A 143,199-nucleotide genomic window follows, 5' to 3' on the forward strand; every position below is an offset into this window, starting at 1 on the left:
TCAGGAGTTCTGAGGATTGAATTAAGAAAAATATGAGGGAATAAGCATAGTTTAAGGGAGAACTATCCTTGTGCCAATTTCTCCCTTTTATGAAAAGTTAAGTGACTTATACAGTGATATAGTGACTCTGAGAAAGTTTTTTTCCTCTTCAAGTACGATCCAACAAAATCAAACCCATTCCTTGTTGATTTTTGCTATGTGATCACTCATTAAATGCAAAGTAAACATATTGCTGAATGACATCTGTCCTTTGGATAAACAGAGGACAGATGTATTGCAGTGCGGGAAAGCACAACGTAGGCTTTGCAACCAGGACAAAGCTATTAAGATAATAGGTTTGAGTCAGTTAAGGGAAGTGCATAAATGTTTTCTAAAACTGATTTAAGGTAAGCAATGAGCTGCTTCATTACAGTATGTACTGTATGTTCCAGTATGTACTACTATTAACACTGAGCCATTTATCAGTAATACACTAATAGCTCAGAGATTGCTTTACCCATGGTAGTTATGATACTCATGTAAAATATTTTACAAAAATCTCGAGACTTTGTGGTGCTGATGGTGTGTCAGACCCATGCCGAGAAGATGGATGATGCAGGTGTCCCATCTTTAGTGTTGGAGTCCTGACCAGGGCTGCCTTATGTTGGCTTCTACAGAGGTGTCCCTGCCGCATCAAGGGCAGTGGAGCAAGCAAGACTCAGAGAAGGTGTGTCCAGAGCATCCCACAAATTAGCTATTCTGTATATTCTTAGTTTTCACCTTGGCTGTGATTGTTTGTCAATTTGATTGTAATTTGAGCACAGGATGTGGATACACCGATACACCCTTGGCAGTCAGTCTCTGACGGTCTTTCTGCCCGTGTAAGGATGTGTGCCATTAAGGGATGTGGGATTGGAGCTTTGTGAGGAATAAACGAGATTTGAGTATCCGTGCAACATCCCTTCTACCTTGTTACTGCAAAGTTCAGCGGTTATTTCTTGCTACTAATCAATGGGAAACACAGCAACCCTCTGGGTGCCGAGGGCGAGAGGGCTTCCATCGCTCGGGTCCGCAGAGCCCTGGGCAGCTCACGAGGAGGCAGCTGCACACGCAGAGCTTGGGGCCTCACCTGGTGTCGCTTCCCAACACCCATGGGCGGCTCCACAGGTCCCCGCAGCCCCGGCCAGGCCGGGGCCACTCCAACATAACAAGGCAACGCGGCCATCGAGTGCTGGGGGCCCGCTGAGCAGCAGCCGCCCCGGTTGGGTGCCGGGGGGAGGTTAAAGGCTGCGCGGCAAACGCCCGCTCCCCTTGGCTCCGCGTGGAGGCGGCGTGGCCGCAGCTGCGCTAACGCTTCGGCGGACACCAGCGCGCCGGCCGCCGCCCCGGGCGCGGGCACCGACCCGCCACCCCGCGGGGTGCCCTGTGCTTCGCCGGCCGTTCCTCTGACACCCCCCCCCCCCCCGCCCCGCGGGCATCCTGACAGCGGGCGGGACCGCTGCCGGCCCTCAGCCCCGCCGCGGGCCCTGCGGCGCTCGGCTCCTCCCCGCGGTGCCGCCAGGCTCTGGGGCCCTCACACGGGCGCCGCGGCTCCCCCGCCCCGAACGCGGCCGACGGACCCCGGCCTCGCCTCGCCAGGCCGCGGCGGGCTGGGCAGGCCTCGGCGCCGGGAGCTTCGGGGCGCTGTCTCTTTAAGCGCTCTGACGTCAGCGCTGCGCAGCCATGGCAACGGCCCGTCACGTTGGCTGGGTCCATGCGGGAGGGGGAGGAGCTCCTCCCGCCGCGACCGAGCGCCATGGAGGCGGCGGCTCGGTGACACCCGTGCGGACCGTTACCCGGCGGCGGCGAGCCGGCAGGTATTTCCCGCCCGGGCCGCGGCGGGCCGGAGGATGCCGGCAGAGCCGGGCCCCCGCCGGCGGGGGATGGAAGCCTGGCCAGCGGGCGGCTCTGCCCGTCCTCCCCGGGGCTCGGCGGGGCCGCCTGAGGGCGGCGGCCGGTCCCGGGGGGCGGCCGGCGGTGTCCCCTCCGTGCCTCGGCGTGGGGGAGCCTCGGCCGGGCGGGGCGCGGCGGCGGGGCCGGGCCGTGGGGGGCCGCGGGCCTCACTTCCTGGTCCGGCGGCGGCGGCGGCGCCGGCCGCCCCCGCGCCGCGCTCGGCCGCAAGCGGGGCGGAGGAGAGGGACGGCGGGAGGGCGGCGGCCGCTCGGGGCCGGGCGGAAGGTTCCAGCGGCTGCTCGGGCCGCGGCGCCTGGGGGCGGGCTCGCCCCCACCGCCGTCCCTCAGCGCGGGGAGGGCCGCGGGGCCGCGCCGGCGGGAAGCCCCGGCGTCCCCTCCGCCGCCGCCCCCGCAGAGCCCGGCGGGGGCCGCCCGCGAGCGCCGCAGCCGCCCCGCGCCCGCCGGCCCCCGCCCCGCCCCTCGCGGGCGGCCCCATCCCGCGGGCGGGGTAGCGGGGGGGGGGGGGAAGGGGGGAGCATGGGCGGCACCACCGCGCCGCAGCGCCGGGGGGAGGGGGCGGCGCTCGGCGGGGAGAACCCAGCCGCAGCGGGGGTTGAGCGCTGAGGCGGCCGCGGGCGTCGCCGCCAGCAGCGGCCCCAGCCCGGCCGGCAGCGCCGCTGCGACCCCGCCAGCAGGTAAAGCCCCGCTGCAGGGGCTGCGCTTCCCGTCGGGTGCTGGCCGCGGGCAGAGGGGGTCCGTCGGGGCGCCGCCCTGAGGCGGCGGGCGGGTGAGGGGCGCGGTCCCGCCTCGGGGTTTCGGGCGCCGGGGTCCGCCGGGAGCGGCCGGGCCCGGCGGGGGTGGGCGGCATCTCCTGCTTCCCGTCCCGTTCTCCCCCCACCCGCAGCCCTCCGCCTTCGCCGCCCCGGAGCGCGGGCATGCCGCGGCGCCGCGCCCAGCTTCCGCGGGGAAGGGTGGTGTCGGGGCAGAGCTAGGCCTCCGCGGCGCCGCGGCCTGGGGAGGGGGGCGGAAGGGAGGGGGAGGCTCGTTTCCCCAGGCTGGGGGGCGAGAAACGGGGCGAGTGGCTTCAGCCGCCTGGGGAGGGGGGGACGTCGGCGGCCCCGAGCCCGCCGCGCTCCGCCAAAGGGAGCCGGCGGGACCCCCCACCCCGCTGTGCGGGCTGTGGGAGCAGCCGTCGGTGTAGGTCGCAGGGAGATGGTCTTGGGGCTGAGGTACCCCTTCCCGCTTGGGAAGTACCTTCTTGTTGCTGGGGGTCGTCAAGGACAGACTTGGCGCTGAAAAGACTGGGATCAGCAGCGCAGGTGGCACACTGACCTGTGTATGGGGGCTTCGAAATGCTCCTGCCGTCCCAACAGGGTCAACTAGCCCAGCAATTTGGATTTAAAAGGCCGTACAGGTGGCAGCGGCAGGCAGTTTCCAGGTTTATGGAATATGTAGGGAAACTCTTCCCTTTCTTCTCTCTTTTTTTTCTATACCTATCTAGAACTTGCCAGGTTTTCAGCATTCCGTCATTCGCCTTGTGGCAAGGGGCTGTGACTCGCGTGCGTTGCGTGAGTGTTGTGACAAGGGTAAATCTGAAGGTACTCCCCGTCTTTAGGAAAAGTGCAAAGTCATTAGATGATTTCTGTGGCATACTTCATAGGTATTGCTGGTTTCCACATCCAGATTTTTTTTTCCAAATCTGCTTTTTTTCATTTATTTGCACTTATTTCTGAGGTGATCAGCTTCTTTAATTTTTAGTTTGGTCTCCGTTGGAAATTGTAAAAAGCATCCAAATTGCTTGCATCTGGTAGACAACTAGTTTAGTTTATGTTGTAATATTATCTGAACTAATGCAAAATAAGCCTCTGATCTGTTCCCTCCTGTTAATTATACAGTTTGGGAATAGACACGTTGTCTTCTTATTAGGCCAATTATTGTAGTATGGTTTTCCAGGCTGGTTTTCAGTTCTGAGGTAGGAGCACGGTAAGTCTCAAAGCTTAGTATGAGTTGAGGAAAAGATTGCTTAGAGTTTAATTTCATTATATATAATCAGTTTCTGAAATAACAGAATAGTAACTCTTCTCTGCTAGGTAGAGAGTGTTAGGAAAGGAAGGAAAAGAGTGGCAAAATGGTCTAGAGAGAGGAAACAGGTAACCAACCTCTAAACCCCACCTTAAGGTCATTGGAAGAGGTTAAAACTGGAGTTTTCTGAGTCTGGTGGGTTTTATGTATTCAATGGAGTTCTGTGTTCGAGTTTGGTCTCTGCTTTGAAAAATGCTTAGCCCGTTTTTTACTGAGAATCTGAACTGAGAGATCAGAGCGATTGCTCGGTGAGAAGCAGTTCCCCGCTGGTAGCTGGGTGCTTTTCCTCTTTTGCCAGTTGTCAGCGCAAGCTCATTCTGGTTTGTAGGGATTGCAGTGCTTCACCTACAGAGTAAACCACAAGAGCATTTGATGTGCTTTCCAGAATTTCATATACTTCCCTAAGTATAAATAGAGGTTCCAGAGATCTTTTGGTAGTTCTTGTGGGGAGTGGTGGGAATATTGGGGGACGTCAGTCATTAGAGTGTGCAGAGGAAAACCTGAAGTTGCTCTCTGACTTCTACTAGAAATATTGGAACTGATGTAAAAGATGGTCACTAATCTGACAATTAAGTGACAGATATAGTAGATGTAATTGCTGGTTAAAGTTGGGAAAAGTCTGAAGTAATGTTAACAGTAATAATGACTATATCAACAAATCAAAATGAAACAAACCACATGACAAACCCTTATAATCCTGACAGACTTTTAATGGGTTGGGAATCTTCAGTGGGTTTTTGCAATGTTTGTTTGTGATTCTTAAGCACCATACCTGTGGTGAAGTTAATTTGTGCTTCTAAAGAACAGACTGTTTGTATCTTGGAAGAAGGGGGGTAGAAAAAAAGAGGGAGATCATAAATACTTGGATGCGTCTCACTGTGTGTCTCATATGGCAAAATAAAGTCAATATTTAATTATGTATTATTTAAAATTAGCAGTTTTTACAGTGAATAATGTAGATGAGTTATACATATCTCATATGTTGAGAACCAAGGCTATAATAATACCTTTTGTCTGTTAATCATTAAAAATTTGAGTTTCAGGTTACAGGGATGTCTCTTTCTGCATTCTGTATTGTTAAAGTGGTACAGCAAATAACTGATGCTCTATCTCCTGTTTAACCCCTTCCCAAGTGCTTGAAAGTTGGTCTTGATAGACTGTTCAGGTCATTTAAATCTTAAGTAGAAGATGGCTACAAATGTCATCTGTTGTATTTATGTTGGATAATGAAAGTTTCAACTATATCTTTGTTACCTAGTTGAATACTAATGTATCTAGTGTTTAATTTGTACAAGTATTTTATTTTCCAAACAGTTTCTAAAGAAAAACCTGGGACTCAAAACCCTGATGAGAAAACCTTGAAAAATATTTTTGAATACAGAACTGTCCATAGTTCTCGCCTAGACCATTATGCTTTTAAAAAATGCCACAAAAATTGTCAATATAAGATTTTGAAGATGAAGTAAGAAATAAAAAAAAAATTTAAAAACCCACAATATGCAGTGCATTGTATATCTTCCTCAGTTCCTGTCTTCTGTGCCAGTCATAAATTAAGACTGCTGTGTCACTGAAGACAGAGTCATTTGTTTTATTGGTTTTTATCTTAAGAGTCACTTTTAAAGGTCTTATCAAACTAGTAGGAAATTCAGAATCTCTAAGCTTGATATATGATGCTTGCTCATGGAATGTAAATACTTAGGGACACTGATAATGCAGTGATTGTGTTTTGTACTTAATACTGTCTGAGAATATCAATGCTCAGATTAATGCAATTCCCAAGTGCCTGGAACTTGCTGTTTAGAAAGTATGCACAGTATTGCTAATCAAGAAAATATTTTTCAAGTTCCACCAAAATTTTTCTCTCCTCTAATTGGATGCAGACCTGTCACTTATTTCATCTTCTGAAGTGTGTAATTAAATTTAGTTGTTATTGTTCTGTTCTTGTATGAAACCTCTGTCTTTTGCAACCCAGTGTTTTGTAATAGAATTTATGTGAAAGATGCTAAGCAGAACTAAAGCAAATGATCGTGAAAAACATGAACGTATGCTGTTCTCTTAAGGTTGTGGTTTGATATCTGATACTAGGGCAGAGAGCTTCATAGAGCTTTCTAGATAACGAGGCAGTGCTATACAAAACTGCAGTTTTAATTTTTAAAAATCTGTACAGTTTAGGATTGTGTTAATGTGTTCAGCATCGTGTGAACAACGAAACAGTCCATCTTCGCAGAGAGCCTGAAACAAAAGACCAAGAAGTGAAGTTCTCAATGTTTTGAATGGATGTCAGTTTGGATGCAGTCAGTGATGTTCGATGTTCTGATTATTATGAATTGCTGTAGTTAGTGTGGGGAAATAACCATAATGAGAACTGAGCTGAAGGCTTATAAAAACTAGACTTAAATACAGAGGGACATTGCCTAGCAAATAGTTGTGCTATGCAGTGAAGACAGTTTCACTTCCTTTAAGATGTCTCGGCTTCCAAAAGCATGTGAAATGCTGACATGCAGTAAAACAAATTCTGGTTCAATTACTATAACTCTTGCAGTCTGTTGCCTTCTGAAATGACTTAAACTGGAAAGGAAGGGAAAGCATAGAAGTGCCTGACTGTAATGTAGAGCAAAAGGCACTTTCAGCTTCCACCTATTACATAAAAATTGTTATTTGGAGGCAAAATAGGGTTGCCAGTTTGCAGAAACTGTAGCTTTTCCCTCCTTCTTATGTTAGATCTCAGACAAATATTAATCATATGGATTTTCAACATAAGCCAAGTGTTTGAGTCATTATGATTGCTACTGTTTTGAAACATTAAAAGAGCTGAGTAATGCTAAGATTAAAATTACGAGATTTTAATTTTCAAATGGGAGGGAGAGGAACAAAATAAAATCATTAAATCAATCCTGGGATGGATTGTGTTTCTTAAATGAGATTGAAGACCTTGGATCTGCTCTTGATGACTGGCTTGGTGTCTTAGACATGAACAAATAACCTCCTCGCAATATTCTTGGACCTGTTCAATTTGTTTTCATAGTGCAGTTATTATTTCAGGTGGTCAGCATCTAGTCTAGCACAGAGCACCCAAGCAGTTTCAGGATAACTTGATGATTTGATTCTTGTTTGGTTAATTTTTGTATAAATTTTTGCTGCCCTATATATTCTTTTACTGTAGTAATTATTTCTAACATAAATTGCACTTGTGTCATTTTCTATTTATATAATAAAATGCAATTTATGCCATATTTGTACACATTTAAAGTCTAGCATTAAAGATGCTTATTTATGAGCTATTGTTAAAACACGTGGTATTTAAAATTGATCTGATTAAAAGAAATATTTGATCGGAGTATTTTTCTGGTGACCCTTTCTGTCATGACTGATTGCTTTAAGTGATTGTTCACATAAACCAATTTTATCCCTAGTTTGGAAAAGGAAGATATTTTCCTTCCTTTAGATTCTTGATTTAAATTGAGCTTAGTTGTTACTGAGCTGAAAGATTCAGATTGCATATATAGATGCTACGCTTGTCAGAATCTGATTTAACACAGTGTAAATTTAGAGCCTCAGTGTATCTGGTGACTTTGATCAGTTTTGGTGATTTGACTTAAAGATTTTGACAGTGCAATGTAATGTCAGAGTACTAAAAAATTAATAATTCTGTTGTATATTGGGTTTTAGGTAGGCTGGTTACATAAAAGCTTTTCCCCCCCCAAAAATTTATAAATTGGCAACAAATTAATTAATTATAAATTAGGTTTAAGCAAATGTATTTATCTTGTGTTGCTATGTGAGAATGCAAACCAGAGTCCTTTCATTTACATGTGCGCAGTGGTGATGGGGAGGAAAGGAAGTAGAAGAGCTGATCAGGTTTTGTAGCAGTCTCAACACTTGGTACAATAAGCAGAGTTCAGTACAGCAAAGTTTCCAAGAAGACATTAAGTCCAGATGCCCTAGAATTTCAAGAAACTAATAATGACGTTAGTACCATTTTCCTTTGATTGGAACAGTAGGAAGGACATAGCAGGGATGTCGGGTGCTCCTAACAATCTTAGGGGAGAAGAGCAGTGGTCCACAGGGAAGTGTTGCATCATTTTATAGGACATTAAGTGCCTATTTTTAATCTTGCTGACTGACACTTGGGGGGCAAGAAACTTCTGCGGATCCAAAGTATGGAGAATGAGGTGGTCAGGAAGTAAAACTATTGTTTTGGGTGCTACAGACACACACTTAATTTCCAAGTTACGCAACAGAAAGGGGGAAAACTCCTCTTTTGTTTTAGAAGCAGCCCAAAAGAGTGAGGTAGATTTTTTTTTTTTTTTCCATAGAGCAGGATAAAAATGTAATAAAAGTCCAAAATAAAAGCACTCTAAATGAGTATGTAACAATGCCAGCACTTAGTTGCTGTTCTCCACACTTCAGGAAAAAGCAGCTAATTGGGAAGGTCAGGTAGCTGAAGACAGGAAGTCATTAAGGCATTTTTTTTTTCCTCTCATCTATTATAGTTTGTTATCGATGCAAATAGATGGGCATGAAAAGCCAGATAAGCTCTTAGAAAAGGGATGAAACAAAGAAAAGAAAATTGACTTTTCCTAGTGGTGGTGTTTCAGAAACTTGAGCAATTTTCTGTCCTCAATCTCTACAGAAACCTTGTGGCCCTGAATTGTAGACCTTTATAGTAATAAACAAGACGACAGCTGAAAGGCCAACATCCTAAGCAGACAGTTAAATTGCTTGAGAGTTTCATTGGAATGGCTAATGTTTGCCTTTTCCTTGAGTCAGATACTGTTTTGGTTTGTGCTTAGCTTCTGGAAGCAGAAGTTTAAGAATATATAGCCATTTTTACTCATCTTTCAGTCATGACTGCTGATAAAAACTCCAAAATGGTAGTATGTGTATCCCAAACGTTAAAACCAAAAGACTTAGAACAGCATCTGCTCTTTCGTGAAGGCTAGAAGCAGAGGCTGCTGTTGACCCAGCTCACTTTGAGATACTTAGGCAGTATTTACAAGAACAGAATTTTCAGTGGATTGGAAAGATAACCTCCAGCAAAGCAGGTTGTGGAGCCGTGGGCTCTCTTGTGGCCACGGTGCCTGGCAAATACATTCCTGTTTATAACCTTAGGCTTTGTCTCCGCAGTGGAGTTCTGCTATTTATAACCTAGTGAGTGTCACACTTTCACAGAAAAGTTCTTGTATTAAAAAAAAAAAAGTGACACTTCGGGGAAGACTGCTTCTGGTGGAAATATTGTACTACTTCAGCATTTTGTTTCTCTTCTATCCTCTTCTGTTGGAGACTTCATCTAGGGCGTTTTCATTCCAGTAGGCAGGTGGGTAATTTCTGACTTTTGGCTACTCTATTCTGTATGTTTATGTGACCTGAATATTTTATTTTTTTTCTTTTTGGGCTATGAACTCTACAATTACATTTGGATTTTAATGCATTCTAAAGGCGTGAAAAATAATGAATCACAAGTTTAATTTACATGTTCCTTTTAAATAATGCCAGCTTTATCTGGATAGGGTTTTTATAAGAAAGGTTTTTATCTTGCCTAAAAGTTTTGTGCCAGATATAATCAGTATGTTAAAAATACTCCTACTATAAAGACAGCCTTTATTTTGAGAACCCTGCAAGTGTGAGGATAGAAGCCCAGTGATACATACTGCTTTAACATGACGGCTTCCTTAAATATTTGGTCTAGTTTCTTTTTTAATAAGGGACCGTTTGAAAGCAGGCGATACTGCATGAGAAACATCAAAAGCAGTTCAAAAGAGTATAGGTTAGATATATCAATCTCATCACAAGTCTTAGCTGAAGTACATAGCCTGTGTACTCTTAATCCCATACTTGTATTAGTAGGGGTGAAAAACAGTACTTAGGGATTTCACTTTCTGGTATGGGATTTCTAATCATTCAGTGGCTTTCTGTAAAGTGAGGCCTATGATAATGTGCATCTCAAAAAAAAACTTAGAAAAACCTACTAAAGTAGCCTGAACTCTAGTCTGGAAGAGAACTTAATTTTTATGGCTTTCAATTACAAATAATTGACCAGAAATGTATTGTGAACCAAAAGCTAAATTAAAATTAGACCTGAGGGCAATAGTTTTATCTGATCTTTGGATAATCAGTATAAAAAAGCAAATGTTTATATTCCCTTGTTTTCTTATGAAAGAGTACAGCTGTATGCTAAATGTTACAGCTGCATAATTATGTGAACTGCATAATGCCTCCCTGTAACTTTGGTACCAAGGGAGTATGTGTGTGGTGCTGAATGGTGAGGAGGAGGGAAGGGTGCTAAAGACTATGTATAGATCAAATGCTTTTTTTTTTTTTTTCCCCAAGCTGGTGTGATACATTTGAAAGGATACAATGTGTATGTGTAACTGGTACTGCTGGGCTTTCTGCTCCTGAAGTGTCTTAAGAATGCTCCACTTTCAAAAACTCTCAGCCAGAAATTATTTCAGTCAAGTGAATAGTCATCGTAGTTGAATCAACGCACTTTTCTCTTAATGCGTATCTTCTCTACTGACTTTAAACCTAAAATTTTCTGTGTACTTGGTGCCTTTTATGCATACTGTGCAGTCTGCATGCTCTCAGAAAACAGGAGGCTGCTAAGTAATCTTTTGTGCATGTAGGTGCCAGACCAGATTTTGTATGCATAACACTGGCGCTACAAGATGCAAGGGTGCTATGCCACCTCAGTAAATATCAATGTACTAGCCCCTTAAATCCAAAATCAAACTTGTTTAGAGATGGATTTAAATGTAAGTGGTCTTCAAAAATGACTTTGAATTGTCACTCTACAGTACACTTTTCATAGCAAAACTTGTTAGAATAGCTTCTGGGTATAGCTGGGTAGTTGAAGAGGCAAATAATGTAGTACGTCAGCTCACCCTGTGTGTGTGTCCACCTGTCTGTCCCCAAGGAAGAAATTGGACTGGAACCATCTCTGTGTTGTTACTTAGGGTAATATCTTTTTGCTTCATTGAGATCTTTCTTGCTGCTTCTTACACATTTTGAATTGCAAAACCAGTAATAATTTGTTCAGTGATGGAGTAGTCTGTGGTCAGTGAACCAAATTTTCACTGGAGAATCATTATTATAGTCACTAAAGACAACATAATTTGAATTTCACATGAAGTTCTGTTTGCCGGGAGTGTGATAAAAATAAATCTGTGCTTACGTACCAAAACATTTTGACCTGGAAACAAACATTATGAATATAAGATGCAAGAATGTTACTTTTGGAAAAATCGCTCTTTTGGACTGTGAAATATTCATGACTTTTAAATATTCCTTCCTTCCTGTGCTTTTCTCAGCCTTATGCTTAACACTGAATTTCTTGAGTTTTTTCTAGAATCTCGTGTGTGTGGGCAAGGAAGAGTAGGGGCTTTCTGTACATGTTTTATGAATGTACTTGGCTTAGACTTTAAGTTGGGTTTTAGAAATAAACTCTCATATCTCAGAGCTTAAGACAGCAGTCTAGTGAACCATCAGCTTATTGTCTAAAGAAGGGTAAAAGTCTAAAGTCACTGATCATTTTTCAGTAGTAAACTTAAGAATTATTTCACTCTAATTTCTGCACTGTGATTTCCTTTGTCTATTTTGTGACAGCTGTTAACAAGGTCAGTATTTGTTGGTCTATTTGTCTTCCATGGAAACCATAATCAAACCAGTCATCAAACGCAGAGATGTATCGTGATCTGTTAAGGCTGATCACCGTGCGGGTTTGCTCTCTCATTTGCAAGCTGTGCATGCGCAGTGTCGGCAGCGCTGGTAAAATGGCATTGACTTCTAAACCCAGCAACACTACTGCAAGACGCCTTCAAGCTGCTGCTTCCTCTGCTCTCCTCTGTTAGTGAAAAACACCAAAGGTTGATATTTAGAGTGCTGAAGTCTGAAGGTGAAGACAGATGTTTATATTTGTCTGACTCAAATTACTTCTGTTAATAACTCCAAGTAGTTACTGCGGTAAATACAGACATTTTTGTAGCAGGGTTTATTTCAAAGTTATATTAAAATCACAAGCGAAGTAGCTCTGTGTGTATAAAATGGCACAAACTTCTGTTCTTTATGATGTGTAGGGGTACGAGGTGTTTTGGCGGAGGAAGGAAGGAGCAATATTGTTGGCTTGAAACTGCTTCTGCCACACAGTTCGTGGGTGGGGTTGTATTCGTGATGTAACTGCATGGGGCATGTTGGCACACGAAGTGACAAGACTACTTTTATGTCCCACTGATTTGTTGTTTTCTTGTGGGTCTCCTTTGTGACCTCTCCTTTCCAGCTGTATATGTGATTTTGAGTATATACATGAAACGGTTCCTTAAAATTGGGGGTGGTATCTGTTAGAGAAATGGGTGTTTAAATAAGTTCTGCTAATACCCTTCCTCTTGAGAGGCGTTGGTTGATTATTTCCTGTTTTTGTACCAAAGCTATAATGGAGGCATATCACTTTAAAACACTTCCAAAATGTGCAGAAGTGCAACAATAGCGCTGACCTCAGCGAGCGAGGTCACACCCAGGCTGCTTCCTGTTTTCTTCTTGGGGAGACCAGAGGCCCTGAATATGGGACAACTCTCCTTTACATGTGCTTGGGGGCTTGGAAATTAAGAGTGACAATTAATTCCATCATACAAAATGAAAATTTAAAAATCTTAAGGAAAAGATTCAGTTAGGATTTCCAAGGTTATTTCCTAAATGGTAACCTTCTTTTAAAACTAAACTATTACTCTTTCTTTACTGAAATGTCTAAGATGTTCTGCAACTAATGCACCCCTCAAGTGTACGTTAAAGATACAGAAGGGAAGGAGATGCACTGAAGAGGTTTGAGAGGAGAGGGAGAAGGAAAGAGCAAGGTACCCAGTGACACAATTACAGCCCTTATACACTGTTATTTCAACTACGCCTCTCTCTGCTTGTATTTAAGTATTAGTTGACCAATATAAAAGCTCCCTGCTTTGTTGTCTGTGTTTAGTGATGCAATACAGCTACAAATCAGAACTAAGAATTCTTGGGAAAATGAATAGCTGGTAAGGTCTCTTGAATAGCTGGTAAGGTCTCTTTGAGAGACAGAGGAGAGACAACATAGGGCCAAGGTACAGTAAAAAAAGGCATTAAATGTTTGATTTTCTTCAATGGAGAGCCCAGTGTGTGTGTGTGGTCCTCAAACAGCTCTACCATAGTAAATATATTACGTAAAATTCCAACTAAAATACTTTTTATATATGAAGGTATGTAACTACATGCATTAATGCATTTATTTTAACTGGCTGTTGGCAGATTTCACTTTATGTAAGGCTTTGTTCACTATGTCAAAGCTTATAGATTTTGCACCATTCTTGAATATGTCAAATCCATTCCCTTCAGGCTGTAAGAAATAAAACCTTTCTATGTTTTCCTTCTCTATTCATGGCTTTGGAGAGACATAAATGAGCGGGTAAAGCAGCCGAAGTTTATTAGTGTCACTAAATGAGGAAATGTTTTATCAGAATCTTCTTTGGCACATCGTGAATATATAAAGTATTAGTCTGTGTATGGTGCCAGAGCTCCACTTCCAAGCCAGAACCCCAGTCCACCACTGTTGAGACATCAAAGCCTGCGTGCATTGTCAGCAGTTACCAAAGACAAAGGAGGTAACTTTACACAAGTGACTTCAGCATATAAAGGTTTTGTGGACTGGAGCCTGAATGTGTGTGTGAGTTACCAGTATAGCTCCCTTGAGAGAGATCTGGAGTATTTCTTGCTGTCTTCTTCCTATAATTAGTAAAGCACTATAGTTAGCATTCCTTATGTTTAGCCACCTGTGTGATCACTAGTAGGGATGATCACATGAAAGCTATGTGAAACCTCCTCTCTTACTTTCTGCTGCTGTGTGTTGATGACTTGTGAGATCTTACTGCATGGGTTGAAAAACTGAGGTTGGTATGTATAGGTAAGCACTTATTTCAATTCTAAAGGACTGATTTTTTGATACAAAATAAAATTCTTACCTAAATAATTCTTTAGTCAATAGCTCTTAAGAATCCAGTGAGACAGATTGTTCTTTCTGCAGTCCCTTTAATCTCTATATATTTGGCACGAAAATAGGAATGCTTTGTTGTGGGGAGGGGTGTATTTACCCTTCTCTAGGTTTTGTGTTTTTTTTTTTTTTTCCCCTCCTGTCTATTATGATGATTTTACACGGGAATAAGCTAAGCTTGCTAAGGCAAGTGAAAATGCTGCTTTTTTTTTTTTTTTTTAAAGAAACCAAATTAATTAGGATCTTAGTTTGTAAACTGCAGTCTTCTCTGAGACAGAAATAGCTCTGCTTTACAGAACTAAAGGTTCCTATCACTACGTGCCTGACTATTCTGCTTTGAGTAATCTGCCAAGTATCAGCCCATTTCCTGGCTTTCCAGAGCTGCGTCGGCTCTCGGCCTCTGCGCCAGCCTCCCTCTCCGTGCGGTGGGGTCAGCGGGTCCCTGTCTGATGAACTCCCTGCATCCCGGCTCGTGTAGGCTCTCTGTCCTGCCCTGCCGCCCGCCAGTGTCTCACAGGTCCTGGGCTCAGTGAATCTTCTTACAGTGTGTCCTCAAGTGCATTTGGAGTCAGCTTTTGCAGAGAAAAGGGTGTTTTCCCAGCCACAATGTTTGAGTCCACAGGTTGCAGAGAAAGTACTTTTTGAGACAAGAACCCATGGTAATTTGTCACTGCCTGCCCGTATCATGAAGAATTAAACTCTTAGCAAATGGTGCTGCTACTGAATCAGGAATAGTGTAAGGGGTAATTTGTCTGTGGAGCACTCAAGCCTGCCAGTGGCTTTCCTGATGCTAGATACGCTGTGGAATCTGACTTAGTTAATTATTTTGCCTCGGGATGCACTTTATTTTAGTATCAGTAAATTCACTTGTACAAGTCTGCTGAGGAAAAATTGCAGTGAGGTACAGTTCAGCCTACAAATGACATTGCTTTTATGAGGGCAAAGATGTGCCGCCTTGGTTACACAATAGTTACTGCTCACAACGAGCTCCCTGTATTGCTGCTTCTGATGGGAAGCATCTCATGTCCTTGACCCCATTTCCTAATCACTTGGGTATCATGCAGTGGTACACCCCCTGGCTACCAATGGTATTAAGAAGTTCTTCCCCTTCCTGTTGCTCATCCCCTCAAGGTCTCTCTGCTGTAGCAGATGATATTATTCATAGTACATCATGCACATCATGAATTGCATTTGAAGAGAAGCATCTGGCTTCTTCATCAGGGTTTCTGCCTGTGAATGTTGAAAAGCAGATACCTCTAGTATTCTGCATCTAAGGTAACTCAGAATATTTTTCTCTGACTAAACATTTACTAAAAATATTAGTAAGTCAGGGAGGCAGACATTACGTTACCTTCAGTCTCCTGAGATGGCAGGGGGAATCCTAACTCTCTGCCCATAGAGGTGCAGAGCTGATGGCTTTGCTGTGTGCACAGCTGAGTACAATACAGCTAGGCTCCTGGGGAAGTTCATGTTCAAAAGAAGGAATTTTCCAGGCTGTGGAGCAGCGCTCCTTCCTGGCTGTAGTATTTTGATCTTCCTGGAGGGGATGTGTCCTTTGTAACCTGGTGCAAGTTGGAGTTGAATCCACTGAGGTTTTCAGTAATTTGTTGTATGAGGAAAAATTTGCAATACAGAGATCACTTCTGTTCTTTGCAAACCCTGCAAAAGCAGTCCCAGCATTTAATCTGATAAAAAACAACTTGTTTTTTATCTGATGATTGGGAGCATTGGGAAATAGCACACTTCAGGGTTGTAGTGATGACCTGCTTCTGTGCACTGAGAGCTGGCTTACAGGATGCAGCCTCTCCTTTGCCATTGCTGCCAGGCATCTCAGTTCTGTGTTCTCGCTGTGCTTCACTGCTTACCTCACTGATACGCTTAAAACCAATGTTACAGCAAATAAATCTAGTCTGGATAATGGTCTACACACATAACAACATCTTGACTATGGCTTCCTCTCTTTTCTTCTCTTTAACCATATCACTGTAACATCAGAAGCATTAAAACAGATACAGATGTGTCCACGTGTGCAAGTTCCAAGCACGTGCTTATGTTCCTGCGTTGCTGTCATGAGTATGGCATCAGTAAGGTGTTCACACAGTAGTTTGACAAGAGGTTAGAGATGCTACTTTGCAGAGTTAGTGTGAATCTGAGAGCTTCCTCCACACCCCCTCAATTTCTGTAATTTTCTGTGGGCACCTTGAAATAGTGCTTTAAAAAATGTAAAAATCCCAAGTGGAAGCATCTTGCTCACTGTTCTGCTAAATACTTTATGGTGGATGATCAGTCTGAACACACGAGCAGTTGCATTGGGACCTGCAGCCAGCCAGTACAACAGTGTTGGATACACTTCAATTTAATAGTTAAACTGTGCACTTAGTTTGTTTACTGTAGTATCCCGCTGTTTATGTATAGCTTAAGAATATCTCAGAGTTTGCTGTTCAGCTGCTGCGTGCTGGAAAGGAACTTTAATGCTTAAAGCTAGAATAATCCAGTTCTAAAATTAATCTAGACTTCGTAGAAATGTGTACTGGCTTGGAGGCCATTATATTCATTGAGGTATAGCTTGACCTTGAACCACTGATACATTTCTGCTGAACAGTAATGCTAATGACCTTGCAAATTTAGAAAATACTGATGTTGCTAGGACTTCTCAACTACAAAAAAAAAAAATTATTTCGAAAAAGTGTGAAAGATCAATGCCCTTGAATTTGCTTAGGAATTTATTTTTAAGCTAAAGGTGGGTGGGTGAGAAGGCTTCTGAAGCTGGATTTTGTCCATGTAGGAACTTGTATAGGTATAACATGATTTAAACTGTTAAGCTTAACAGCTGTTTAGCTGCTGGTGCAGCTCGATACAGAAATGGCATTAACAAGGAACAGTACTGATACGAATGACATTAAGGTCATTAACACTGACTTTACGGTTGAAGTACAGAATGGGCATTGATGGTCTTTGAGTGCAGTGCAATGCTACAGCTAATTTTCTAATATGCTCACAGTTTTACCTATCAGTAAAAAAATGCCCTAACTTTAGCTATTTGTGAGCAGCCATGCATGCTTCCAGTTGAATAGTAATGTCATTTTCTTTATGGTGAATTATTCTGTGTTGGAAGTTACTGTTTACAGAGCACTGAAGTGTGTGGCACATCACAGGGCAGAAGCTGACTTCTCAGAAAATTAGAGATACATCAACTTCTCTGGTAGGAATCTTTATCTTTTGTTAAAAATAGCACGCAGGACTACTGAAACGTTGGCAGGCATCGTGGCTGTCTTGCTTTAGACCTTTGACTCCATTGGTTTGTCTGTGTTACCTTTGTGTAGGTTCTAGAACAAAAAAAGGAAGAACGTGCTGAAAAGGATAATTTGACCCTGTTGGAACTGAAAGTGGGGCTTTATTTCATAGAGGTCTAGTATTGCAATCAAATGTATTAAGGTTGTAATTAAACTCGATAGACTATAAGGCATGTGATTAGCCTGCATGCTAAAGTGATGTTTTTAATGTTTGATTTTTTTAAGTCGGACATTAGTGTTGATGACTTATATTTTATGCTTGCTGTGCATTAAGCGATATTAAGTAGTCTGGGCTTCTGAAATAGGGAGATGATAGTAATAAAGTAGTCTTCTAGAGTAGTCATGTATGAATTACAATGTCTTTGTAGTTGAACAGCGTGGGTTTAAGGACGGGAAAGGTGTGAACTTCATAGTTTACTTATGTATAGCTGAAAATACTAGTTAAACCTTCTAAGTTGCCCCTCTGCTCTTACCGATTAGGATGTATTTTGATTGGGAGATGATCCAATTTGTGTATGTTTGTCACCTTTCTATCTTTTTCTATCATGAGAAAAATACAAACAAGTACCTGGCTTGTTCGTGCGCTAGCTACTAGCTTATTTTACTTCCAATGCAAGGATATTGAAGTCTACGTGTATGTGAATAGACTTAAGAGGTCTGTGTAGTGGTGTATGGCTGCTGTACTGGGGATAAAGAGGAAAACTGATCTGAGGAAACTTCAACACACTGATAAAATCAGATGCAAAATCTGATTGAAAAAAATTACTAACCTGAAAGTGTGCTTGCATGTGGTCTTACTGTTTATTGATCTTTTTATTAAGGTTGCTTTGAGTCCTTGTTTAGGTGAGAACTGCTGTGGGCTGTACCAGCATGAGGATCCTTTTAGGGATGGTTCTGTCTTTACTCTCCCTTCTCACTGTCTGGGTGCTTTTGAAATGAAAAGATCTTCGGGCCTTGCCCAAGGAAAATATGGAAAAAAAATTGCAGAAAACCTGCCATTTCAGCTGTAGTCTAGGATTCAAAATTTTCATCTTTAGTTAAAACAAAAGCCGGCTTGGATGTCATGTCCGAAGGCTCTTGTGTCATAGCACTGTTGAGCTCAAAGGTAAATGTTTAAGGCGACCACTGCAGTCTTTGCTCTCTGTTGCCATCTTGGGGTGAAGACTGACAGAGGTTTCCGGGTGGCTGTGAAGAGTGGCGCTACAAATGCATTCACGAAAGTACAGTGGGTGGTTCTGTTGACAGTTGCTTCAATATTCAAAATAGACTTAAATTAACTCTGCTTTTCATGGCAATTCAGGAATTGAAATAACTTGGGTCTTGCCAAATTTATTGGACAGTGTACTAAAGGGAGTATCTATTTGGAAGCCTTTCTAAAGGCAGAATAAATATATATAGGTTCATGGGGGGTTTGTCTTGTTTTTTTAAAGAGGAGAAAGTGATACAGAAACTTATTTTTCTTCCATCTCATTGGCAGGTTTTCTTCACCAGTGGAGTGTGAGAAGTAGAGACTGAAGAAGATGAGTGAGCTGGAACAGTTACGGCAGGAGGCAGAGCAACTGCGAAATCAAATCAGAGTAAGAATTGCTAATTGCTTATTTTTCACAGTAAAGTTCCTTCTTTAAAGGAATAAAGTGTAAAGATCACATCTAATACTTGCCCCTGTTTAGGTTGTACGGAGCTTAAAATATTTTCAAGACTATTTGTTTAAAAATCAGAAAAGTAAGACATTGGTATAATGTAATGCATTCGTAATATTTCTTGAACAAAATATTTTATTTCCTCTTGAAGTTTCCTGTCTTTTGTTACTAGGGGTATATGTGTGTCTGTCTTACTTTGGATTTTTAAAAACGGAACAGCAAACTTCTAGAACCCAGGCACAACAAGTTGGGGTTAAAGGTATTAGAAAAGCTTGTTTCTGGACTAAAAGTGACTTCTGTGCTGCCACTCTTGATAAGCACGCAGTGTAAGAGTAAACCTTCCAGGGGTGGATGTCATTTCTACAAGCCCTCTTTCTTTGCTTCCTGTTGAATTTATTTTTTTGAAAACGTGGATCCCCCCATATGTGCTAATTTGTTGTTGAAATTACTCATTGAAAATAAACGAAGTATGATCTGTCATGCCCCAAACCAGTTTACCAGGAATCTGTTGCAACATGCCTGTACATTTCAGTGATGCAGTTTTCAGTAAAGAAAAAACTACAAAGCTTAATATGGATCTTCAAATTCTGTTTATTCTTCATCAAAATTTCCTTTTTCTAAGCAAGAAGCATCCATAAACCTGATTTGTATGGGAATGCTCTACAGGTTTCTTAGAATATGTTGCGTGCACACTTTTTTAGCATAACATCTGCTGGCAGCAGTTGTTTTGTGGCAGTCTTGTGCTTAGTGCAGCGGGCGTTAGGCTGCTTGTCGGTATCAGCCATGAGGTGATCACACTTCATGTGTTGGGGGCAAATGTTGCTTTCATTGCTCCTCATTTGGTGTCATTCAAGGAGAGTTCTGAGTCGCTTTGTTTTCGCTTGATAAACTGATGAAAGACAAGCAAGGGGTCAGTTGGGGCACTGGGTACCCCTTCTAGCCGTTCTGTAGAGGAATGCAAATAAATCTTAGTTTAAAATTTTTTTTGTAAATTTAGGCTTTATTATGGCATTGCACAGATAAAAGGTATTTTTCTGTTCTTCCTCTGCCTGTAAAGATTTTTCTTATTACATTAAGTTGGGGTGAGCCAGTGAGTCTTTAATTCAGTCTTAGTAATCAGTCAGTCTGATTTTATGCAAAATGGTTCTGTGAAGAAGGAGATAATAGGCAAGTAAGAGAGCTAGACTGTGTTGCAGAAATGTTTGCTTTTCTTAATTTCGGAGCATGAAAATCTGATTGGCTCTTTGTATAAGCACATTTTGTGGCTTTAGGTCAATTTAATATTTCTGTTGTAACTCTGTCACCCAAACTTGAAACTGGATCTGCACAGATGTAGCTGACTAACTATGGCTGTTGCTGCTGGAGTCTTCTGGCTCAGTATTGGCAATTAGTCTTTGCCTCTTTGGATCCGAGTGCAGGGTTGAATATCTTATGCTTAATTTTAACTTCAGGTTAATATGCAATTAGAAAATGCTCCTGATGACTTAATGATTTTTCAAGAAACTTTCTCACCAAATAATTCAGCTTAGTATTTGTATAGGTGAATATTATCTTATTAAATCATTACAGAGTTTTCATTCTGAATAGATCTTTTGTTTGGGATGGGTAGGAGAATAGGTATAGGGTATAACAAAGATAAGGGTTTTTAAGTGTCTAGAATATCTAGCGGGCTGGTAATTTTCAGGAACTATTTTTGATGCACTCCTAAAAAGAGGTGAGGTTGCAAACAACATTTGATGTTTTATATATAGCTAGCAGTGTGCTATCTCAGTTATTTACAACTCTTTGTTTTTTGCCTGATACTTTCTCTAACAATTTCATAATGAAAAAGCAACTTTGTACTAAGTGAATTAAAAGTAAGATTGTAACTAGCAACTTCCTCAAGCAAACTGTGATGTGTAGCTGTCAGTTTCCAAATAGATCTTTTTTAGCCTGAAATGTTTTAGAAATGTCGAGTGATGGTTTTTTTTACTATATCTAGGTAAAGTGAGTACCTTTGCCTCCCCATGCAGTTACTACAGCTGTAGCTCTGTTCTGTACACAGACTTGATGGAGGGATGAAATAAGACTGCATTAATTTTTAGTGCAAGAAGTTTGAAACATCAGTGAATGATAGCAGGATGGCTTTGTGGTTAAATTTAATTCCTATTTCTGTCTGTAATAAAGCTCCCGCATGATGTGTGTCCTCACTTTGAGAATTGAAATTCAGGATGTTATTTTCGAAAGTGTTGCATACTTGGCACAGTGTCCTTTGAAATTGAATGACATTTTGAGCAAATAAGACACTATATTTTAAAAAATACGTATATAGTTTTGGGGAAAAAAATTAAATCTTACATGTGTATGCTAGGAAACTGTGGGGACTGCATATTGATCTGTTTTTTCTCACAAATTCTGCAACGTCTACTGCATGAACTGAGAAAAAACTACAGTTCTGTAGAGGAACTCTTATACATTATGACATAATGATTCTGTTACGATGATGCATATGTAGAAATGACAGTTAAAATGTGAGAATTAGAATAGTCTGTTGAAACTTTGCTTTTCCTTCAACTTTGCCAATCATATGGCAAGTATTAGCCTCAAGTATAGGTTTTGCTAATAGCACTTTCTTTGAGAAAAATTGCTTTGATTCATTCAGAATACATTTTATGTTGAACATCTTCAAGTGTTTCAGCTAAGCTAAACAATTGTTTAAAATTCAGTGTGTTTCTTCCTGTGGATGAAGTAAGTCCTGAGTGCTAAGGGATTTGCTGCCCTGGTATTTTAAACCCCTCCTGATTCCAGACGTCAACATTTTATAAATATTTCTACAGTTCAGACATTTTAAAAATAAGTTGAGATGACTTAATCCACTCTCAGGCTTGCTTTCTGGGAGGAAAGCTATAAAGGGTGGTCAAAATAAACAGGCACTAAAAAATTGTTAAAGTTGCAATGTCAAGTAACTCTCAAGGAAGAGATTGAAAAATTTTAAGATCCTAGTCTGAATGCGTTGATGCAGTTCCAAAATGTGTGAGTAAATGTTTCCGTTCCTCCTCTCAAAGAGGACATAGCCATTAGTGTACAGATTGAACGCTTTCTTGGGGCGGGGGGACACACAAATTAGTGGTGAAGAAGGCCATCAGTCATTTGTGGGATGCCTGCTCCATTGGTTACAGAAGTTGGAAGGTATCTGGAGAAATTGCAGGGAGTTAGAGAGGGTCTTGTGGCTGATCCTTCAGTACTGCTGTTGATAGTTTTATCCTTAACTTGTGCTATGGAGTTCCTGTCTAATTTTAAGCCAATTATTTTAAACCATGCTTCTCAGCAGGGGTTGCTGACTGTGTGCCTATTTTTGTCTTTCGTAGACGGGAGCCTGAGTTGCAGGAGTGCAGTGTAATCGCAATTGTAACTGAAACCAGGTTTTGCAAAATCAGAGTGTGGCAGACTAGGCTCAATGGTGCTCGCCTGCATCAGGTGTCCAGTCTGTTACTCTGATTATACAAACAAAAGTGAAGTCTGTTTTCTAGGTAGGGTTGAATAATATGCAGAAAGTAAGTCATATGCCCATAGAGTCTGAAATGAAGAGTCGAGAGTATCTGTATGGAGAGCTGAGCACCATCCATTCCATGAAATAAATGAGAGTGTCAGTTGACTATTTTTTTCCTTCATTTTGTATGAAGTGCATCAGCAGCTTAAGCTTTGGTGAGCCTGCTGTCTGTCCTGCTCTCCAGATCCTGCCTGTTAATTTTCATCCTGCCTCTCATAACTAACAGTGTCACACCTGCAGTGGCAGGGGGGTTAATGCAAGAGCCTCATGTAGTACAAAGCTTGCTAATCATGTATATTATGTAGTGGTTTTTTCAGGTGGATCAGTTCTTCCCTTGGTGCTCAGCACACCCTGAGCAAGCACATCCACACCAGGGAAGGAATACAGGGGAGAGAGCAGGCGCTGGGATGTCAGAATGCTCCAAATGCCTCTGAATCACATATTCTGTAGAAAGGGAGACTCGGAGGATGCTGGATCATGGCCCTTCTTAAGTCCCTGTTCCTCCACTACCCCCAGCTTGTGTGCCAGTGCGTTAGATTCCTCCTTGGATAATAAAACTATTGGGGTGCCAGAAGGCATATCGGCATGTAAGTTGTTGCTGGATTGCGGCTTTTTGAGCATGGTGAAATCTAGCTTAAGAATTATTTTTTCCTTTAGACACTTTCTCTCAGTTGATGCTCAGTGTTGCCTTTTAGGTTCAAATTGTTCCATTCTTTTGTTTCAGGATGCAAGGAAAGCATGCAGTGACACAACTCTTGCTCAGGTATGTTCGTGATTCTCTGTATAGACTCCTACTTGATATATATATATAAATATATATTTTAAAAAAATCCCTGTAATTTAGGACTGTAACATGTTACTGTTTAGTAAGTGAAAGAATAAAGTGAAAGAAGCCTTTGGAAAGATACTGTGTATTTATACAATTATTTAAAATAAAACAGAACAACCTCACCAAAACAACTCAAACAAATAAAGCAGCAAAAAATCCCAACCAGACAAAAACCCTACTATCTTAATGGATCCTGCTTCCAGTTTGCCTTTTAAATAGACCGTGTTTATTGTGTTTAGTCTATTTAGAAAGATTTAAATAAATGTCTTCTAGCTGTATTTTGGAATCAAAAGTATTTTGCATTTAAAGTACTGTCATGCTTTAAAAAGTAACAGTGCAGTAAATATTGGCGGATTTCTTCCACTGGTTTTAATTGAAAATTTTCAGATTTGATAATCTGAAATAACCTCAGTATTACAGAATATTGTTTTTAAAAAACTTTCTGAAGTTTCAGGTGAAGCCATTGTGAAGCATGTTAGTGTATTTTCTGTAAAATCTGTTTTTCACAGTGTGCATGGGCCTAATCCTGGGTTGTACACTAGTATCCCTTTTTTTTTAATGTTGCATGCCAAAATAGATTATTTTCTATCAAAGTTCAAATGCATTTAATTATCTTGTATATTAAAAATAGTTCTCAGTATCTCAGGGGCTTGTTTTATTTATTTTTAGATCACAACAAGTCTGGACTCAGTGGGTCGAATTCAGATGCGAACAAGGCGTACGCTTAGAGGTCACTTAGCCAAAATCTATGCTATGCACTGGGGATCCGACTCCAGGTTTGTACAAGTGATCCTTAAAACCAGATTGTTTACTTCAGATCTTATACCAGGTTTTGGGAGCCCTAAGGTATGGTGTTGGTGCCCTTGCAGAGGGATCACAGACCACGACTGTGGTGGGTTTTTTTGTCTTCAGATATAGTTCACCTTAGAACCAGTGAAGATTGCATAGTGGTAATAGAGGAGTCTTGATTGAAAGGAGAGGTACTTTGCCTGTTCTCCCCACAGATGTTTTGTCTTTTCCTTCTTTTAGTTTTAACTAAGTTTTTTGAGTCTGTTTAAGCAGAGATGGGTATGTATTGAGGCATATTTTTGGAATGATGGATATGGTATTTTCCAAGATGTTGAATAATTATGTAACTTCTGTGATAACAGAAATTTAAAAACACTATGACCAAACTTGATGTTGTTGAAAAAAAGACCCTTTTCTACATAGTGGGAAAAGGTACTCAGCTTCTAGAAAGGAGTTTTGTTATGTTGCCTTTAGAGGAACTGACAGTCAGATGTTAACAGTGCCTCATGGTCTATTCTCTGTCATGTCCAGAAGGAAATACATCTAGAATCTGCTCTCAAAATAAGATGTATTTTCCTCTAAGTTTCTTGTTTATTTTTGTGTAGCTATGTAGTTAAAATACTAATATATGAGAAATAAAAGGAGCTGTGGAAAGGGTTCATAAAACGTGTTTCTTTGGTCAGGTAATACGTAGATCTTAGCAGATTTTTTTCCAGCAAATCATTCCCCCCCCCCCCCCGAAGAAAAAGAGAGTAATAAAAAAATGATGAAATTTCTGAATCTCTTGGTAATCATACATGATGTATGTCTATTTTGAGATTTTTTTTGTTTATTTTATATTAACATATTTTCTGTTTATATTTAGGCTACTAGTCAGTGCTTCTCAAGATGGAAAATTAATTATTTGGGATAGTTATACAACAAATAAGGTAGAGTTATTTATAATCCGTATCAGTAATTCATGCATAACTTGTGTGTTTGAGGGGGCTTGTGTCTATTTTTTCTATGGTTGCAAGGCAAAAATGAAAAGAAGCAGTTCTTTTTCTAAATCAGACGTAATCTTTTTTTTTTTTCTTTCTTGACTAGCTGATTACTAGTGATATGTTGTAGATTGTGCCTCAGAAGCAATAGTTCTAGGTAATACGTAATGTTTTCACTCTAAATTGCTAGTGCAGTAGCTTATAGCTATTGCTTTATGCCTGTGTGGTGTTGCTTCTGAAACTAATTTGGTTTTAAACTGTAGAAATATACAACCTCAGAATTTACAAGAGTGCTTTACTTTTGAAGGCAGAGGAAGGAGGAGGAAAAAAAGAAAAGCTGTTAAATGAGAAAAGCTTAAGTAGAATGTAGAGTGGTGATCTGCCTCTAAACTGTCCAGTCTCCATGGATACAACCATCGCATTTTATAACCTATAGTTCAGAGATGTAGAATAATTGAACAAAGAAATCTAAGTAGAATAAACAAATGTTGTAAATGTTTGAGTTTAGAAGAGCTTTGCTATTAAATAACATTGTACTGAAGTTCTGTATATCTACCCCAGAGACTACTGGTATTTTTCATCCTAGTATGTATGTATGTATAAATATGAAATGGGTTCTAATATCTTGTAAAATCAAAATACTGAAACTTATGATACACAGTCTACTTGGTGTGTTTAATATGCTATAATTCATTAACTGATCCGAATGACCTCAGTGACAAAGGAAAGCTGATGTGTGACGTAGCATTCATGAGCTCTGTCTTTCTGAAGATGCACGCCATTCCTTTGAGATCCTCCTGGGTGATGACTTGCGCATACGCACCGTCTGGAAACTACGTTGCCTGTGGTGGATTGGACAACATCTGTTCCATATACAACTTAAAAACCAGAGAGGGCAATGTGAGAGTGAGCCGAGAGTTGCCAGGGCACACAGGTCAGCCATGTTCTTGCTTCAGCTTCGGTTTTTTTATTGCACCAAATGAAACAATCTCACTTTGAGGTGTGTTGTGAACTCTGAAATAGTTTTGTTGGTTACAGACTAGCTGTGGGAGAACTTTAATCACTGCTCTTGGATTTTAAAGTTCAGTTATTACTCCTGGGTCTGAAACTAACATAACTGTTTTGTTTTTAGGATACTTGTCCTGTTGTCGCTTTCTAGATGACAACCAAATCGTCACTAGCTCAGGAGACACCACTTGGTGAGTTTTTGAGTTCTGTTGGCCTGGGGGCTTTTTTCCCCCCCTTTTTCTTTTTTTCTTTTTTTTTTTTTCCTTTCCTCTCCAGTGCCTTAATTTTGTATTTAAATTTTGAACTGTCAAATAACCACATACATTATGTTAATGTTGTCACTTTATCTGCAGCGCTTTGTGGGATATTGAAACTGGTCAGCAGACCACCACATTCACTGGGCATACTGGCGATGTGATGAGTCTCTCTCTAAGTCCAGATATGAGGACTTTTGTTTCGGGTGCCTGTGATGCCTCCTCAAAGCTTTGGGATATTCGAGATGGAATGTGCAGGCAGTCGTTCACAGGGCATGTGTCAGATATTAATGCAGTTTGTGTAAGTGATCATTTATATTTCCACTTGGGAGGAAAGGGGGAGAATAAAAGCTATAGTTGCATGAATTCAGTTCTATAGTCTGCTGGGTTACCTTGATTTAAAATCAATTACTTCGTTAGGGTCGAGAATCTTAAATTGTATGTAACAAAGAAGGTTGTTTAATAACTTACGATCTAGTTTATAACTGAATTATAATTATCGTTATCTACGATGCTTTGGAAGTGCTCTTGGAATAGTTTCAGCTATGCTTTTGTTCAGTTTTTTAAGAAGCAGAGAATGGAGTAGGGAAGATTTTTGCATGTGGCAATATGTTAAAAACTGAAAATTGTAGATAAATGTGATACACAGTGAGGGAGCAAAATAGCCAGGCATCATCATCTTAAAGTTTTTTGTTGAATGAAAGTGTACTTGATATTTTCTGTTGAAAAGAGCTTTCAGAGAAATATTCTGGAAGGCAAAGTTAAAATCAGTAGTTATGTTGAATATTCATCCCTGGAATAATTTTGTAATATTTATAAACTGGATTATATTTCCTCTCTGTCATAGTAACACTATGTTCTGATCTGCAAGATACAAGCTCTGATAAATAGGGAATGAAATCTAAGCCTAAGCTGCATCTGTTTTTGATAAACATGAAAAATTATTAAGGCTGAGAAAATACCAAAAGCGTGACCAGTAGAAAAATGCAGTTCCTATACTTAGACCTGAATCCTGAGATGTGTTGAGCTCTTTTCATTCCCATTTCAATCAGTATGGCTGTTGTAAGAATGACTGATTTGGAGTATATTTTTTGGAAATTGAATTGCTTGCTTGCAATCTTCTATCTTGGCTGAGCCAACCTGGCTGCCCAGCTGAGGGTGGAACATTGTGTACTGCTTCACCCAGGTCTTCCTGGCCCACTGCCAGGAGGCACGTAACTGCGTTTTGCTTCATTTTGTAGGAGTTAGTTGCATCCCCTTTGGCTCCTGTTATACCTCATGCAGGAACTGTCTGGGTAAAATTCCAGTCATTCAGGTGTTACCAATACTATTCTAGAAGTGTTTCACTGCATAGCTCTATATATGCAGTTTTTTAACATGCAGATTTTTTTAAAAAAATAAATCATTCTGCCTTTGTCTGGTCACCCTAGCAAAATATTCCTCTGATGTTTGTAAAATAATGCATCAACAATGTGTTTTTCCAGTCTCAAACTCCTGTCTCTTCATTAAAACTTTCAGTTTTTCCCTAATGGACATGCATTTGCCACTGGATCTGATGATGCCACTTGCCGACTCTTTGACCTACGTGCAGATCAGGAATTAATGATGTATTCGCACGACAATATCATCTGCGGGATCACTTCTGTAGCCTTCTCAAAAAGCGGTCGCCTCTTGCTAGCAGGTTATGATGACTTCAACTGCAACGTGTGGGATACTCTGAAAGGGGAGAGAGCGGGTGAGCTGAAGTTTTCCGTTTCCTTAGCAGAAGATGGATATTCAAAATTATGCAAAACGCAGAGCCAGTTCATTGCCAATGCTCTTGCTGATGTTAGGGGATCTGCTTGCTTCCTTTTAAGGCTGTTTTCTTTCGGAATGGCATCCTTTTATTGCATTTGGTTATACCTTCCAGGTGTACGTTGCATTATTTTCATCTGTAATGTGTGGAGTAAACGCTCCAGTCAGTGACATACTCCTGTTCTTGGGTATTGGCCATTATATATCTGTGCTGGAAGACACCAGCTCTTGAGGCTAAAAAACAGCCTCCAAAATTATGTTACGTCTATGGAAAACTATTTCACTGAAGTGTATGAAATGAAGTAATGCAAAACTATCCATTTGCATTGACTTTTCCATCCATCAGAGGAAGTAATTCAGAAAGTAATAAGTTACAGTAGTCTTTCTGCTTTGAGGACCATGATTTCCTGCTGTTGGGAGGGAGGGGAAGTGGACACCTTTAGCCCTTGAATTAGTCCCTTCTGTCAGGATAGGCAGCGCATTTATAGCATAGCTAAGTCTTTCTCACTTTGTAGAGTAATTTAAATGATGAGCCCTGGTTCAGTTCTGAGCCTTGATTCTGCTGTTCAGACTGAAAATACATCCTTCTCTTTAAGGGATGTGGCCAGGCTGAGTTTTAATAGACCTGGATGTGGCACCTTGGAAGAGCAGACAAGTGCAAGAATGGGTAGAAGTAAACCAAAAACGAAGTGGGAAGAGGCAGGGTACAGGGCTGCTTTTCTAATAGTCTGGCACAATACACGGGGCATTTTTAATCCCTAGGGTTTGCAAAACATAGGAAACTCAAGGTAGTTCCTGTATCCAGGGCATTGTCAGAAGACATCACATCTGATTTTGGAAGTAGTTGAGGGCTGAAATTGTGGACAGCATTGCTGAAAACAGGGGAAAAAAAACAGTAGAGAGCCTGATTAGGGATGAGGAGGTCTTTGGGGCAGAAAGAAGGAGAAATCGTAAGGGCAGAGAGAAAAATGGAGGCAGTATTGTGTGTATGTATCTTTTAAAATCTCGCTGAGTTTCTTGATACGGCCGTTGTGATGTATATAGTTTGTCAGGTAAAGACAAAAAGGATGATTAGATCTTGCATTACCTCTTTTTTTAGCAAATCTGAAGACTTACCTGGAAGAGCAGAGTAACAGCTGAAGTCCTTGACATCCCGTGGATATTAACTTCCATTGCTTCTTCTCTTCCAGGTGTCCTTGCTGGCCATGACAACCGTGTCAGCTGTTTAGGCGTTACTGATGACGGCATGGCTGTAGCTACAGGGTCTTGGGACAGTTTTCTCAGAATCTGGAATTAACTGGGAGCCAAACATGTACATTCTCCATTTGAGATCTGGAGAGATCAATGCTGCAGCCTATAGCTGTGAAATAACATTTCTACCTTGTATTTGCAGGTGAAGTTTTTCTATTCACTGATTATTACACAAAAAGGCTTTCTGTAAACTAGAAAAAAAATCAAGTGAAGAAATAGGGGAGGGGGGAAGAAATCACTGACTTTTTAAAAGGGGCCAGCACACATAATCATGGTGACCGACAAACTAAGAGCCAGTCTTTTTGTTTTTGGTGGTTTGGTTAGATTGTCCTTGAAGGGTTTTTGCTTGTGCTCAGTCTGCTAATCCTGTACTTTTTTTTGTACATAACAGAATATACACATTATAGCAGCCAATCATGTAACATTTGTCTGTATGTAAAGAAATATGTTTGCATTTTTTAAGGAACTACATTTATAGCTTTGCTTTTAACCCGAGATGTCACTTCTGAGTTTTGTAGTGGATGAACTAGATTGCTGTTTTAAATGTTTTTGTGAATTTACTGTAGATAAAGTGAAGCCAATGGTATGTATGTGTTTTTATAATGGAAGGCATTTGAATTTTTTTTTAAAGGCCCTGGAGACTCCCAGTTAATACCTACCGCCTTATTCACTCACTTCTTGACCTGCTTGCCTATTTTTAATCATGGGGTTCTTCCTTCAAGCCAGTGGTTCCTGGTTCATCCATTGGCAGTCATGGCCTCCAAACACCAAGGAGTTAATGCCAGGCAGACTTGTAACAACAGCAAAAATACTTAAAAAATAAAATTTAAAAAATAATCCGGTTCCAGAAGTATTAGCTTCCTTACTGCAGCTTTTCGCATCAGTTATTCCACGCAGTCCTTGGGTATGGAAGCCAAGTGACCTGCATTGCTGTCGTTAAGTGGCTGAGTGCTTTTCCTTTTGACAATTCAGCTCTCGACTAAATGAGGTAGTTTTGGCCCATCACAAACTCGAGCTGATTTGCACTAACAGAATGATTTGGCATGATGCTCAGCGCGCAGAAAGCAGTGTATTTGCAAAACTTGCTCAATTACCACAACGGAGAAATTCAGGAGGATTTTGCTTAAAATCTTAAAGATTTAAATGTGCAGTTAATCGCCTGTAATCCCCCTCCAAATTAGGGGGTTGCCAAAGCATACCACAACCAAAAGCGCTTGTTGTCAGTTATGTGCAGTGTGAATTATAAAAGGAATTGTGTAACTTACAATGAACCAAATAACCTTACTTACCTGTGTGACCCTTTCAAACTCCATACTATATAAACTTAGCGACTTGCTTGTTCTCCTGTGGTCACAGAGGTCTGTACCATGGTGGCTTAGTAGATGCTAATTGTTCTGCAGCTCTGACACTGTAAATAGCCATTTCCTCTCCTAATCCTGATTTTATTCCGACTTTGATGTCAGTTGCTTATAAATGATAGGTTCTGATCAAGTACAGTTGAGTGTAGATAGAAGAAAATGAAGTGACTGATGCCCATCTGAAACGACTCGAGAAGATCGCTTAACTTTCTGGTGCCTGGCAGCATGCCTGCGCTTGCAATGGATGTTCTCTTGGGAATCTGAACGTCTGTGGCGCTTTTGGAAAGGGGAATTAAGTCTATTGGCTTCTCTTAAGTGGCTTATTTTAAAGATACGTGAATCTTCAATCATCAGGTTGGAAGATAATGTTAATCTGCCCTCATCTGAAGTTACGGGGAGTCTGGGTATCTCTGGGTCAGGGAGAAAATATAAGTGCCCGGTATCTTGTAATATACCAAACCAGATCTGTGGCTGAGGCGACTATTTGTCAAGTTTCTGACACTTGTAATCCTAAATTCCAGTACTTCCAGACTGTGCCTGTAAACTTGCCATGTCTATAATGGTGAAGGTGCCAGTAAACATACCAATCACAGTAAATTCACTTTTAAAAGAAGAAAAAGGCGCATCTTGTGCTGGAGAAGTATACATTTACTAACAGCAGACTGTGGTGTAGGACCAAAATCACACTATAGTGTATGTCACAGGAATTCCTCAGTGCTTTGCTTTATGATCTGTCTGCATTAACAGAACTATTATGGAATTCTTGTTACTCTCTTAAGTGAGCAGCTCTTTGGGATCTTGCAGACTTGGTTTATTTTTTAGTGGTGCACTTGATTATTATTTTTTTTTAACTCACAGCTGCCTTGAGTGAATCATTCTGGAAATTTGTTACTAAGGAATTTTAAGAAAATATTCTTTTTCTAAAAATTTTTTTTCCATAGAGGTGTTTTGAATCGATTTCCTAATCAATACCTTTGCGAAGACAGGTGCCATTTTTACATTCTGGTATTAAAACTAGTTTCTACTTGCGAAACTCCAAAAACAATTTTACAAATGTATATAACTTTTCTTAAAAGTTCAGGTAGACTGTAAACACAGTAATGGCTCTCATACAGGTATTACTGCAAATAATTTCACTACCATTGTTTGGTGGGCAATTGTCTGTTGGATTCAGCTGCTTTTAAAATAAATAATAAGGAATGCCAACTACTTGCTAATGAGGTTTCCAGAAGCATCACACAAATATCTGCCAGCATTTGTGATTCGGTTAACCAGTGTTTGTAGTGCTGCAGGTCCGGAGGCGGCTCCTTTTGTGTCAGCGCACAAGGAACCCTGGAAGAAGCCCGAGCACAACTGGGGAAACAATAGCTGATGCTTCTTGGGAACTTGTAGAAAGCTTGTGATAGATCCTGCCAAGGTGACGTTTGCTCTTTACTGTCCCGGATATATTTTTTTTTAAAGCCTACAGATTTAATGTAACACATTGTTATTATGTGAGGCCAAATACTGAACCTGCACGGGCTGTGGTATTTCCTTTTTTAAACGGCCATCAGTGACATTTCAGGGTTGATGCCCTTGCTGAAATGGATGCAGTTTTAATGGTAAAAGCTCAAACTCCTCCTAATACAAGGGAGGTAATAAAATGAGGTGTTACTTAAAAGGTTTTATTCCCAGCTTTGAATCTCAGAGACAGGGGTGTGTGCCTATAGGTTAATGTAGGCTCAGGTATGCAGCTTGTGTGATTTCTGTGTGCTGTGACAGCAGACTCACTCACCACACAGCACGCTTTGCAGCACTAGTGGGTACAGCTCAACCCCTCCTGAAAAGTTTGTTGCCAAACTATGTCCTTATCTGAATTTCAAGTAACTTTTGTGTAATTACAGAAGTGGAGTAACCGAACACTGTGCCAAAACGGTGGCATGGTAACTCCTTCCCAGCCCCTCCTAGAGACAGTCAGTCATGGCTGGGGAAGTGGAACTATGTGCTCTGTGTAACAAGATTTATTTTATTCAGGTACAGGTTTTTTCAGCATTTTCTGATGTGGATTTAACTTTGCAATAGTAAATACTAACCAGGCCAAGGGCCCACCTTGGGCTTGTTCCTGTGTAGACTTGGACACCCGCTTATTGGTAGAGATGCTGGTTGAGATTCTGGGAACCACAAAAAGCTGCTGCGCGGCCTCGTGCTGATGTATACTTGCTTACTCCAGTCATGTGGGCCTGTTTCCATCAGTCTCCAGACCTTTCTTCTTCCAAACATCACTATCCTCTGCCTTGCCCAATGGCAGGTATGTCGCAGTATCTGGCAGAACTGATAGTTGAATGCATTGACAATAATATATACCATTAGAAGTGGAACATGGATTAAATAGGCTTTTCCCCCTGCCGAAGGAGAGGGCCTGACCTTGACTTGGCAAAGCTGAATTGATGTAACAGCTGGTCCTAGTGTGCTTACTGTAATGCATGGGTTGGAAATAGTTAACTCTTTAATTCAGTTAGTGTAACCGCTTGTCCCACAATGAAGTTCACATTACTTTAAGGTGGAATGAAAACATTGTGAAAACATTCCAAGAGTGCTTAGTCTTTCCTCGTTGAGGACACTGTCACCTCCACTAGGTTTAGTGCTGTGCTTTAAGATGTTGGTGAGAGTTTTGGCTAATTCAACTAGTTGGTATAAATGGTTGTGTAGCAGAATGACTGATTTTTGAGATAGCATTTCCTGTAAAAGTAATTAAGCATGGGTTGATGGTGCACTTTGTATCCAGTAATCTGGCATGCATGCTGGTGAAACTACTTCCTACACTTCAGAGGCACCACAAGCCTTTTTATCCAATTGCTGGTTATGTAAAATACATGCAGAATGTTAATGCAGTGTTGTTATGGTAAATGTGTGAACAGTGTTACTAATTGATATAACTGATAACAGATTACATGTGCCTGACATTCTTATACCACACAGTATGTTTAGGTTTTAACTAATATGGACTTCGGTGGAATAGTCTTAGATATTTCAAGCCTTTGTTTAACTTACACAATGGTGCTCTATTTGTGTTTTTCTCCTTTTTTTTAAAATGAAAGCATCTGAACACTTGTAGTACATATTACATCCAAAGGAGTCCAAAACAAAATGCTTCTAAACATGCTTGGTTTTAATTTGCCTTTAGTTCCCAGCATTTCTCATCAGCCAGGTTTTTTTTTTTTTTTTTTTTTACTTGTTGCTGACTACTTTGGAAAACTTCAGTAATGTTACCAATTATGAAGTGATTCTGCACTGCCTTTGGATTGTGTATGTATTCAGAAACAGTCTTAAAGCTTTTATTTAAGCTATTAAAAAAACCAGGGACTTGTGCCATTTGTTCTTTAACAGTGCTGTTGTAAAAAGACTTCCCTGTGAAAAAAAAAATCACTTGCTATGAACTCTGTTTATAGCTTTTTTTTTTTCCACGATGGATCTTTTTCTTTGTATTTGTACAGTGGCTCAGTGAAAGATGTTGCCATGAGTTGATATTGTAACCAATAAACAAGTGCTTTTAACCAGACTGTCTCAGGGGTGAGTGTTTCTCAGAGCTGTACTAGCCCTTGCAGGGGCTCAGGCCACCCTACCTGCAGCACTCGATTCTTGCCTCTGCTTCCCTTGTCGCAGTGAAGGGAAGGTGGAGTGTGAACACCACTAAACTGAGGTGGTTTTTTTTTCCTTCTCCCAAGTAAATGTCTGGGCGTTTCTCCCTGCGAAAGAGGGGAGGTATGTTAACACCGGTTCACTGGAGTTCACCCAGCCCTGACTGGACACGGGAGGGGTTAGAGTGAGCCTCCATCTGTGGCATCAGACCCCCTTCCCTTAAGGGGCACACACCCACACCTCCTTCCTTTTGTTAAGTCTGTAGCGTTAATTATTTTCTCCAGCACATTTAACTGATAAGTGCTGCTGTATGGAGGGCACAGCTGGCTCCTCTGCAGCAGAAGCACCTTTTTACCTCACCCTCAGCAGTTCAGTCCTACACTGGGTGTGCACCGCAGGTGAGTGCCAGGGGGTAGGTCCTCACCTCTGATACAGCTGCCAAATAACTTACTAGAGCAAAGGGGGAGTAGATTTTTTAATAAATAACTGTAGAACACATGCATGTAAAGTTTCATCTTGATACAACATCCATAAAAATGCTCCAGACAAAGAGCATTAATACACATCCATAACCTCCTACACAAGGCAACCGGGCTGTTACGCAGTTTTTGCATTTCATTTTCCCTCAAAAACCTTGAGACTCCTGGTGCAGCCTGCTGATAAAGTTCCAAGAGAGCCATGCTCATGCTAGCACAGTCAGAAACAAACACCAAAATACAGCGTGGTGAAAGCTGTTCCTTGTCTTCAAATAATTAACTGCCTCTAGCATTAGATTTTACATTTATTTCCTTTTAAGATAGCCCTTATTTACTGGAAAATAGCAAATCCTTACAGTGTAGTTGTAAAGTTGAGTATTTCATTTAGTCATGTTAACACTTCCATAAAAATATATAAATAGCTTGAAAAGGCTTTCTTTTTTAAAATAAGTTATTTTTAAAAAGTCTAGTTAGAAAAAAGTAGGTGTTTGTTAAATGATTGCAGATGGCAACAGCAAGAACATTTTTTTAAAAAGAGGCCTCACACTGCCAGAGGCGAGCACAGATCAACTACAACTCACCAGCCTTAAGTCTCGCCTAGAAGAAACCTGGTCTACAGCAGGACCAAGGGACTGCTCGGGATATTGCACGAGTACAAACTGTCAAACCAGCCTCTCCCTGCACTCTGAATCCAGTAGTTGCTCACGGTCAAGCCCCACACCCTGAGCTTTCCCACTCAACGTGCAAAAACTGAGCCAAGACCATCTGCCCAGCAATTTCTCCTTTGCCTGGTGCCAGTGACACACCTGCAGCTGCCCCGGACACAGGTTCCAGCAGTGCTCTCATGGGCAAATGACCATTTCACCACTTAACCAATTGCAAAAAATCTGACAAGCGTGTTGAAATAGGTTTATTTTTACTTAAATCAATGCCATCTTGGCTAAATGCAGTAGCCAGAAGGGAAACTAGAGCCTACTGCATTTCATTAGTGAAGGCTCTGCAGTTCACCATCTTTCACTTCCGTTTGAGGAACAGGAAGTGTTGCCCGTCCCAATTTCACTTGCTTTCAAAACAAGTTGAGTCCTTGCCCCATGCTGCAGTTTGTACTTCCCTTCCTTAAACACAAACACACCCAAGAACAAGCAGCATCCTCCAGCCCCGGCTAATTCCCGAGCAACTGAAAGCAGGAGACAGTGGTGACTGTGACTGAAAAGTTCTCTCTCCCTGCCTAAACTCCTGGATGCCAGGAAGCGAGACTTGCCACTGCTAAATACTAACAAAAACTGATAAGGATTTGGGTTTTTATTATCAAGTGCCCAGAGAAATTTAGTGTTTAAAGATTTTTAACCCAAAATCTGAAAAACAAATGTAACACTCAAGAGTACCACAGCTCTTCAGTTTGGTTCACCACTAGAGTCCAAGTTTTACAGTAATTAACAAGTGTAATCAAAGTAACATTTAAAATATAAATCATTTCATGTGACTCCACAAAGGAGAAGTGTCACCTGTAAAATTTCTACTTTGTCCTACAAAGGATCACCGGGAAAGTTACCAATGATGCTTTATTTACTCTTTTGAAGAAAATGTTTTGTAAAGCGATCTAGTTCATTCTCAAGGTGAATGGCTTTATTTCTGTAAAACAAACAAAAGCAATGGATTTACTTCAATGCAGTAACATCACAAAGAAGGTAGAATCAACATCGGTGTTTAATCTCTATTCCTGAAGCCCCCAGTGCCCAGAAAACCTGACCACGGGCTCTGTCTGAGCCTCAGCACCTGAGCAGGCAGCGGAAGGCTGCTGCCGCCCTCGGCCCCACGTTTCCTTTGCCCCAGAGGCTGCGCCAGGTCCCTGCGGGCTCTTCCCCGGTTCTGGCCTTTCCTTGCAACGTTTAACCTGGGAGAGGGTCTGCAATTCCAGGGAGGTGTTTGGCGGGGCTCCACCCTCACCCCAGTGTGGTCTCGGGGCACGGGGCCAAGCGGCAGCTCACAGCCAGGGCAGGCTCCCGGCAGGGGGAGAACTGGAAAGGAAGCCTGAGGCTGCTCTGACATCCCCTAAACCCCCAATGCTGGAGGTTTCTGTGAACACCTACTACTGGTAGTAAAACACTATCGCACGGAATGACTCAACACAGCACAGCTGCTCTCGTGTCCTGTGGGGAGGGTTCTTGGGGAAGCTGCCACCCTCTTTGACCTACACAAGACGAATATTCTGGAGAAAGCTCTCCCACACCATACAGACAAAGGGAAAGACAATCTAAGAAAGAATATTTTTGGAGCTTTGCTCGTTCACTTAGGTAGAAGCATACATTTATTTAACTTAACCAGAGCTGTTGTTACAAGTAAAGAAAATAGGTATCGCTGCGTACCATTCTGCACCCGTGCCTCCCTCGTTTCAACCTGACAGTAACAGCAAGCACCAAGATCCCTGAATTTGCTCATGGTCAGTCTCACCCAGACCTACCTCAGCTGCTTGGAGCTGCTCTGTATGTTCTCCAGCTGATCTATTTCTTTGGAAAGCCTAGCAATTTCTTGTTCCAGGTTTTTCTGGGTAATATCCACCTGCTGACAGAGCCGAGCAAAGGTAGTAGCCATTTCCCTAAGGGGAAAACAAGTTTGTAATCACAATTTACAGAAGTCTGTGCTACAAAAAAAGAAATTAAGAAAAAAAAAAAAATCCCCTGGCATTGCAGTGTGCAGTAGAACACAGCAATCAAAGTGTCCAGCTGTTAGGGGATTACAGAATAGTAGAAAGCAGGAGAATTATGTATTTTTTCTAATTTAAAAAAAAGAATCCTTAAACGTACAAAATGCACCTCAGTCTATGCCAACATCACATCTAGCAATTTTTCACTGAGCATCGACAGGTACGTCTGAGATGGGGACGTGCTGGAGCAATGAAGTGCCCCTGTGCAGTACCCCCTGCCAGCGCCCTGCTCGTGGGGAACACAAGTGCTCTGCAGGGTGCGGAGCACCCCAGATTGCCGAGGCACCCGATCCTACGTGCCTCCTCAGCCATGCGCTCCCAAATGAGTTCCAAGACTTCTCCTTACACAAAGAAAAAAAAAAAACAAAACAGTTACCACCCTGGGGCAGTAACCAGGCTGCCCTGTGGGAGGGAGAACGTCTCCTCTCCTCTTCAATTCGCCCCACTGGAGCCCTGGTCTGAGTCCAGCTCCTCCATGTCACCACAGACACACACATCTGCTGGACACGGGGATGATTCGCTTTCCTCTGCTGATTCTGAACTCTGTATTAGTGAAGTATTCCCTAGGCTACAAGGGAGAGGTGTTCTGCACCCTGGTGGTCAGAGGTCTCATTTAGTAGGCCTAATTTTCTGAATTAATCATTTAATCGAAACAAACTATTTCAGCAGGAGAGGCTGAAGGAGACAATCATGCAGACACTACTTTGCAGAGACAGGTGGAAAAATATTTAGGTAACACAAAAAAAAAAAAAAAAGGAACAATTCATAAAGGCTCTTAAGTTCCACTTCTGCAGTGCAGAAGAGCCAGGACTGGCTGCTTAGAGCCTGTACCACAGCTGGAGGCAAACAAAGGCTCACCACTGCAGTGCCAATCTGCGAGCAGCCCGGTTCAGCCTCTGCTACAACTGAGCCAAGTTCATCGTGAGGCGGTGGACAGTCGACATCTTAAGACTAACTCTCGCACGTACACACAGAGACCTACTGACCTTTACAGGTGGTAATTTCAAACTCTTTTAAAACTCCCTCATAACAGTGCCAAGGGGCACTACAGCCACCTTTCCAGATCATGTGCAGCCAGTCCCCACTCCCAGGACACCACAGCACCCCACTGACAGGATTTACTCTTACTGGATACTTACTGTTGCACCTGATGGCTGCAATTAGCACTCGTAAGATTGACTATCATCTGCAGCTTTTCAGTAGCATAGTTTACAAACTGCTGTTTAAAGGCTCTCTCTTTCGCTTTAGTGGTCCAAGTCAGTCTCTCATAAAGATATAACAAGCCATACATACTTAAGGAAAGAGAGATGAGTTTCCAGCCCACTGTTCTCCAAATCTGAAAAAGAGGATTCTTCATTAGCTTAAGTTGTCCTCCAGAATAAAGTCTAGTTCCACCCATGTTTTTAATCATCTTCATGGCCTTTCACTGGATTAATTTAAAAAAATGTATTATTTCCATATTGTTATTGCAGAGCAATACAGCTACATTCCCATGAGCTGGTAACCACAGTGGTATGGAGAATGTGCAGGTTACAGAAGCCTCACTGCTTTTTCATGAAGGAGGAAGGAGAAAGCAAAGCTCCCACTAAATCCAAACTGAATGAGGCACCACCAAATCATCCTTTAATTCAGAAACTGAACACTGACATACGGCATAGAGAATATGTCCAACTATCCTCAGAGTAGTTAGACTAATTTTCTCACTGCAAACTGCAGGTATCCAGTGTACTACACGCACTCATCCAGCCCAGTGTTACTAAACCCATCACATGCTCCATGTTGCATTCCAAACAGGAAAGACCAGCTTAATCTTTGCCATCGTTTCTAGTCTAGTGAATGTTGCTAATGCTACTTGCCACTCCGCCAACAACGATGATGCTCATGGAGGTCCGTGATGTCAGTGAAGCTAAACTCATTACCAAAGGAACCATAAAGTCATCGTGCGATACGTTCTCTGGAGTTATGGCAGGAAGGCTGGCAGCTGACGGGGTGGTAGCTAAAGGACGAGGGATCTAGAAGAGTCGAATACGGCAGCCTGAGTAAAAAGCATTAAGGAACTACACAGCAGACTGGTTTTATTTTATTTTCATATATTCAGGGTTTGGTTTACTTAAAGGAAACTCTTCAGGACAGAAATCTGAACAATGCAGTGGAGTTTTGACAGTTCCTTGCCCAACTGGGGACTGGGTTAGAGTAAGGGTTCTACGTAGGACTGGCTCTGCATTAAGGACCCAAAAGTTACAAATTAAAAGGTTACCCAAAGGGTTCAATCCAAAGGAAAACAAAACTCAGGTAACAGCTGCAGAAAGTTTAGAAAAGGTTTTTTGTTTCATTCTAACCCTGAATATAATCCAATAAAAATGACCCTCACCAAAAATATATCACACAAAGGGACTAGGGGAAAGTAGCAGCAAGCATGTAAATAGCAGAGGCAAATACAGTAAAAAAAACAATATATTCTCCTCAAAGTAAAACAAGGCACTTAAAATACCAGCCTAATCTCTCAAGCACTTATTTCACTTACTTGTACATTTGGATCTGCTAGTCCCAATAGTACTCTCTGAGCTTGTTTAGGACCCAAGAAACGGTTTACAAGTGAAGTCCATCCCAAGGAAAAGTGGAACATGATATCCTCCTGAAAATCTGCACACAGACTATGACAGTTTAGATCATAGCTAAGGTCAAACCTTCTGCATGGAATTAGCAAGTGGAGCTGATTCTGAGCACCAGAAGGCAACAATGGTTTCAGATTCTCTAGAAATAAAACAGAATAGTAAAGATGAGTTAACATTAAAAGCTTTAGAGCGTATTCACAAGTAGATCCTTGCACTGCTGAGCAGCTTCGTGAACTAAAAGGAATCTAAACCGACCTATTTATTTATTTGCAAAACCAGTCAGCATTTTATCGGTATTAATCACAGCAGGGCAGGCAATTTATTGCTCTGATAAAAGAAAACAGTCATGCAAAAATCAACTCTTAGAGAAAGCACCACTGGAAAAAATGGTCAAATCAACTGAAAGACTTCTATCAATGGTCAAAAGATAAGAACAGACTAAGAAAAACTTGTTTATCCAGCAGCTCTGTGGTGCCATATAGAAAAGGCAATATTATTGCGTAAGATGACAGAAGGCTTCACATAAATGCATGATCTTGCTCTGAATCCTTTATTACCAGAAACAGATCAGCAGAGAGATATGGGTATGCAACACAGTTACTACTTATTAAAAAAAAAGAATCAGAATCTGGAGGGACCTAGGGAGAGGATTATACTGCAGAAACATTATCTAATAATTAGTGTATTTCATGTATCTGTTGTGGAAGCCAAACATTTAAATGGGTTTATAAAAGGATTAGACAAGTTCCCAGAGGACAGCTCCATTACTACTTGCTTAAGCCATTAATCCAGATGCAGTATCTTGGCTCCAAAGTCCCTAAATTGAGGATGGATCAACTATATTTACCCTGGTTCATTACTCCTCTCCCCAAGCATCTGTTACTAGTTAATATCAGAGACAGGCTACTAAGCTGAACAGACACTCAGTCTTGATCTAGGATGGCTTCTCCTTTATCATTTTAATGTTAAATCACCATCAGAAAGAAAATTCTTTTAAAAGTGAGTTTCCTTAAATGGTTTTTCTCTAAACAAGAAGTCTTAACATTCCTCTTTCCTCATCTTACCAATCATCTCCTGCTGCGACTGATGCATCGACTGATTGACTTCACTGGAGCAACGATCAGCCAAGTTCTTTCCCAAACCATCTTCTATATGTTTGTTCAGTTCCTGAAGTTTTATAAAGAATGTATGCTCATCAATTTATATTTAGCTAATCAATTACATTATACAGAGCAGAGAGATGTTAAACACTAAGCATTGTTATTTACAATGGGAAAAAAAGAATGTTACCATGGAAATACCATGCTTCTAAATTGCATACTGCAACTGAAAACCTAATTAAAGTGACACAGGAGAGATTTCTCTAGGACTGTGATCATTAAAAGGCATATGGACAAGTCTGCAATTTTAATAAACGTGACACTGAAAAGCATACCACTACCATCCTGCCCTGCAAAGCCTTTACCGTCGTCATTTGATGGGAGCCAATTTTGCTGCTCTGCCCAAAGATAAACTGATCCCATCAACTCCCACAGCGCTCTGCTCCGGACATTTTGCAGAGCCAGGACAGCTTGGATTGTCCTGACAATGCAGCGCTCCCAGCTGATCAGCAAGGCTGAAACAGGTGGGAGCAAAGTTGGAGCGTAAGAGGCAAACACTTACAGGTGTATGCTCCTTCTAAATACTAAGTTAGAGGAGGAAGTTGTAGAAGTTTAATAAAAACTGCCTTCTTTCTTTAAAAAAAAACAAAACAAAAAAAAAACAAAAAAAAACCAAAAAAAACCCAAAAAACCCCACCATAAAGTGTGGGGTACTTGCAAGCTAGTTTTATTTTTGGATCTATTTTATTTTAGGAGTAGTGAAAATTGTTTATGTAAGGTCTTTATTTACCAGAAGCAAAGACTACAAATCAGGATTGTCAGCAAATTAGAAGTTTCAGTAACCACTCTAGTAACAAGACAGTTGAAACAAAAATTAATTTCCTTCCAAAAACAACGCAGAAAATATTTTCAGCCTTTTGCAGTTTTAGGTAAACAAAGATATGCATACATCAGAAAGCAAAAATCCTGCAACGCTTAAACAAAGTGTCACATAAAATGGTATGCAAATTATGAAAATACAGAAGTAGAAATTAAAGGAAAGACAAACAGTGTGGCTTCAAACCATACAAGAAAACTTACTGTCTTATACAGCTTCAATACTTGAGGAGAAGGGTGAAAATCTGAATAAAATTCATCAACTAAAACTGAAAGTCGGCAAATCTCATCAGTCATGGCAGAGGAGACCTGGAAGAATGTGGTAAATATATAAAATGTTTCTCCTACCTTTTCCAGCCAGAGTGAAAACAGACTAGTGCGGTAACTGTTACAATAAATGATTCAATTACCTGATAGGAAGGATTGCCATTTCAATTTTTTTTCTTTTTTTTTTTTTTTTATATTGGAAAAGGAACATACTAGACATTTCAAACATACTTCCTAAGAGTTGTGGGCACCTAAAGGAGCTGCCTTACAGAAGGGACAACACTTGAAACCTGGGAGATTTTTCACACTGCCATTACTTACTTTATTTTCTACTTCCTCAGTAACACGTTTGATTTTTTCCTTAGTATCTTCTGTCAAAATGTTCAGCTGATTTCGAACAAAGTCCAGTCTATCCCTCTGATCTTCTCGTTCTTCCATTGAATGGACTCTAACATAGCAGAAAGGAAATCACCATCACCAGCAGGTATTCTCCCAGTAATGAAACAAGCCCTGTAACCAGGCATGGACCACCTAGCCAAGGGTTTACTGAGCAGCCAAAAAGAAGCCAAAAAGAATCCAACACTGGCTGAAGAAAGCAGAGGCACTGCTTCAGAATGACCACAACACAGATATTAAATTTACAGGAGCACTTAAAGGCTGCACTGGTCGAACATAACTCAAATTACTGGGCTTTGGTGTATTTACAAAAACAGCATTTGGAGTTGGACTTATTACCACTGTACATAATTACAACTAAAAAAGGTGCGGGGAATCAGGGGCCTTTAATACTTAAGTCTATCCTGATTTAAAAATAAAAACAAAAAGGAAAAGGATAAATCTGATCAAACTGTCCCACTGCTGCTCACCAGCACCACTCAACTATTCCTTAAGAGTGACAAGGGTTTGACGACCCTGCAAAGCAAAGGGGAGGCGGCAGAAACCAACCTTGTCACAAACAACTCTCTTCAGAAGTCCCTGACCTATCATTTAAGTAAAAATTGCTTAAATTCTAAAGCAGTTCTATCCTGAAGGGCCAGCAGAAACATCAAATAGCAATTCAGATTAAGAGGGGTCACTACACAGGTTTTGGCAGGTCGATTGACAGAAAAAAGCAGAATATTGTAATATTTTCAAACATTTCACAGCATGTTTTCATAGGATCTGACAACGTGAGACAAGTTAGTATGTAAACACCCAGCCTGTAAAAGCTGATATATTCAGGAAGATGAGTGTGTTTGACAGGTACAGTGGAGTCTGTTGAAACATAAAGACACACTATTAACAGACACAGAAAGGAGACGGATGGAAAGGATTAAACATGACAGCAAGTTCACCGTGTACAAGAGAGACAAGAGGTAACAGGAGCGAGGAAAAAACCATACATATGCAAACCTCAAAGAGCATATGGTACTATCAGAGTAGATGAGCTACTATCATTAGCACTAAAAGGATTACATGAGCAAAGAGAGAATAAAGATATTTAAGGAACCAGTTTGGAAAGGGCCAGAGGCCAAGCCTCTGTTAACTTGGGCTCTTCCCTTACCGTATTCTAACCACTTACAAATTAAAGTGTCTGCATCCTCCCATTTATTTTCTCAGTGTTACTGTTAACAAAAAAAACTTAAGTAAAGCAGGACCAAACATCACCTCTGAAATGCTTGACACAGCTAGAAAAACTTAAAATTTCAAATATTTTTGAAAAAAGTTTTGAAAACCCACAGACTGCCTTTGTAACTGTAAGTCAGTAATGAAGAATAACAAAGTAAACCAAGATCCCTATACAGAAGTCACAGACCAAGGACAAGACTGAGCAGTGCAAGTGAACAATAGTAAAAGTGACACACCAGAAAAATTCTCTGTATCTTACCAAGCGAGAAAAGTGAATTTTAAAGTCCATAACGACCAGCAAAAAAATCACCAGCATAGAAATGGCTCCTCAGAGGATCTGGATAAACCAAAGCCAACCAGCCCTCCAACCAACCTACCTTTTCTCTGCTGCTGCTACGTTTATGGCGTCCATTATGTTTTTCACAGTATCTATTATCTGTTTAGCTCTGATAGTGTGCTGTTCAAACTTGGTTTTCACGGCTGACTGCGAGATACACTCCTGCGAGGGGCCCAAGCCACAACACATTACTGCAATTCCGTGCCAACACATTCAGGAATTTCACTGTCAGAAAGCACATGCTGCTAATTTTACCATGAACTTAAACCAATGAGAAATAAAAAAGGAGAAAGTATATAGAAATTAAAAGACAACAGAACTGAAATCTCAAATGAGTCTATAGCAGCAAATCTGTACCTTCAGGTTCATTCACAGTAATGTGCATAGGTTTTTATTCTTTTAAAATAAATCAATAGTGTAAAGAAAAAAGAAAACTCAGATGAATACGTAAGATAAATCTAGCTCTTTATAGAGAATTTTCCAAACTATCTCTTTGCAATTATAAATGTCTAACACGAATGCTGGCAATATTACCCGCTTGAGTTTTCTTTGTTGCAATACGTATTCTTAGTTTTGAGAAGCAGTTCTGTCAATAAAATTTGACATGCTCGTGTCAATACTGACCATTCAAGAACAAAATATACAATAGGAATAAGAAACAAGGATTATCTCACAGGATTAAAAAAACAGTTTTAAGTATTCCTTAAAATACTATGTTAATTGCAAATTGCTGAAGTGTTAAATGAATGAGTAGGGAATGCTCTATAGATACAATTTCTAATCAATCTTCAATCTTGAATATTGTACAGCGATTCAGAAACTACATGACACTGACTGAAGAGATACACAGATGTTCAATTTGGGCAAAAGCAAACCAATTGTGGTAAGCCACAACTTAAGAATTTGACTTTTTTTCAAGCAAGTGCACATCCTGAGTTATGTAGCCAATTAAATGCTGTCAGAATTCAACCTGTGCTAAGTCACCACAAAGTAGCAACGCCTGTGTTTGAGGGGAAGAAAGCAAGCAGCTAGTGTCCTTATACCAGATCTATGGGGGTTTTAAATTGTTCTCAATCCATGGGTGCACCTTTCATAGCACAAACAGGTTTAGGTTGCTTTTAAAAGACCTGCCTATGACCTTAGCATATGCTGCAATAACAAATTTCAGCTATCTAAAAATAATAGATCAAAACAAAATAAATAAAATGGGTAAAATATAGTCCCTGTTCCTCGATGAAGCAGATCTAGAAATCAGCAATGAAAGGCCAGCGTTTCATAAATATCAGCACATTGTAAGAGCTAGACTAGACACAGAGGAGAGAGTCTTCCCAACATTAGTATGTGGTAGATAAAAGGATGACAGTCACTCACAACACAATCAGAAAATCCAAGTTAGAGCACTAGGAAAAACACAAAGGTTAGTTAAACGACTGGGAACGAGGGGGACAGCAGCAGTTTTGCTGTTAGTCTGTAAGTATTTATGGAAACAAAGAGAAAAGATACATTTCAACACAGTAACCAAACTCAGTTACCTTCCAGCTCACTTCCAGTATAGTGAGATAGTCTCTAAGTGCACAGCTTATTACATTCCCGTGCAGTGTTAGGGAAGGACTCTGCAGTACTGTACTAATTCAGGCTCTGGTATTCACTCCAATTTACAGCCAGAATTACTATTCTGCCCTGCCTCCCTTCTCCACTCCTCCCCACACCGTTTCTGTCACCCAGTTTTGTGAAGAAACTTGGGAAACACTATAACCTGAGGAACAGCGGGGTTTGTTTGTATGCAGAATACCCACCAAGGACTACTGCACACAGCACACTGTGCATGTGCTTCTCCTCTGTTTTGATACACAGACTACTTTCTGTTATTCCACAATATAAAAATTCAAAATTGATTCAACCCTTTCCTTTAAGACTGCATATGTTTTTTCCTTTGTTGTAATACAGCTGACATACATAGTAGCATCACTTTTCAAAGCTACTACATGAATTTCTAAAATCTTAATTTCACCACTGCTTACAAGTGTTTCTAGTAACACCTGGACCAGTTTTTCTTTCAGCAACTTAAACCACCCTGTGCTTTGCAGAAAAACATGTTATATCTATTTTTGGAATGCCTTTTGCCCTCACACAAAAGCCTACATAAATGTAGTTACAAACCTTTCAAAAAGAGTCCAAATTTTTTCCATATCACAACAAACTAGCACCGATGGGTTGTTTCTAGATTTTTTTAAGATTCTAGTTATACTGAGCTCCTATCAGTTCTGGGATGAACAGGCTTTCCCATCAGGGAAGTGATACTAAAATCAGGAATGTAGAAGTACTGGAGAAGTAACAGTTCCTCTTCTCAGCCCACATGGAAAAGAGGAAGAAGCCGTCTAATTTTAGTGAAGACAAAAGCAGGGTGAGAGAATCCAGGAGGAACAAAACCAGCAGATATAGCCTGTGGGAACACGGAATGTGTGGACAGGTTTGTAAGTGAGGTGATGAGATAGTTTAGAGATGTGAACTGGACAAAACAGCATGAGAGATGTTTGGGAAGTCTGAGCAGGGCACCTGAACAGGGACAAGGAGCTAAAGGCAAGACAGACAGACAGAAGCAGGGAAGGGGTCAGTGTTTGACGAGGACAGACAGAAGCATCTGTGCTCTCGTCCCTTCCTTTCCACAGACTGGAGTGTAACCCAAGAGTCTTGGGACTTGCAGCTCCTCTATCAGGAAACAGAGTAAACGCAAAGCACTTTAGCCAGAAGTACTTAGGCTGTGCTCACACTATACAGCACCTGAATTTGGTCTAGCAGTGCATAAAGCACAGTATCAAGTAGATAAAGTAGGATTTCATTCCCAGACTGAACACAGAGGATTCTACCTGCTGGACAATATTCTTCATTAATATATGAGCTGGTATAGCCTAGTGCTGGTAAAAATAACTGCTGACAATAGTATGCTGGTGTCAGCTACTTTATCAGCTCAAGTGACAGTAATCTGAGTATTGGGTCTGAAGATTTCAGATCTGGTGAACCATTTAAGTACCAGCCTTGCTTTAAAAGCAAATAAAATGCCATTATAACACACCTGACTGTGAAAGAGGCTGCAACATCAGACACTCAAAATTTAAATTGCTTTGGCAATCTTAATTTAGCACATGTTGTGCTCTTTAAGTGATGTGATCACACTCCTATTCAAAGCCATTCATCATTATGATTTCAGGACAAAACATGGCTGAGCAGGGAAAAACATTACAGAATCCACTCTCACTGCTGGAGTTGGAAGGTGGGCAGCAAATGAAACAGATAACGTGAAAGAAGAAAAAAGTTGTTTTAAGGCCATACAGCACTATCACAGAATTGTTTTTTGTCACAGCCTCTGCCAAAGAAACTTGTCATGGTTGTGACCTTGTGATGGATGCTTCTCATTTTGGTGGCCAACTTGAGACTGTGACATCTGATTTACAGATGGGCTGAGCACTCATATCATCCCATCATTTAGTAAGTCATACATCCACCTAAATCTTGAAATATCTTAAGTGTTGAGTGCTTAACTGTAACTCTAAGAGATTTTGTCAAAAAAGCTTTGGGTATAGCACATGGCAAAATATGTGAAAGAACGGTAACTGATTTAGAAGTTTAATTTCCACTTTCTTTCCTACTGGTTGAAAGTTTGCTACTATAATTCTAAGGACAAAAATTACAAACAAAAATGCATGTTTGGCTACAACTAGTGACACAAGCAAGAAATTTCACGCCTCATGGACTCAGGCCCTGCCGGTATTCTGAACCAATCATTTCAACAATTCAGTCATCTATCATAAGAGTGTGGCTAACGATTAAATTTAAACTTTAGTCTGACATTTTCTTTCTTATGCAAGGCTGAATCAAGCTATTATTTTAACACCTTTTTGATATACACACATCATTACATAACCTGGTTTTGCTAAGGTCAAATGGATTTGTTGTAATGCGAGAAGAAATACTTTTCAGAGGCAGTTTGCTTTTTCAAAAATATACTGAACAAGGAATTACTGGTTCAGGCATGCAAGAGCCGTCTTGAGCATTTGGTGTATACAAACTACAGTCGTACCTTTCAGGCTCATGCTGCATGAGATATGCCAATACGTACCACACAAAACCGTCGAGGCATACCCAAGACGCCTCCTTAAGATATCCAAGAATGGCTTTAATTAAAGGTATCAAATTCAGCAAGACAAATGGATCCTATCACAAAGAAATCGCTCGACTGTCTACCCAGTCCTACTTCTGAAGAAACTGCAAACTCCAATTATCAATACAGCTAACCTGAAGTTGAAGGATGGATTCTGTACAGCAACAAAGATGCAAGAACAGTGTTAATATTCAGAGTATCAGAGCTAAGAGGTAGATAATGGTGATAATTTCAAAACTCTGGCTTTAAAAATCCAAGTAAATATTTAGATTTACATTGGTGAAACAGAATTTCTTACTATTTGTGTCTTGAATTACAATGATTAATTACAAAATACAACTTCAGAACAAAATAAGGCTTACTATACAGCACACATTTCATCAGCTCATGGTTGTGACACACACCTTTCTATGAGCATCATCTCTTTCTATACGGACTGTATTGGTACTGAAATCTCAAAACATGAGCTAAGAGTTTTGGTCCTTTCCCTCACTGAACAATACTTCTTCCCAACAACTACTGGCTATTCAAGGTGAGAAGAGATGAACAGAACCCACAGATAAGGCAAAGCTGTCAGATGGTCTGAATACCTTAACCTCCTCCACTTGCTAACGTGGGTAATGTTCAGTAAAATTAAGCTAAGCATAAGCAAAAGCTACCTTTGCATTAAAAAACAAGCAATCTAAAAAGCCCATCATAAATACCTCAAATATCTGCTCAAAATGTTGAAATTCCTGGAATCTTGTTTGAAATCCTTCAGCAAGTGCTCCACCTGTGAAAGATAACACACCATAAGGGAGAGTGCAGTACCTCACAGCAGTGACTGTATCTTAAATATTTTTGTTTATCAGGTTTTACGGTATTTTTCTGTAGTTAAGGAAAAGCAAGAATTCCTACACACCACCCTCTGGCATTCCTTGGGCCTTCTGTCTCCTGGCGCTCAGAACTTCTTTTGCTGAAACAAAAAAGATGCGATTCCTCGCTTCTACAGGATCAATAACTTTGAGCTCATCAACTAGAAAAGTCAGACAGCGCTCCATGTGCTGCCTACGCACCTAAGGAAAAAGTAGAAAGCTCATGAGAAAAAGGCAAAAATTGAGCTGTCATCAAATCAGAACATCAGAGTCAGAAACAGATGCTGAACAACCCCTTAGATAGCAGATGCCTTCGAATGCTACTGATGCAGCAGCTGCTTTTACCCTTTTAAACAGCCCTGGGAGCAACAATACCTTCTACTATAACTGTCTGTATTTACGTCAGTCAGAGATCTCAGTCAGTTACTGGGGTAACCACTTCATTCCCCATATACAAAGAAATAAGTATCACTGCAAGCTAGTTGCTGTTGGAAAGATCTGGAGCACACTGAACTGTTACCATCTAACACTGTACTTCGCCAGCTACTCTATGCATGTATACATGTATCATCTGTACCCTCTGGCTGCATTACCATTACACAAATAAAAGGTAATACAAAGATCTAAAACAAGCTTAACTGTGGAGAAAAACCATTCTAAACAAGCCTCCCATTGCACTACCAGCCTGCATATATTGTAGTTTGAATTGCAGGTTGCTCTGAACAAGGAGTAAGTTATTTCAATTTTCTGGCCAAGTAACTTACTCTATTATTAAGACGACAAAGCTGGTATTTTCATATTAATAACTGTATTACCTAGGCAATTTAGCACACTTTTATGCATGCGAAGGCCCCTTCTTTTTACATATATATATATATGTGTATTATAAAAAAAAGCAACTCAAATAAGAGCCATCAAGTCACTCACATCTTCCATATATTCTGGTTCTGATGCAGAGGCGTCCCATCTATTATTCAAGATGAAGATGTTTGGCTTGGAAAGTCGTTCGTTCACTTTATGGAAAAAATGTTTTTCCTAAAAATTAAAGCACAAACAGAAAACTCCCCTGACATTCAAACCAGAGTCACACATTGTTCTGTAACAGATTCTGAAGTTAATCCAGCTTTTAAAAAGTTTATTAAAAATAATTCATTAGCATTAAAAAACACAGATATCCAACACAAAAAAAGGCTCGTGATAGTTCAAAAGTCATCAAATGTCTTAAAACTGATGCCTATGCTAAAAGTCAAAAATACTGCAAGCTTCTCTAAAAATAGGTACAAATACAAATTCAGAAAACTTCCAAACCAAATAGTTTAGAAGACACTGGAAAATAAAGTTTATTTTTCTATAAATCTACATCATTCACTTTTTTTTTTTTCCTTCTTTCACTCTATCACAAAACTTCATCTCCTTTGATACTTCTAGCCCTCTGTTAAATTTATTTGCAATTGTGTGACACTCAAAATATTGCTGGGGAAGAGAGGAAGGGAAAAAAAAAAACACACGAGACATGGCTGTATCTGCTCATTTAGTTTTTGAAGTAAGACGCCTGGCTAAAATTCTGAAGATTTCCTTCTCTGAACTACCAAGATGCTCCTGTTCACCCTGCCAAATCTGGTTTCTATATCCAGGAAAACATCCTCTAACCGTACTCTTCAACTAGACCATGTCAGCTTGAACTACGGACAAGTTACATTTCCTGTATGAGGATGTATGGCTTGAGCCACAGGAAAAAAGTCATTGCTGAATGTTCTGATTTTAAAAATAAGACATGCGTGTACCTGAAAAAGTATTTAGGTCCCTTGCCCGTACCTACCACCCATCATTGCTGTTGTCATAGTCATAATGGGTAAGTCGTGATGGAGTGAATCCCCACTCAGCACAGCTGAAACAAAAGAGATCTCTGTGCTGCCATAAGCTTTTTGAATCGGCAGCAAGACACCAGCACATATTCTGGACACACCACTGGAGATACGTTAGTCTCCAGCAGCTGGGGAGTAAGCATGTGTAAATGAGATCACTGTTGCAGAAATAAGAACTTTGTCTGAAGAGAATTTATGAGGGAATATTAGAAAAATCACGTTTATGCAAAAAATCTGTGGTTGTGTAGCAGCTGCCAAGTATTCTCAAACCTGTTATGGTAAGAGGTAAAAATAATGCCTAAGGAGGATGAGAACATAGTTATCATATGCTTTACCTGAAGGATAAATTTGTGTAGATGAAGAAAGAAATTACCATCGGCCAAAATGTAAAGTAAAATACAAATGCTTTAGAGCAGTTACATAGTTGTTAAAGGCAACTTCATTTGTGTCTACCAGGCTTAAAAAATTAAAAAGGAGAAAGAGAGCTGTTTACTGAGCCAAAGCCTCAATCACAACTAAGATCTACTTTCTTTCCCTCCAATATACACCCTGGACACCAGTGATTTCCAGATTCTATTAATTAAAAGGTTCTCGGTATTAAGTGAGGATTTATAGGCATGGCAACCAAAAAACCTCAGCAAGACTTTAATGCTTGAAGCAAACTGCAAGACTAACCTATTTCTGTTTAGCAGCTTTCAGCCATGCCTGAAGAGGAACAAAGACTGGCCAAAAATCACATAAAAAACAGAATAGTACTTCTGTTACTGGGTGTTTAGGATCAGACAAATGCAAAATTAACAGAAACTTCCAGTAGACATACAGCCTATTCATCTTCCCTGCATATTTATTATCTCAGTCAGATTGTATTTAATGGTTCATTTTCCTGAGCAAATGAGAGAACCAAATAAAATTTGGCCTTTTCACTGTTACTTCATTACACCAAAATGAAATATGGCACACAGGTCCCTATGGTTTACATGTTTCTATACAGTAATGAGATGTTCACTGAAAACCAATCTTTTTTCCTTTCTTTTACTAAAAAAACCTCAAATCAACCACAGTATACACATAAACAACTTCCAGACTCCCTTCACACTAAAAGCCAAAGTGTCCCTCATGTAAGATGATGGATAAAGCCATAGTTGTGCCAAATACTTTCTTTGCCTTGGATGTTGTCAGAATTTTCTTTTTTTCCCCTTTTAAATCACATCTCTCTTGTATTTGAGTCTTTGTGGATTTGGCTCAGAAGATGGAATGTAATGTTTTTAAACTCATTTTTTGTTCTTAGATTTCTACCAAACTATTTGCTAGAATGCCAGAAAATACTGTCTTTGTACATTCAGTTCTTTATTGTATTAAAAATTGCCTCAGTAATTAGAAAGTTCAGACATTGCACGTCAGAACTATGCTCAGAACAATCAGAGCATTTTATTTGTCTGTGGTAGGCTTAATAAAAGTCTTCAAGAGATTTCTCAGTAGCATTGTACTACATTCTGGCAGCTGCACTTTCAATAACTTAGAAACCTTATATTGATATTGCCTGCATTCACAACAGTTAGTCAGAACTGAAGATCACTACAAAATTAAAGCAACTCTCTGGTCTTGTGTTTTGAGTATCACAACAGCACCTTTGGCCACCTTGCATGCTCTCCTCCTACAAGTCATACAATATTTAGGCTGCAAGGTATACAGAAGTCTTCTCTCTCTTGAAACAAGGCTTTATAGAATAAAGGTGTTAAAACATCTTCAGGTCCCTATGTTGCACAGAACCACGCAACATGAATGCTCATGGCTAGCATCTTCTTCAGGAGAAACACAGTCCAACGAGGGGAACCTGTAGCACTTGTCCTCAACACAAGGTGTATCAAGGGAATTCACCCTCTTCTGAGACAAGAACACACGAGGAACAAGACTTCAACTTCATTCACCTACTTTGTGTATTTTACTGAACTTCTAGATATGAAATATTCCGTAATTTAATTTTTTGATAACACAAGTGTCTTCACCTGACAAATATCGACAAGCTGCAAAGCAAGACAAGCACTACATCATCCATTTATCAAAAAAGAAACTGAGATAGAAAGGACAAATGTGATGCTCAAGTCAGAGTAAGCAAAGTTGGTAAGAAATTTGGTTCTCCTTTCCCTAGCAAGGGATATACATGGCTTGACTTCCACCCCCAAATCCTCTTCACAAGATCTAAATGCAGTGATTCATGGGAGCTTCAGTAAAGGTCTAAGAGAAGCCATTTCAGTTATGGAACCGCTGAATATTTAAATGAAGAAGTAACGCAAAATCATTGCACATCATACCGTGTTCATGAGAGTTGATTCAGAATTGGCAACCAAGACAAACACGTCAGCATCTAAGCAGAATTTGTCAATCCAGCTGTCCAGTTCTGTAGTGACATCCGTGCCAGGGCTGTTGAGAATAAAAATCACAAACTCGTATTTACACAGCAAAGGAGCATTTGATTTTTATATACTGATAAAAATAGAGTGGGATTGCCTAAGGGCCTTGTAAGAAGACATAAAGCTTTATATGTTTAGGCTGATGCCTAACTCAAGCTTAAGGCAAAAGCTAATTACCATTTAGCATTTATCAATCACTTGCTCACTGGACCATCTACTCATTCCAAAATGCGATTTCTAATGAATAAGCACGCAGATCATAATTGCCAAGAAAAGTGACAGGTAGTAGGTCAGAAATCCAGGCACTATCACAGAATGGCCCCCCTCCCTGTATCCCAAGTTTTAATCAAAAAAGGTCAGTTGTTCATAGAATATTTTTTCATTAACAAGGGCCTATTTTAAAGTGATATGCTATACAAGCTGTGCATAGATTTAATAAGAAACAAAAATGAAGTTAAAACCATAGTGCTGACAGGTTTTTAAAAATAAGTGGAATATGAGCATTAGGTCATGCTTCCAACCTCAGTTCTGGCTGGTTCAAATTTTCTCTATTTAACAACGAAAAGATTATTTTCTCCTTTCAAGTACCTGTTCTCTCAGAATCCAGGCTGTTTTCTTTTCCCTTTACATTTCACCTTTAGCAACCGAGACTGTGCAGATCAAATCATGCCTTAGATCATATCTATGCAAGGATCCCTTCTGGGCTTCCAGCACACTTGTGCAACGCACACATCCCCAAGGAGACAGCACAACTGCATAAGCTCAGAAGTCCAGCAGTGCATTGAACCACCCAGCTCCCTGTGCCAGCTGGGCTGACTAACACAGGACCCGAGTTTGCACCCAAGAAAATAATGACAAACTCCCAGGGATTTCAAAGGTGCAAGATTAGAGATGCAACAAAAAGCACTACAGTTTATCAGAATACACTCTGGGTGTTATTTTGTTGGATATGAAGAAATACTTACAAATTCACTTGTAAGTGAGTGAATTACTCTCAAATTCAATCTATATTGATTCACACATTAGGTATAGATCACCTAACAGTTTGAAAAAATGTTACCAGATCATACCTCAGTGGCCAGGAATACAGGCATTTGACATATACAAAGCAACAGCTTTCAGAATTCTTTAAATAAACGAACTGTAGGAAATGCAAGCCCAACACATAGGCGCACACAGCCAACAGTCACAATTACATTTTGAGGTCACCCTTGCTTTGATATGTAAGCACTGCAACTCTTATCAGAAGCTTTTAAAAATGAAGTCCAGATTGCTTACACTTCACATAATCAGCCTGAAGCGTTAAAAGACAGGAGATGGGCAAAAGGTTGTTGCTGCAACAACCCTACTCACACTTCCATACTGTTTCTTTTAAAGGCCAAAAGCTAGTCCCTTATTCAGCTCAATCACAAGAGACTTGTCTGTTCCAACTGTTACAAGAACAAAATCAGTGGGGTGATGACAGGCAGCAGTATATACAAAAGAACAAACTCTGTATTCTCAAAAGGAAAAAAAAAAAGTAGCCTTTCAAGAATTTTTCAACCTAACGACCAAAACACAATCAATCAGAAAACCAGTCTCTTTTCTAAGCGTTTTAATGGCTAACTTATTTAAGAAAACATTTACTAAAACAGAAAACATACCTGTCCACTAAAACCAAATCATCTCTCAGCAGGGCACACTTTGACTTGGGCCAAAAGACATGGACGAGACAGCCAGCTTTCAAATCTTTATCCATGTGAAGTGCATGAGCAAGCTGATTGACTGTCTATAGAGCACGTAAGGAGAACACAGACATGAAAATGCACCACAAACAAGTCTGTAAACCAGTCTAATTCAGTTCTCAAGCAAACTTGGACAGGATCTATCTTGAACAATGTAACAGAGTTCATACTTCCTTCTGGTGAATATTTGCAATTTTAAATTTTTTTTTAAGGTCTTAGATTCACCATCATCTAAAGAAAGTTGTGCCTTGAAACTCAGACGGGAGTTTCTTTGGAGCCACAAAGTGGTATCCTCTACGGTGCCAGAGTGCGTGATACTGAGCATCGCCATGAATTTGCCTCAGAGGTTTAACATGTCAATGTGAGCAGTTAAATAAGCTAAGTACCATAAGGCACATTCCAAATCCTTAACAAGTGACAGAACTTACTCTCAGTCCTATAAAAATAAATCACTCAACATATGCTATGCTACAATGAGACACACAGTAGTTGTTTTTCTGAAATAGCCAAGAAAAACTATGAAGCATAGCACTTTAGTTTTGTTAGTTGTTCCCTCCTAAGAACTTAAAAATGCAGAATGAGTTAGTCTTATTGTTAGACTTGAAATCATTTTTGAAAGACAGATCTTTTGAGAAATTGTTACTGTAAAAGTAGCGTTAATCATTTAAAAAATGTACCTTGACACTCTTCTTTTCATCTGATCCTTCTGTCATAAGATAAGCCTTATCTCCATCTGTCCCTTCCACACTGAGAAAGCAGTTAGTTGTATGGCCAATCCCACTAGGAAGTACCTTATCCCACAGCATCGCATTAATGACCGAACTTTTCCCACTGCTCGTTCTAGAGGGGTAGAAAACAAAAGCACTTTGAGCACAATACAGCAACATTAAACACATCTTTGTCTTGAACTGAATGCGCCCCCATTTAATTGCATCAGACCCACATACTGCAAGCTGTTTCAAGTGACAGTTTCAAGTGACAGTTCAGTACAGCTTGCCAGAAAACAATAGGGAGTGCAGGAAAAGTTTACCTGAATAGCAGTTCCAAAAATCTTTCTTGGTATCAACATTGCCTATCCAAGCAAGAAAGCCAATTTTCATTTGCACAGCACATACTAGCTCAACAAGCCCAACCTGTACGGGTACATGTGTTTTATCTGGTATACCGCAATCTGTGTAAGGAATTTGTAAGATATTGGCTCAACTTTGCTACACCAGAAAAAGCATCTAGCATAAAAAGATGCCTTAGATCAACTGAAAGCAATTGCTAAATCTCAGCACGCTGTCCCACACAAGAGGACAGCCCACCCTCCTCTCTGTGCCAGCCCTAGCATTCCCACAGAAATGACTGAAAATACAGGTAACATTTTTGGCAGAATTATGTTCTGACAACAATTCCACATTCCTGCTCTCAGCAAAGCTAAAGGAATTCCAGGGATGGAGGACTTGAGAAGAATGCTGCATGACAGGGACAGGGAAGAACTACCCTCTATGGTGGCAATCAGTGGTGATTGCTTAAAATGTTCATGAAATTACCACCTCAGCAACTTAACCTGTCTTTAGAGACACATCTGATTGTTGTCAGTCAGAAAGGAACTGCTGCTTCTGATAGAGTCTTCTAGGCATGAGATGAGGTGCAGAAGAGCATCGCTGTACTACTGCCTTCAGATACATTTCAAAGCATTGCTCTCTGGGAATTCTCAACACAGCCAGCAATGAAAGCTCAGAACAATTTAATGGATTATAATCTCATCTGAATGAAGACTTCTACAGTAAAATGTTAAACAATGTGCAAAGAAAAAACTCAAATTTATTTATTGTGCATAATCCTTATAGCGCAAATGCTGTTTTTAATAATGGAACCTAATCTTGTCCTTATTTTGTAAGGAAAATGTAGCTGTTGATTAAAAGGAACTGGTCACCAACTCAAGATTCTGCAAGAATTTGGAAGTTCTGACTAATGTCCTACTTTGCACTAACCCTCTACCCCTCACCCATAAATATTTGAGGTTTAACTATTACACAACAGCATGAAGTTACACAGACCGTAAAATCATTTTTGAGCTGCTACTTCTAGAAAAAGTTCAGTGCTCACTGTACAACAGTTCACACATTTATTCAAAATGTCAGAGGGAGAGTTAAATTATCTTTCTCCTGCTCTGAACTTCTGCCCTTTGCAAAAGCAACTTGTATCACACATCACAGCTTGTAAGTGTATTCAACTTTTAACTCTGTGAAACATCAAGGCTGAGATATAACTAACTTCTTTATCCCAGATCCTTTTTTTGTTTTTAACTAGCTGAACTATTTTTAGGAAAATGAAGGTAAGACCACTGTTATACACATTTTTTCCAATATTATTACATAATTTTTAGAACTAAAACATGGAATTCATACTCCAGAAAAAATATGTGACCACGAGCTTAAATTTAAGCACAGAAAAATAAATCTTCCCAAAGCAAAGTGGACTAACAGACACCAAACTAACCAGGCACATAAAAGCATTTGAAAGCACTGGAACCGTAGTCTTTTAATAGGACTTCACTATTTTATACCTGACTTCACATTAGGCAAGGCTGATTTTCCATCATCTCTCTACACCCTCCAAATTTCATAGGAACAGAATGGCACAATGTTTGGCATGCAGACGTTTATTGCAAGGGGTAAGAACCAGTCAAAATTTCTCACTGACAACTTGAGACTGAAATGCAAAACACAATATATACAAACAGGAACACATAAAACCTTTGGGTCTATACACCTGACAGCACCTCTTTAGAATATTTCTTATGTAGTAACGCATTTCAGGTGCAATACCTTTCTTTTTAAGTCCCTTTTTTTCTTGCTGCAAAAATAAAAAAATATAGCTGAGATGATCCCAAGTTGATCAAAGTTAAAAATATTCTAACACTGAAAATATTACTTTTTTTTTTTTTTTTTTTTTTTTTTTAGAACAGAAGTGAATTGAAATCACCATAACTTTGGAAATGTTATTTAAATATACAAAAAGTTTGACACTTGCTCTGCAGTAATACCACCAAAGACTGTGAACTAGAACTTTTCCTAATTAGTGATTCAGGAAAGCAGAATTTCATAACTTCATTCAGATTGATCTGTAAGCCATACAGTACACTGTTGCTGTTACCCCTTATAATCATCACACAGATCTATCCAACTAATGGTACAACCAACAAGGCAACCGTCTCTAATGGTCTGTTTTCCTTCAGCTGCTTATATATAGAAACATAAACGGCTCAAAGTTTAGTTTTTCAGTAGTTGTGATCAAACACAGAAGTTCTCAACAATAAGTCCAGTAAAACAAAGATATTAAACAAACAAAACCACCACATTAAAAAAAGAAAAACCATTCTGGAGAAGATGACAACAAACTCAGACCTTCCAAGATCAAATAATGGACCTATACAGCATAATTATTTTACAAAGTTTATCAGTGAAAAACATGTAACAAGACATGCATGATTAATCTACAGTCACAAAGCAAGACAGCATCAAAGAAATATTGAGCATCAATTAGGTAAGAGCAAACATAGCTTTATGTATTATATTTCAAACAGTAATTTTATGATGAATCACTAATTCCAGTGCATTTAAATTAGAAATACAGACACTAAGCCCTGCAAGAGAGAAGAAAAAAGATCAAATTAAGTTCTGGTAATTCCATTCATTACCTGCCAAAAAATGCCACTTTCATGTGTCTCCGTGAAAGCACCTCACCGATGACTGCTAACTTATTTTTATATGCCTGTATTTTTGCTAGTTCATCTTCTGTTGCTACATGTTCAAGCTCTGGGTTCCTGTATGTCGCTACACATAGAAAAAGAATAACAAAAGCAATCACATGCAAGGTACGTGCTCCAGGATACAAGATACAGATTATCAGTACTTCACATGCTAACAAAGATCTGTGTAAATTTTAATTATACAGTGGTAAGAAAAAACAAACAAAATCCCACTACAGATACTGATATTAACCCTTGTCATTTGACAGCTCTGACATAAGCACTTGTGAAATCATGACATAAAACACTTCAGATTAATCAGCAATCCAGCTGCTGGATTCCATAAGCCTGTGAGCACAGCGTGCTGTGCTGATCCGCCCCACTCTCTGCAACACCCACTTCCTTCAGAAAGGAAAGCCGGGACCTCTCATGGATACACCAGTTAGGCTGGGCGTCTTCTCCCTGCAGAGCTCACTGGGGTGATGAGCAACCAACTCTGTGCGGCAACACACGCGCCTCCACGTTGTTAAAACTTCTGAGGGTGTAACCAGTGGTTCTTTGCATTTACATCATGTTGATCTACTTTCACACTGAATAATGGGAGAACCTGTTTGTCCTTTCTTCCATGCAAAAGAAACTGCAACAGGACTATAAATGCTGGAGTGGTTAAGCTTTCACCCTTGTGGAAAGGAGGGCAGGTTACCAAACCAAGTGATGCAATCAGCTTTTCCTGTTACCATCCTAGGCATTCCTGCTAGCCTAAGCTGAAAAAAAAAATCAATGTCAAATGAAAAATGTGACTATTTCTGAAGGTGTATTTTTACACAAAGAACACACTGACATGTACCGTAACATACGTTGCACTGCTGTAAAGCACTCAAAGCAATGGACAAGGCCCTTGTGTTTAAGATGAAAGCTAACCTTCCACAAAACTTGCTCCTTCAGTGACATAGTCCAGCAGCTGGTCAAAGATGGCTGTAATTGTCTTTTTAGCCAGCACAAAGTGCTTCAGTGGAGAGACGGTAGCTTCTGCCATTATACAACTGCAATGAAAGTTACATAAAATTGACCAAAAACCACTTGGAACACCCATCTACATGAAAAGTCATACACCTCAGTCGTTTAAAAAACAAACAAACAAACACCCACCCCAAAACAAAACCCTCAACCACAATGAATGTCAGTAGGCTGAGTTTACACTGGTTTTATTACCGTAACAAACTCTTATCTCTTCCCCTCACCACATGCCCGACAGCAGCTCACGAGGCACGGGGACAGGTTTAAACCGATTTGGTGCGGTCTGTCCCCGAAATCCGAGGCTTTCCCCTCATCAAACGCCGCTCACAGCCTCCCCACCGCCTGGAGGTCAGCGCTGTCCCAGCGAGGGCAGCCCCGCGCCTCGCCCCGGCCGGCCCTGTCCCCGCCGCCACACGGGGGAGGTACCGCGGCGACCGCCCGCCGCTGACGGGACGGCGAGGAGCCGGGGCCGGTGCGGCCCTGCGCGGTGCCCCTGGGCCGGGCGAGGGCTCCGGCCGTAGAGGCAGCGGGCGGCCCGCGGCCCTGCCCGCCCCCGGTCACTTACGAAGCCCCGGCTCGCTCCGCCGTTACTCGGCAACCGCCGCGCCGCTGGCGGGGCCCTCCCTGCCGCCGCCGCCTCCTGGCCCGCCGGGACGGGGGCGGACATCACTTCCGCTTCCGCCGCTCCTCACCCCGCTCCCGGACCCGCCGAGGGGGGGGCGCGCGGGGGAGCGGCCGCCATTTTTACTGAGGGCCCAAGGGGGCGTGGCGGCCGCCATCTTCAGCGAGGGCAGAGGAGGAGCGGCTGCTCGTGAAATGGAGGCGGGCCCGGACCGAGACGGGCAATCCCTCCGTGTCCCGGCCTGCTGCCCCTCGGCCCCGGGAAGGGGAGCTGGAGGTGGCCCAAGGACGGCTCGCAGTAGCTCTGCCGGGGCCCGGCGGGCTTTGTGGAGGGCGCAGTGCGGAGGGCAGCGGGCGGCTGCAGGCCCCGGGAGATGGAAGGCGGCTGTCCCGCTGCACCTGGAATGATAAACTCGGCCTCTGAGCCGTTCAGCTTTTTCACGAGATCTAAAACAAAGACAACGAAGCATGACCTTGGATGCCTGTGTACTGTCAGCACCATAGTTTAATCAAAGCCAGCTAAAATGACAAGTGCTAAGTACTTTCAAGAGTTAAAAAGCACTGATAATCTCTACATTTGATACAAGAGCATAAGAAAATGAGAACCACCACAACAAAAAAGAATAAGCGTTATAGAGAACACATTATTTGAGAATTACTAATTTGCTGTATTTTAAGTTCTTGCAATAATTGGTGGGATTTAGATTTTGTTCTGAAGTCAACAGAATCTTTTATATAAAAATGTTAGTTTGTTCAGTAAGAAACATGATCCATGAAGCTAAAATACATGATACACATCTAATCTAGACTCAAAAGGCTGAAAAGCAAAGAATCAACTACAAATCACTTCCAAATACAAAATACTTCCAAAGACAATCTCAGGATTTTGTGTAATTTCTAGTTCAAATGCTGTTCCTGAAGTAGATGAACCTTGCAGGTAACAACTGAATTTGATACACTGTTTCAGAAGAAAAAAAAAAACTACTGGCATACTTCTGATTACTACAGTTAACTTCCCTCATTTGAGAGGGAGATGAATCGCTCAAGCTATAGCGTTAATGACCGAAGTCTCTGGCAGTATCAGACCAGCTCCATGCACATGCTCTCAGTTCACCTCGGTGCAGCAATGTCAGAGCACTGACCTCCTGCTTACACGCTTCACATAAATAAACCAAACTCTTGTCTTCCCTTTGATGGGAACAACATACTGTCCTTGGCATGTACAGTCATTCCTTTCAGCCTTCCACCTTCTAGACAGATTCCACTCATTACCTATTTTTTCTACTACTAGGGTATCTTTCTTGTTTTAGCACACTGATCATGTGGAAGTCGATACCCTACTTGTATTCCTGCTAAGGTAAAATGAGACGAGCTACTCCTGTACATCTCCATTTACTTTCTGATAGATATTAAAAAGAAAATATTAACATTAGTCCTTTATTTATAAAATCTAACCTAGGACAAATTTGAATATATTTCCTAATTATACACCCTGGGGTGCATTTTATCTAGGAACGATTTGGCTTTGTAACATCCCTGTGGGGTATTCTTTTAATTCCCAGTTTAGAGATTAGAAATACCACAACTCAAAGACAGACATGGAGTTATTCAGGAGTCAACAAGCAAGCTTTCGTATCACAGGGCTCTGTGCTTTTACAAGAGACCACCTTTCCTGTACAGGACACAATGCTGGTCTATACAAACACACACACTTCTTAAGCCCTCCTTTTTTTTTAAAAAAAAAAAAAAAAAGTATTTTTTCCACTTCTGGTCACTGTGCCCTGGAGTGGCTTTCTCTCCAGAGCTCAACTGTGCCATTCCACTTGTGTGTTGTCACCAAGAGCAGGGTCTTAAGAGAACCAGCATTCCCCCCCTCTGTTATACCCATATTAACTTTCCATATATAAAGTAATTCTTATTATTGCTTTGTTAACTATATTATTGCTACCATTTTAAGCCAGCCAGGATGAGTGTGTTCAAAATAGGAAATTAGCAATTCTACCACAGACATTGTCATTCTCCATACAAAGGACTAATAAAATACAGTCAGGACACCATCAGGTTATCCTTTTCAATGACTACACGGAATGTTTAGTAGTAAATCAGCATTTCAAAATGACAAAAATGGCCTCGTCTCCTACAAAGAAATATACGCTGGGTCATAGCAGACTTCCCAGAAATACTTCTCTAGAAATTGGAACTTACATAAACTGACTATATTCAGCCAACTTTTATCCTTTGCTTTAAAAATCAAATGCAAAGACCCTTGCATGCCTTGAAGCTGGTAACACCAAATCTCACTAATCAAGAAATGTATTGTACATTAATTAGTACTATACAAAGCTTGCATTAGACAATCTTACATTACAAATTTACAATCAATGCAGCAAGAAATGTGAACTCCACCACTAATTTATGCGCAATTTCACCCTGATAACTAGCACAACCTAAATGACCTCACCCTTATTTTTATCTGTCCAACTATCCACTCAGAAATACAGCTACGGAATGAACTGTAAAAATTAACTTCTAATGATTATAATGGCAGGACAGCATTATCTAATCTGAACAGATGTGTGAAATCATTTAGAAGTCATTAAAGTTAGTACCATTCTTGTACTGTGCCAGTGTTTTAAGCCAGTATATAGGAGAAGTTTAAAATTAACAGAATTAAAATAACAGTCCTCAAATTACTAGCAGTGGAAAGCTAATTATACATAATTATAATGAGACTAATAGAGGCTCACTTTAAATGAGGTTGGTGACATACATCATTTCAGTGAGAGCTAAATCAGGATTTTAGATAAGAAAATCACACTTTGTACATTCTCAGCTGGATCACTTTGCAAATTCCCTTACAATTACTCCTTAAAACATGACCCAATCTACACACAAGCAATGTGTGTCCCCTTGGTGCATTAAAAGCTAGGAATTGAAGGTAAATAAAAGATAGACAAAAACGATGTGGGAGGTCTGTAGTGAATGTGTGGAAGAGATGGTTGTTGGATAGTCCCATAGACAGGAGTTGTGAACAAAGTGAATTATGAGGTCAGATAGGTACCCCAAGAGAAAAACAGGAACAATTCTAAAAGCTTATCAAGGGTATGAGGTGGGAAATGCAGGCTGGTATGTGAATTGGGAGATGTCCATGCCTGGGAATTTCTGGAACACCCTTATCTTCGTCAGGCTGGTGCAATTTGCTAAACATCAGCACAATGACTTGCTGCCACAGAGGGTAACATGAGCTGGATACTCAACTGAGATCGGTATGGTGTTGCTTAGGCATGGGACATGTTGGCTTTCTTTCTCTTTGATCCTTTTTAAACTCGAGAGAGCTGGTCTTGTACATGAGATGTGAAAGTGCAGGATGACCAACAGAACTGCTATCACAACATGCAACTACTCCCAGTGTCCCTCCCCCCAAACTGATCCATCACACTGTAAATGTGATTATTCCTACTGAAATCCCTAGGTAAGGAAATTCACAACACCAAGTTGTTATACATGCTTTGCTGATACAAAGATGAAAACATTAGAATTGTACAATTGCTGTTAAAAATGTATTTAATATCACATTTCAGTGACTGGAAATTAATTCCAGTTCTAACAAATTGATTACAGAGGAAGAAAGTAATCACGCTGTCTCATGTATCTGAAGATGACTTAAAAGATCTTTTTCATTTCCAAACCTCATTAAACAATCAGTACATTTATGAGGCAAATCTGCTGAATGCCTGAAATCCAAGTGAGTTTTAAGGTCTTCAATCTGTCCTGTTGAATATTCACAGTACTGACACAAATAAATCCCTTCAGATAAATGAGAGCTTAAATGCTTGCAATATTCCAACATACCTGAAAAGCCCTTCCCACAGTCATCACAAACATGAGGGAATATTTTGGTATGTTCAATAGCTACGTGCCTGTTGACATTTGTATGCAGCCTGCTCCTAAAGCCACACACTTGGCACACAAAGAAGTTTTTGCATTTGTCAAAACTGATTTTGTTTATGAGACTGTACTGCCCACGCTCCTTGTTGTTATAGCTGTCGCTTAACTCGATCAGCCGACACGCGTGTTCGTTCACCACATGGCTATGCAGATCTTCTGGATCATTTGTTTCATGCTCACAGAACTGACACAAATACTGCTCATCACAGCTGTGTTCCTGGAAGTGCAGGTACAACTCGCTGCTCGAGGAGAACTGCATATCACACTGCTCGCACCAGTAAAGGTGGTCATTGAAGTGAGTGTCTGCTATGTGCTGACTCAGATTCTCAAATATCACTGTTTTGTAATCGCAGTATTTACAGATGTAGGGGTCCTCCTCATGTAGCTTTACATGTTCAATGAGCTGCACTTTGCTGGAGAAGCTTTCTTTACAAACTTTACAGACATGAGTGTCTGTACATGTCTTATGCTTCAGGATCATGTGCTGCTTTAGATCAGAAAAGTACTTGCTATTAAACTCACAGAGCTCACACTTGTATAAGCCACTGCTGTTGGCTCTCAGCAAAGGCCATTTCTGTTGAGCTGTGATATTCAAAGCCTGGTTCTTCTCAAAGATTTTACAGGTTTCCAGAGGGATTTCCTCTAGGTCCTCAGCTTCTAGCTTCTCAGGTGACACAGTCTGTGTTTCTATATCGTGAACTTCTACAGCATTCACTTCTGTTGTAGAAATTTCTACAGTTTGAATATCTAGAGGTTTCTCTTCTTCTGTAGGGCTGTCACTGAATATAGGTGAATCGCATAAGTCTCTGCACATTCCATTATTAGTACCTTTATCTGCAGGAGGAAATAGATAATAACAGCAAAAGGTTAAAAAACCCTGCAAAACACCTGGGTCCATATTCAACTTTTCCGTTAGTTGTAGCATCTTACAAATGCAAAAAAGCAGTTCTTTTTCCCCAGCCAGACTATGTTTTAAGTAATAAACAAATAACATAAACTATAGATCCTTCACCTCTTCTGTCAAAGCAAAAACATTACATTAAAAGCCAGCAGCTGTGCTCTCCAGCTTCCCAGCACCTAAGCTGCAAATACTCACTGACCTTTACCTTTGTCCTTCTTTTTAGGGTCTGTATAGTGCAACCCCACAACGTTTGAATGGGACCCACTCCAGTGAGAAGTCCCAGCATGCACTGGACTCCCATCATCATCTGTGTCTAGGCTCTGCGCAGGACTGTGGAATCTACCTGCAAAGATAAAAGAAGGATTTTCTTGTCATCATTTGTCCATACTAGCAACATCATGATTCTCTAATTTAACCATAAATCTTATTTAGTATTTACTTATTCTAGTTGCATAGTTTTTCTCTTTATATACTAATAGCATCATAGCCTACATTAAAGAAAGTAACAATAAAAACCTCAAATTATTTCCATACATACAGAAGATAACTAAAGAATTCAAAAGGTGGCAACTCTGTCTTTAAAATTTCAGCAAAAACCAGTCAGTTGATTATACTGGAAAAAGAACCTTTAAATCCTTAAATGAAACTTCACATTTGAAAGACATAATTTTTAAAAAAAATTCTTAAATAACTATTTCTGGACGTCACATTTTAAAATATAATAGTTTTTAAGACTTCTAGAGACTTGCTGGCTGATTTATTAGTGAAAAGAAAAATAAATATAATAAAAATCCATCCTCACATTTGCTCTGCTAAGCTTTACATCCACTAGTGGATATTGTATAAAAAGGCATTTTGTTTTCCACAAGTACAAGTACAGTTCAGTGCAATTGCTGGTGAATTCCAGCTGAACTCTTTAACATTTACATCAGCTTTATGTCACCTATCTAGCGGATATTTAGATAGAGAAGTCTAATCATCATTGTAAATGCTGTAAAATTAAAGGATCTTTTTGTCGTCATCATTTTTTACTTTGAAAATTCTATTGCAATTATAATGATTAAACAACCTTCCACCAGTCTAAGGCATATCAGATCACAATGATGCTCAGAAGTCACCCACTAGATATTTTGTATTCTATTTACTTCTATGAATAGGAGCATGATACACTGAGTAAAGAACTGCAGAACAGGACCCCAGAATGTACTCTTACCTCTGTTTTCAGAAAACTTTGTATCTGGCTGTTTCATAGAACAGACGCTATAGCAGTGGTCAGAAAAAATTCCACTGTTGTCTATGTATTTGCTTGCACCTGAAGAATCTAAAAAAAAAAAAAGTTTTGATATTAGCACATTGATGTAGCTACATACGCATTTCATGTTCACCAAAATCCTCTTCACTGGACACATTTTTACTTCTACTGAGAATTCTGTGCTGGCCTGATAACATTCCTGTTGTGATTTACAGCCTTCAGCTGCTCTCCTGATGTCTGCAGTATCAGATACAGTCATTATCAAACTCTGCTCCCACTGAAGACAGTGACAGGAACACCATTCAGCACTGAACACTTCTAGAGACCCCCATCCCAACTTTTACAAAATCTCTCCCCTTGTGTGTTAGTAGAATCATCTTCATTTTGTAGCTTCAGCAAGTTTCCCAATTTGCAGGGAGTACAGAACAAAATCATTCACATGCATTGACGGAAAGTGGCTTAACAACGGAGCACGTAGTGTGGGTACTCAATACCTTCAGACCAAGACTTGTTATCCCACTCTGTGTTACTGATTTTCCATGTATTAGCACATGTGGTCCCTCTCATAAAGTACTTACTCCGAGAAAAAATAAAGTGTACGCAACTCAAGCGCTAGACTGACCTGAATATCGAGAAGGATGTAGAGTCTTCCTTTTCCTCTTTTTAGGATGTTCATTCATTTTGAATAGTCTAAATTAATTGTAAAGTGAAAACATTAAAGAATTAGATTTGATTGCATCTAGTTTTATCTTTCATGATTTTATGAAACAATACAGACATTCTGAAAACCTGCACATTAAACAAGAGGTTTCTTCCTACTCCCCTTTCTTGTCCCCCAGCCCATTTTGTTACAGTTAAGAGCACAATAAATGTGTGTAAGTACTGAAATCTAGTTTTGTATTCCTGCCTTGGACCAAAAGGTTCACTATAAAGACAGATGGGTCAGGACTCCCAGCACTCAAGTACTCAGTGTAACCTAGGAGGCAGTTCTCCGGTACCCTGTTGACTTTTGTCAGAGGCCAGATATTTGGAAGCAGAGTCCTTCAGATAAAGCTTTAATGTTGAAAATACTAGCAAAAGTCATGTTCTCTTACCAAAAATCCTAGAGTCTTCAGTATCAGCAAACAGAGCAGCTAAGAAGCTGATGGCTGTACAGCTTCTAAACGTAGCGAATACATCAGCTTGAGAAGATTTTCATCTACAGTGACAGCATTTTAAAACACTTTAAAACTTCATCACAAAATAAACAATCAGATATTACAAAGAATGAAACTATGAAAACTGAAGTTAGACAACAACATTAAAAGTTTATACTAATCTTGGCTTAAGAGTATCAAATAAGGTAGATGCATTATTTATTCTCCTTTTGTCCCAGGTTAGTTGGCTTTTGGTGCACTTGGCAGCTCCTGACAACAGAAAAATATTAGAGATGACACCGAAAATACTTGTGCTATATATCGGCCCAGCCAGTTTTGAAGAAAGGGCTGCAAACACGGAGCCTGAGGGGGTTTACTGTAACACTAGAGCACTTATGGGCCCAGGGTCTTCTGAAGCCAATGCCATCCACTAGAGATGAGAGCAGGGAAAAAAAAGACCCCTCATCAAGTAAGCACTATTCTCATGAGACAGAGTAATTTGTATGAATTGAAGTTTTATCTTAAGGGGAGAACACGAAACAAACAGTTTAACATGATATCATGGTCTAGAAATATCAACTACTCTCATCACTTTTTCTGATTGCGAGGGAAGAACCTACATTTTACTGAAATAGCAAGTTTTATCGCAGTTCATGCGCTTAACCCCTTTTCCCCACAACCCGGCCCAGGGGACAGTAAGGTCTGTTACTCTTCTCCAGCGGCTTTCCCCGGTACATCTGTCCCAGCTGTTCGGCGCGGTTATGGGAAAGGCTCATAAAGGCCCTAAAAATCGAGATCCCCGGCCCCCCAGAGCCCCCGCAGGACCGGCCGCGGCCTGCGCGGATACCGGAGCCGGGGGCCGCAGCCGGGAACCGCGAGGGGAGCGCGGCAACGCGCCGCACCGCTCCGCCCCCCCGCCCCGGAGGCAGCGGCGGGGAAGCCGCGGGCGGCGGCGAGGCGCGGAGCCGAGGGCACGGGCGAGGCCGCGTCCACACTCCGGCGGCGGGGAGAGGGCCCGGCCCGGAGCCGCCAGCGGGGAGCGCCGCAGGCCCGGCCCCGCCTCAGCGCGGGCAGACGGCGCCGGCCCGAGTGTGAGTCACTCCTCGCTCCCTTCGCGGGGGGACGCGGGGCGGCGGGCGGGCCCCTCGCCTCAGGGCGGCGGGTTCGCGCTTCAAATGGCGCCGGGGCGGGGGGCGACGGTCAGCGGCACGCGGGCCGTGCCCGGCGGGGTAAGAGGCTGGAGGGAGGCGGGCGCCGGCGCGCCCCGGGGCTGCGGGCGACGCCGGCGGCCGCTCCCCTCCCGTCTGGCCGCCGGGACTCACCTTCCGCTCCGCGCCCCGCGACGGGCCGCGGCCGCCTCCGGACCCGGCGCTCCCCGCGGGGGAAGGGGTGGGGCGGCGGCGGGCGGCCGGGCGCCCCCTGGCGGCCGCGGCCGCGCCTCCTGACCCCCGCCCGTCGCTATAGCAACCGGGGGGGCGGGGGGGGGGGGGGGTGTAGAGGTGGCAAAATAAAGCTTTCATTTGTCTTTTAGTTTATACATCCCACCGCGGCAAACTCAATGCTCGGGGAAGTTTACCAGCACATTTTCACATACAGGATTCGTCCAGGGCTTGTAAAGCGTCAGGTAGCACGGACTCTCCTGTGAGAGAGGGAGCGTGGGTGCCCTCGCCATGTAAATGTTCCTGTTTTACACAGAGACGTTGATGTCAGAGGCTGAACCTCATAAAGCACCAATTTGCTTTTTGTATCAATGTAGAAGCTGTTGCTGAAATCTGCTGTATAGGAGAATCACTATAAAGGGTTGCAAAACTAAAATAAGGAACTTTCCCCTTTCCAAAATCTTCTGAGTTTATAACCACAAGAGAACCCCCCCTTTTGCTCACTTCATCTTTACTTTTTTTTTTTATGCCACAGGATATAGCAGTAAGTTCTATTTCTCCACAAAGCAGAATATTTCAAACAGCATTTTGCTATTTTGCAAAATAAGTAACTTATTTTTAAGACACAAGGGAGACCATTACAGTCACTTAGTTTCATGACTTAAAACAGATCATGGAATTTTAACCAAGCTTTTCATTTATTGAGCTATTCTGCTCTAGCTTAGCCTGAAGTTACCTAATTTTAAGATCCAGCTTTCAATTAGCAGAGAATCCACAACATTCCTAATGTTGTTGCTCCACTGATTAGTAAAAAAAACCCAATATTATATCCTGCTTCTGGCCTCACTTTTATTCATTAGCTGGAAGTTGAGATTGGATTTACCGTGTTTATCAAATCCTACCTTTAGCCTTTGTCCTGAAAGTTAGAAACATGTCTTTAGGGTGATGTGATTTGGTTAGAGCAACATAGAAAGAGCTTCATCATATGATCACACAGAAGTTTTGATGGTAAGCAGCATGAATATAAGTAAAACTATCCTTTTGAACGCCTGCTGAGCCTTCAGAAATTAAATATGCACCATGTATCTCTTCTCTTCTGAGTTGGAATTACCAATTGAACAACATCCTGCCATCCCAGTTCAGTTTGTTCTCTGCTGTTTACCCTTGCCATACGAGCTCAGGTGTCTCCAGGACAGCTTCTGTTAAAGTTCTCATGAACTGGCTATAGCCACCCAAACGGGTGGATGCCCACGTTTCTCCCTCTATTCACCAAAATGTTTTCCATGTAAATATTCCAAAAAAGCACTTTCCCCGGTTCCCAGCGGAGGGCAGTAATGAGAACTTAAAATCCGTAATTTGACACGGGAAAAGGAAAAAACCCCAAAACCAACCCTTTGCTTTGAATTCAGTCCTGCTTGGCAAGATGAACTCAGGCTAACCAAAGCACAATGCATATTCTGTACCTTTTGATTGATTTCTTCTCCTCACAAAGCAACACCACCCAACAACACCTACGTCAGATAAAAAGACTGAGCAAAAGAAAAACATCTGAGGAGGATCCTCTTTGAAGCCATAGATCCAGTTCAAAGTCATGGGCATCAAACAGTGATATCAAAGCTTTAGACAGAAAAGTCTAAATGAGTCTCATTTTCTAAACCACCATGTGCTTGGGATGTTCAGACAACTCCAGGTCTGGTTTTAATCACTCAGAACCCATTCCAACTGGAAATAACAGAAAAGCCTACGTGATATTCACCTTACTGTTTAAATGGGCAACACAGATGATGCTCATTTCAATTAGCTGGGATGTATTCTTACCAAAATAAGAATGGAGTAAACCTTTTCTTCAATGAAAGCAGTAAGCGTAGCTCATGATAATAACCTTTACTAAAGGTAATTCATGTTTAAAAGGACATATAGGAGGTTATCTGAGGTATTTTGTCTAGCATCACTTTTCTTGCTCTCTTGTTGCATGGATTCAGACTTTGGATCAAGTCTCTGCAATGCAGGTGGGGCACCAGACTGATTTCCGAGCATAAAATCAGGAAGGCTCATTGAGATTGCTGTGCTAAAGCAAACTACCCACATTGCAAATCATTCTTCTGTTTCACCAGCATCATTTTGCAAGTTTTCCATAATTTTTTAATGCTTTAGGGATCAAGACTTAGAACTACCACAAAAATCACACCATGGTAATGGCAGTAAAGTCTAAAACTTGCATTTGAACAAGAACTGATGATCCCCTTTCCCTGAACCATCCTGTGCATTTAAAACAAAGTAGTAACCACTCATACCAATTTCATAGTTACTAGAAAAACTCACACTATAATAAACAGAAGTTTAATCTGTTAGTTCAGGTTACTGAACTAGCTACTTCAAAATCACTAGCCATACTTTGATTCAGTCTCTCCAGACTAGAGCTCAGCTTGAGCTTCAAAATAAATGTAAGAATAACGAAGTCCACCTTTTATTACAGACTTTGATCCAGTGCAGACTGAGCACCTGCTGGAACAGCCCTTTTCAAAGCCAGGCAGTGGTGATCTGAAACAGAACTGAGCAGCGTACAAAGTTTAAAGCTTATTGGGGACAAAAATGTGTAGAAGTGACCTGATCAAACACTGACACTTCCCCGATCCCTCCAAAAAAGTGAAATTCTCAGCAAGAGAGCTCAAATCCCTGCCACAATACCTGTTAGCAACTGAAGTCCAAAGTAGACCAACATGTCCACAGAAGCAATTCCATTGCAGATCCATGCTCTTATACGTGCCCGTAATTTCCCAGATATTTCTCACTCTTTCAAAATTAGTATTGCATATAAAAATACAACCTAGTTTGTTTTTTTAAAATATAGTTTCAGTAATGAAAGCCTGAAAGATATTTTTCAAAAAGAAAACAGATTTGATTTAGCAGGGGCTTTAAAACCATCCAGCTGAAACACTCCAGTAGTAACTGCTCTCCTATCACAACTTTTACATCCCACATCTAAAGTAAGTTACTTATTTTGAGGATCAATGTGTACAAGAACAAATGCCATGTGCACCTAGGACTTCCCATCCATAAATAATGCAAATCCTATTTCCTGTTCCCCTCCAAATTAACTGATGTACACCATTTCTATCCCCTTTCTTCTAGCCTTTTTTGAAATCAGAGCTGCAACACCAAGTCATACCTCCAAGACTGATGATTCCTTAAATTCTCACTTTGGAATTCACAAGTGTACCAACCAAATTATTTTAATTTAGTTGTTAGTATATACATTAACACTCAAAGTGTGATAAAAACCAAACAAAAGTAGTTTTAATAAACAGCATGTGATACAGACCGCGAAGATAAATAAAAAGCAGACTTATTACAGTTTCCCATGAACATGAACTACAATAAGTATCATAGGCCAAACGTTTGTTAACTTGAATAGCACAGCAGAAAGGGAAAAAAGGGGTTTTGGGTTTTTTTTGGGGGGTTTTGTTTGTTTTTTGTTTAAAAGTACTGCAAGACTATTCTCAGTATGACAACACATGCATCTTGCTGCATCTTAAATACTTTTTTTGGCCCATTATTACTAAAAATGTCTTGCTAACTATTTTACCACAGGACCTTTATCACAGAATGACATACACATGGCAACAGTCCCTCCCCCCCTAACCCCCCAGTAGTGGTTATTTCAAAAAAGTCTCATTTCTAAGAGATATTTCAAGCACTGGTGGGTGTTCATACTCCCCTTTTGATGCAGACATGTAACTGCTACCAGCTTCAAAGTTACATACCAGCATCAAGAGAATACACCCTCCTGGGCTCTATTTATCCAAAATGCCAAAAGGATCCTAAGGCCTGCCTTCGGAAGAGCATTGCCAGCAGGTCAAAGGAGGTGAGCGTTCATCCTGCCCCTCTGCTCAGCACTGGTGAGGCCACACCTGGAGTGCTGGGTCCAGTGCTGGGCTCCCCAGTACAAGCCAGACATGGACATACTGGAACAGGTCCAGCAAAGGGCAATGGAGAAGATGAATAGGAGAGGAGGCTGAGAGCTGGGACTGTTCAGCCTGGTGAAGAGAAAGCTCAAGGGGTATCCTGTCAATGTATATAAATACCTGACGGAGAGGAGTAAAGCCAACATGCAAGGCTTTTCTCAGTGCTGCCCAGTGAAAGGCCATTCGGCAATGAAATAGAAGAAATTTCATATAAACATTAAGAAAAAACTTCTTCTGTGGACTCTTCTTTCTTGGACAGACTCTAAACCCACTGGATGGTGTCCTGGGCAACCTGATCTAGCTGACCTTGCTTCAAACAGGGTGGCTGGACTAGATGATCTGCAAAGGTTTCTGCCAACCTCAATGATTCTGTGAAAATTCTTGCAGTTGTGGTGGCAGTTGCAGTGACAATACTTTCAAAATTTCAAGCCTGAGAATCCAGGACATCAGACTGCAGACATAGATACTTTAAATCCTTTTCTCTACCAGGGAAGTGGATTTTGATAGCATATATGGATATTTACAGTTAAAACTTGCAGAGGTGCGAGAGGAAAGGATGATACTCCCAGATGATGAATTACACATTTATCTTCACAAGAGAAAATGAAGAATTTGGACCACAGCAGCTGTAAGACAAGAAGAGGATTCATCTCCTCACCTTTTCCTTTCTTTCCCCTGCCCCAAATGAAACAGTAAGACAACTCTGGACAGCCTGGGGCAGTTGATGATCCAGAATATAGAACACTTAATAAAACCTGGAAATAGGTTAAAAGTAGTTAAACCAAAGAAACAAGGCAGAATGAGATTGCAGCTATGAATATCCATGTTTTGGCTCTCAATGATCAACTAAACTACAACAGACATAAGGTTCTTAAGAGAAACAGCTTCTGCTTGAATTAGGCTTTCTGTAACTTCAGCAGCACAATTAAGTCAGATTTAACTGTGATTAATTTTATTACTGGAACAGGTTCCTAACAAAACTGATGCAGTTACATTGAACTAAATGGTTCCTAAGCCAGTTTAATAGCTACCGGGGATCTGGCACTCTTCAGAAAGAGTCAAGATAGTGTATTTTTAGCCTTTTTTATGCCAAAGGAATATTGCATCACATACAGAAGTGACAGTAAGGACACTTAGCCATAAGACACATTTATACAAACCCGTGGAGATGCTAGCTTCAAAGTACAGGCACAACATTGCTTCAATTGATCTCCTCTTACAAATATTTTATGTTGCTCTTATGAGGGTGTTGGAGAGGGGTGTTGGAGAGGAAGAGATGGGGGCAGAGAGATACACCTCTGGTTTAGAGTCAGGAGTGCCAAGACAGTAAGACCTCATACTTTGAAGAGTCTATCCCATAAAGCTCAGAAGTCAAGAATATTGTACTGTAAATTAAGAACAACTATTTTTCTTGAGAGTGGATTCAACAAGTCTTTATAAGGTGTAGGAAGAAGAAACATTTAAGCTAGTAAGCAATAAAAATCCTGGAAGTCTCAAGAATGAAAGGAACTATAGACAAGATTACAATAGTTACGAATCAGTGAGCTAAAAAGACTAGTTAATAAAGATTATTTCAAAGTAAAATTGTCAAGTGTTTAACTGGGCTGCTAGTAAGCATTCTTCTCATTAAGAGAACATCTCCTGCTGAATCATGTAAGTAATCTGGAACTTTAATATATATATAGTCTAATTCTGATTTCATAGGCTGTTGTGAATCCAGTGATTCTGATGAAGTCAGTGTTATATCAGGATAAAGTGAAATCAGAATTTCTCAGAGACCAGAACCTACAGATTTGGTTAGTGTATGGAGATACAGAACGCCTATATCCCGTTTCCAGTTGGCTTCCCTTTATTAACACAGATGTAAAAAATAAACCAAAAAAACAACCCAGAAAGCCCACACCAGCTGCAGGGGTGGTGAGCTACACATCATTTTGGACAGATAGAGCCTTACCTAAACTGAGACAACTTTCAGCACGAAAAAAAGATACAAATTCATTATTTGTATGAAACATGTATTGCAAAATTAAACTGGGATTCAACAATCTGCAACAACATCCACAGCTATATAGTATTTAAAAAACCATGTGTGGTTCTTTTTCGATTCAAGTAAAACTAAAACAAGAGAAAGAAGTTTTTTTTAAAAAAAAGTCTTAGAAGCAGCAAGTTACAATTCTTTCTGTAATACCACACCATTTTCATTAACTTGAATCATTTTCAAGATGTCAAAGACATCAACAAAATAGTAATTTCAAGTGGCTTTTTTGATATTTGTTTTTTGAATGGGTCCAGCCCAGGTCTGCAACCTGTACAGACATGCAAAACAGGAGAAATTCACAATTATTATTAAGAACAGATGTTGGAACATGCCAGTTATAAAATGACAAAGCAAAGAAAATACCTTCAAGTTGTCAACAAACATGGGCTACCGACCACTGAAGGGCATTTATTATTTTACATAAAAAGGAAAAGTTGGAAAAAAAGACAAAAACAACCCTCCAAACCATCAACAGCAGGATCATCACATACAAAGTTCTCTACAAGCTTGGTATTTTCTATATTGCCCTTAATATGCAGGTTTATATCTTCTCCACAAGATACCAAACCACTAACAGTTTTGGTTTTATTTAAATTTTTCTTATTTTAAAAATTATACTGAAAGTCTGTTTCATCTATGAAAAAACTACTAATGCACCCTTTCAGAACAGAGAAGTGTGCATGTGTGTCAGTACAGGCGCTTTTTCTGCTACCTTTAGGAATACATTTTTTAATAAGAACTAATCAGCAGCATCCTGTTCTGTCAAAATCAAACAGTTTCACAGTTGAAAAAGTTACTGTTTTTAAATTTATATTTCACTAAATCACCATTTTCTAATGCTTTGTAATAAAACACGGCCCAATCCTGGGCTCCTTGCTCTGGTAGTCCTACTACAACGTATTGCAGGAACAAGGTGTTCGGATTCAATTCAAGCTCAAAGTAAGCTACTTAGTGTTTTATGCAACTGATTCTCAGAATAAAGGGAACATTTTTGAATCTCCAAATTCCAAGCAATCTCTGTAAAAATCCAGAGCTCAGTTACACGTGCTTTCAGAGTCTGTAAGCAGATCTTATTTCTGATACTGAGAACAGGTGACATCCACTCATTTACACCAACCTAAGTAAATAGTACCTCCACTATCTCCAGTGAAGTTACATCAGCACAAAACTGGCATAACAGGATAAGCTAATTAGGGTTGAACACTCTGAAGCTGAAAAAAGGATTTTTTTTCCTGAAACACTGGCACAATGTTTTTCAAATGCCCATCCTGGTTATAGTAAGAACAACTGCTTAAAGCCCATGAGCTTCTCCTACTTTTAAAAAGTTTTATTTAAAGGCTGTAATTATCCCAAATTGTATTATGTCTGTATCACTATGAAGTTTCCTTTCTTTTATTATTTGATATTCATAATAACTTCTACAGCTGTGCACAGCATTTAGTTGCAGTAACTTCTGGAAACAGAGCCTGATTCCTCATACCTTTCTGTTTGTACAAAAAGGGTGCAGAACACTGTATGCTTGAACTGAAAGACATTTATATTCATATTTACAGAAGTAAATGGCTAGGAAGGGGCAAAGTACAAAAGAAGTTGGGCTCATAACATCCAACAAATTTGAGTTGATCTTTTCATCCAGGCTGGAAAAGGCTGACCATCTTAGATAAACGAGGTAAAGCATTGTTTCAATACCAGATAAGTAAGGATAATATAGCACCTAATGTGGCATTTGTGCAACGGTTTTACTCAGTTAAATAAAGAGTTACAGCCAACAGGGTTTCAGATTTTGTGAACTAAATTTAAGTTGAAACTAAGCCACGTTTTAAGAGTGCTAAACCATTAGAGTGTGTTGACTGCAAAGTAATACATACAAGGGTAATTTTGCTCTGGAAAGTATGACCAAGGTTAGCAGGAGTTAAAATATTCATATGAACAAAAAGGAATATGTAACAGTCAATGAAGAGAGTAAGGGGAAGTCTATTTGACTACTCCAAAATATTTAGTAGAACTAAGGAAATAAAACTTCACATTCTCCATACTATTCTTGGAACTTCTGTAGTTTTCACAAAAACAGGTTTCCCCCCACAAGATCAAGTATCCACACATGCAGTAATCAACTGCAGGATCTTGACTATGAAAGTGTCTTGAAAGACCAAAGTCCTGGCTTTACAATCCCCAAAGTCTTTCATAATGTAATTGATTGCACATTTTTAATATATTACAATTTGCTAAACAAAGCCAACCACTCATTACCTCATCAGTACAGCCTGCACAAAGTACAGTTTATTTATATACTTATATTCTAATCTAACACCAGCTGTCAGCATATTTTATATTACATGTGGTATTGCACTTTCTGAGTGGCACCTTGGTGCGTGTTTGCAAGTGAATAAGCTGAACCCCCGAAAGCCCCAAACCTTTGGAATTCACTCCAAGTGCTGCCAATCTAGCGAGTTTAAAATGTTAGGGTGAACATCACCCACAGAATCATGGGCTTCACTGATTAAAGAAACCTGTTTAATTATTAGAAAAACAGTCCTACCTGAAGTTGTGCATAAGGGCAATCTGAAATCCTTGGTACTCCGAACAGTTTCAAAAAGTGGTGCCAATTTAATTGATTGCACACATTGTAATTGTGTTAGAGGACAACAACTAGATTTACAAATACATATTACACACACACAAAACAGACAAAGCTATAAAATGTTTGGTAACTCCACATGCTTTGAGCTAGCCAAGGTATCTGCTGTATGTTGAACTGCTTATTATTGATCATGTTGAAAATCTAAATTGCTATTTCTGATGTGTCTGTTACTGGATTAAACAACCACTTCCAAAGGAGGAAGAAAGAGGAGAAATAGTGGACCCAAAGACTGAGGGTTTAAATGTACGTTCCTTGAATAGCCAGCATATCACTTCAGTAATGTGAAGAGCGATGCCCAAAAATTTTTGAAGAGACTTAGGCCAAGTTCACCTCTGGCATTAGTGGGTGTATCTGCCACTACTTCAATGGTACTTGTGTCCTCTTTCACCAGGGCTGAATTTGGTCCTAGGAGTATATCTGGTCACCTTCAGTGACGTTAATGGAAACGGGAGTCTTGGACAGATAGAACTGGGCTGCAAAATTAAAAGAGTGAATATTGGACAAATCATGTAAATAAAGAATATATATTAATAATAGTTCCTATTATATAAATAGCCTTTATAAAAAAATAATCTTTCAATAATTTTAATAACTCACCTTTCTTTAGGTACTGGAAAACATGTATGAAAAAAATCTATTCAGTTCAAGTTAGATTAAAGCAAACCTAAGATGAACACTACAACTCTCTGTTGCACTAAACCCAATTCTGACCATTCAATTTCCAGGTTAGTCAGTTTTTGGGGATGATGGGGAGTTTTTGTGACAGTATGAATTGCACCCCTAGAAATACTGAGCAGAAGAAACACCATACTGAATGGGCCTATTTCCTACTGCTTTCAGAAACTGTGCAGATGACAGACCCAGAAATCAAAGGGTCATCTAAACCCCATAAGTGTTAATGCCTCTGAACACATTTAAAAGGCACTGTCCTCTCACTATTGTTTTTAGATCTTTGAGCTTAAAACTCCTTCCCTTCAAACTATGCTGCTTTTAAATACTTGCTATCACTTGAATTCTCTTTCCACTCTTCTCAATCCAGCATAGTCTCTACCTGCTGTACCAGATCTAAGGTAATGTGTGATGGACTCTATGTTCATGCTAGCACTATTTTCTTTTTCCTTCTAATTTATCCTATCAAATGAAAAAAGGAAACATTCTTCCAAGTTCACCTTTTTGGGCTTAAGGCATAACATGAAGTCACACATCATACTAAAGCTTAATTTTTGAAGTGTACAATTGTAGTGCTATCTGAAACCCTGTTTTACTTTTTTCAACAGTTGTCTGAACAGTTCATCTCTTTTCTTGCCATAAATTCTAATGTTGTTCGTGGTTTGTGCAATTCCTATGCAACCAGTCTTTGCTGCTAACAGGTATTAACAGTGCAGTACCCACAAAGCGGGCCATCAGTTCTTGTTTTCTTTGCTTTCATTTCAGTTCAAAGCATGTTGCTTTATTGTGTGGAAGATCCAGTCCATTTTTGTTGTCCAGCCACCATGGTGAGCATCATTCATTTGCTTCATGAAGTACTCAAGAGCTTCCTGCTCGGTTTTGTCCAATGCAAGGGTCTTTCGAATGTATGCAATATCATCAAAGGACTGCAGTTCTGGCATTCCTGAGCCAAGCATCATGGAGAACAGATTTATGAAGAGATTGGCATGCTGCCGAATTGCTAGATAAGCCTTATAACACATCTCCTGAAACCTGGAAGAGAGAGGGGGAAAAACCTCAACATATGTCCTTATTAGATGCACATTACTTCACCTCCAAAACAGTTTTCTACTAAAAAGTAGACAGTCTTAGTCTAATAAGAACACCATAGTGTTGCTGATAAAATATACTCATCTTAATTTCTGTAAGAATTAGTAGTGGTCAGACTAACACAATAGCCAAACTGAAGACAGGCTTTCTAGCCTTAAAACCTCATTTGCAATTCATGCAAGCATTCAGCACAAGTTTATGACAGTTCAGAGCCATTTTAGTCATTGCTACTGACATTTCAGATTTCAAAGCACATTTCCTGATATACTGCTGCAAACAGTGCTTTCCTGGTTATCAGAGATGCACTTCTCTCCTGTAGTTTTATGATGGCAGTAGCTGTTGCTCCTTAGATACTCTGGTGAATGCATTGAAGACAAGGGCATTTGCTATATCACAACATTGGGTGAGAAGTGTCTGTTTATGCTGAAATCAGTCATTTAAGTCAGGTTAAGAAAAAAATATTTGAAAAAGCTCCACAACAGCATTCAGACAACACTAACTTAAAATCTGTTCTCCCCCCAACATAATGAAATTAGGATTAAAATTGAAACCTCTCAAAGACTGAATCTCTGGAAAAACAGATACTAAGAATGACTACAGCAACAAGGTTTTTTTTTATTTATTACTATTTTAAAGTTCTCCTTTCTTAGCAGGTTCTGCAGAGTGTCACAAGCTACACAGGCCAACTGAAGAGCTTATATCACAGCAGCTATAGGAGAGCTAAGCATTGCTGGGTGACCAGCAAGGCTCTGAATGTGCATTACACCTGACATTTAAGAAATCTCAGTTTGACATTTAAGAACTCTCCAGTTTTGCAGTTATGCAATCCCAAGAGGACTTTAAGTATTAAATTAAAAAAAAAAAAAATCAGATGTTTAAAAATTTATCTTTATTCGCACGTGTGCTGACCCTGCAAAGCTAAAGTGAGGTTTCATGAACTGAAGGCCATGTAAGTGTTAAGATCCCCTACTGATTTACAAATGGATGGCTGATCTTCAACTAAAGAATTAAGACATACCCACTGCAAGCCAATTAAAATACTACTTTTCAGTTAAAAGGTCTGATTATTAAAGGTCACCAGTAGTAAAGTGCATTTCAGGTACAAGATACTCTGTAAGTTAAATGCTTAAAAAAAGGCTCACCTTTCAAACTCCCTTGTTTTGGTACATTCTTGGGCTCCTTTACTAATCACTATTAAAAAGTCTTGTGTTAAGACAAATGGCACACGCTCTCTTTTATAACCAAATTTTTTCTTCTTGTGATCGAGGAAGTGCCCAAAGTCAATGTGAAACAGCTTGGAAAGACAGAAAGGTATTTTAAGATTAGTAATTCCTTGTTTAAATGATGTTACAGTATAACTGATAATTTACTTATACTTCAGATGGATTTTTTTTTTTTAAAACAAACTCGTATCAAGGTGAGAGATGACAGTTTTAGAAAAACATATCTTACTTGTCCATCGTCTTTTACCATGATGTTACTATTGTGGCGATCACCAATGCCCAGTATAAAGGTAGCAACACAGTAGCCAGCACAAGAACGTGTGAACAAGTCAATAGCTGCATCATACCTATTGAAAACACAAAAGGAGACAATTTCCTCCAGATATTCTAATAATATGAAAGTGTAGATTTTCTTCTTTTTCTGTTTTTTTCCCTCCCCATTAAGGAAGGCCCAACTTCTACTATCTCCTCTCAGTGAAGCAGAGTTCCTCGACTTTATCAAAGTAAGGAAGAAATTCAGCATACTCTGAAAACAGTAGTACCTGCAGTTAAATCATGGAACAGTAAACTATCTATTAAAGTGACTGTCCCTCTTTTGAAGTTCAGCAGTTTTCATTTTGATGAGCTACTGTTAAAATACAGACTTAAGCCATATCTTCAGTTATACCTCCAACTTACACTTTGCTGTTGAGAAGTCACACAACCAACCACCCAAACTCATTAGAAGAGCTACAAGCAGCAATACTAGGCAAACAAGGGCAGGAGAAAAGAAAAAAAAAACCCCACACAACAAAACCACCAAAACAGATGGGATATAATTTCCCACTTGATAAACTTTAGTTCTCTTGAAGTCTCCATCAAAAAGAGAACATGAACAAGCAAAACAAACAACAGGAAGTCTCACATTTCTCCTTTGTTCTTGTCCTTGAGCCACTGATGCAACGTATGGCTGTTGAACTGCAATGCTCCTTTTAAGCCTCCTTTACACTGAATCTGCATGATCGTATGAGAGCTCCTCACTACCTCGATGAGTCCCACACAGTCACCAATAGACAAACAACCATAAGGCAACATCCTGTAAGATGAAGAGTTGATTTGGTTTTGTTTTTACAGAGTTAAGTTTTAAGACAGCAAGCAACAAGCATGTTTGATAACCCTTATCAGATGTCATCTGTTTCGTTAGGATATGAAAATCTGTTTTAATGTTTTATAGGTGTATAATCATTAGTCTTGTGGAAAAAACACACCAGATACTAGTACAGTAACATGCCAGGCACTGTATCCACCAATGTCATTCTTCAATTTTGTATCGGGACAAAAGGTTAAGGCAAAGTTTTACTAACATGTTCTTGGAGGCCTTGGAGAATACACTGGAAAAACTCTTAAGCATGATTTAACAAGATCTATTCAACTACATTCAAAGTGAAGTTCTAGAGACAGAATCTAAGCATTCAGAAAATGATGTTAGGATTTCATGGGTTACCGTAAACAAGTAGCACGTAACACTTTGTATATAAAACCAGCACGGGACCTTCAAAACTGGTTTCCAAATAGTACCTGAACATATTACAAAATTGTAACTGGAATCTACAGTCAGCAACATTACAATTTATCCAGATGTTAAATGGACTAACTGTAAACAGGTGTTTATTCATGGACTCTTTAAAAAAATCATAAATCGCTTTTTGTAATCTGTAAGTGAAACTCAAAGTATAATCTCAGTAGCCCATTTTTCTCTTTACAAGTGGACGAAATTAATTCTTCTGCTCCCCTTTCCTTTCACCAGTCTCTTTCCTTGCCCTCCCCCAAAGTCTATACTTCTTGTTATATTCAGAACACTTTATCTGAGAAAACCAAGTCAAAACCAATCTTTTATTTAAAGACTGAAAGAAACATGGCCATTACCATGTTTAACATCCTCTGTTAAAAGATTTGGGAAAGGGGGTCATGTACCTAAAAGCAGACCTTTTCTCTCCCAAAGTTTCCTTTTTGGAGTGAAAGTGTCACACCTACAAACAGCCTTCTAGGAACAGTGGAGTATCAAGAGTTTTTCTGTGATGCCATGGTAAAAAAAACAGAAAAAAGCAATCTAAGAACCTGTGGAACACCACTGCAATGTATAGCCAGTGGCAGAGCTGACTGCTGGTGCTGCTGAGGAGGTGGGCTTCTCTTTGGATTAAGAATGCTTTACTGCAGGTACTAGAAGTGTATTTGTATCTGTCTACACTTGCATTGTTAGATAAAAGTCTAATTTGAAGGTTAAAATGAAACAGTGAAATCCATCTATTTTCTTAGGGATGTGGCATGAATTTTGGACTGTTAGACTTTCTGTACCATAGAGACATGCAGTTTAGGGGCCTTAGTTGGACAAGTTGCAATTTCTAGAGCCTCGAGAGATTTTCTTTTTGTCCACTAGTGTAATCTGTACCTTGGTCAAGATTCAGAGTCCATCAGCTGCCTCATCTTGCATGCTCATTTCAGTCTTTCAGTACAGCAGATGGACAGCTGGGAGTTGTTTTGATTAAAAAAAAAAAAAATCAGCCTATCACTTACACCATACCTATTCAACTTCTCAAGCTCCGTGCTGCATCTTTAAAAGAATGGTGGCAAGATGCGGGAGAGGACATGTTTTTGCAGATTTCCATAGCTGGCTACTCTTGGAAGACATGAGCACTGTGAAGTGTAACTCTGCAAACCATTCTTGGACAAAGCCATAATTCTGTCACTCATCACAGTACTAGAAACAAAATAGTTGCCCAGGTGCATGGGAAATGTAGACCAATAGGTCCTTTTGTCTAGGTGATGAGGAAGTGAGAACTGGGTGTGCAAAGAACATACTTGGTTTGACAGTGCAGAGACAGCTCTGTTACACCACAACCTAAAAATCTACCGTACAGCAAACACGTATTTGGAAGTGCAACCTGTCTACCATCAGTCTTCCAGAAGCAGAACAGTTTATACTGGATGGCATTCCACAGAAACTACTGTACCCCACAGACTATTCAGAGATGGAGAAGCTGCATGCACATCAGACTGGGTAATACCTACTTTGTGTACTGAAATGAAGATACCAACTACAAAGAGTCATGGCTCAACAGGGCTGCAAGTTTGGCAACTTGTTCAAAGCAAATCCTACAGACACCATTGGTAGCGTGGCTACTGTGTGTTAGCTCTTGTAGCCATTCCTGGTATGTAGATCCCTCATACCCACTTGAATGAGACTGAAGTATTTTTCAAATACAATCTTATCTTTACAGAATCTAGTAGTTTAGCTAACTGAAGGCTATTAAAAAATAAATTAAGAAAAAAAAAAAGTCACTCTAACATGTACAAACAGGCCTATTTATAGCATTTCATTTTATTACCCTTGGGAGAACAGAAGCAATCTCTGGCAACAAACCAATGCAAAACCCATTAAGAACAGTATTGCTTGAGAATGACCTCTAATGCTTACCGAAGATCAAGACCCTGATTTTGCCAGATGTTTTCCATAATTCTAATTATCTGAAGTGTCAGCATGTCCTGACGCAAGTCTGGAATAGTCAAATACATAAAGATTGCAAATTTCATAACACCAGAAAACTTTGTTACATCTTATTTTATTTTTTCCCCAAAAAAAGTATGTCTAAAGGAAATGAGGCTTGCATCGTTTAGTGTATGTTTTGTTCTCTCAATAGAGAAAAGCATATTTTAAGTAGTTGACAATGAATATAAATTTGTGGTGGTGATTTCAGAGCTGTTTAAAACTATATACTAAAACCATGACAATGGAATTACAGATTACACATCTATAATATCTTAAAGACATTTTCAAGGAAAACACCCGAAGAATTAGATGGTATCATGTTCCACCTCAACGGACTGAGCATCTTGGAACTTACAAAATTTGTACGTGACTGAGATAAATGTTTGTGCATGCTTAATTTTTCTGGAAAAGAAAATTGCTTTACTCAGATGTCTTTTTAAGGTTTTTTCAATATATGTATTTTAAATACCTTGAAAAAAATACTGAACAGTTGGTTCGGAAAATAAAGAGATACATAGCTTTTGTATTACACTTATTTTTCCTTACCGTCTCCATTTTTAAAGATTATCTCATTGTTCTGAAATAACAATTCAGACATAATATCTGGGTTTTCCCAGTTCAACCACAGGGGTCTTTTTGCAGATGACATTATCCTGCACTCCTCAAGCCTATAAAAGAGATAAGGTTTCTATGAAATAGGCATAATTTGATTCTCACACCATGTTTCTATAATGCTACTCAGCTTTCCCTGTTTTATTCAAACTCTTTGAACTAGTATCAAATTAAAGATGCATGGGTAACCAACAATCAACCACTTTTACTTTCAGCTCCAAATTTAAATTAATAAGTGTAATGTTAACCATTTGCTAAGCACAACAGAAAAGATGGCTATATTGTAAATTTTCCTTTGGCAGGGTGTGTTCCTTACAAATGGAAAAAGGACTGCAGTTCCTGTCACCTTAAAGGAACAGCTGTCATGTTGGTCCCTAATTTGTTAAACCGTACATAGAAACTACTTCACTCTTTATGAATTACTCTTCTACATATTTTATTCAGTTATCTTTGAAGATACTAACATTTAGTATGTTAACATTTCATCTTAACATTGTTAACATTACTAAGCATTGATTAAATATCTAGACAAACTTCAAAACTGAAAACGATACCGAAGATTTCCCAGTTGATGCGCAGGATTAAGAGGAGAGATAAAACCTTGTAAAGCATCCATAAAATCTGGCCGTCTCATTTGTTCAACAAGAAACTTCATCTGTACCTGATAAATAATCACATTCAGGTTTTGAGAACACTAGTTACATGTAACTAAAAGCAAGTATCAGATTTTAGCTTTGGTTTTAAAGCATGGTTTTACACAGTTCCAACATAGCCAACTCCGCTTAGTCACATATTACACAACTTGAAACCCTTAACATTAGTTCTGTTGCCTTAAGAGGCAGACAATGGCAACGCACACAAAATATTACAGCTTCTACTGAAGTTAGCATTAATACTTTTCTAGTTAATAAAATTAAACACAGTTCTAAGTAATTCCTGTGACTCAACAGCAACAGTTTTGGTATGTGGACAGCTTATAATACCTTCTGGGTCTCATCTTTTTTTTCCTGCTTGAGAATATCTGTGAGGTTAATTAACTTCTCCATAGCTTCCACCTGCCTGCTCAGATGCTTTAGGTACATTCCACACGCTCGACAATAGGACTCCAGAAGTAAACCAAACCTCTGACTTACAGTTTTATTGTGCATTTCAGACCTACACAGAGAGGAAGAACAGTTATAGCTTAAAGACAAGACTACACATAGGTGCCAAAAATGAAGCTACACCTTCACCATCTTCCTGAAGGCTGCTTATGGATCCCTCTTTTCAGGTAAATAACTTGTATTGACCTCCCAAAACTCATCTCAGACTGACTGGACTTTGCAACTAATTCAGCACAGGGTTTATAGGCTTTTCTCTCCATTCCTTCTTGCTCCATCCTGTCCTTTTCTACCCCTTGGCCTTTATTCAAAAATCCATGCTTCCAGAAACTCTATAGTAAACCTCAAGCTTTCAATTCAAGTTCCAGATTCCTTTGCTGGGAGTCAAGCTAGCCTGTTTCATTTTCTCCTTGTCTCATTTAGCCAATCCCAGGCTGTGGCCCCTCTAGTTTCCTTGTTCTTACCTACTCAGTCTTCACAGAGTCATAAAATACATCCCCTCAAACAAGTTAATCTCTTATGCCTGATGTTTACCAAGGAAAGTAGAAAACTGAAAGCACAACAAAGACTCCTTGATCCTATTTCTGTGTCTGATCATACTATCTTAGAACAGCATTTATAGGAACGACCTAGCTACAATCCAGTATGCTGTAGGCCGATTTATGCTCAGCCTCCTCAACACCAGGAATTACAAAAGCCCATGTTATACTTAGTAAAAAAGACCACTGAGATATTTTGGTTATCATCAAGCTCTATAAAGATGTTAATAAACCTGTATGAACACTTATTTTTCAAAGCCTTATCTGGTCAAATTGGGTTGCTTTCTTTAGGTCTCAACCATTTGTAAAAATTTTCTGGAAGAAAGACTGGTGGGGGGATCTGGCATACAAAATAACGTTCAAACAGCAGAAATCTGTGAAAGTTGTAAACAGCTAACAATATGGGAGACTTCCTTAGACTGCCCTGCTTTTAGAATAATCATCATTAGATAAAAATAAGTACAAGTATTATTAGCTAGTTTTTGAAACTGCAAGGGATGACTTATTACTAAACTATGCATTCAAACTCTTAAACAATATAGAACAAGCTTTATTTTAAGTGGTAATATTTTCTGTAAAAAGGATATTTAGTGTGCCATGCCTTAAGAACAACTAATTGTTTACAGCTAATAGAAATCCCACCACCCCTTAACATGATATTAAGCTTACTTTAAATGCCAAAAGAAGAAATGTCCTATCCTTTGATTGGTCAGTGCCTTCTTGAGTAAAAATCTCACAAGCTGATTATCTAAATACTGTTCATATTTCAGAACCTAGTTAAGGATAAAGAGAAAAAAAATATCAGCTGCAGTTATTTCTATGAACAATATACAGATTAAAGGCAGTTAAATAAAAAGCAATCTATGTTTTACATTAAATTTTGTCGAATGACTGATCTCGGTATTAATACTTGCATGTGTTAGGATTTGAACAATATCTGCTAACAGTGCTTTGGCTGCCTCTATTTCAGGAACTTACCATCTGATGCTTCCTTTAATGTTACCAAATATTTTAGCCTCAACTTGCTCAAAATTTTGAGAAGATGCTTCTGCTTATCCTTTCCCCATATGTTAGGACAGCTGAAATAGCTGCCTGTTCCAGTTGGTAGAACAGTTTTGCATCTCTGCAAAATTTTGGCATTTAATATCAACAAGCAAAACCACAGCACTACAGAACATGAACTATGTTTCATCTCCTCCTACCAAATAATCTGCAATGCAAACAGATACTTTTGATGACCTCTTTTTCACATCATGTTAACTTTTGATGTATTGTAACCCTCTATGATCAAATATACACAAGACATAAGTATACCAAAATATGCTATATACCTGTACTAGCTGGATTAAGTACTGAGACAGTTTGTCATCTGTCAAGTACTTCTCTAGACACCGAACTGCAAAAGCTCGCACCATTGGATCTGGATAATTACAGTCCAAAAGCTCCATTGCTTGCTCTGGCTTGATTGGAGGCCAATCTTTTACCAAACAGTACATCTGTGGACAAGAAGTCCAAGCACATCACACATTGCCATTGATTAAGAAGTTGTAATACACAGCTGTTAGAAGGTATCATCAGACAGACACAAACTGTATCTGAGTAGAAGCTGTTTACTCGTCAGTCCTCTCTCAATAAACAATTTGGTATTAGTTGCCAGCTGACTTTGTTATTTTATCCACTATAAAAAGAATGAAAACAAAACCTCATATTTAACTGTAATTGACAAATCAACAACCTAACAAGTCAATTATAGCAGCAATTTGATCATCTAAGTTTTCATTCAATGTATCATGCACACATAACACATTTTTAACTTCCAGAAGTTTCTTTGAAATAGCATATTTTAAAGCTTCTTCGATACTTAAAAATCAATTCAGTACTATGTTACCTGGGCCACTTCATCTCTAGAATTCCATTTAACAGATAAAAGTAATTTGGGCAGAATTTCTGGAGTATTCACACAATAGTGTCTGCAAAAGAAAAAAAAAGTTCTATGTACAAAACATAATTTTTGCTTTGATAACCATCTATTATGTTCCCTCAGTCTTGCACCTTTTTCTTCCTTTGTCAGCAGAATCTGATCAATACCATAAGGTGGTGTCAGGATCCATGCATGAAGGTAATACTGCAGTCATGGAGGAAACAAACTAAATTCAACAACTTCTCTCCACGGGCTTATGCACCAAGACATCAATGCAGATGCTTAAAAGCCTTTTCTAAAACACTAACTCCAACAATACAGAATAAAGAAAAGGAAGCAAAACCCAAGACAATCATGACAAATTTGAAGTGAATGGGGTGAAGCTTGACTGTGACAAGGTTCTTTGATTTGGTTTTTGTTTTTAAATACCTGTGGCTCCAAAGGAAGTCCTTCTCTTGCTCAGTGATTTCAGACAAAGGATCTCGTGTACATATGGCTCGAAGTTGCTCCTTGTCACTTTCTCTTAATTCATTATCTCTAGCTATTCTGTTACTCTGCAGAGAGAAAGTGGTCCATTAACCCTTCATACATTCCCTTGTTGTCATAGAACATACATGAAGTGAAGCATTTTAACAGCATAGCAACACCTATAGCTTATGTCATGCAAATACTATCTTGCTTTCTTTTGTTATAACTGAGGACTTCGAATTTAAAAATATAGAGATGAAAGACAAGGCCTTTGATTTCTATAACTGCTTTTAGTCACTACTGGGACAAGAAGAGGTACATTTCAACTAGATCAGCTGTGTGGTGAAACAGTAGCAGTTGACATCTGATGAACAATATAATACAGCACAAAATTAAACCGGTCATTTCTGTCTCCAGTTTAGAGATTGCTGAGAGCTGCTGAAAGGAGTGAAAAAGAATCAAAACTGAAGAAGCAGAATATGGGGGATGAACCTAGGTAAGTAAGAGGTAGAACACTGTAGGAAAGCCTGAGTAACAGGAAGACTGGAAAACATTATCTAGAATTAGTATAAGATATTCCCCAGAGAGCACAGAAGACAGAACTGGTACACACTGAAATTAATTTTACCTAAGACTTCATTTATGAGAACCAGCTTAGACCAATGACAGAGGTATTGAAACTACTACTACTTGATTTTTCACAGCTCATGTGCCAAGTTCAATTGTTCTCCTATATTTTCCATTTCTTAGTTAATGTGTTTTTCACAAAGCAACATACGAAATGCAGTTTGAGGTTTCGACTACAGAATAAATTGCACTGCAAAAAAGAAATCTTAAGCAGCTTATATTATTGCCTTTAGTATAAAATACAACTGTAATAAACAAGTTTGACACTTAAGATGAAGCTATCCCAAAAATTCTACAAGAGTTGAACAGTGTTTTTACAGTGAACTCACATTCTTCACACCTGTATGATACCTACTACTACAAAAGAGGAAAATCAACCTTTCCAGGTTTGAATTGTTTAAACTGTAGAACCTCTTGTTCTGCTCTTTCCCTAGGCAATTTCTACTGAGCACATTAAACAAGATAATAAGCAAGAACGAACTGAGCTTGTCTGACAGTTTTGTTGACGGAAATTTTCAACTGGTTGAACTAGTACTTGAAACAGAAGTACCTACATGTGTTTCACATAAATGCATCTAGCTTAAAAAAAAAAGCTGAAGAACAATCTGAAATTTCTGGGTAGGAGATCAAGGCACCCTTTAAAAGGTGAAGTGGTGTTATTTCTAAGAATACGTACAAATATCGAAACAGTTGTCAGGTTATATCACATGATATCTACTTTAGACTGGAAGTTCTCTACATTTACCTTTAAATAAATTATGTGTTCTCATGTTAGGTTCATTATTACTACATGGGACAAGAGTATTCTGGCCTTCAAGCTTACATCTACCAATATTAAGGTATGAATCAACCAATTCACAGGATTTTTAGTACCTTGCCCTGTTAGTGATAGTGCGAGATCTTAGCATACCAACATTTTTTTTTTAATTACCATTCTGAAACACATGGACTGGACTTAAGTGTGGGGAGAAATTATTCAGGGCTACTCTTTATGTGGCACAGGAAAATTTCCAGAACACATTCTTAAATATTATGGGAATGGATACAGTGCAAGTAGCAAAGCCAGAGTCATTCTGTAAGGGAGTTAACAGATAAATGACTTTATAAACACCCTACATAAGATCAAATAGTTGATACTGACCAAGTGATTAAATTGTACATATTCATCTTGATTCCAAAAGACTCATCCTAAAGAATAAGTCAAAAAAGTATAAAATGTACCTGCATAGTGGGTCAGAAAGATCATAGTTTAGGTCAAGCCCAGAAGGAAAATGCATTTATCCTGTTGCGTCAACACCAAAAACTTGAAATTCTATGAATTGTGGGACAGTAAATTAGTTTTAATATTTGAAAATTTGTTCATATTCGAGATATTAATGGACCTGTAAGTGATCTCTTATAAGTATGTATTGATTTTAAATGCAGTGTAATGCATTTCAAAGTTAAACAAAAGAGTTATGCTCTTTGCATCATAACAAAAACATTTATATAGAAATCATACCTCAGTGACTGCTTTGCTGATTTTGACCATTTCAGACAAGCATTTTTTACCTCTTTCAGATATGGCCAATGCTACACAGTAATCTAGTATCTGATTTTTGAATGAGTAACAAGACATTGCCTTTTGACTCCCTAAATATAGTTAATATTACAAACAGCTATAAATATGCACAGTACCTGAATATTGAAAGTTTGGCTTCAGGTCTCAAGATACCACACATTAAAAGATAAAGGGCACAAATACAGTGCTAAGAGATAATAGTGATGTTCAAACTTGTAATTTAATTCATTTAATGAAATATGATTTAGGAAAGGATCAGTAATAAGAGGATTTTAGCAGACAACAAGGAGAGTTGAAAGAAAAGCGGCATGAATAATGAGAGAGACCAAAGCAGTGATACACAGTTTGTTTCCCTGTCAACTTAGTCATTGATGTAAATAGGCTGTCTCCATATTTAACCACTATGACCTCCTCCTATGGTATTGTAATGATTGTCACAAAAAAGACGATAATTTGAGACTTTATTTTACCTCAGATTTTTTTTTTTTAAATTGTAAAGTTTAAGTTGATCATTACTTCATCAGTGAAGTAAGAGCTTACTGTCCTCACCACTTTATTTTCACCTACAGATGGAACAAAACAAGTTGAGGACATAAGCGCCCAGGTAATGGCTTGTGTCATAGCAAAGGAATGTTTATTTACCAAGAAGTCAGCTGTCCTTAAAACACTTAAGAACCCTGCAGCACTGCTCAGTCACAATACATATCATAAACAGATACACCACTCTACGATGGACTTCTTGCAGAGTATCGAGAGAAATCAAATGCCTACAACCCTTTCTTCAAGATATGTTGAGGTGGCACTGTTATAAATATCACCAGAATTACCAAACTGGAAGCTTGCTAACACCTACACATTTTTTGGCACAGCGAAACCTTCCACCCTGAGACTCTTCTTCACACAGACCACAAAGCTCTCTTGGGGAAACCTTCAAGTCTTTGAACCAGCCTCCAGAAGAAAGTGTAAAACACACCAACTAATTTCACAGCCTTGTCTTTAAACACGTAGCATTTTCAGCTTTACTGCTTTTCTTTTCTTCTCCTTTTAATCATCCAAAATGTGCTTTTAAGAGAGCTCCAAACCTCACCAAAAACTCAACTGTCAACACAGAGATTTTCTTCATGGAAGAGAGGAGATAAGGACCACACTCAAGTGTATGCCAATCAATTACTTTAGAATTCCCTGCACTTATGGTCATAACTAGCCCATTAAATAGCCAGTAAAGAGTTATAAGCACCTTTAGGTTATGAAAGACACCTGTAGACATGAAACTGCAACAAAATAGAAGAGTATCATGGAAGGAGAATTACAACTTTTGACAAGTTTAACTAAGTAGTTTAGACATCTGAATTAGCAATATAAAAAACACCAAAGAGACCCTAACAGTTTGCACAGTAAGACAGTTTCTCTTTAAAGTGTTCTGGTTGGTCAGTTTACCAGTAATATGAAGAAATGAGAATATATTACTCACTTGGCTAAAAACAAAACAAAAAATGGATTTCTTCCTTTCACAATAAATCAGGATACACGAAAAAAGTTTTATCACAAATATACTGAGTAAAACAAATTATACTTTTGTATTTTAGAAGTTAATCTTGAAAGGGGAGTTCGTCTTACCAGCCCCGCATAGCTGTAGTTAAACCCCAGTTCACGTGATATAGTCCAATTGGCATGTTCTTCAATCACTGTCATATCAGGAAACTTTACAGGATTGCTAAACCAATCAAATTCCAGCTCCAAACATGGAGTTTCCTATATAAAGGGAATTTAAATTACTTTCTCTGTTGAATTGTAACAGCATATTTTGAAAATGCACTCCTAAAGATGAAACTGGCATACAAATACTTACCTTATTTGGATTTGATCCAGTAACACCAATAGGATTCAACAAATCCTCCAGCCCATGAGGCACTGCCCAAAGATTCAAAGCCATTTTCCCAGATACAAGAGTGTCTGTGTAATCAAACATGTTTATATTTCCCCAGGCCAATGGGCAGTGCTCCTTAAAGAGATTAAAAGATGATTTTTCAGTGTCATCTATTAATTACTGCAGAGTGAGCCAGGAGAAATAACATTTTCACCCCAGAGCAAGCTGTTACATCCCCAGACTAGCTGAAAGCAGGTTGTGGAAGCTGCACCGTATTTTTCTATGAATGACTGTCATGGCAGTCATTTTGCAGAATGGTATCAAAACACTTGCAAACACATGCTAATATTTTCCCCACATCAAAATAACTAAAGCTCGTGAAGAGAAAGTTTATCAAGGCCTGTAGTGACAGGACAAAGGTGAACAGTTTTAAACTGAAAGAGAATGGGTTTAGATTGAACAAGTCACTTTTTTTTTTACTGTGAGGCTGGTGAGACACTGGCACAAGTTGCCCAGAGAAGCTGTGGCTGCCCCCTCCCTGGAAGGGTTCAAGGCCAGGCTGGATGGGGCTTTGAGCAACCTGGTCTAGTGGAAGGTGTCCCTGCCCATGGCAGGGGGGTTGAAACTAGATTATCTTTAGAAGGTCCCTTCCAACCCAAACCACTCTATGATTCTATGAGTCATAAACCTGGTTGTAGACAAAGTAATATATAGCACCTATGACGCACACCCAAACCCAGAATTTAATGATGCTGGTGGCTAGAATTAGATGGCCATATGAAGATTCTTAAAAATGGCTATTTAGGATCTTGCATCAAATGCTAAAACAGCATAAGATTTCTTTACTTTAAAAAAAAAAAAAAATCAGCTCTAAACTCAAGTATAAATATTACCTTTTTTTAATAAATAGGTAAGTTACTTATGGGTTTAGAAACTTGAATTTAAAAGCACTTGCACCTCAGAAGACTGACACTGATCTTTGTGTCTGGCACTACAGTATAGACACTATTTACAACATTGAATGGCTAAACTTTTCCATGTTGCTTAATTTCTGACTAAAAAAAAAGGTAATCTGAATTAGATACAAGAAAAGAAAAACCCTTATTTTAATCAGATTCAAATCAAAAATTGCACTAAGACTCATTGCCAGGACAGCATTTACCAAACATCTTCCTAAACTTGACTTAAGTAGCTTTTGTTTGTTAGTGTATTAAAGCCATGAAGTATTTTACCTCTTTAGCACCCTTTCGGCCTTTAACAGAACAGATAGAAAGGCAGAGCCGAGCAGCACGTGGAAGATCAGGAATGTACATATCATATGATAGCCATTCATTCCATCTGCGAGATTTAAAAAGCAGAATAAAACTAGGTTAAAAGAGCATGGAGACAACTGCAATCAATGAACTACTAATACTAAAAAGCATCTGTTATATTCCCACCTAAACTGTGTATGTGCATAAAGAGTACACCTTCTTACTGAAAAAGGGTCCTCCTACATACATTTGACCATGTCTACTCCTTTTGGGAATGGAAACTTCCCCAATTAGCCTTCCAGCACCAGCACCATTTAAAAAGTCATGCTGGGTTCAATTCCTGCAAACCGAGTAACAAGTTCACTCACTTTCACTCTTGCAAACCTACTGACTGCAACTGTCAGCGTAAGTATAACCTAAAGATAATGGATTTGCGTATGTGTAAGGTTTAGCTTGTGAAATATTTTTCACTTCAGGGGAAAAAAAAAAAGCAAGTGGGAAAAAAAATGTGGCCTAGCTTTCAGAACTCAACTAAATTTGAACTGCTAGAAAATAAAAAGGTAACTGCAAGATGGGAATAACACAAATATAACATAGCAATCAAATACAATATTCCTGACAGTAATAAGAACACAGATTGGTTCTACAGGAATACACATTTTGTTTTCTTGAACTTCTCTAAGTAGGCTTTATCTCCTTTATCTCTCAATTGGCAGAACTGTGCTTTTGAAGAGGAACTTCTGAATACAGTTTATTTTCCTAAGCGGATTGCTGTGCTGAATTTTCTCAGCTGGAAGAGGCAACCGTTTCCAAGGACAGCATTAATTTTTCATCATGTCTGTAGCTACTAAAAGCAGAGCTTTACAAAGAAGTAACTGTCCAAGCCCTTCTCTACGAACAAAGAAACTGGCAGATAAACTTTAATTCACTTTTCTTATGTGTTCATTTCATATAATACAGATTTGTGTGATTATATCCATGTTTTCAAGTCACATCCATCACCACCTTTCCAAGATTTTCTATCTAAAACTTAAACTATCAGTTCAAGTATAGCTATCTTTGGGGAAACTCAGAGGGAGAGGCTATTTTTCAGTAACTGCGTATATTATTAGGCCCTCTAATTATAACACTTAATCATATTAATAGAAAAATGTACAAAAGTATTTATATTTTTTGAAACTTTCAAAAATATTAAGTCAGATAGAAGACGCAAGTCAAGAATGAAATCTGAACACATACTTTACATCTTATCCCAGCAGATGCTGAAATTTCACACCTCCTCATTAGTCAATGTTACAAGCAGAAATTCAACATCTTTCAGATATCTTTTCTCAATACGTTTATATATGCTCATATAATGCTTCTTTTTGCACACTAATGGCACTTTTAAGTTCATGTGATTTATTTTTCCAGATAATATTCATGGTAGGTGAAATTTCCTGAAAATAATCAGCCCAGAGCTGGCAGTGACTTCCATGTTAGCAAATGATACCTATCTCCCCACACTCAGTGCTTCTGCTTTAGTACACCCTATACAATCACATTGCCTCATGCTGAAGGTGAAATCTGAACCTGCAACTGGAATACCTGCTATTGATCCACAGTCAAAAACAGAGCTCAGCCACCCAGAGCTATGCTGATTTCACAGTATTAATGAGTAATTATATTGCAGTTTCAGAGGCAACTGCAAATGCTTGTGTAAAACAAATCTGTTCAGTAAAGAAAATATACTATTATATGCAATGAGACAAAATGCTTACGGTTGAATTAAATTAATTCCATTTATAAATATAGGGTTAGGTAAAAACATTCTTGCAAAACTTAAGGCAGGGAATTCCCAGCAAGGAGCTCCACCTGAATAATGGCCAAGTCAAGCCTTTACTCCTTCAGAGCTATCATTTATGATGCCCTGGAAGTCAGGTTCTCTATAGACATTCAAGTACTCAGCTTACCTGGGATTAGAACAAGGCACCCTTTGAGTATTCACATTATCACACAAAGGTTCCCCTCCATGGTAGATACCTGTTCTAACATAGATCTGAAAACAATGTTAATATTAGTACTATCTTTGAAATGTTACTATAAACCATTTTTTTCACTGCTATCAACATATGACTACAACATATTACCCACTAATTTCCATCAAGTAAAACACAAAACTGAAAACCAAACAGCCCCAGCACCTCCCAACCCAAAATCATTCATGCTCTGCAAGGTGTGAAGCAAGGTATATATAAGCATACCCTTCCAGAAAAAATGCTTTGGTCTTTTTCCTCATTAATTGCAAAACCAGTTCTTAAAAATACGATAGTAAACTTGAAATGAGCTCTAAAAACACCTAGAATTTATTTTTAATTCCTCCTGTGCCTATAGTGAAAGAAGAGACCAAACAAATTCTGAGGAAGTTAGAGTGCCAAGCTTGTAGTATGACTTCAATGGGACTGAACCCTACTTGCCTTTTCTCCTTGATCTTCCCATACCTCCCTTTTTAAAATTGAAGATAGCAGCGCACTATCCAGCATCGCCGCATCAAAAGTATTCCCAACTACTGTAATACATTCTTAGACATAACCATTATTTAGAATGTAAGTAACATGGGTTTTGTTCTTCTATCCATTACACTCTCAGCTGAAGTGAGCTATACAAACTGAGTTCTGCTCTTATCAGGTAGAATATTTAGCTAAATACCACAACTCATGCTTTTTAAGTAGTACACAAAAGTTTTCAGATGCTAAAAAATGGCTGCATTTTTTAGAATTGAATGCTTAACTTTGTTATTTAAAGTGGTTTAGTTTTCTAATATGTTAAGTAACACCTCTTTTCCAGTGTAAATACAGAACAGAAAACTCAGGAGGGAAACAATGAGTGGCTGAAAACCATATACAATGCCATACAGCATTTGCCTTACCTTGTCTATGTCCCTGATGTTCACATTTACATAGGTTGCACAGAGGATCCTTATTCTGAGAGCACTATTTATAGTCCAGAGGGATTTGGCTGTAGCCTCTCCATTCATGTAGGGTGTGGCTGTAGAGATACGTCTGGAATAAGATGGCATTGTAAAGGTGTCCAGTGGTAGCTGGGTATATAGGCTTTCCTTAGCCATCAGCATCAGATTGGGCATGCGACCAAGCATTATACAGCTTCTTATATACTGCAAGAAAACAAAACCAAAATTCAGTATGCTTTCAAGGTGCACGCTCTTGGTAATCTGTAGCTAAAAAAATTCAGGAAAATATAAAAGTGTATTTAAAGAGCTTGTCATTGTTCCTGTATGTACACCCTTTAGTGTTTATAGTTCCTTCAGTGGTATAAATATGTTGTTGGGTAGGATTGCATAGTAGTGCTTCATACAGATTTTGAGAGATGAATAACGTCTAGAACAGTGGAAGGTTGAACTGGAGATAGAGAACAGAACTGACAAAATGACAAGTCAGGTTTCTTGTAGTGCTCCTTGGCTCCAGGGCAGCGCAGCACAAACAACACAGACTGCTTCCAGATTAGAGCAGTTCCTGGAAGCAGTTGAGCTGCTTTTGCATAGCATGTTGCTTAACTAGTCTGCTCTGCCGACCTAGCACAGGTGACACTGATACTCCTAGTCACAGGCAGAGAGCACAAGACAAATGGCAGACACACTCATTTTGGGTTCGGTTGTGCTTATTACCTTACGCTCAGCACTGATCCCGACAGACTCTAGCTGTAAGACTATGGTGTCCATTCAGGACTGAGCGCTGAGAGCCTTTAGTCTAGCAACAGTACCACAAAATACAATGCGTTAAGACAGGTCCAGCCCTGGAGTGTAATTAGGAAGCTCTTTTGTGACACAGTAAAGGCATAGCAGATACTTCTGAAGAAACCACGCTAGATCAAATAGGTCTAGTGTTTGATCTCAAGATGACTGTGCAAAATTATTCATGTATGCCTGCACTTGTTCCACAGCTCCCATAGAGCAGAGCTGCTTTTCCCATTACTCAGGATGCCCCAGCCCCCTTCTCTCCTCCACTGCTCTGGAGAGCAGATCAACAACCATTTTAAATGAAGGAATGGAAGCTGTTTATTGCAACAATACATTCCTCAAAGAGGAAGCAGCAGCAGTCTGTCAGGAAATCTACAGGGTAACATTGTTGTCTGTTCCAGAGAGGGCTGTTCAGATGCTCTGCTGTCAGCAGTTCTGCCTCAGTACTAAAAAAACCCAGTCAATGAAGGACAGCCAGCCACAAGGAAGATTTAACAATGGTTTATGTAGTGCTGGAAGTTTATCACTCCTTTAATAAGATCAAAAAATTTAAAGATGTAAGTAACAGGAAAACAAGCAGTTTATTTAGATTTTTTCCACCCCTAAAGGGGGAAGGGACAAGATTCATAGTAGCAAGGGTTGCCTCAATTTAACATCTGATTGAATTTCCTTTTGTATTACATCAACCCCATTCAAGCATAACTCACCTCTTGCCATCAGAAATCTAGGATATTTCTGAAAGTACCTACCACTGATATATCACTGGTGTTAGAGGCAAACTACTTCACTCACAGAAGAAAAGTTACACTAGTGATATAAATTCTAGTTTAAGTTATCTTTTCTCCTCCCCTCTCTTCTGAAGCACAGACTGCAAATATGCACACTACACACATGCATTAGCCCATTAGTTTAAAGACACATACACTTTTACTTCCTATGTTCTGGATTAATGTAATGAAAAAGCAAGCCAGTCATAAAATTGATCACTTTTCTCCCTCAAATCTGGATTATTTTAGTGTATTGCAAAATAAACCCATTATGTTACTCACCTTATACTGGCTCAGTGGATATTTTTCTAGCAAGTATTCATCACAGCCACACACTTTTAAAATGTATTTGCCCTGATACTCCAAGACACAAAGTTTAAGTTGTTCAGATGACAGCAACATACTTCGCGTTTTCTTCCTAATTGCTTCAGCAATAACTTGCTCAGGCACACAGTCATGATTGATTTTTAAGGTGTATTTCTGCTTATCATTGTTTGGCGAGACTATTACCCATATCACCACTATAATTTGCCCTAGAATAAATGTAAAGTAATGTTAGGCCTACCATTTTCAACACCATTTCAAAACAAAAAACACAAATCCAAAAAAACCCAAACAAACAACTCCCACTCCCTGCGCCACCACAGAGACGCTGTGTACTACTGAAAGAAGACGTAGACAAGATTCATAGCCTAAACTGACAGAGGGTTTGTAAATTTTACGTGGAAATACCTGTGCTCGGTTTATTTTTGACTCTAGTGTAAAACTTTTACCCCTTGACATTAAGAGTATTTTCTAAACTGAATTTATTTATTTATTTAGCCTTCAGGAAAACAGCAGTAACTTTCATATTTGAGGACTGCAAGATAACTCAAGTGATTCAGCAACATTTAATTCCAGATTTATTAATGTCAAGGAAAAATGCAAAGCCAACAAGCTGTTTCTGCCTGTTAAAAATAAAAATCACCTCTATTTACCAAGTTATATTTCAAGATTTAGTTATTGCAAAATATGTAATTTTAAGTGTTGTTGTCTTCCTTTTGAATCTACACTCTATCAAGAAAGTTATTCTGAATAACTTAAGGTGTAAGCTGTTGCTAAATACAGCACATAAAGCAGTGATTTCCCTAAGTCACCAGCTGTACTCTGATTTCAAATCACTGAAAAAAAATTATGTTTCTATTGTAAATATTTATCTTACCTTTATCTAGTTTATTGTATATGTGTTTGGGTAGCTCAGGTGAAGACTCTACATTTGGAGGACAGACATATAATGCTCTACTATGTGGTGCGTTGGCATCTCGAAGATCCACTGCTTCTTTACAAACATTAAGAATATTTCTTCTGAAGTCTTGTACTTCGGGATCCTTAACCATGTCAAATTCACAGACAGGCATGCCAATAGCAAAACCTACAGCAGTGAAGAAGCATGAGGAAATAATTGTAACTGATCATTAAAGCTAACGATTCCTTGTATTAGTGACAGAAAAAGAACGCTTTAAGCAAAACACAAGCTAATATATGTGTGTTAACTACTGGTTTCTACTTGTATATGCAATTGTTTTATTTCATTCAAGAACAACTCAGTTCTTAAGTGTACTCAGCAGTTACAAAAAAGGTTAAGACAGGTGTACATTCACTGAAGATCCTGGAAGCCTTAAATCACCACTCACAGCTAACACTCCTCCTGGAGGAAAAGGACCAGTAATAAACTTCCTTTGAAGTTAGCACAAAGTCTCCTAAGTGTACCAGAGGAGCTCTGATGTCCGATTTTTTCTAAAACCCTGGCAGGATTGTTGGTAGCTATCACGGACATAATCAACTTTGCTTATAACTGAATGACAGCTATTCAATTCTTCCGATGAACTACACTATTTAAAAACGTGACAAGCACTCGCAAGAGATATTGAACTTAGTTCTTTGGCATAGAGCGCATCGTAAGAGTCCATTTCTCTCAGGTCCTCTGTCTCAGATGTAATTCCATTTACTTTAATGAGATTACTTGCATAAATAATTATTTATGCATGAATGTTCAAGTGAAAACTTTCAATTGTCCTGTTGCATGATTAGCTAACCACTGTTCTCCCAAGTCTTGAACAGGTTAAGCTTTACAAAACAGTAGTAGTTTACCAATGATGCACTCATAACAATTAAATAATTTAACAATTAGGAGCACCCCAGAACAAGTACTTCCAGTTGACGAGTCTCTACCACTGCAATGTACATTTGTTAGCAACGAGAGTAGGTGTGCTTGTACTGCCTGAATTTAGATACTTAACCTAGATGCTGAAATATACAATATCCATTGAGAAAGCACAGGGAGACTAGTGGAGAGTTATACGTTACTCCAGAGATGATTCAAAACATTACAATTTGTCTCCCCTCTGCCCCTCCAAATGCAGGTAGTTTTGTTTCCCTCCACCCTCCATGCTCTTTTTCTAGGAAAGGGGGGGGGGGGTCAAACCACCTCCTTTCTGAAATTTTACTTCCTAAGAAAGATAGAGCAGTATTAAAACATCTTCTAGAGTGAATGTGATTTAAGATTTGTAATTAAATCCATAATTTACAGTTCTGTAAACTTCAAGACAAATTAAGACTGAGTTCCCAAACAACAGAACACACTTTGCTCTGTAATAATATGAAATCCTGTTAATAGTAGACAGCAAAAAATGCCCTCTAACCCACATAAATACGTACAAAGAAAACACTTTACCTGTGAATGAAACATAACAGCAAAAAGAAGCTTAAGTCACAGTTTATGAATGATCAACATCTTTGGACATTTGATGCAACACCTGACAGTTACGAAATGCAAACTTTGACAGGTACAGGTAGCAAAACACAATCCATCGCAATTCTCTGTTTTGTATTTTGAAGAGAAGCCAGTTAAACAGATTAGCTATGTTTAAATAAAGATAATCTCACCTATTTCTCTATTAAGAATCTTTTCTTCTCTGTTACCTACTGGTTCAATGACTTTTAGAAAAGGCTGAAATAGTCGCAGGTCACAAAGTCTCCGTGTTTCATCAAAAAATTCTTCTCTTTCTGCTTCTTGTGTAACACTTACAAAAATGTAAGAAGATTCATCTTGAAGGAGCTGATAGAGAGGGTATTTTCTCGCTTCTTTAAAGAGTTCATGTTTAATAGTTAGTAAAGTAGCCTCACGGAGGCATTCTAGAGTCACTATCATTCCATTTGGGAGAAGACACTCCACAAGGATCCTCGGTGGCATCAAGTGGATGCCCCATAGTTCACCAGATGATGGCCGTGGAGGCATTTTTAAGTCTTTAGATAGCTTTGTACTGGAAGTTTTTCAAGCAGTGATTTGTGCGAGCAAACCTAAGTAAAAATCAAAAATTTAAATATTAAATTTAAAATAAGAACATCACAAGGAATTTCAGATAAAATCATTCAAATACCGCTTATAATTACAGATGAATATTCATGGCTATATTTCACGTGAACTTTATAAAACTGATGTCTAAGGAACTCGTATTTGGTGTAAATATCTACTCAAATAAGACACTTAATACAGAATCACATTAGTTTGGAAAAAAATGCCAATACGCCTACAGTCTTAAAAAATAGACAATTTTTTTTTACCTGAAGTTTATATTTTATTATTAGAACATTTAAATAGCATGAGGGATGAAAATATCTAATATTCAAATTATTATTACAGCAATTTTAAAGCAAATCTCAAACCCAGCTCTTCACATTTTTAATTTGGGAAGAGAAACATTTATCATCATTTGGATGAGATACAAACCATCAGCTCTGCTCAGTTTAGCCAAACCAATGCTTCAATCTTTTTTTTTTTTAAAACTTTTTCTCACCCCAAACCTTTTAAGTATTCAACCACCACTAACATAATAGTTGTAAGTATTTAGTAAAACCTCTAAACTTGATTTTAAGAATCCATGTACACACAAAACATGGCCTTAGCTTTTTTTAGATCAGTATAAGCCTCTCACACCAGCAACAAACCCTTTTTTCATGAATGAGACAGAAGAACTGAGCTCCATTAATACTTTTTAGTTGGGCTTGTTTTATTTCAGATCAAATCCCCGTTCCAGTTCCCTCTGGCAGCCACATGAACGCCTCTGCCAAGCCAAAGGAAAGGAAGGGAACACATGTCTGACCTTCTAGTAGCACTGCCTTATGCCAGCTAAGAGCAGGTACAAGAGAAAAAATAAAATATATCTGGACAGAGTAGAGATGTCTTATAGCCCAGTGTCCAAGAACAGATGCCAAAGAAAGAACATAAGAACTAGGCAGACATGCAGAGATTTTTCATCAATAAACTCTTGCAATCGCTACCTAATCTCCTAAACCAGAAGCAATCTTTACATATTTATGAAAGAAATCCATCAAGAACTACTGAGTCTGTCCAGGAAGTTTTCACGCACAAACTGTTCGCATCCTATGACAAGAGTGAAGAACATTCCGTGTTACAAAATATTTGCTTTTCTTTGCTCTGAAGCCGGCTACTTTCACCCGATATCCCAGACTTCTTGTAATGAAACAAAGTTCCTTATCTTTGCATTCATTGCTCGGTCTTAGGGATCCACCAAGTCATCCCTCCTTTTCCATAACAGTCCCAGATTATTTAGTCCAGATTACTTAATACAAAAGTAATTCTGTATTTTTAATCCACGTCACCTTCTCTGTATCTTTTCCACCTTTACCATATCCTTTTCACAAGGTAGAAGGGGAACAGCCATATTTGCACACCACATTCAAGGTCCAAACTGAGCACACGTCTTCATAGTGACATAATATTTATCATCGCTTTCCTAATAAATTGGGTTTCTAACTGTCACTGAGCAGCAAAGCATTTTCACTGAACTACATACCATAGACCTAAGCTTTCATTGCAGAATAGTAGGTTACATCAAAGGCCACCATACATTATGCAAATCTCTAACAGTGCATTACTTACACTTAGCCCATAATTTCATTAACTTCAGCACATACATTATGAGAGTGGCAGTATCAACAGACATCTAGAGCAGTCCATTGTCCACTGGGCCATTAACCAAGAGTCCTGAAAGCGCAGGGCTAGGACAACTACCAGGCTACTATTCTAAAGCCATTCTTAGTCACCTTTTAAGTCAAGAACCTTCTTAGGACTGCCCCTCTACCTTAAGTTTCTTTCCTTAGTAGCAGAAAGAATAGAAAAACCCAAACCAACAGCTTCACATCTCTTCTGTTTCAGCAGCTTTCTGAAAGCTCTCACCATGGAAACACAATGAATGCTATGCTTGCCCTTTGCTCAGCAATTTTTAAAAATATATATTTATATATAAATATATATTATGTGTATTAAAATATACACAGAATTATAAATATATTTTAAATGATATATGTAAAAAAATAAAACCATGATCCTCATTTCTGCACTTCTATGCCTTGGTACTTATTTTCTGAAACATTTTCTTCCAAGTACATCCAGTACCTGCTTTTACCACACTTCAGATCTTAAAAAGAAGCATTAGAATGAAAATGATGTTTTTGCAAATCCACAGCTTCCTAAGCAACTCTGAGTAGCAATAGGGTTGTCTTTTTTAAACCCTCCTTTGTAGTTGTAGTTTGGGGTTTTAAAAATATCAACAAAAGTACTGAAGTGCCACTGCAGGTTTAGAAAAATGCTTTTCCACTAACACCTCACGCATATTTAGAAGGGCTTTGCAACTGACTTTTTTAAGAAGAGCTTAAAGAAGCTATTTTATTTTCCTCATTGTTGTAATAGTCTCAGTGAGCAGATGCTGAAATGGAAAGTTCTGATCACACTCACAGTGCATTTAAAGAGCCAAACTCGGAAAGCTCAGCAATTACAAAACATTACAAATGAACCCAAATAACACCGTTTAGAGTAACTTGGAGAATTCTGAATTACCAGTAACTATCCTCAGTTTACAGATGAAAAGAAACACACAAAAGATTAAATAGCATCTTTTTGATCAGGCAAAGCATGAACAAGACTCCCTCTCCATCCCAGTGAATCACATGCTTATTTATGTTTCTTAATTACAAGCATAGGCTGAAACACATTACTATTAAGGCATATACCAACACAAAAAAATCAAAACAAGAACATGCAGTCATAAGAACTTTTCTATCCACACATACAAACAATGATAATATAGAGGGACCACAATCCAATTAAATATTCACAACACAGACTGAGTTTATACCAGCAGTCTTTTAAGTTCAGTTCCACAATACTGTTGAGGCTCCTCTGAACTGATGGTTTTAAGAGCCTGCCTTCTCCCTGCCCGAGGTGTTTCTTGGGTTAGTTTCTGCTGTTCTACCTGCCTTATCAAGACTACCATGGAGTCAGATGAACATCAGGGTCTACACAGGGGAGTGAGCATGACTGCAACAGTGTGGAGCTAGTTCACCTTCAAGAATTGTGGTTGATTCCACTGCAAGTTTTTCCTCCCTCCCCACCAATAACTGCTAACAAAGAAACAGAGGCAGGGCTGGGGGACACACGTACACATTAAATACTTTTAGACAAGTATCTTCTCAAAATAGATGTCGACCATGGCTTTTTAAAAATTTAAAGTGTTAAAAGACAGCTCAATACCATTTCTTTAAAGACTTGCAAACAGTCCAAAAGGGACACCCCAAAGTCTACACTCTTTTTAGAGCAACTGCACGAAAACAGCAGCTTTTGTTTTAAACTGGGATACAGACATGTGCTGGAACAGGGCGCATAGTCATTCTGTGTGCATATTCATTTTACTTGCACATGTAAGCACGCCTCCAGGGTTTGGATTTGGAAAGCAGAAATATAAACAGAAACAGTTTTGAAGTATAGTTGGCAGCTTGTGTTTCTGTGTACACTTTCAAATCTGGAAGGCTGCCTGGAATAAATAGAATCAATTATGTTCTTCGACAGTAAAAGGACTATAATTTTAAGAGAATTCTAGAGAGATGTTATTTAAATGCAACTAAGGGTACAAGCAAACACTTCAAATGAACACTACATCACACCTGCAATCCCTGACCTTCCAAAACCACCTTAAACTTTTTCCCCTGCCAAAAGCTTTGGGATACAACAGATGGTCACAAAGGCCAAACTCAACGACACCAGCCAATCAAATTGTATCCTTTTCAACTCATTACAGCCTTCCTGATCCATTCAGCACATTCTCCATCACTAACCTTGCTGAGCACCCAGACTATAAGTGATCAAATTTTGAAACTGCATTCAAAAATAGTAAATACCCATGGAGGAAGAAAGAAGGAAGTTAAACAACATACCTTCCCAAATAATGATTCCTACTTGCTAATATATATAATCTATTTTCTCATAGGACAGAAATCAGCTATAGTCTGATACAGCTGATATAATCCCTTATTTAGAATAAGAGATTCCAAGTTTAGAAAACTTGGTTTTGGTAAACTGACAGTTTTATCACCTCACAGCACTGAACTGTGCAGAACTACATAAAGCAGCATGGCTAACTCAATTTCAGTCTATTGAATATTTTATTACAAGTTACAGCCTACAATTATTTTCCTAACGCCTTCTTGAAGACATACAAATATGTTAATTCTGACAAGATTTACGTAAAACCATCATAAAGTTTGCTGCTACTTCTTCTGAAAGGAAGTCTTCCCCCTTGAGGAATGGAGCTCAGTGGGGGGAAATTCAGTAAGAATTGTACTGCAGGAGAGTCAATATTGGTTCCTAACATTAGTACCCAAAGAAGAAGTACTTCCTATGTTCATAATTTAAGCAAGCTAAGCTTGAGACAAATTAACTTGAGTCAAAAACCCACATATATTTTCCCCTAAAGACATCTGAGGCCTCTGCAGCTGTTTTCACCACACTTTCACACATAAAAGCCCTGTGCATCTACAGCTCAGCAGGACACCCTGGCAGTATTTTTAACACTGTAAGTGGTTTTTGTACGTTAACATTTTGCCAGAAGAATCTCAAACAGGAGTGTTACTGATCTAAGTTTTATGTGTCTTGCTAAAAGGAAGGACTGTTACCCTTCAGTACAGACAAAATCTACATTACAAAAACAAGCAAACAAGAAATGACTTTTCATGAGCTCTTCTATCAGAAAGCATGGAGAACCCTTCCTTGTTAAGAGAACACTCATTTTTACAGATTATCTGTTTACAGATTAGATTAAGTGAATTGATTTTCACTGTCTAGAGATTACTCACAAACATTATACCAGCTCCACATAGCTATCAATATTTGGCAATTGAGAGAGAGAGATATAAAACAAAAAAACCCCACAGTTAACTGATAAGGTGTTTTTCCCTGTTTTGTAAGTTATCTGTGGGCATGTTCTCCAAACAGAGGAGCTCCACCTATATGTCTTTTCCATATGTCTTGGAAAACAGGTGAAGACCCATGGTGCAAGCCTGTGGGTCATTCTAGAGGGGAAAAAAATTTTTTTCACCTCAAGAGACTTATTGTTAAGGTTGTCATCAGCACGACCACCTACAGTTACTCTTCAGGCTCTGCAAGAAAGCAATTCTTCCATCTATGATGTACCAACCAGCAAGTATAGAAGGAAGCAAGAAGCAGAAGTGTACTGTGCTGTAATACTGTATTAAATGTATAAAGTATGGGATGTTTATGCAAAGAGGAACACATTTCAATGACCGAGAACTGAATAATTTTGCATTGCTGTAAACATCAGCTAGTGTTTCAAAATCAATTCAAAAGCATAGACTAAACACTCAACGCAATTTTATCAGTCCATACTTGAAACTGAATTAGTCATTCAGTAAACTACTACACTTTAATTGAAGTCCATTAGTTTTTCCAGTCACAAGACAAATCCCATTACATTGCTTTCATAGACAGGACGTAGCAATGTTTTATAATAATTTGCAGTATCTTTGCTATCAAAGAGCTGCTCATTAGGGTTTGTGTCTAGATTTGATTTCTTCTCCAGGTAGTATTTTCCTCTAGACTCTTCGCATTGCCTTAAGAAAAGAGTCTTCCAGTCATTAAACAATCCAACTATATTTATAGATTGATTTACTGTGCACTCATGTGTAATTTGTATGATTTTCCCAATCCCCTGTCAAACTGACAGAAGTATCAACTACAGGTATGTCCCCAAACAAGCTATTTTAAACCTCTGTGGAATTCCCGAAACAAAAATTGGAGGGGAATAAAAAAATCCCTGGGGCAAGAGTAACACTTTTCAGAATGCAAGACATTTCAACTTTTCTGAAGATCAAATGTTTTAGTCTCCTCTTCAGACACATCAGGCACTCCAAAAACTCACCATGAAGAAAACTAGGCAGAGTTGCCTGTCTAATTTTGCTGCTGTCCAAACCTGCTGCGTTAAGACTGCCCCAGACTAGATATTTTCAGTACTGTCCTTTTGTTCTCCCTGCTTGCCAAGCTGGCATTTTTCCAAAACCCAGGAAGACTAGTACAAAGATGTCTGAAACTGTCCTCTATGAAAACATTATTACACACAGATTTAAACAGTAGAAAGAAATACTGCTTTGTTTAGAATAGAAAGCAGGAAACTGTTGTATTGCAGTTATGCCTTCTTATTTCTTACGTATTACTTTCATCATTATTTCACAGAAAGAGGCAAATACGCAGAATTCCTTATCTGATCACAAACAGCAGCCCAAGGGAAACAAACAAACAGAAAGATTTAACACTGTGGAAAACACATCTTCCTAACATTTAGTTTCCTTCTGAAACAGGCAAGTATTTCCAAACACTACCAATTTTATTTGTAGTTACCTACTTCTTCCCTGCAAACAACAGTGCTGAATACCTTTGCCTTGTTCTACAGAGCTAAAAAATCCTAATGTTATTGGTAGCATCTGTAGAATTACAGTACAATAGAAATACAAGATCATTCTTTCCTGGGCATGTAAAATCTCACTGGAAATTAGTGAAAAGAGGTTGCAGTTTAGTTAGATATGAGAACATGGGTTGACTACATTTCAAAGCTCTTTAAAGTTATCTTACATGCAGATTTTTATTTTGTTTCAGAAAATAATATTGTTGGATTCTGGTTGTAGTGACTTTCAGATACAAGGAATAAAATCAGTGGTGAGGTCATCCTGAAAAAAAACAACCTAACACACTATAAAGTATTGCCCAAGAGGTAATACATATGTATGTTAACTGTAACTGAAAAAATATCAAACAGCTGAAACGAAAACAAAATGAACAGTTTAAAAATATTTACTATTGCTGAAGTCTTCCCCCACCCCCCCCCAAGAAAACCAAAAGACCTTTGGAAATTCTTATTTTCAAATCCCCTTGCTCACCCTCCCCCATCCATGCAGGCATATCGTTTCTAGGAGCCATGAAAACAGGATCACGAGAAAGAAACATTTGAAAGTTGCTGGTGACCTCTACAACTCCCACTATGATTGTGCTTTTTCCCTAGGGATCCCATGACATACCAAGAGCAGAATCTCTGTCCTAGAACATTTTCTTCCAGTTAAAGGCAGATTTTTTTCCTCTTTGTTAAACAAAGGAAAGCCTGGAATTAAATCTTCCTTTTTAGTCTGAAATCATTCAGTAATTCCATTTCTAGCTTTACCTCAAAGGAAAGGATTTTGTTATTTATAGAAAACTAGTAGTCATAAAGCACAACAAAAAATTAGAAAAACAGCGCATCTTCTCTTTACACTTCACATATCTGCTTACTCATTATTTCAACCATTAGCTTGGTCAGCTATGTAGCAGGAGAATTACTCTCCCATCTGGCTCTGTACTGGTTGGAGCTGTTCCTCCAGAGCTAGGTGTGCACTCTGAAGCTCAGTGAGCAGCACTCAAATTCCTTCAAGCTCTTTAAATCAAAAGCCTTAAAGTTCAGCAACAAAATCAGAGCAACATGCCATTTTGTACCAATAGAAGTAAGTTTTTTCTCTGATTACATATTTTTCTTTAATAGTCTATTTTATGTGGGTGACAAACATTTTTTATGTAAACATCAGAAAGAACATGAAGTAAAAGCACACCACAATCCCTATTCTGCTCCTTGCTACAAATACTAAGGGTTTCAATGTTAGTTTTCACATGCAGAAGTGTTCTGCTTTTGGAAATTAGTGCAAACTGATGTAAACAAACGATTACTCTAGAACATCATTCATCAAACTAGATAGGTAATAAATGCTAAAAATATATATATAAAAATATAAAACTCCACCTTAAATAGTGCTGTTTACTTTTCTTCCCATGTTTCTTCCCATCCTCCCACCTTCCTGGGATATTTGGAACCCAGACAGTAAACATGATCTTTAAAAACAGGAAGCGCTGGCACACGGACAAGGACAAGGAACCAGAGCAGAGTGAATCCAGGTGTTCTCCACTCTGGTCTAGTCTGAATCTTCACCTAACATGAGCAGCTGTGTAGCAGAGCTGTAACTCAGATACTGGGCCCTTCCTGGTGCTGATCTCCCCCAGACACATCACCTTGGCTTTTAGAACTCCCTGCTGCAGCAAGACAAACCTCCAGTTGCATTGACAAAGAGGAAAGATTTCCTCTCCCACTGTCCATACCTAGAAGGGCAGGGAGAGATCTGAAATAAGACACTGGAGGTACTGCCAGTCCTCACACCACTACACTTCCCTCTCTACCACAAACAACATATCCAGAGGGTTCAATCGACAACATCCACCTGAGCAGCTTCTCTGGATGGAAGGCACAGAAAGAAACATGTGTTCCAAAGAAAATTTGGCCCACTTCTGTTTATTAATTTATATCCATCTTTACTCTGAAGATCCCCTCTGTGAGCCCTTCCTTTACTAAGAAGTAGCCGAAAAAGACATCAAACTCAGACTGACTTAGAGCATATTGTGTACTTCCCACATAATATTTCTTAGGATGGAGTCAGACAGCAACTTTAAATTGAGATAAAGGGTTTATTCTGCACTAAATTACTCCAGACCCTGAAAGCAACTAACGTGTAAAAAATAATTTGAGTGGCAGTGGATAGCAATACTGCAACTTTACAGATTTCTAATACTAAGCACAGAACAGCAAAATGGAAGATGGCAGTTTGTTTCATAGTCTGAATATAAGTTAGCTTTCCATTTATTCTATCTTAACTGACTTCTGTAGCCAAACAGCATTTATAGAAGTATGGGTTTAGTCCGCATGGACTTACTGAATTCCATTAGCAAAAATCATTATCTTTTATTTACTGGCAAACAGAGGATGGGCTGCAACTTCACTTTTGATAGAGCATTTGAAAGGAACCACATGCCTCAGCAAAAGCCATGGAAGTAGGTTTTTTTGTTTAAGCTCCTAAACTCAAAAAACAAAAAAATACATTCTCCATTGAGGTATTTCTTAACTCCCTCTTTAAAACCGTTTGTTGAGAGAAGGAAGTTTGTGGCAGAATTAACACAGGCACAGTCACCATCATGAAAAATTTCAATTCTGCAACTAAATACTCTTGTCCTATAAACAGCTGAAATTAATATAGTTCTTCGCAAATTGTCCTATACAAAGACACATGGAACAAGACAGCAGGGAAACAAATCCAGTTCCTTGCAAACCCTGCCCTGTAGTAGTAGCTGCCTACCTCTACACAAGCTATAATCACAACAGGAAAATACCATGGCTTTTCAAGAGTCAGAAATAATGAAGTACTACTCCCTAGTAGGCCTGTTTGTGATACAGAGTCAATGGTGATTAACTAAATATTTATTTAGCAGTAGATGATAACCTTGCTGAAAGATAAGCACCAACAGTTTTCCATAAAACATTATCAACAGACCTTTATTTACTCCAGCAGCAGACCAAGCCTGTCCTGCCTACCCCCCACACCAAGTGTGTGAGAGGGACAGTGTGATACTATTCAGCAGCAAGGCCTCTAGTATCACTGTGTGCTCCCCCCAGGTTTCATCTCCCTAAAGGTCACAGATTAGTTTGGCATACAGCACCTAAGCGCATCAGAAAACTGAGCCTTCTACATGAAACAATACTGTTGACTGAATTACTGATTTTGTAAGTGTATTTGACTGGTTTATATGTCACAAAGAAACCAAAGTTTCTCCAAAACCTTAAGGAGTTTAGGTTTATTCTTCTAGCTGTTGACTCTGAATAGGACTTTTCTCTGCATTTACAGGTTGAATGCCAAAGCAACATTCATGATTCTTGAGACACTAACATATTGGCACTTGTGCTCAAGAAGTGCAAACAAACATGATTCATTGTGACTATGTATGTCATTAGGTCCTGCATGCTTCAGCCTGAAGTATAAAAACAGCCATGCTAAACTGTGACAAATGGTTCTTCAGCATGTTTAATCAAATGTTTATCATTTCTGTACATATCTGTTAGAAGCATCTGCTTTGCAAACCCTATACTGTGCAAACATGAAAGCATGATTTCAAGCATGGGGCTACTGAGATATTAAGCTTGTAGTTAGTGCATCTCTTTCCTATACTTCAAGCTGTTACCCAAATTGTTTTTCTAACAAGGTCAGGGTACCAGCAGTTTGTGTTTACTACATGCAAAAGAAATGGCTAATATTTGCCTAAATAGATAGTGATTGCAATTAACATGAACTTTCCAAAGAAGAAAGTGACATAAGCTCATAGATATTTGAACAGTGAATACCAGCAACATCTCCATAATAGTTTAAAGATTTCTCAATTTCCCAGCTTGGTAAGTGACTTTCACATCCAGACGAAATACTTTGAGACTAAGGCACATGCTGCCTACTACTACACTCATAACTCTGTAAGGGATGCGTTAAAAAGTAAAACTTTTTTTAAAAAAGCCAAAAAGGTGCTGGCAGTAGTCAGCCATTGCTATTAAGAGAACTGTACACATCTGCACAAACAAGGAAGTATCTTTAATACATCATTCTTTGGAAACATTTCGTTAATGTTTTTGTAGGTGTGTATATTCAAAAAGACTGCACGCAGTTTTCAGCCTGGTGAAATTTAACCCTGGGATAGAACAGAAAAACCACAAAAACCTAAGTGTTTTGGATTTAATTTCAACCCATAAAAAACACCAATTAGGGAAGGGTGACTATATCGCAAATAATCTTTGTTGTTGTTGAAATAAATAACCTGCTCACATACCAGGACAGCAAGAGATTAGAAGCCATAATAATGGTTACGTTTCTCTTATCACCTTGAAGTTGCTTCTGATACTATCCTATCTGCTGATGTACAATGAAAGGCTTGGAAAAGTGGCGATAAAGGAGTTGAAGAGCCGGATTGCAAAGTAATTTGACAACACATTTAAGGAGAGTTTCCACAGTCAGGAATAGGTTTTACTATCCTTTTCTTCATGTATCAACTCTGCTGTTTTGTTGCTTGTTGGCTTCCGTTTTCATCCTTTTATCTCTTGGTGGTAGTTATGCCATCTTCCCCTACATGTCAAAACATTCCAAGTTGGAGGTATCTAAGATCAAGGGAGTGCTGCTGAGCAGTGATAACGACATCAGTGCTTTATCCTCCATTTCAGAGAAACTTGAAGAGGAAGACTAGTTATTAGAATTTTGCTAACCACAACCCTGGTAAACAATTAAACATGAGAAACACAGTTAAACTTTACCTTCTCTATTAAAATGTTAAAATCAACTTTAAGCATTTTAGCTAGCAACTACTTACAAAAAATTCACATAACTGGTTAACTTTTATCATCTACAATGACAGCATTTCAATTTCACACATTACTATTTTACACTGCAACACAAACATAGCTTATTATAAAATCAATCTTTGTATAACGAACTTGCTAGTCTAAAAGTGGTACTCACAGGCACCCTGTTCGGACACATCCTCAATTATACGCCACAATCAAGGCTATTCAAGATGTCTAGATGTTGCTTAAAAATTAGCTCTTTCACTTAGACACTAGAGGTTTTCTTGGGACAAGTGCTCTTCTACAGTACTTAACATCGAAATTGAAGGAGATTTCAGAGGTGACAGCATAAAATTGCAAGCAGATAAGATACAATATATTAATCACCTTCCTCCCACCAGTGGAGACTGCCTTGATAAACTGGTAAGTGGAACTGGTTGCTCAACATCCATATAAACTTTTCAGAAGACAGAAGAGCAATTTTCAGTTTTATTAGTATGACTTCCACTTTTATAATCTAGCCACAACATTTGCTGATTATTCTCTTAAGAGCTGGAAACATAAATACAAAAATGAAGAGTAAGTGGTATGTTTTATAATCTAAGCAGTTTAATGACCACAACAAGCATATTTTAGAGTAATTGGAGTGGAAGTTTTTACTTCCCTTTTCCCAAAGGAAGCTAGCTCTACCGAGAAACTTCTCCTTATGTTAGCACTATTAAGTTAACAGTGCTAACATTAATCTTTTACACTATGCCTGTAGTCAAGAGTCAAGTTAGTGTTTTCCAGCTTTAATGAAAAGTAACTAAGTGGCACAAACACTGAAGTTGGATAATAACATACCACATCACACAAAGCATATTTGTTGAGTTTGAGAAAGAACAGTTCATCTCCAATCTGCTTCCTTGGAAAGCCATTCTTTACCCTCTGCTCATTCTTACTTTTTTTTGTACTTGTATTTTCAAGTGTTCAGTGCTTAGCTTGCCTACACCTTTGCAAAGATCAGTCACCTCACTTTTCTATTAAGTCAGATGTCAAAGTCCCAAGGTACAGAAAATTCTATTCTATTAGATTCAGATCACAGAACAGGCAAGTATTTCTACTTATGGTTGATTACTCTCAGATGAAATGCTGAATCTTGAATATTTTCTTTTCAGTAATGTTCAAGGTTTCTTGGTTTTTGAAGAAGGAATAAGGTTCCAACAAGGAGTAAATTTTTGCTCACAGATTCAGCATCCTCTGTAATACCCACAGCTAAACAGATTAGTTTAAGACACTTTTCCAAGACAACAAATGCAATCTCAGCAGAAAATCCATTTCTGGAAGGACTGTTACCCAAGTTAACAGCAAGAGTTAAAAATTAGGAAGTCTTGGAACACATTGGGCAAGAGTCATTCATCACCACTAACTGCCACATTAAGTAATGTCAAAAGATGGACTAAGAAGTATGGAAATAGCAAAAACAGTAAGTTTTTTGACATGTTTAATCTAAGGAGCAACCTTCTAGTTTTCTTTTTTGTTTGGACTTCAAGAGAAAACACCCAAGGGATTTTTCTCTACATATCTTTGCCTTAGAAGAAGGTCATAATGTACAGCAAATGTGACTCAGCTGTCTCAAAATTTCAGGGAGCTTTACAGTAAGTCTTAGTCAATTCAATAAGTCTCCTGTATTCGACAAATATGCTTTGTGGTTACAATGCTCAAAAGCTAATTTGCAAGCTTTTCATTAATCAGAAGCTGTAAGCAAAATGGCCAAAGTTATCCTACATAAAATGATCAGTTAATTTAAGGAAATACGTTAATGCTAGACAAAAAAACCACCAAACAAAACCCAATCTCTTTGAGGTACATCTAACCTTCTATTGGTAAAAAGCAACGGGGCATGAAACAAGAGATGGCTGAACCTCAAGTTCTATGTTTAGCCCAACTGTTCCTAAACTAGACTGAAGTAGTCATTTATTTCTATTGCTGCAAGTTAGCAACATGCCAGAGAGGCAAAAGCTTCAACAGTACTCCATCATTCTCCCCCCTTCAATTTTATAAAGGTAAGCTGGCTTCCTTGAATTTCATTTTTATATTTCTAGAGTTTGGGTATTTGAGTACAGTTTTTCAAAAACAGACTATAAACATTCCCAGGGAGTGTACTTAGCAGCCATAATTGACAAAGGGCTTTTATTCTCCACTTTACTGGCTTTAAGAAAAGAATGCTCTTAATAGAGAACAAGCGATGATGTCCACTGTCTCTCACATTTCTTGTTTGAAATACACAGGCTTCTCAAACTGCCTTTCACAAAAATCTGCATCTAGAAAAATACTTTTCTAGAATTGAATTGTAAATGCATGCTATATAAAAGCAAACATACTGGCTGCAAAACCATTAAGTACTGCTTAGACTAAGACAGATTCAGAACTACATAAACTATACTGTCTGCTGCATTTCCCTTTGACCACAAGTTAACTTACAGGATTTATAAAAACGACTTTTTATTTTTTCAAAACAGTTTAATTCTCTCTACCCCCCAGTTGGGTTTGATTTTGTGGGGTTTCTTTTTTGGTTAGGTTTTTTTGTTCGTAGTTGTTGTTTTTTTCAAGTTAATACTATGGCAGTGGTGCAGGAAAAAAACCAGTTAATAGTTCAGAGTACTATTTCTGGTTCACTTAACACTCCCATTAGCCATTCAGAAATAATTTATAGAATAAATTCAGTTAGAGGGAACCACTGGAGGTTATCTGGACCAACCCTGTACTGAAAACAACTCACATATGTTTGGTGTCCAAATAAATATCAAGAGAAACAAATCCATTTTCTCTCTCCACTGCTCACATTTGGATTAGGATACTACAAAGAGAAACTTGTAACAGAATTCTTTGCCATGACACATTCAACTTAAAGGGCAAAAGAAAATTCCCATCCAGTTTTAGCATAAATATTTTTGTGGCCTCTTCTAGCCATAGCTACAGTATCAGACAGGCATCATCACTTGGAGCAGCTGGATGTCTGGCTTTTTAAAAGGATGAGACAAAACTCCCACAAGCATGGAATGCAATGCATAAAAAGCTGCAAAAACCCCAACAAACCCTACCTTAGCTTACACCACAAGCCATAAGTCTGTTTCTTCAGTCAGCCAAAGGACAAACTCTTATTCTTTCCCTAATGCTCCCCCTCCAACTCAATCACACACACAAAAAATGCACATATGGCCCGTTTTTCCTCATCTGGGAGATTTACTAGATCTCACACATTTTTCAGTAATTACAGAACAGTAAGTATTAAGACAAAATTTAGTTTTACAATGGTATTTTGAGATTAAACTGGAAAGATTAATTTTGCAGTATTCCTGCTCCAGTTATAAATCATAAAAATCAGTTTCCTCAGCAGTATCAAAGTTTAAAAAAATTTTAGCTTCCCCTCACCCAAATACCACATTTTTCAAATGCCCTATTAACTACAACCTTTGTTAACCTTCATTAATGTACACAACTAGGCAAAGCAAACATACATATAATACCCATCTAAGAGATCCTAGTATTTCTTGAATGATTTGCAATTAATGTATCATCATCCCAGTTTTCTTTCCCCCAAAACAGGCAAGAAAAGCAGTAACAACAGTCTCCTATTTGGAAGTGACTGGTATTTGCAAGGTGTTCAGATAACCAGGTATTCCTGGTACGCAGAGCATCTGCACCATAAGTCTAAAAGACTACATAATGAATTGACATTTCATGTACATCATTTTTAAGAAATCAGTTTTTGCATATGAAATGTCAGCCTTAGGCTTGTTGTCTAGCCATTTATAAAATCTTCAATTTCTTTCTGAATTAAAAAGGTTGTTCAAAGCTATTACCCATGACCAAGCCATTAAAAATCATGCTACACATTTGAATCTGAGGAACAACTGTCATCAGGAAGTCCATTCTTTACGCAATAACACTTTTTAAAGGTGTTATTTTCTTCCAACAACTGGAAAGCTCTCATGACATACTCGGTCTTGTGAGATGGCATGACGGTAATTGTTGCAGACATTTCTATTCTAAAGCTTCCAGCAACTTTAAAAAAGTGAGTTATCCAGGAAGGAGTAGCCCCTACTTGCTTCCAGAAAGCAGTAATAGCCTGATTGTCAGAGAAACAGTTAACTAAGTATTTAACTACTTTATGACTTCCAGTAAAGCACAGCTGCTTTGTAAACAGCTCAGTTACACCACCTTTCCCAAAGAATACTCCAGAAAAACAAAACGCTCAATGTCATTATGCATGAAAGTAAATTACATACAACAAGAAGCAAAACAAATTTGCTATTAACACAGAAGGACAATTTGAAGCAGTCAAACAACTAAAACGCCTTAGCATGGATTTGTAGGCTGGGCTTAGCGTGCTCTGAAAAAATACGAAAACACTGTTTCCAGGTTGCTAAGAATGGCATCGAGTTAACACCTATGAAATGCAGGGCATCTGTTCCAGTCAAATTTCAACTGCAGCTCTGAAGTTGCTGTATTTATTGTCTTAATGAAAAAAGCAGAATGCTTCATGGATCACATAAGGAATTGTGCGGCTTCATAAATTCCTCTGTGAGCACTACAAGCTTGGTTGATGTGTGGTTTGTCAATGTGACGACACTGGCTAAAATATGCTTTCAACTAACCATTATGGAAAAGTTTGCCAATGTTATTGTTTGAGAATAAAGTTATTTATTGTGAAACTTTAAGTTCACATGGGGTTTTACTTCAGAAAAGCTTATCCAATCAGTGCCCCACAGTAGACAAACCATTAAACCCCATCATCCTGAGTAGTGAAATATTCCTAGGAACTAACCATCTTTACACACAAGAGGTAGACTTTGATTATTACTGCATTATAGAATTGCAGCATGGAATCAGCTGAACCACAAGTATGAGAACATCCCTGAAAATTAATTGTGAGGTGGAAGAAATAAAAGAATGATTCAGATCATGATGAGAAAGTTTCTAACTTTAACCAATGTGATGAATTTGAAAGCCTGCTAAAGCTCAACACAGGGATGTGAGGGTACAAGTAACTAACAGAACAGAGTCCAGATTCCTTCTTTCAAGTACTACAAAATCCAGATTCAGCATCTAGTTTACCACTCCTTTACAAGTCTGCTGCAGAACGCTCATAACTGCAAAATTAACTCAAGCAAAGCTGTCAATTAACCCAAGCATACTGTCTATTTTAAACATATGCTTTCCTTGTGCTTGAAGATGCACTGTTTATAAAGTAACTTCTGTTCAATCACATCTTTAAAGTCAACAAGGAAAGAGTTACAGAGGAAGAAGATGACAGAGACATAGGAGTATTAGTAACAAAAATAAGAGGTCTGATACATTAATAATTTCAGGAATGCTGAAAACAGCAGCAAAACCCCCCAAGAACAACAAACGTGCAGCTTGTATTAGTTTGATAGAAGCTTTGTTAACATTCGGTCTACTAGAAAATACACAAGTACTGGTAAGAAACAGCAGTTTCTTAAATAACATCAATAAAAAGAGATCTCTGGATAGCATGAAATAAGACGTTTTTACAGGTAGTATTGATGTGACACGGCTACTGCAAGTGGACTGCAGCTGGAAACAGGAGATTTGTATGCCACCACTTCATACGCATACCCAGTCTGAAGAGGCTCTGTTCCCAGTATCATTAACTGGCCCAACCGTGAGCCTACACACACTCCATTGCAAGAACTTCTGAAACATCTTCATACAAAACAGCCATATGTCGGGCGTGGGGGGAGCCACACTCGAAAGCGACAAGCCCCTACGGTTTTTCTTTCTCCCAGGTCACGTCCCTACGAGGAGAGACCCACAAACCAGGATCTGGCGGAGGAACGCCTTGGAGCTCTCCCAGCCGAGGGAAGCCCCACCGCAGCGCTCCTCCGGGAGGACGCAGCCGCGCTCCGACCCCCCCTCAACCACCCGAGGGTCGTGCTTCCCCCTCCGGCTGCTGAAGGCGAACCAGACGCCCCACAGCCTAGAGAAAGCGGCGCCCCTCCCCGCCACCGCCCGCCCGGAGTGCCGGGAAGCCCCCGACCACCGCCGCGGGACGCCCCAGAGAGCGCTACCGTTCCGCGGGAGAGCCAGGCGGCCCCAGCACCGACCCTCGCCTCACTCACCTCACAGGCGCGGCCTCCCCTCCTGCGAGCCGGCCCGCAGCCGCCGCCCCGACGGGCAGGGCAGGGCCGGGCAGCGCCCCGCAGCGCTCGCAACTCCTTGAGCCGCCCCACAGCCACCACCGCACCCCCTCAGCAGGCAACCGTTCCGCTCCCCTCCCCCCCCCCCCCCGCCCCTCCCCGGGCGCTGGCGGAAGCAGCGTCCACAACCCCCACAGCGCTGCCGGAGCCGCCTCCCGCCCGGGCAATAACAGGAAGGGAGCGGGGCCCTGACCCCGGATGGGGATGGCGCCGCCCGCCGGAAGTGGAACCGCGGCGCGCGGGAGGAGGGGGAGGGCGGAGGCGTCGGGGGCTGCACGGCGCGCGCCGGCGGAGGGGCGCGGTGTGACGTCACCGCGCCGTCCCGTCAGCCCGGGGCCGCTCCTGCGGAGCCGCCGCCTCGGTGTCCTGCCGCCGACTTAGCGCGAGGCGTGCGGGGCCCGCGGGGACAGCGCCGGGGTCCACGAGGCCACCGGACCGCCAGCGAGGGGTCGGAAGAATAACGGGCCCGTCCTGCCCCAGGCGGGCGGGGGGTGCAGGCCGCGCCGCGGCGCGGGCCCGACGGACGGTGCCTCTGTCCCGTTTATCACCATAAACCCGTTAACCCTCCTCGGTGTCCGCAGCCACGGCACACGCAGGACAAGGGGTCTGACCGAGTCCAGGGCGCTCTTGGCCCTTCTCCCCACTGGATCACCAATCGTTAAAGTTTTCTTTAACATTTGAGCTGCTGCTGGGATCGAGTCACTGTACGTGAATCCAGTATTTTGTTAAAAGAGCGGCCTACCAAGTAAATACACAAATTAATGAAGAGATAGAACATTTTAAATGTACAATCCCTGGTGTTTGGGGTTTCAGGGTCTGAAATGAGGGGTCTGGGCTAATTTAGCTTGGTGAGAGCCAACAGGACACAACAAGCGAGGATCAAGGATCCTCTTGAAGTGGTGACAGGACGGAGGTGACAGGGATAACCTGGAGCATTAATCAGGAAGGCTTCTTGGTTAATCACTGTTTTTAAAGGGATATTTACCCTCTCAACAGGAGAGACGGCATAAAGCAAGTTTTGGAGCCAGGTGTGAACACCGTGGGGGCATCAGTCAGTGAATTCACATCCTTGAAACGCTGCCCCAGGGCCCAGCACCAGACCGAACCCCAGGCGGGGCGGGGCCGAGCTGCCGCAGGTGGCACCAACTTCGCAGGTCATGGCAAAACGAGCCCCAGCAAACATGCAGCAGCAGTGGTTCCCATTAACACACCTGGCTGTAAACTGCCCATTTGCTGCTTCTGCTACACGTCACCGCGGTTTGTGATTCTGACCTGCAGCGATGTATCTGATAAATGGGATTTTTTTTTAAGATCTCACAAAAATCAGTAATGAGTGGGGCTAACTGATGGACTCCCAGGTGGGTTGGCTGATCGCTATCATGGAGTCGTGGTGATAGTGCCAGCTTGTTGTGACCTCAGTGCTTTCTTGTTCCAACAAAATGGGAGAAAATCAACAGAAGCTCTGTATGCTTTGAAACAGAGCGGCCCAACCATAAGGCGAGGCCTGCACTGCTGTCCTTGGTGGCTTGAGGAGTAATTAACTCACTTTGGCTGTGAACAGCAGGAATAAACTGGAGATGTTTATATATGCAAATGCAGGTTAATTGCAATTTCTGCTGTCAAAAACAGAAGGTGCCAGAGAAGCAAAAAATAAATTATATGACCTTGTGTAAAACAACAACTTGGGATTTCACTGAGCGGTTCAACATCTGGAGCAACTTTTCAACAATGTTTTAGCCTGCAACGCCAAAAAGCGTGTTTCAGTGACTGCACGTTTCTGTGAGATTATTTCAGAAGCCAGATCTGAAGAGCCAGCAGCTAGCTGGGACCGGAGGGAAAAACGGGAGTGGCCGGCGGTGTGCCTGGGTCACCAGTAAGCTCAAATCCGCGCTGCAGGGCTGTAACGCGAGCGGGGCAGTCGCTGGTTTCACGGGAGCGCTCTTCCAGGCGGAACCGGCGAGGCACGGGGCAGTAAATCCCCCCGGCAGCGCTACTGAGGGACCGGCGGGCTCTGACACCGGCGCCCGCTGCCCCGGGATGCCCCGCGCCGCGCTGCCGCCGCAGGCCCCGCCCCCAGGCCCCGCCCCGCAGCAGGCCCCGCCCCCGGCCCCCCGCCCCGCCGCAGGCCCCGCCCCGCCGCGCCGCGCCGCGCTGCGGTCACTTCCTGCAGCTGGTCCCGGCTGTGCCTGCCGGCTCCGGCCCTCCCGCGGCCTCGGGCACCGGCCGAAGTTGTGAGGGGGGACAGCAGCGGCAGCGGCAGCGGCTCGGGGGGGGGGGGCCGGGTCTGTTGCTCGCAGCCCCCGCTGGCCGCGGTAGGTGCCGCGGGAGTGCTTGCTGGGGGGTGGGCGCGGTGGGGACGCGGCCCCGGCCCCGGCCCCGGTGGGTGGGGGCGGCACCAGGTGTTTGGTGGGGGTGGGGGCAAGCTTTGCCCCTCGGTATGGTATTACCGGGGGGGGTGTGTTTGTAATTTTTTTGCCGTGTTCAGGGGTGCTTAAGGTACTTCAGCGGTGCGGGTGTCTGTATCTGCCTCTCCTTTATGCTGCTTTTATTTCTGCGTTTCCAAAATTGTATCGGTGCCTTGAATTCTTGTTCAGGTTGCAGTTATTCCAACGTAGTAGGTACCAGTTGTTTTTGTTGTTTGTTTGTTTGTTTTTCTTAGACTCCATCACCAAGACTGCAAGGCATGCAACTTTGCAGAAATGTCTGCTAGGATGTGAGGACTGACATCGTGGTTTCTGATACCCCCTTGATGTAAGAGATAATAAATGCCCTCAGTTTCTCGGTTACCAAATATGCAGCAGCAGAGGGTTAGTGGGCCCTGCATCTTAAGGTGGAACTCTGTATGATGCATGTTTTAGTGTGTTGTCTTCAATCCCTGCAGTGTTATAAAATGACCCTGCCTTTCAGGGTGGGTTCTGGGGGGCCTAGGCTATGGACAAAGGTAAACTTTCTGGCAAAGTTAGGTTAAGTGATGTCAATGTTTTGAGATTACAAGTGGATTTGAGAAGAAATGCTTCCTGTTTTGGAAAGAAAAACAAAGCCCACACCTTGTTCATCATTTGTATAGATTTCTGTCACTGTTACTAGTTGCCTCAACTGCATTTAAAAAACAGTTCTGGAGGGAACATGTGGCACATAGATTTCTCACTGAGGTTTGCACTTATGGCCAAGGAAGGTCACATTGTGTATGTGCCTTCCCCATCAAATGGTGCTCAGATTTGAGGCCACACCAGCTCCTTTCCCAGAACCATGCTGTTGACAGCTGGGGGGAGTTGCTCCCTCTTGTCTGTGCCACCAGCAGTGCCTGGGTATACCAGGCTGTGGTACTCAAGGCATGGAGGCTGTGTCTCTTCCTTCAGTGCTGCCCTTAGGATGCCCCAACCTGCGAGCGGTGAGGAACGCTGCATGCCTGGCTCCCTTGCATCCACCTGAGGACAACTGGCACAGAGTGGAAGTATGTCCTAGCCCATACGGCATGTAGAAGGTGGCATGGCTGAGATCTGAGAGATGCTGTCTTGAGGCAGAATGTCTCTTCAGCTCACCCTGGAGAGATGCAGGTCCTTACCCTGCTATGGGCCATACTGTTACAGGTTCTTGGTGATGGAGATTCCTCATTCCTTTGCTGTTTGTAGTGTAAAGATTTTGCAGCTTCTCATGTGAAGGGAAAGAAGTCGTCAAAGATGTCCTGTTACCTTCTCCTGGACAGGGTATTTGTAGCAACCAGCACTGGAAGGTTAAAGGGACATGTAAATAAGCTGAAGTTGAGAGATTCTTTTTTTTTTTCTTTTAAATAATATCTGTAAGAAAGAAAGCAGTGTAATTTGATCAATTTCCATGATGAAAGATCACCACCAGAAGAAAATCAGTGTTGCATATGCCAGCTTGAGAAGTTCTAATTTTAAAATTGCCCATGCAGCCTTAAGTTTATGTTCAGACTACTGTTTACTTTTAGAAACAGTAAAAGACCTTACAATTAAAGATTTTCTAAGAATATTACGTTATACCTTTTCCCGTGTGAATGCAGAACCTGTGAGCACTGTGTCCTATCTTGTATATGACAGATCCCATCCATGACAGTTGCGTGTGGAAGACTTGATACAACAAGCACTCATGCAAAATTAAGTAAATAGATCCCGACTGCCATTTACTGTAAATCTCTTTATATTGCTCTGTGAAGAATTTAGCTATAATTTACTCCCATTTTAAAGTAAAAGGCCTGTCATGGTGGTGAAAGTGGATGGCATACTTAACTGCTTGCATAGTGAATTTAAACTGCCTTGATAGGTATGCGTTATGATATATTTAACCATCATGGATACGAAGTTGTTCCATCTGTAACCCCACTGAAATTCATTAGACTGTCTACAGAGCACTACTTGAGGAAACTAAAGATAGCAAAATCTTTTTCCATGGTTCTGTTTAACCAGGAACACGTATGCTGAAAGTTGGAGAGAAGTGAGGTAACACTACAGAATTTACACTGCTGATGGATGATTTGTGCCATGCCGTTCATGTGTTTCCTCATCTTTCTTTGTGGTAGATTCCATTTTATCTCGTTTCAGTTAGTTTTCATGATACTGGTTTTGATTTTGTTTTTATGGTGACACCGTGTTAGGTATAGTTCTCCTGGAATTTCACAGAGCCTTGGTGGTGGAGGGTCATTTAAAAACATGAAAACTCCTGGTGGCTCTATTACTGTCTTAAAAACTTGCCCCCAAGGCAATGCATGCTGCTTTTTTTTTCTTTTCTTTTTTTTCCTTAGCTTTAGTTACTAGTAATAACTGAGCTGTCTCCAATCTTGTATTATTTGAAAGTCTGGTTTTAGAGGTAAACATTCCAGAAATGCTTGTGTCACTTGAGCGCTTTAGTCCCACTGATTTTCTTTTTTTTTTTTTTTTCTAATTATTTTTTATTTTTCCTAAAAGATCATAGACCTCTGGGGTGAGACTTTCAAAGGTAATACAGTACCTAAAAATGCAGGCATCAGCTGGGATTTTCCAGAGCTTGAATGTAGCAAGGTATTTATCTCCTGCTAATTTTAGCAGGTTGAAAATCTCAGAAGTTATCTCAGATAAATGCTATCTGCTTCTCCAGGTTCCTAAATGCCTTTGAAGTCAAGTTCTGTTTTCAAAAGTGACCTAGGAACAAAGTTCCTATGTGGTGTTTAATTTACCTTTCCTTAATTTTCCAGAAGTGTTATTTTAAAATGTCGATGTGGCTCACTATTTGCTTACGCAAACGAACAAAGCCCATAGCATAAACATGGTTGCTACCAATGCAGCCTTAGCTGGAAGTGATCTGCAAAGGCCAAGATAATGCTTGTTTCGATCCCAGTGCAGCAATGAACAGGATTTGTCATGATAAGAAGCTAATAAGAAATTAACAACAGTAGCCTTGATTCATAATATCACAGCTCTGCATTATTCTAGGAATATTCATCCCGGGCTTTAGATGTGATTTATAAACTTTAATTAAATAAGCGTCTTGGAACCCCATGCTGGAAATCTACGGTTAGTTCTAAAAACTTGAATTAACTGAGAAATAATTGAATAAAGGTTAATACAGGATAAGTTCTCCATTTTGCAGAAGAAGAAGAAACAGCTTTAAGTGTTGCATCAGTTGTAATTAGTAAAGGAAACATGAGAAATAGCTCAAGGTCATTCAACAAGACCATGGAAGAGAACCCTTGGGAGCTGACTGCATACAACAAGGTGTGCTCACATTGGTTCTCACTCTTTGCTTTTTGTTGATTTATTTGAGAAAAGTTCCTTTCCTCAGGAAGGTCTTTATGAACATTTGAGGGATTTATTTGTCCGTGTGTGTGTGTATATTATATCTACCTATATATAAAAAGTGTTTGGGTTCTTTTTAAGTCATCAGTAGCGGTAATACTTTGTAATATTTGTTTAGGTCTTGGAGTGTGAGCTTGTTCTTAGGCTGTCAGAAGAGGATGGGGCTAACGGTTGTACCCCTCCCATTCCCATTAACACAGCTGTATGTGCCATGCGTGTTCTGTGTCGTGGAGCAGTGGGGCAGGCGTGCTGTGGGGCAGGTACTATGAGTGGTTAGGAATCCTCACCTGTCCAGGAGGGTGCCATGGGATACTAACAACTCCATTTCAGACTTCATTCCACTTCTTATGTTCGTATCTTTTAATCTGGCCCTGGCTGTCTGGGATGCTGCTGTTCCTATGGGGTAAAGTGTTATAAACTGACTTCATCCTGCTTGGCTTTGTGAAAAGGCATAAAGTAGAGTCAAAGAACTTACAGAAGTTGTGCCCTAGATTGTCAGTGTTGCTGTTAGTGTTGCTTATTTCAGCATTTGTGTCTCTCTGGTCTAGATCTGAAGAAGACTCCTCATCCTTCAGAAGTAGCATGCTCACAGTCTTCCTGGCCAATGATTCTTCTACAGCAAGCAGGACTTCTTCCTCATTCTGAGAAGCCTTCATCTCTTCCTATGTCAGTGGCTACAAGGCCAAGAGCCAGCTCACCACTGTCCCCACCAAAATCTCTCGGACTGGGGCCTTCCTTTCATCACACACAAGAAGAAGAGCTTGCAAAGGTGGTGGAGCAGGACCCTATGCTGGAAGAACTATGTAAGCCTCTGTGCTGTAAGCTTTGCAATGTCACTCTGAATTCAGCACAGCAAGCCCAGGCTCATTACCAGGTAAGGAGAGTAGCAGGAGGCACAGCTTTCAGGGCTGCTGCGTCTGCAGCTTGTGTAGACATACCCGTGCCAGTGCCTGCGCTGCCAGGAGCGTGGGAGCACAGAGCTAAGTGTGGGCCAATGCACCAGGACTAACTTAGCTTCTCAAGGGAGTTCTGAATGTTTTCTTGAGGTCGTTATACCCCAGCAGCAGCATTTGAATTAGCTCATCTGAAGCTACCTCTACACCATCTAATGGACTGGAAGCTGTGGCTAGAACTGCTCTGTAGACATATCTTCACCCTGCTTGAATTTGCTGTTCATCCAGACATGCTGCAGTGCTTTCATTTAAGGTGTCATCACTGGGGCATGTTTTGAAAACTTTGTCCACCGGGACAGAGAAGTAATACCAAGATGACATGGGTGAAGAGGCAGACACTCATAATTTTCCTTTGTTTGATGTGATCTGTTTTCCACCTGTACACTCATCCAATAACATAGAACTTCCCGTTCCACAGTTGTGATTTTGTAAGGTCTGGACAGATGTTTTTTGCTGGATCCAACTGCACTTAGGAAAGGGAGCTGCTGTCATGTGCTCACCACTGCCTCCTTCCTCATCTGCTGGTGGGGCCATTTTATGCAAACTTACCATCTGCTTTGGACTGCATCAGCTGGGCCGACTCAGACCAAATTAATTTTGTTCAAGCTGGTCTGGTTGACTTGTCTGAAATAGGTTGACTATTTGCATATGATTCTTTGCTGAGAGATCAAATATGTTGTAGTCTTATGTTGCCCTGTTTTACTAGTACCCTATCTTACTAGTGTTATATTTGTGTGAGATGTGGAGATAGTCACTTTTGCCACCAGCAAATCCAGAAGAGTGTTTGTCCATATCTGCAGGACATCAGGCCCAGATTTGCTGTTGGCCCTGAAAAAGTGGTATCATGGCAGTAAAGGGGAAGGTTGAATTAGTGTTACGCTTCAACGTCTGATTTCTGCAGTATTTCTGCCGTGAGGAGACAGAAGTGCATTTATAATACCTAACTTGCATTTATGCATATGTCTTACTATATATCCACAGTGCATATACATACTCTTACCTAGCTCTTTCAGGTTTTCAAAACACCAAAAAGAACTATAGCATGTTTTCCAAGAGAATATAAAATATGAAGCAGGGTTTTTTAGATTCAAAGTAATGTTTTAACTCATGCTTGCAACCTCATGAAAAGAAGTGTGTGTGTGTTTTCAGGCTTATCAAAAAGCTATGCAAAGCAGTAAAAGTTTTGTGTTTAAAAGTACAAAATACTAGTTTTAAGTGAAATGGAAACAGATTGAGGAACTAATTGTAAACTTACTGATTTGAGAAGATCAATTGAAAATGAGGGCCAATCATGCTAGGTGATGAGCATTTTAGAGAAAGGGGGGATGTCAGCATCAATCAAGTCCAGAGCTGTTATTTTCTGAGTGACAGCTCCTTTACCTGAGGTGCTGTCTTCATGGCCCCTTTCTCATTTCTGTTGCTGGATCCTTGTTCTTTCAGTATAAAATTAGGACAGTGATTAATTTGGGTTCTCTTTCCAGGGTAAAAACCACAGTAAGAAACTCCGAAATTACTATGCTGCCAATAGCTGTCCAGCACCTGCCAGAATGAGTAATTCGGTTGAGCCTGCCCCACCTCAGGTTGTCTCCCTTCCAGCTCAGGTAAGGCATGGGAAGGTGACTGAGATCATGGCGCTTACTTGTCACCTAACCCCCAATAAGGATAACTAGATCTCACACTTTGAGGATTGCTGCAGGAGTTGGGAAAGAATTTTCCTTGTGATGGCACAGGATGGTGGAAATGGCCTGTTGGGAGCTGTTTGCTTTCCTTTGAAGGCACAGATACTGATCTGCCCTTGCAGCAGAATATTGGACTTGAAATGTTCTATTTCTGCATGGCAAATACTTTGATTCCTAGGTAAGTCCGATGTGCTGCTGATTATGGTTATTTAAGGGCAGGTATAAAACAGCATTGTTGGAGCTGGATTTGGACGCGAGGGTGTGGCATCTGCTCTGCACAATCATCCCTCCATTGTGTGAGGGAAGCCTACATGGAAAAAGTGCTTAGGTGCTCCTACACCCATTGCCCAGGGCTGTTGGCTAATTCCTCTTTTGTTGCTCCTTTTGAAGTGCTCATTCCTGTGTGTAGGATGAATGGATTGTTCCCTCAGTGATCCAGATTAATTCTGTCTCGGGCACGTTAGAGGCAAAAGAGATGATTTTTGCTTTCTTCTTCTAGAATTCATCACTTCTGATTGTCATGGGACTTAACAGCTAGCCTGGCTTTTGCATGTGACTGTGCAGGGAGCCACAGCTGGGCTGCAGGGATCGAAGCTGCGCCTGTCATTTCCAAAAAGCATAAGCCTCTGTTGTCTATAGAAAAGCAAAGAGCATTTGCCGTAAGTGGCAAACTGTCATACCTGCTGTCGGAGCCGGCAGAGGGAGACTCAGTCCCATGTAAAATAACTTTGTGGCTGACAGAACTGAATCGAGAGGGCATGGGGTCTGGTGCTAGGTAGTGGAACGTGGGTGCTGTGCCTGCTAGGGTATCTGTTGCGGTTTTTTAATGGACAAAATGATCCATGACAATAAAAAGACCACTCTGGGGCCATGTGAGGATTCATGTTGTAACATAGAAGTCAGAATTGTGTGTGTGCATTTATAAGCTTGAGCAGTATCAAAGGAGATGTGAAAGAAACTCTACAAGTGCCGCAGTGACATGGCTGTATGAATCACTGCTGCTGCACTGTTTACAAAGCACTTTTCTCTGGATAATACACACTGAGGAGACATGGTTGGTGCCCTGATCAGCGTGTAGTCTGACTAAACAGGCAAGGTATCCTTCATATGGCAGGAGCTACTCATGTGAGGCTGGGTCCTTCCTTTGAAGTCTTGATCCAGGTGTCCTCCTACCTGAAGGACAAGGATCAGAGGTTTGGCAGCTCTGCTATTGTTTTTTTTATCTCTTAGCATGGTCAGGGAGCTGTGTAGGAACAGGGTACTGTGGAGAGATTAGGTGCTCTGTAAATAGGAGAGAGGAGCACCTTTACCTTTTGGTGGGTCTTCCTCAGTGTGAAAGTCACTGTTCATCAGCTCCCAGCAGTCAGGAGTAGAGAAGTTAAATCATTGCTGTGAAGTAAACAAGCCTCTGTAGCTATTGCAGTGGTACAGAGTGTTTGTTCAGATTGCTTTCCTCTGAGGCCGGGGGGTTGCCTAGATCTTGAGGAATTTGCAGATTCTCTTGGAGGCTGAGGCAGGGAAAATAAAGTTCTTGTAAGAACAGTTTGGGGAGCACTTGAGAGTGTCCTAATCCATATACACTAATTCCAGCTCCCTTGTTGCCTGATGAAAGTGACGCTGGTCTCACTCCCTGTGATTCAAATATTTCAACGATTTAACCTCCTTCTGTTTCACATGCTGTCTCTCCCTTTGCTGCTAGATGGGATCCAGTAAACCAGGTGGCCGAGTGATCTTGGCCACAGAGAATGATTACTGCAAGCTTTGTGATGCCTCGTTTAGTTCTCCAGCTGTGGCACAGGCTCACTACCAAGGGAAAAATCATGCCAAACGGCTGCGTCTTGCAGAAGCACAGAATAACTCATTCTCGTAGGTATTGTTCAACTTCATGCTCAGGCTGAAAGCATGTGGCAGTGTCTCTGGCAGCCTTTTTCTTGGAAAACTATGAATTGCAGCTGTTCATATTTGTTTAATCTTCAGGGATGCATCAGAACTAGGCAAACGAAGGACAAGGAAAGAAGGGAATGAATATAAGATGATGCAGAACAGAAGAAATATGTATACAGTTCAAAACAACACAGGTAACTGGGAGCTTGCATCTGTTCTATAGTTGGAATAATAATAATAAACAGACTTGTTTTTCTTCTGTTTGAGGTCTGTTTTAGCAGAGACAGGTTGTGAAAGAAGCTGGTCCTAGCTCTGCTGATCCTTTGTGTCTGCATGTTTTTCCCAGCTGCTAAAGTTGCTTTGTTTTGTCAGCCCGCTTGTTAGTTCGGTTTCTCAGTTTGTAACTTAATTTACCATCTGTCTGTCTCTAAGGCTGCTTTAAGTGGTGACAGTATTCCTGCTTTATTTTCTTGGCAAGTGGCCAGGTGCTTTGACTCCTACTGTAGCACATCAACCTGTACTTGCACTCCCATGACCGGAATGAGAGAGCATGTTAGCCTCCCTCTAAGACCATCTGTTCCTAGAGTCCTTCCTCAGGTGTTAGATACTAACTTCGTATCTTTACTATGATTTAAAATGCATTTTATAGTGTCCAGCCCAACATCTGTTTCTCTTTTTTCATTTTTAAGCTGTGTTATGAGCATATATTAGCTGAAACCCTGATTCCTGGTGAAGCTTGGTTTAACTGTGTCATTCTAACCACTGTCATGTGGAAAAGATAGATCTTTAAAGTTCTATTAAATATAATTTTGTGATAATTTTAAACTGAGGCAGCTTATTCTAATCAAAAGACTGTTCTAATTCTGGAATTGGAAAGTTAAGACAAAAAAAGAATTGATTCATCACTTTAAATGGTTAGACTCCTAATTTTCAAAGCCCTGTTGACTCTTAATAAGACTGGGACACTAAGCCCACTCTATTGTTTTAGAAAATACCAGCAAGTACTGCTCCCCTGTGTGCTACACCTCTGTAAATCTGGATGTCAGCAGAGAAGTCATGTGGGAAAATAAGGTTCAGACTCTAATCAGTTAAAGAAGCTAAACTTTGGCTGCTTTTTAATCATTCATCAGAATTAGAAGTTGTCACTGAGCTGCCTTAAGCTTTTCTTTCTTACAGATAAAACAGGCTTTTCTGTTGACTCCTCAGGTCCCTACTTCAATCCCCGCTCACGCCAGAGGATTCCTCGGGATCTGGCCATGTGCGTCACCCCCAGTGGCCAGTTCTACTGCTCCATGTGCAACGCCGGGGCCAGCGAGGAGATGGAGTTCAGACAGCACTTAGAAAGCAAACAGCATAAAAGCAAGGTGTCCGAACAGCGATATAGGAATGAGATGGAGAACCTAGGCTATGTACAATGACGCACCACCCTTGGTAGTAGTTTGCAAATAGAGCAGCTTGTCTCTCGCCTGCTGTTTGCCACATGCCCTGCTTTGTGCTCCATTTGATAGGAGTATGCTCTCGAGCTATACATGTAACACCTGCAACCTTAATGGTATGGTTAGATTTTTTTTCTATCATAGTTGGCAGGATGACGCTGTGCAGGACATGAAGTGTTTTTGATGTTTGTTTGCTAATTATCTAAGGCTCTTCATTGTATTGAGTGGCGGGGAGGACTGTCTTCTCCTCAGCCTTCTGCATGAATATGCAAATCCCAAGAAGTGCTGGGAACTTCAGTGGTTCTACCACACAGGTGGACCATGTGCAAAGCCCACTCCCCTCTTTGCACGCCACAGAGCAGTGCTCCAGAATGCCTCCCTACAGCAGGCTGAATCTCTGGGCAGCTTGTAGAAGTGGGGCAGGAATGGGGCCTGCAAATGTGTGAATTTGGTGGTGTGCTTGTCCACAAATTGCTGCTTGTGGCCCAGAGTAGGTTCTTTCCACATCCTTGTAGAATGGCTGTGCATACATCTCCTTCTTGGAGGGTCTTGTGTATTCAGAAATATTCTCTTCTACCAGCTAACAATGAGAAAAGATTCTCAGTGTTGTTGGCTGGGCACCTTAATGCACCATGGGTGTAGCTCATCTCCCTGAAGAGAGTCTGAGGGGCTTAATGAAGTGAATTGGAAAGCAGACCTGCTCAGATGAGATGTGCTCTGCTCTGATTCTGCCTTAGACTGAGTAGGGTTGAGAATAGGTTGGAAGGAGCTGTCAGCTGTAATTTCTTTGCATACTGATGTAGAAGAGAGTAAGTGTTGGTCTCTGGCCTGCAGCTCTATTGCTCTGAGAGAGCAGGGCTGCCTGGACCTTGGGGAGCTGATAGCAGTGTGTCCCACTTCCATGCCATTCCCTGGACAAAGCCCGGTGGGTGTTATAGAGGAGAGCTGAAATGCTCCTTTGAACTAGAGCTACCAATATTGGATGAGTTTTTTCCCCTCTTTCTGTTCCCATCTCAGGATGGGTTTTAATTCCATTCCTTGATGTGAACTTCACTGTTTTAGGGACCATTAAAAATCCAGTTAGGTACAATGTAAATGTTGGCAGCGATGACTGAGTAACAGCTTTTTGGCCATGCAGAAATATTTGTGAAACTTGTTAAGCAACTTTGTAAGTGTAGATGAACCCGAAGGGTGTGTATCTGTTTTGGTTTTCCTTACAAAAGTGGAAAGGGGCTAAAGAGCAGAAGTAGGGCTGACATTTATTCTTCTGCACATTTGGGTAGATGTGAGGAGCTGTGATTGGAATACAGTTCACAGTGTTTCTAAAACACTTGTAACCTCCGTTGGACCTGATTTGCCACTGTGCTGCTACAGCTGTACGCTGGTATAGCTTCATTGACTTCAGTGGCAGGTGCAGAAAGGGGGTAAAGGAAGCATCATGGCTTGTCTCTCACTCCTTTTTAGGCAGTACGTTGAATTAGATGCAGCTCCATTGGTTTCAGTAGCATTTTACCAGGGATAAATTTTACCTAGTGCATAATGTTGAAGGTAGCTCCCCCATCCCCTTTTTTTGCCATTCTGATCCTGCCTCTTGCATTCCAGAAGGACTTTCTGCTTGCCTTAAAAAATGAAAAAATGAGTAAACTAACAAAAAATCCAGATAGTTTTTATTCAACTTTCTAGTCCACCTCGGAAAGGTTTGTTGCACTTGGCTGCTTCTCAGAAATTGAGTATTGTTATCTTTAGCTACCTGAGCATCAGGTAGCTATATAACCGTAATGCAACCTTCCTAAATTCAGGAAAGGTGAGCTCTTGCACAGTAGTCGAAAGCAACTCTCCACATCATTCCATGCCGATCCTTGCCCTGCAGATACAGGCAGAGCAATGGATATCCTCTTGAATGGGATTCTCTTCCCTCCTTCATGCAAAGCCCACTTAAGCAGGGTTTGTGCACTGGAGCAGGTTAGAGAGTAGGACAGGTGCCCAGGTTGCAAAGCACTAACTGAGCAGTTTTGACAGCCTGTAAGTGTGTTTCTTCTGTGTTTTCCTGCCCCTGGCTCACCCTCTGTGCAGCCTTGAAGAACATTCCCCTTGCAAAAATCTCTTGGCAGCCTTTTCCCCTTACCTTTTGCAGTCAAAGAAGGGCTCTGGTTTTCTCTTTGTGTTTTGTCTTTTGTTTTGCTAGTCTGACACCAATGTGCAGGGACAGAGGGAGTTGGATGAGCCTTACCACAATGTGCTTCACCAGAATGGTCCCTGCATTACAGTTAAACATCTCTCTTGCTGTAAATTAAAGTGTGGCATTTCCCACAGGCTGCAATTAGTAGCGGAAAAACAACACATTGTGAAATATGAGCTGGAGGAGCTGTAAGTACTGGTGTTTTCTAGCTTATTGCTGGGGCCAAGAAGGCATTTTAGTCTGCTTTCATGTGTCCCAAAAATCAACTGTTCACTGCTTTTGCTTTGGTTGTTGCTCCTGCTCCCAGCCCAGCGATCTGCTCCTCATTTGGCATTTCCAGTGACTGCTGGAGGTGTCAAAACTCTGCTCCATGTGCTGTTGCCTCCTGGTAACAGCTGGTGCAAGCGTGCTACGGCACACCAGTGTGCTAGTGTGTTAGGGAGGGAGGTGCCGGGGGCTGTTCTTGCGGGTTCCTCTCTGCGTGGGGCTGTCTGGTTTTGAGGAATGGCTTGAGTCTGCCCTGAACAGGGAGGTCTGTATCTGCTCTGTTTTGTTCAGGGGAGTACAACAAGTGAATGTTACCATCCTCAGAACTTCAAAGTGGTGGGTTGCAGGTATAAACCAGACAGTGGGACACAAGCGACAAGAGTAGGACAGGTTTCCTACAGGGGAGGAAAGATATTTCTTGCTGGGAGAAGCAGCTGAGACTTGCTTTGCCCCAGTGCTCTGTTGTGGCACTTCCCTACAAGTGACCAAAGCTTTCCTCTCTCTCTTCAGCATTGCTTAACAGTTTGTGATTTTCCCACTCTCCCTCCAGCATAGAAAATCGTTGACTGCAAAGAGTAAACACTCCACCTCACTAATATCATTAGAGTTCAGGCCAATCCAAACTCATACTTGTCAGCATGAGAAACTGTGGATCCTGATCTTTTTTTTGTGAAAGCTGTTCTCCAAATCAGTGTTCAAAACACATACTGAAAACATGTCCTGGCTAAATGCTATTTGACATAGATGGGCCAGGGAGAATACAGTACAGCTGTAGTACCATTTTCCAGACCCAGTGAACCTTTCTCTCATGTTAAATGAAGTACCAAACCCAAGAAACAGGACTTCTGTGAAGCTGTCACATTGGCCAGTAGGTTAATGACCTTTGCTGCTAGAAACAAAATATAAATCAATGTGTTCATATTTATTTTACTGTGCTAACCACTAATTGATTTGTTAATATTTAAGGCATTATTCTGTAGGTTGGTTTTGTTTAAATAAAGAACTCTACATCGCACTTTGCTTTTGGATCAGAACAGGTATTTATTCTATTTGTGAAAATGTTTTCCCTCCCACATATGTGTTGTTTTCTTTCCCTTGAGGCAAAGAAAGGAACCCAAACAACAAAACGTACCCCAAACCCCCAAAAACCCCCAAATCCAACCAGTAGATCTTCGTTTCTTTTCATGCCATACCAAATGGGGATTTCCTTGCAACTTGCTTTAAAATGTCCCTTTCTAATTATTTTTTTTCTTCCCTCTAATAGTTCCTTTGGTAACTTGGGGTGATATTTTTAGAGACACATGAAGTTCATACTACATTTAAGCATTTCTTTAAAGGCAAGGACGTAAATTATGTGGAATCCATGTATTTGTGAGGAGTATGAAAATGATACAGTTTTGTTTGTATTAAGCATCAGCTGTTATTTTGCATTCTGCGCTAATGAGTAAATGTGTTATAATCTTGCCTAACATTGGTCTATTTTTGACTTTTTGCTTTCTTCATGTACATCAAAAGGAACCCTGAAAACTTCTGTGGAGTTGCTTAGGATGGTCATCAATGTAACAAAATGCAGATTTTTTTCTGTAAAGCTTCTTGCCTCTTTTCCTTTTCTAGATGCCCATTATAGGGCATTAGAAGGGAAAGCTATTGCCATAGGCATGGATTCATATTTTAGCTTACTAATGCATGATGTCCTTTTGCTGTGTTACTTAAGTAATACCATAACCAATGGGAATCTTGCCCAAGTCAGGAGTAAATGAAATACCCTAGCTAAATATATTATGTTGGCTAGGACCAGGCAAGGTACATTGCAAAAATTTGTCTTTTACTCCTATGTTTGGGTTACAACACTCATAAGGTTTTGCTTTTTGAGGAATGTGTATCTGGTTCTGTAAGGATTTGGTCCTGCTCCAGCTAAAATAGTTTGAAGTACGTTGACTTTAGTTGAGTAGGATCAAGCCTTGAAACCCTTCAGGAATTTCATACTGCTGATGTTTTCTTATATATGTGTGTTTTGTTTTGTGTTTGTTTGTTTGGTTTTTTTTAAATTTTACAACCATTATACAAGGATGCTCTGGATGAGATGGACATCTGTTGCCGATTATTGAAAAACAAATGCCATGGTTGCCAAAGGATTAACAGATAATGGAGAAGTATGGACCTGGTTTCTCTGAAGTTAGTGGCTAAGCTCCTGTTGTTTTGAGCTGGGCTGGCTTCTCTGCCATCTGCATAAAGTTGGAAGTGAAAATAAAATCCACTTTCAAATAAATGTCATCAAACTAGTTCTGGGAATCTCTCCTTTAAAAAGATGTATCACAACTAAAACTGTATCTTTTTATCTCAAATTTCTGTGGGTAAAGGCAGGACTGGATTTTTAAAAAGAAAATCAGTTTTTCAGTCTTGTGTTTTGCAGGGAAAAAATTATTTGATTTAATTTTCTTCTGCATGTGTCCAGCAACATCATTTGCAAGTGCTTTGAATGTGTTTCATCTAGAGCCTTCTTGTCAGGTTGGTTTTGTACATTTGTCCTTATTTTCTTTATATTGTTCTGACCCCCATGAGGGAATGGTTGATGAAATTATTATTTTTTTCTTTTTCTATTTTTCTTCTTCAGTATATAATAAATCATCTTGCTCTTATCATTGTACAGCCTTAGTGTTTGGTATTGCTGCTGCTCATGATATGGCTGGACTATGCATGACTGAATTGATTTTAGCCTAGCATTGAGTGCGACTACATGAGTAATATGTTTTATTACACTGATAAAGGAGTATAGTCCAGTGTACAATTTGTTACTCTGGAGGGGGGTCAGTGTACTTTCAACTATTATGGAAAGCCAGCTGAATTCTCCCTCTGAGCTGTCTTGGCTTCAGGAGGTGTTGGGAGTACTCAGCACCTGACAGGATGGGAACCAGAAGGTACGGGCAAGGGCTCTGTTCCTGACTGTGCTTTCCCCTGGTGTAGACATCACAAGCTCTGCAACAGCCCCAGGCTGAACCACGGACCGACTTTCAACTCTAAAAAAGGTGGGGACAAGCTGAGCCTGATACTCACACTTGCACATTTTTTGCCAGTGTGCTGTTTCCCTCTTTCATTACTTGACGGCTCCAGAAGAGCATATGTTTATGCACCGTAAATGACTTTCCAAACAGAAAGGGCATTGTGAACTGGAGCCTTGGAATCAGAAAATTTGGGGTTTGCTGTGTTCAATTCAGGTAAGAGAAAAACGTTGCCCTTCCTTGGTGCTGCAGCCATGCTGTTAACACGGTGAGCTGCTGACCTCGAGGGCAGTGTCCTGGTGGCACACGTCAAACATTCGGGATGTGTGACTGCTGCTGAGGCACAGCTCTGAGTGCATAAGCAACCGTGAACAGGAATGTGTCCCTGCACTCCCCTGTCCTCTGTTATTCAAGGCATTGGACCATTATAGAGAATAGTGACACCATGGTGGAATTATCCTGATTTACCATTTTGTTGGGCTGAGAGCTGCCTCAGTGCTTAGGTGACTTCAGTGCTAACAGTGAAATGCAGGAGGCTTTATGTGTTCTCATTATAGTAAATAGAGCCATAAAAACTTGTAGCTTAATGTTAAATCTCACCCAAGCCCTTCGCTGTCTTATGTCCATGCAGACTATGTTACTTTCAGTCATCCTAGGAACCAGAGAGGAGCAAACCTCTACAGAGGTGTCCTTGTTATCAGATGTTAAAGCGTTGCCTTTTTAACATTTACATGTGGTAATTGTATTTTCTATATTAATTCTATAGCAATTTGGTACAGCCAAACCATAGCAACGCGCAGATACCTGGGCAACCTAATTCAGAGTCACAGGCATTTGTTAAATTAGGCAGCAAATAAAATAGTATAAAAGATAGATGAAAATCTAAGACTAATTGTATGATTTGAAAGCATAAATAGCCCTCCTTCTGTTTCTCCAGTTACCCTGGTGTCTAAGGATCTTACTTAATTGTCTTGCAACATTTTACAGCTGAGGAAGTAAAGTTTGGGAAGAAAATATGTGATTTGCCCAGAAAGTCTATGGCTGAAAAGGAAGACTGAACCCAAGCCTTTAAATACCAGGCTGCTGACCCTGCCACATCTCCATTCAGCCTCCCTGTTCACAGGCTGATGAAAATGTCTGGATCTTAAAAACAATTTGATTAATAATCTTTGGATTTTTCATTGTTTATATAATGGCTTTACAGTGCTTTAGGAAATGGACTCTAGCACATGGTTTAAAACTAATGAAGCTTGGCAGAGATCTCTCAATATTGCTTCTGCCATTAAATCTTAGTGGAGAGGTGGAAAAAACAACAGCTTTTAGGAGGATTGTAGAGGGTGAGTGTTTGCAAAGTGCAGGTTCTGGAGGCTCTTCTGTATTCATTTATGTCCACTTCACATAAACTTTCTTTATTCCTTCTAGTTCTCCTGAAGCATTTGGATTGAATGCTGCTTGTCTGTTTTGGAGTAGTAATGAGCTGCTGTAACAGATAATACCTAGAATTCATTGGCCTAATCCTTCAGTGAACAACACACTTTCAATTGGCCTTGTTCCACTGGGCTTGCTTCATCTCTCTACCTGCGTGAAACAAGAGCAGATGTATTTAAAGTCGGTGGAATTACACAAGTGTAAAGAGAGATAGGAAGATTATCCGCAGTGTATTATCTGAGACTAGAGAGTGTCTTTGACAGGTGTTCGCTGTACATATAAAAGATGTTAAAAAAGTATTAATCTAAGGCTTGTTTCTCAAGATCAAGGTACAAAGAGGTGTATGAAAGAACAAGGTGTAGGCTTATAAGAAGAAATGAACATGGTTGCATGACAAACTAAATTTGGTGTGTCTGTGAATTTTGTGCAGGAATGCAGTATTTACCTGGAGAAGCCAGACTATGAACTAAATGCAGTAAGACCAACAGTGTGAGAAACACTACATGAGTCTGTGTATTGCCCTGGGTTTTAAAAGATGAAATGTAGGTATTAAAAAACCTGCGAAAAGTCAAATGGCAAGATCCCCATGCACCAGAAGAATTGATGACGTATGGGTTAACACCTGGTATTTTGGAGAGTCTGTAAAGAATACTTCAGACTTACGAGACTTGTAAAAACAACAGCACAATGCCAGAAATCTTTGATTGCCACTGACTAGAGAGTTTGGGAGCTAACTGAGATGTCATTTATGACAATGGCTCATTTTTGCTCTGTGTGAACTTGTATGGGTGGGGATTGTTTCAGCAAAGAGTGGAAGCTCCTGTGTGAGGCAGGGCTCGCTGTAGTCTCAGCAGCCTTGAGGGATTCATCCTCCTCTGCTTTGACCTGCCATCTGTGTGTGTGCATGCATGTGAAGCAGTCTCTGTAAGGACTCTTCCTCCTTGGTATTATCCACTATTTATATCGGATAATTTTGCAGTAGCTCCTTATTGTAGGTACCTCTAATACTGTTTGCAGTATCTTGGCAGCAGCATTTCGGGCTTAGTTAGGAAATGGCCAAACTACCAAATATGTGGGAATCTTAGACAAGTAGCTTCTGTTTGTAAAAGGTGGTGAGCACCTGCTACCTGTGTAACAGTGATACTCAGAGCATATTTGGATTAGCAGGTCCAAATTCAGATAGAGGAACAATGCAATTCATCTTCAGGATATTGCATTTATTTGTGTCAGGTGGGCTTATGGGGGGCTGTGCATTCTGCTGGTCTGTCTGGTAGCTGGCACCAAGGTACGCAGGCACGAGAGCTGGATGCTTCTCATGCCTCATATGACTGGTCTCAGTGACTATGTCTTTGAGGGTCCGTTTTTGACTAGTCTATCTTTGGTTTACCTTGTCACACAGTCACAGGAATGTAATTAACAGGAGAGCTTTTATAATGTTTGTTTAATGACTTTGATTTAGGGTTTGTTTACTTGTGTGAAGCACAGATTTTTATTATGCAAAACCTAAGTAATTTCTAATGAATGTTATTGAAAAGTACAAAGAAAAGTGGTAACAGAAGAATATAAATAAAAATAAGACAGATGCTTCAAGGTTGCAGTGACCCCAGGCACACAAAACTGAGGAGGTAGAAATGGGAGGGAGCAGCGGATAATACCAGTCTGTCTTTTGCTGATCCCACAGTCCCAAGACACATGCTGGATGTTCAGCTGCCATATTTATAATTATACCCTTGAAATAATGTCTGATAAAATCTAAGATGTGCCGCTGACCGTTTGTACTAGCCGACCCTTGAGGCTGATCTGCTGCAGTCCCAGACAACAGGCAGGATGCAGAAGGCTCAGGGATCGTTACGCACGGCCGAACAGGCTGTGCCTTCCCTTGCACTCTCTTCCCACAAAGGCAAAATGCAGCAGGGCTGGGTTAAGCCCCTGTGGTTAGGGTATGCTGAGTGTTAGCCTGATATCAGCACAGAAGACAGGACAACAATTGTTAAAACGTAAGATGTAGCCACGTACCTGAAGCTTTGAAGGAAGTGTCGGAGGCTGCGTGTGAACAAAGCACGAAGAGAGGCACTAGAAGTTCAAGGTGGATGTGGACACGTGGAGCAATATCACTCCTCTTAACAGGTTTTGAGAGAGAGAGAGATGGTTACCTCAGCCCAGAGTTCTTTCATGCATTGCCTCGTGTCTAATACGCAGGGCAGATTTCTGAAGACACATTGTTAACCTAGATTAGCATTGATCTTCACACAGCTGCTCACAGCTGCTAAGAAATGCAAGGATGGATCAGACCACAGCTATATGTATATATGCACTGGGTATATATTAGCACATAATAAGCTTCCAAGGGAGGAGTTCTTAATTTGGGTACAGACTGTATATGCTAATTATATGGCAACAGTCTTGACAATTATCATGCATACTTGCATTTCTGATTGCAGTAACAAAGCCAGCATTGCCTTCTCCTCTCACTAACTTCAAAGGCATTGGTTGTCTTGATTTAAGAAAGGGTGTCCTAAGGCTATTGCGAGAAAGTGAAGCTGTGTTGCTGTGACTGTCAGGCTGCCCTCTTAACAAACTGCATGGTAAACGGATGAGCAGCCAAGCTCTCTGAAATGGTTCATGAGAGCTTTGAGGTTACAAAATGCCAGCCAGCGTTTATTGTCATTGGCATACAACATAATAGTCCCACAGTGAATACAGCACAGCTCTTCCAAATCAGGACATGCTTCCCTAAAATAGCAGGACCCAAAGATACACCTTGGGTCCAGATCATAGGCTGTAATACTTTAAAAGAGAATATAAGGTACATGTCCCAGAGGGAAAAGTCATAATAGGTGGAAGAAATGAAAACAGAAACAAAGAAACAGAAAATTTGAAGTTGCCTTGAGTGATCCTGCCAACCCTTGGACTCAACACTGGCATAGGGCATGGGTAGCATTTAAAAACATTTGGCACCTTAATCTGCTTGGGTGTTTTCATAGATCTCGGCAGACATTTTCAATTGCTGTAGCGTTTTTGTAAATCTGATTGCAAGTCTTCTTTGAAAACAAGGCTTAAAACCCAAGTGAGTTAGTCTTTTACAAAATTTACCCCTACAAGGAGAGTTATTAGCGTGTGGTTGTGCAACTGCAGTGGGTGCGGTTGTAGCCTTTGAGCCTAGGCTGGAGTTATCCAGGACAACTCCCTGCACAGAGCTGGGGTGGCCTAACTGCCTACATCAAAATTAAAGACTACAGTCCCTTGGACCCCCACCCTAGGGTGCAGCACTGGTTATCAGTCTCAAGCTACATGTTTCATATAGAAACCCATCATCTCGATACGGCAGTGCCACAGTCAAATTATGAATATTTGAATGTCTTCCTGGAGACTGGCTGAGGTCACCCTGTGCTCAGCAGGTGCTGCTGAAGTTGGTCTAGATTTCCTCTAGAAGGAAATGAAGCTGTGTCACATCACACAGGAGCATCACTTACGTTTGGCATTTGGGATAAAACTTAATGTTCTACAATTATAGTGTTGGATGGCTGGCAGCAATTTTACCAGACAAACACCACGTGTCTTTCCCAGAAGGATTCTATCTTTAATATTGTTTTGATGCTGGAGACTTTTCCAATTTCTGTTTATTAGAAATGACTTATCTATGTTGGAAGTGCTGCCTTCAACCCAATACAGCTGGTGCCACCTACAGCACTGTGGAAAAATCATGGCTGCAGTGTTTTGCTTCTGTGAAGTTGCTCTATGACCAAAGCAAACTGTCACCTTGCAGAAATTAAGCCTTTGAAGGGCTAAATGTGTGTTAGCTCTTCATCTGCTTTGTGTGCTTTGAGGCTGTTTCCAAATAGTTTCACTTTTACTCCCTCAAAGCATGGAAATCTTTTGCTGAACACGCAGGGAAATGTAGAAAGTCAAGTGGTGCACGTGGAAAGCCTGTGGAAGGAAAAGCAAAACAGGAGCTGTGAGATGCTAGGGCTGTGCTGGTCCAGAGCCCAGCTGAGGAGGGATATATTCACCTGGCTTCATTCCTCTTTTTTTCTACCTTTATGTTATTGCCTTTTTCAAACCCACATCACCAACTGCAGTGGAGGTTCTTGTTATGAAGTTAAACTGGTGATGAAATGTAGTATTGGGGGGGGGGGGGGGGGGGGCAATCTTGTTTATTGCAGCACATGTGCAAAGCCAGGTGCCCTGAGTCCAGGAAGGCTCTATTACTTGGAAAATATTTCCACGTACACAGCAAGAGGCCAGTTTTAATCAGCATCCTCCTGCCCAGCCTTCATCTGGAGCAGAGAATGGGGAGCAGCTCTTTGCTCTGTCTTCACCTATTTGAGCCGCTGCTTTTTCTTTAATAGGACCTTGGTGAAGCTGTGATGTTTCTCCGTCTCAGGGGAATCTTGTCTGTCACTCTGGGGAAAGAGCAAGTGTGAGCGACTGGATTCATTGCTATTTCATAAGGATATAAGTAATATACAAGGTATAATACAAGAATGGCAAATCTGACTGTGCTGAGTGTTCATGTAAATGCAGTGATGCACTTGATCCTTCTAAGGGCTTTTACTGGGTAGTTCAGGCATTTTTCTGATGCATTTTATGGGGCAGAGGATACAAGTGAGCAATCATGTTGTGAGATCACAAATCACTCTCCTGAAATGCTCTAACGAGTGTTTCAACTTTATTCCCTGGAGGAATGGCTTTAGTAACTGAAAAATCGAGAACAATACAGAACTGCAGCCAGTTTTGGAGGAAATGGGTCACAGTAATTCATCATTCCAAAATAACTCATATTAGTTGATGTCCACCTCCCTGGTCTCCGTTTTTCCCACCTACCTGTTGGTCCAGCAGCTTTGCTGTGGGCTGTGATGTGCTGCTTGGGAAG

At 40.2% G+C, this 143,199-nt stretch overlaps 5 protein-coding genes and 1 long non-coding RNA gene across 22 annotated transcripts; 3 read left to right on the forward strand and 3 right to left on the reverse strand.

Moving 5' to 3' along the window:
• Positions 1-1,728: 1,728 nt before the first annotated feature.
• Positions 1,729-34,260, forward strand: GNB4 (G protein subunit beta 4). Its single transcript, XM_074834220.1, has 10 exons — positions 1,729-1,835; positions 18,770-18,869; positions 23,186-23,224; positions 23,960-24,066; positions 24,945-25,008; positions 25,831-25,993; positions 26,192-26,258; positions 26,421-26,622; positions 27,840-28,056; positions 29,306-34,260. Exons 2-10 carry the CDS (start codon positions 18,813-18,815, stop codon positions 29,410-29,412), a joined length of 1,023 nt encoding a protein of 340 aa, XP_074690321.1. The 5' UTR covers positions 1,729-1,835; positions 18,770-18,812; the 3' UTR covers positions 29,413-34,260.
• Positions 34,261-34,800: 540 nt separating this feature from the next.
• Positions 34,801-60,797, reverse strand: MFN1 (mitofusin 1). 5 transcript variants are annotated; one of them, XM_074834215.1, is made up of 18 exons: positions 60,660-60,797; positions 59,999-60,120; positions 59,027-59,162; positions 56,016-56,178; positions 55,258-55,382; positions 53,516-53,624; positions 50,266-50,373; positions 49,386-49,539; positions 49,189-49,256; positions 44,366-44,487; positions 42,702-42,828; positions 42,318-42,422; positions 41,202-41,304; positions 40,047-40,276; positions 39,379-39,534; positions 38,662-38,858; positions 37,280-37,414; positions 34,801-36,450 (listed from the first exon to the last, which is right to left on the reverse strand). In XM_074834215.1, the coding sequence occupies exons 2-18, from the start codon at positions 60,111-60,113 to the stop codon at positions 36,381-36,383; spliced, it is 2,223 nt and encodes a 740-aa protein (XP_074690316.1). In that variant the 5' UTR covers positions 60,114-60,120; positions 60,660-60,797; the 3' UTR covers positions 34,801-36,380. The 5 variants fall into 5 exon arrangements, with proteins under 5 accessions (XP_074690316.1, XP_074690320.1, XP_074690317.1 ...); XM_074834219.1 differs by lacking the exon at positions 60,660-60,797 and adding an exon at positions 57,893-58,038 and having other exon boundaries at positions 59,027-59,841; XM_074834216.1 differs by lacking the exon at positions 60,660-60,797 and having other exon boundaries at positions 59,027-59,841.
• A 3,464-nt stretch (positions 60,798-64,261) lies between these two features.
• ZNF639 (zinc finger protein 639) lies at positions 64,262-72,495 on the reverse strand. Of its 4 annotated transcripts, none has more exons than XM_074834240.1 (6): positions 69,547-72,495; positions 67,911-68,014; positions 67,439-67,506; positions 66,778-66,885; positions 65,770-65,907; positions 64,262-65,497 (listed from the first exon to the last, which is right to left on the reverse strand). In XM_074834240.1, the coding sequence occupies exons 3-6, from the start codon at positions 67,494-67,496 to the stop codon at positions 64,350-64,352; spliced, it is 1,452 nt and encodes a 483-aa protein (XP_074690341.1). In that variant the 5' UTR covers positions 67,497-67,506; positions 67,911-68,014; positions 69,547-72,495; the 3' UTR covers positions 64,262-64,349. The 4 variants fall into 4 exon arrangements, with proteins under 4 accessions (XP_074690341.1, XP_074690337.1, XP_074690339.1 ...); XM_074834236.1 differs by having other exon boundaries at positions 65,764-65,907; XM_074834238.1 differs by lacking the exon at positions 69,547-72,495 and adding an exon at positions 69,275-69,365 and having other exon boundaries at positions 65,764-65,907.
• Positions 68,929-92,270, forward strand: LOC141927213 (uncharacterized). The gene is made up of 4 exons (XR_012624328.1): positions 68,929-69,043; positions 86,248-86,364; positions 89,540-89,618; positions 90,184-92,270. It is a non-coding gene; the product is annotated as an uncharacterized LOC141927213 (long non-coding RNA).
• On the reverse strand, positions 72,602-119,784 carry PIK3CA (phosphatidylinositol-4,5-bisphosphate 3-kinase catalytic subunit alpha). Of its 8 annotated transcripts, none has more exons than XR_012624327.1 (22): positions 119,632-119,784; positions 101,859-102,272; positions 100,135-100,344; positions 99,216-99,466; positions 97,339-97,584; positions 96,383-96,468; positions 94,410-94,515; positions 93,160-93,312; positions 92,928-93,062; positions 89,084-89,208; positions 88,622-88,703; positions 88,065-88,229; positions 87,403-87,506; positions 86,078-86,249; positions 85,649-85,755; positions 85,029-85,150; positions 84,411-84,489; positions 81,861-82,031; positions 81,186-81,303; positions 80,876-81,027; positions 78,573-79,676; positions 72,602-78,448 (listed from the first exon to the last, which is right to left on the reverse strand). XR_012624327.1 is itself a non-coding variant. In XM_074834227.1 (22 exons), exons 3-22 carry the CDS (start codon positions 102,208-102,210, stop codon positions 79,406-79,408), a joined length of 3,207 nt encoding a protein of 1,068 aa, XP_074690328.1. In that variant the 5' UTR covers positions 102,211-102,272; positions 119,129-119,307; positions 119,632-119,780; the 3' UTR covers positions 72,602-79,405. The 8 variants fall into 8 exon arrangements, 7 of the variants coding, with proteins under 7 accessions (XP_074690328.1, XP_074690322.1, XP_074690323.1 ...); XM_074834227.1 differs by adding an exon at positions 119,129-119,307 and having other exon boundaries at positions 72,602-79,676; positions 119,632-119,780; XM_074834221.1 differs by having other exon boundaries at positions 72,602-79,676.
• Positions 119,785-121,881: 2,097 nt separating this feature from the next.
• Positions 121,882-136,538, forward strand: ZMAT3 (zinc finger matrin-type 3). Of its 3 annotated transcripts, XM_074834242.1 has the most exons (8): positions 121,882-122,021; positions 122,369-122,460; positions 125,296-125,420; positions 126,050-126,375; positions 127,936-128,055; positions 129,833-129,999; positions 130,111-130,211; positions 131,224-136,538. In XM_074834242.1, the coding sequence occupies exons 4-8, from the start codon at positions 126,106-126,108 to the stop codon at positions 131,433-131,435; spliced, it is 870 nt and encodes a 289-aa protein (XP_074690343.1). In that variant the 5' UTR covers positions 121,882-122,021; positions 122,369-122,460; positions 125,296-125,420; positions 126,050-126,105; the 3' UTR covers positions 131,436-136,538. The 3 variants fall into 3 exon arrangements, with proteins under 3 accessions (XP_074690343.1, XP_074690342.1, XP_074690344.1); XM_074834241.1 differs by lacking the exon at positions 125,296-125,420; XM_074834243.1 differs by lacking the exons at positions 122,369-122,460; positions 125,296-125,420.
• The last annotated feature ends 6,661 nt before the right edge of the window (positions 136,539-143,199 follow it).

Source organism: Strix aluco, chromosome 9 (assembly GCF_031877795.1).
Source record: "Strix aluco isolate bStrAlu1 chromosome 9, bStrAlu1.hap1, whole genome shotgun sequence".
Lineage (NCBI taxonomy): Eukaryota > Metazoa > Chordata > Aves > Strigiformes > Strigidae > Strix > Strix aluco.

Coding starts and splice junctions, on each gene's coding strand:
- GNB4 (XM_074834220.1), top strand. CDS start 18,813: ATGAGTGAGCTGGAACAGTTACGGCAGGAGGCAGAGCAACTGCGAAAT. Junction 26,259..26,420: donor AGCTCAGGAGACACCACTTG/GTGAGTTTTTGA, acceptor CTTTATCTGCAG/CGCTTTGTGGGATATTGAAA. Junction 28,057..29,305: donor TCTGAAAGGGGAGAGAGCGG/GTGAGCTGAAGT, acceptor CTTCTCTTCCAG/GTGTCCTTGCTGGCCATGAC.
- MFN1 (XM_074834215.1), bottom strand. CDS start 60,113: ATGGCAGAAGCTACCGTCTCTCCACTGAAGCACTTTGTGCTGGCTAAA. Junction 56,179..59,026: donor AAAGTGGCATTTTTTGGCAG/GTAATGAATGGA, acceptor CTACCCCTCTAG/AACGAGCAGTGGGAAAAGTT. Junction 41,305..42,317: donor TATTGAAGCTGTATAAGACA/GTAAGTTTTCTT, acceptor ATAAAACTTCAG/GAACTGAACAAACATATAGA.
- ZNF639 (XM_074834236.1), bottom strand. CDS start 67,496: ATGAATGAACATCCTAAAAAGAGGAAAAGGAAGACTCTACATCCTTCT. Junction 66,886..67,438: donor ACATCCTTCTCGATATTCAG/GTCAGTCTAGCG, acceptor TTTTTTTTTTAG/ATTCTTCAGGTGCAAGCAAA. Junction 65,908..66,777: donor AAAGTTTTCTGAAAACAGAG/GTAAGAGTACAT, acceptor TTATCTTTGCAG/GTAGATTCCACAGTCCTGCG.
- PIK3CA (XM_074834221.1), bottom strand. CDS start 102,210: ATGCCTCCACGGCCATCATCTGGTGAACTATGGGGCATCCACTTGATG. Junction 93,313..94,409: donor GCCGAAAGGGTGCTAAAGAG/GTAAAATACTTC, acceptor AATCTCTTTAAG/GAGCACTGCCCATTGGCCTG. Junction 81,304..81,860: donor GACAAGAACAAAGGAGAAAT/GTGAGACTTCCT, acceptor TGTTTTCAATAG/GTATGATGCAGCTATTGACT.
- ZMAT3 (XM_074834242.1), top strand. CDS start 126,106: ATGATTCTTCTACAGCAAGCAGGACTTCTTCCTCATTCTGAGAAGCCT. Junction 130,000..130,110: donor GCACAGAATAACTCATTCTC/GTAGGTATTGTT, acceptor TTTAATCTTCAG/GGATGCATCAGAACTAGGCA. Junction 130,212..131,223: donor TACAGTTCAAAACAACACAG/GTAACTGGGAGC, acceptor TTGACTCCTCAG/GTCCCTACTTCAATCCCCGC.